At 42.5% G+C, this 144,179-nt stretch overlaps 4 protein-coding genes across 4 annotated transcripts; 2 read left to right on the top strand and 2 right to left on the bottom strand.

Annotated features, from left to right (window-relative positions):
* Positions 1-47,629: 47,629 nt before the first annotated feature.
* Positions 47,630-69,802, bottom strand: LOC138633550 (CD151 antigen-like). The gene is made up of 8 exons (XM_069719868.1): positions 69,601-69,802; positions 64,620-64,704; positions 60,938-61,129; positions 52,354-52,428; positions 49,504-49,608; positions 48,242-48,400; positions 47,935-48,021; positions 47,630-47,847 (listed from the first exon to the last, which is right to left on the bottom strand). The coding sequence occupies exons 2-8, from the start codon at positions 64,701-64,703 to the stop codon at positions 47,788-47,790; spliced, it is 762 nt and encodes a 253-aa protein (XP_069575969.1). The 5' UTR covers position 64,704; positions 69,601-69,802; the 3' UTR covers positions 47,630-47,787.
* Positions 69,803-74,402: 4,600 nt separating this feature from the next.
* Positions 74,403-77,563, top strand: LOC138633551 (transmembrane protein 138-like). Its single transcript, XM_069719869.1, has 4 exons — positions 74,403-74,488; positions 74,657-74,828; positions 75,214-75,289; positions 76,701-77,563. Exons 2-4 carry the CDS (start codon positions 74,703-74,705, stop codon positions 76,811-76,813), a joined length of 315 nt encoding a protein of 104 aa, XP_069575970.1. The 5' UTR covers positions 74,403-74,488; positions 74,657-74,702; the 3' UTR covers positions 76,814-77,563.
* cfap70 (cilia and flagella associated protein 70) lies at positions 77,293-89,869 on the bottom strand. Its single transcript, XM_069719870.1, has 26 exons — positions 89,585-89,869; positions 89,108-89,288; positions 88,812-88,907; positions 88,572-88,657; positions 87,938-88,129; positions 87,356-87,538; positions 87,124-87,218; positions 86,502-86,574; positions 85,681-85,818; positions 85,243-85,404; positions 84,995-85,084; positions 84,726-84,817; positions 84,497-84,557; positions 84,188-84,370; positions 83,836-83,967; positions 83,520-83,648; positions 83,006-83,139; positions 82,106-82,221; positions 81,374-81,586; positions 81,029-81,165; positions 80,580-80,732; positions 79,489-79,650; positions 78,992-79,081; positions 78,667-78,768; positions 78,058-78,105; positions 77,293-77,710 (listed from the first exon to the last, which is right to left on the bottom strand). The coding sequence occupies exons 1-26, from the start codon at positions 89,654-89,656 to the stop codon at positions 77,612-77,614; spliced, it is 3,219 nt and encodes a 1,072-aa protein (XP_069575971.1). The 5' UTR covers positions 89,657-89,869; the 3' UTR covers positions 77,293-77,611.
* Positions 89,870-91,944: 2,075 nt separating this feature from the next.
* ddb1 (damage-specific DNA binding protein 1) lies at positions 91,945-140,444 on the top strand. The gene is made up of 27 exons (XM_069719863.1): positions 91,945-92,105; positions 93,678-93,826; positions 94,466-94,582; positions 95,461-95,682; positions 95,957-96,071; positions 96,544-96,641; positions 101,504-101,662; positions 103,343-103,426; positions 103,833-103,949; positions 107,882-107,984; positions 108,574-108,649; positions 108,758-108,866; positions 111,751-111,929; positions 115,418-115,581; positions 117,798-117,905; positions 120,901-121,108; positions 121,329-121,424; positions 121,848-121,959; positions 123,375-123,498; positions 125,080-125,244; positions 125,810-125,904; positions 129,242-129,412; positions 131,569-131,678; positions 132,432-132,601; positions 136,699-136,801; positions 137,818-137,941; positions 139,678-140,444. The coding sequence occupies exons 1-27, from the start codon at positions 92,045-92,047 to the stop codon at positions 139,759-139,761; spliced, it is 3,423 nt and encodes a 1,140-aa protein (XP_069575964.1). The 5' UTR covers positions 91,945-92,044; the 3' UTR covers positions 139,762-140,444.
* Positions 140,445-144,179: the final 3,735 nt, after the last annotated feature.

Genomic DNA, 144,179 nt, shown 5'->3' with positions numbered 1-144,179 from the left:
TGTAAGCGCACGGTGAATACAGAAGCGGCTGCCGGCGACACCAGCCCTCCTCCATCGAGCTGTCGGGACGTTCATCGATGATCTTTACGCGAAGAATCGAGTCTTTGATTTCTAAATGGCAAAAAAAAAGTGCCGAAATGTTCCATTAATTGATCGACAGAAAGTGAACCGGCCAAATTAATCTCTAGTTGTGGCTGATGTCTGTGACGTTTTGAGTCGTTGGGTCGATTTAATTAAAGTACTCGTGACCGCATCTCTTTGGGCTGCGGGAAATTATAATCGGGTCGTTTTATGTACTTTCCGACATTTCGTTGGCAAAACAACCAATTAACAAAATGTCTGACTGATTAATCAACAATAAAAATTTTTTTTTAAAAAAGGTCATCGTTGCATTGCGTTCTGGAATATGATGTAACCTCTGCTAAGTGCACCGCCGTGGCAGAAAACGCACGACGACGGACAAAATACAAAAAGATGAAAAGAAGACATTTTCATCGATTCAACAGCGCATTTGCCAAACGTAGGAAGACGAGACGTTTGCAAAGTCACGAATGACGATGATCAGAGAAATGGATTAAAACGGGCTGCAAATACAACAAACACCCAAATATAAACACGTTTGCGTGTTTGTCTATTTTTGCAGCTTCGTTATGTTGGTGCGGATGTTTGCTTCTTTTCATTGCGTTTGGTCTATTTCCACGCGTTTTTGTGAATTAACTTAATTAGTTAACTTTGATTAATTAGTCAACTTTAGCCCGCGTAGGCCAATTGCTCCGACGGCGCTTGACAGTCGCCGCAGATATGCTGCCACGAATGTGACCCGGCACGTCTCCACTCAACAAGCCTCCAAAACGTATCCGCCCAGGAAACGCCGGGCGCGTATCATGTTGACCGTCGTGCGATAACGTAAATGGCCAAATCTCAACTGTCAATCAGCCTCGTCGAGAGTCTTGAGCCTGTTTCGGTTTCTGATCTTTACTCCTCCGGAGCTCGATGAAGGAGGGCCGCGGCGTGTCAACTAAACGCACGCAAGCAGACACAAAACACACACGCGAAGAACCTATTCAGACGTGAAATTTGAGACGGCCGAGATGAGATTCAAACCCATAATAATCGGGTGTCTATGCAAGCTGGAGCAGATTGGTCCCATATTACATCACGGGTTTTTAAATCCAGCGTGTCCACATGACTCATTCTGACCCCCCCCCCCCCTCCCCCCGTCCCTCCCGCCCCCACCACCTCCCCCCTTACAGTCGTCTACGATCTATCTACACGCGTGTTTCTGGACACGCCTGCACGCCTCGGAGTCTCGAACGACGGCGGTTCTACGAGCTTTCGCGTATGTTTAATATTCAAATGTGTCCATTTGCCGCCGCCCCGTCGCTCGTGGCGAAGGAGGGGCTTCGTTGTCGATCGGCGAAGGAAAAACTGACAGTAACTAGTCACGAACATGTACAAATATTTCTACGATCCAGGCGTTGAGAAATATCCATGTGAGTTTTGGCCAGCCTTGCTTTTATTCTGCATGATGCTTTGTTTTGAGAAATATGCATCCTAACCCCAAGGTATGTTTGTATTCTTCTCCTGAGGGTGATCCTCTCTCCTCTTTCACTTTCTCTCTCTCTCTCTGTATCTTCGGAGCTCGTCTCTTCTGACCTTAATTCTCCCGTTTTGTTTTTCTTCTTTGTTTATGTTTTTTTTTCTTCTTCTTCTTTTTCTTTTGGTAAAACCTTCCGACTTCTGGATTTTCTACATTCATAACATTTTGTAGACAGCAATATGAGATGTGATTGAAAAATGGAATATGTGCAATGTTGATTAAAGAAAAATCTAATATATTCAATAAAAATTCAGAAAACAAAAGGGTTTTAAGATGTGCTTTTTCTTTTTTTCAGAAGTGATATTATCTTTACTTAAATCACACCTTTTTCCATGAACTTTACAAAGTGATTTAAAAATGTTGCCCCAAATTCACACACATTCACACACTAATGGTGACAGGACTGGCATGCAGGGTGCTCACCTGCCATCAGCAGCAACTCAGGGTTCAGTGTCTTGCCCAAGGACACGTCGGCATGTGCATTAGAGGAGGCGGCCAAACCCGCTCCCACCTGAGCCAAACTGCCGCTGATGTAGTGAACTTTTAATGCACTTTCCGTTCTGCGTAAATCCAGCGCGAAGGCCAGCAACGCAACGTCTCACTTGTAAACCTGCCCAGTGATGTTCAGAATGCTTATTTGCTCCTGTTTAATGCATTTTCTAATCTTATGCGTTTTCATGAACACTAAAATGTACAACTTCCTTTTTCTTTCCCTTCAATACACACTACTTACAATTATGGCAAATATCGTTCGGCCCTCCATCCGATTTGCTAGACGGAGGGCCGATATCAGCCGGTGTGTCTCGTGTTTTAGCAGTAAGACTCGCATTTGAATGCCTCATTCATCACCTGCGACGCGAGAACTTCAGATTTCGGCACAGTCCGTGAGATAAGAAGAGTATATTCTGCTCATAGCTCGGCAATAAACTCCTGGTGCGCTATTAAGCCAGTCTCTCCTGATTGGCTGCTGACAGAGTGACTCATATTGGACAGGATAGAGGGGGCTGGACCAGCATCTGGTTCAAAAGTAGTTTAGCCAACTTTAATAACTTTCCATGACAGAACTGAGTGCATCAGAGCAGTGACGGGAAACAAGTTGCACTTTTGGCTTCGCAACCGATGATTCAAGAAATGTGCTCAGTTGGACTGTGACCCTCCAGTGATGGAACGGTCGCTGGAGAGCGCGACGTATAAATGAGATTTTTCTTTTTCTTTTACTTAGTCTCAAATAAAAGATAGATCAGTGTGTTCCCTTCAGGTCAGGCTGTGATCGGTGGCCTTAGTAGTAGCCAAACTGAGTCTTCATAAAAGGGGGAACTGTACATTTGATCTAACTTTCCTGTATTCTGATGGCACGCAGCCATCGTGCTCTTCCACAGTTGTGATCGCAGCGTGAATATAATCCAGACAGACGGGGTGAAGCAGGTTATTCTCCTCTCTGGTTAAGTGGTGGTTTCTCCGATAAAAATGTCACCCTCCAGCACCGGAAGCAAGAACGCAACATCACTGCAAGAAATGTATACGAAACAATTGTTTCACTCAGAAAGACAAACCGTTCACTTTTTTAACTAATCTGCCAGTGTATTCTCAGTTCAAAACAAAACAAAACAAAACAAACAAAAAAAAAACTACAATATTGTCGCGCAACCTAGCCCTGAAGCTTATTTGTCGAAGCACGTCTCCCTGTCCGACTGTTTTCTCAAACCGCTTTGTTTGCCGCTGGCTAAACTGTTGGGACATGTTTATGTACATCGCTTGTGTCCCTCGCCGAGAATCGGCTCCGTCAGCGAGGGGGCCGAGGATCACAGTGACAGAACGTTTTCCTGCACAGTGTCCGTTTACGGTGGTTGCCTTTGAAACTCGACGCCCCGGCCGTTCATGTTCAACACTGTTTAAATATTTTAAATGGGTCCGCGGTGGCGCAATTACTTGACTCTTGGACAAACACCAGCCCGTCCATCGAGCCGCCGCCGCAGCTGGGAGCGTGCTCTGCCCCCTCGCCCGCGGAAACACAACTAAAGTCCTGCTGGGACGCAGGCCGTCAACCAAACCCGCCGCGCGTCGGGGAAAAGCGACAAATGCTGAAACATTATCGGTCATTTTTAATGCTCCGCAAACTGTTGGGAGTTTGTTGCGCGTGACGGCGTCACTGAGAGGTCGATGTACGACTCTGGGTTCAGATCACGGTGAGGGGAAATTAGACATATATATATTTACATATATAGTATATAGCAGCTCACCCTTTACAGTTGTTTCCACAAATCCAGACAAGGTACACGAGGCCTATCCTACACAATCACCACGGAAGCGCGTGCACACACACACATACACACACACACTCACACTCACACACACACACACACACACACGCACGCACGCACGCCCGCACAAAGCGGCCACAAACACTAACAAAAGCAAATGTTTGCCACGCAGCCAGACCGACTCATTCAGATGACTGCTTCGTCATTGTGAGTGAACCTGAAGAAGCAGTGATGCAGAACGTGGCATTCGCTGTTATGCTCTCGTGGTTGTACTTTCATAAACATAAACTATGAATATGAACAAATCAGCCCAAGTTCAACATCTCTGCGACTTCTTTAAAGGCGCCGCGGGTAAATAGAGCAGTTGTTGTTTTGAATATATGTTTTTAATTCCAACATAATATTTACTTACTTTTGCCGTTTTAGCCAAAGTGTGCGTGTGTTTTTTTTTTTTAGTTTTTATAATCAGTTATTAAATCATTAAAACATCCCGAGGCATGAAGAGAAACTTCCCAGCATGCACCGGGAATCATTTTATGACTGAGAGCGTTAAATGTGCCTCTATTGTTTACTGGCCTTCATGTATTGTTTTATAAAACGGCAAACAGCAGAGCTCACAAAGGAAGGTAATGAGAAAACAAGTCTGCACGCTTTTACATCTTCATACCACAAATAAGAAAAATATCTATTATATTTTGTTCATAGTAAATCGTTTGCCAAAGACTTTTTCACTGAGATGAATGGAATTGTGCTGATTTAATTGGAATATATTTATCTTTATCTCACTTTCTTTTGGTTGAGTCAAGTCACTATTTTTTTTTGGGGGGGGGGGTATTACATTACATTACATTTCATTTAGCTGACGCTTTTATCCAAAGCGACTTACAATAAGTGCATTTCAACCATGAGGGTACAAAACCCAGGACAACAGGAATTCAAGAAAATACACTTTCTTCAAGAAAGCTATCTGGGATATCTAGCCAAAGCGTCACATTCGTAGATTAACTCTGAATTCGACTTCCAGACAGAGGGGTCGGCGTGCTGCCACAGCACTGACTTGGCGTCACGCAGCTTGTCACAGCTTTTGCTGCTTCTGTCTTCCAGGAAAAGACCCCATCGCTCAGGAGGTGTAAGGCGACACCTGACAGGGAACAATATCTCGCCACATGCTCAGAGGCTGCTCTCGTATAATCGTGCCAGTGAATTTGCCGTTTCCCCTCCGCAATGGAAACCCAATGCCGCCGTACTGTACGCTGGTGGCCCCTGAAACCCAATCAGCCAAATCCCAAAAGGTACCCGCCCCGCTCCTTGTTTTATTTTTGTTTTTTTTTTGCAAACAACGCTGCTTGTCACAGGGCTGCGGATGGAAACGTTGTCAGCAACAATTGCTCTCGCTGCTCTGGACAAACTGTCCTTTTGCGTCCAGAAAATGTCAGTAGGCCTTCTGCCAGACAAACACAGCCCGACTCAGGCCAGTGACCTCCCCACGGGAACATTTACCAGCTTCTGTACTTAGTTCCACCGGCGCTGACCTTGGACTTACCCCCGCCCCCCTCCCCGGCACACTCCTTTCACTCTCAGTTCATTAAGTTTGACAGCCGACGACATTGGACGGACGTGTTGTCGGGGAGAGTTAATGTATTTTACACTCCAGGTGTATTTATTTGTCTGCGACGGGGATCATAAATTTATGGAGACAAAGAGAAACAGAGATTGAGAGCGAGAGAAGAAGGGGGACGAGACGGGTGGATGAAATGTCAGGCCGAGAGATCGATATAAAAAGCCCCGTCGATTCCTCGGGAAAAAGTGAGAGAAGCAGGGAGGTGGAGAACGAGACCGGGAAACGGCGGCGCGATCCCAAATCAACCGACTCGCATCAAACCATCAGCGATTTCCATTGGATTTATCCCGCAGCCCAACAGCTGCTTTGAAGTCGAGCGGCTTAAGCAGCTTGTTCGGTTTTAAATCGTTCTGCGCGCAAAGTGAGAAGAAATCACAGTTTGGGTCGTGAGGGACGGTGTTATTAATCTGATAGGACCGTCCTTCAGTGTAAATTCAACCCAAATGTGTTGCACTTCTCACAGCTTCCTTACAAACAGTGGGGGGGGGGAACGGATAGCGTCAGACTTCTTTCCGCTGCGACAAGATCGATTTTTTTTATTTTGTTTTTTTGAATGTTTAGATTTGTTTTTCTTTCCACTGGAACGTCTTGAGTGACAGAAAGCGCCAGCCGTTGTCAAACTGTCAGATCGCTGCCGCCCCCCCCCCCCAAAATAGAGCGTCTTGACAGATCTTCATCCGTCTCTGACACGTCAAGATGTGAGAACGAACGGACGGCAAAAGGTCGACGTATCCGAGAAGAGGCCCGGGTCCGATCTGGCATCCAGCATCTCGGTGCCGGGGGCCTCTCGCGGGCCCGTAAGCGTATCCCCCGCTGCTCACCATCGCTGCTGTCTCCAAGGTAAGGTGGAGGAGAGTCTATTTCTGTTTGGAGACCAGAAAAATGTGTTTTTCGCCGGACGGATTTCCGGCACGGTCTCCTCAAAAAGCCTGAAGTGTTCCCACATCTGGGTCGGCGGCGAGCACCTCGTCACTGTGCCTTGTTTTGGCGGTAGTAATTCAGATTGCACGACTCGGCCGCTGCCAGAGAAACCCGCTCTCAAATTGATACCGCTTGAAAAGAAAGACGCAACGAGGCAGTGATCTCGCTGACATCTGAATTAGTCATGTGATCAGTCTCGCTCTGCTCGTCTGCAGGAGATCAATTGAAGTGTATTCCCCGAACTCGAGAGGATGCTGGGAGCGGAGAAGTGGGTAGCAGGTTCGGGGTGGGGAGGAGGGCGGTTTCGGTGGAGACAAGCACTCGGGTGAAGTGTATGAAGGGAAATTTCTGTTTGTTGTCATGGTAACAGGCAGTGTGGTCCGTAGCAAAAAAAAAAAAAAAAACCAACATATCCCTAGCATAGAGGCTTGATCGGGATCCAGCAGCTCCTCGCCTGCGCGGCTCCCCTCCTCCATTTTGAACGTGGGAACGCTGATTGTGTTGCAATTGTTTAATGATCCGCGATGCTCCGAATCATATGAAATGCGCAGATCAGCCGAGCGGAAGGGGAAAAAGGGGCCGTTTCATACGTGGACCTCGGCCGTAGTACTATCAGGGTCGATGCAGGCTTCATAAATGCGATGTGAGTCACTGAATTGTAGCGGGGAGCATGAAGAAGATGTTTCTTTTTATGGTGTGTGGGATTTCAAAGCAACCATGCATAAAGGTGAGAGAAAAAAAAATGTCAACAACAGCAGTGTTTACTGTAAGGTCGAGATTGAATAGTGAAAGAGGCAGATTTTAAGCGCCATCAAGTGTAAACATCGCTCTCATGGTCTCAGGATTAAAACCACTCAAACATAATAAATATGATAATGGTCAGTGGTGGGTGGTGGTGTTTTTTTTGTTTTTTTTCCCAGAGACTGGTAAATACAATTATATTATGCCAGTGAAAAAGTATGTAGTCCGACTACAGATCGTTATGGAAATATTTTCCTTCGTGTATTTAAACAGTGGCAGAGGATGGCGTTTTGAAATTCTGCAGAACAAACACTGCAGGTTTTAAACCTTTAACTTGTTTATGCATACGTTCTGGAGGGACCCTGTACTCTGCATAATATGGAAGAACTAGTAAAGAAAATGAATTGGAGGCATTTGAAATGTTTTATCGGTTAAATTAGAGTGCACAGGTAAAAGTTAATATTAAGAACACTTCAGTGAGACGGGGATAACTCGTTTGACAGTGACAGTGATTGTTTGATTGCGATGCAATTATGAATCTGAAGGCGTACCTTTGAAAACATAATTTGGATTACACTGATTTTGGTCGAAGAGGCCTTGCTCTGTTTTTAAAGTTGGATAACGACCTATTAGATACTTTATTTCATGCCTTTAGAGCCAAAAACACAAATATTTCTTGTCTTTTTGTATAATATTGCGTACTAGATAAATATTACTTAATAAAGTCTTCTAACCGAATGTAACACTTCATCCTTTAATTAATGCCACAATTGAAATCAACTTTCCGTTAATGTCGTCCTATTACTTTACATGTATTTAGACAAATTTCCCCGGTCCTGAAACAATACGCACTCTAATGAGTATTATTGCAGTTATTAATCTTATATTTTGGTCGCATTGAATATTTTTCTATCCAGTATTTAAAATTTTCAATAGAAAAATAAGTAAATTAGATTAATGACTGTGGCGATTTGTTCTCCCCTCCTCTCCCCCAGCAGTGCAAAGACACTCAGAGAAAAAAATAAAAACCTGTATCACTCAGTGGTGCGAATGTAAGTGTGAATAGTTGCCTGTCTATTCTGTATGTTTCCGCCCTGCATATAAATAAATGGAAGAAAAAAAAAAATCATGAAACAGCACCCCGCCCCCCACCCCCCTCCACCCCCTGCAAGTGACAAAATATCCAAGTTTTTAAGTCCGGGGTTGGAACGAGAAAAATAACCTGCCAACTGGCAGAAATAGGATTAAGTTTAGGTCAGAATGAGGATTAAAGTATGGAATTAGGAATAGACAGGGGTTTAGGATACAGTTTAAGAAGTGAATGTTGCCAGTGGAGGTTGTCACAAGTGTAGTAAGACAGATGTGTGTGTGTGTGTGTGTGTGTGTGTGTGTGTGTGTGTGTGTGTGTGTGTGTGTGTGTGTGTGTGTGTGTGTGTGTGTGTGTGTGTGTGTGTGTGTGTGTGTGTGTGTTTTATGAAGGAGGAAGCGACAGCGTATCAAAAAGCAGGAAAGCTGCCTTGTTTGTCTGCAAAGATCCTGCGTGAGATCCGGGACTCGTCGCTTTTAGACTCTGACAACATTCAGACTTCACTGTGAATGAAGCAAACACAGGCTGAGAGATTCCTCTCCGTCACACTGCTTCCCTTCAAGGTACACAACAGGAAAAAAAACACACACACACGCACACACACACACACACACACACACACACACACACACACACTCACAGGGGAGGAGAGCGACTGACGTTGTCGAAGCAGCATGTGCCTGCCATTCACTCCTGACTGTAATCCCCCCCCCCCTCCTCGCCTCCCCCTCCGTGCAACCACAGCTGTAAAGTGACTGAAGTCTGCCTTGATTGTCTGAGTGAAAAGAAACACATCTCCTCTCCGCTTCAAGAAAACGTGAATAAAATTGGTATGACCTTTTTTAATAAAAAAATAAAAAATAAAAAAAATCCTGTTTTTCAGGTACAAAAATAGAAATCAAATGGCTCGCAGGGAAACAAAAGCCTTCCTCCCATTCTGAAACATCACACAGTCTGCGCCTGGGAGCTCAGGCTTTGCATAAAATGAGCATTGATAAATTTAGCAGCGCTTACGTAACCGACGCTCAGTTCGAATCTTACTGATGAGGCAGAAAAAGACGTTTATTTCATTTCAGCCTCCCGTCTTGTTCGTGAATTTTTTTTTTTTTTTTTTGCGGTAGAGCCGCAAAACTCGTAGCAATCGGTGACGGCAGCCGCTCGACAGGGAGCGTGCACGGGGTGCCGCCAAGCTGACAAATGCCCCGCTGTGAAGGTAATGTTATAGGAATGTGTGTGTGTGTGTGTGTGTGTGTGTGTGTGTGTGTGTGTGTGTGTGTGTGTGTGTGTGTGTGCGCGTGTGTGTGTGTGTGTGTGTGTGTGTGTCCCCTCCACATGAATATCCACATCCATAAACCCCAGAGAAGCTGTCAGTCTATTTTGGTGTTACCTGCTCTCAATTTTCACAGCGTAGAGTAAAAGTTTCTGGTAGATATTTCACCCCTCTCCTCCCCCAAAAGAAAAAAGAAAAAAAAGAAAGAAGGCACTTCACATTGTTAATATTTAAAGAATCGCCGCCAAAGAATAGTTGTTTTACAAATAGCTCTGACAGTAAAAAAAAGAATAAACCCTGTCAGTTCTGCAGGACGTGTTCTTTTCTCTTCGCTGCGTCTGGAGGCAAGAAAACGCTCAGATGCGGTGGAGCGCGATGGTGAGAGATACCGTCAAAGGGCGTGTTGGCCGAGGAGAAGCCCCCGCCCCTTCGCTTTGGACGGGCAAGCCCGGATCAACTCGGAGCGGCGGCGTGGACGTTCACGGCGCCGCACGCCGATATTAGTTCAACAGATAGGCGATGCGCTCCGGCTGCACGCGCTCCTGAGCTGGGCGGAGAGGGCAGATGGGGGGAAATAAGCAGCAGCAGCAGCAGCAGCGCGGGCCAAATGAATGTCAATTCATCTCATCACCAGGAAGCAATTACCCCCCCCATCTCCCCCCCCCCCCTCCTCTCTTAGCTGCTTCCCTGCTCCACAGAAACATCCAGAGACTTGAAGGGAGAACATACTGAGGAGCTGCACACAATCTCTTCCAATTCTCCTCTGGCAAAATGACCACCCAGCCATGCCAAATGTGGATCAGGAGCTAGAGAGAGAGAAAGAGACATGCGCGTAACACGGGCGAAAGGAATTCTGGGTAATACAATGCTAGTGATAAGCCTTTAGATGCTCCTCTGTCCATTTTGCTCAACGCGAGCAGACGCCGCGATGGTCGTGGGGACGGCGGGCGCTAGGTGGAGGGAACAGCGTCTCCGCTGTGACGCAACACCACCCGACGGAGGAGGGACGGAGCGGAGCCAGGGGAGGAGAGCTCCTTCTTAATGCCACGGGACCAAAACTTCGGCAGGAGAAAGAATTCAAAGACTGCGCTGTGATAGAGATCTTTTTCGCTGTGTAACAGCATGTGGAGAGTACTGTCTGCTGAAGCGAGGCCTTCAGGGGGAGGTAGAGGGGAGGTAAGGGGGGGGGAGGGGGGGACAGCAGCGCCACAGTTATCAATACAACTGTACTTGCACGGTCGGTACTTTTGAGCTGGTGTTTGTGCCCAGACCTGCTTCCAGAGGGACTTTCTGATTCATATTTAATTTCGTCTTCGTACGTTCGAAGGCCGAACCGGTAAGTACACAGAACACTCCCTTCTCACTTTGATAACATTTAAAAAAAAAAAAACTTTTCACTTCACTTTCGCTGGTGACGAGAGATCCGGAGTCGAACGGAGGAAAGCGTGGCTTACGTGGTTCACCGTGGTAACTCCGAGCAGGTTTCCACCAGCCGTGTACTTTAAACACAACGTGATCAAGAGCAGAAATCAACAGGAAGTCCCATTTGCAACCATTGGGAAAACTGAGCGATCAATAAAGACATTTATCGAGCAAAACTGAAATTATTTCTAGGTTTTGCTGTGTTTCTCTGCTTTATATTATTGTAGAATTGATCTATTTAACAACTAATCGATTGAAATATATGTTGGAACTTGGCAATGTGGTCAATATTGTAAATTTTGAAATATAATAAAATCGTTTTTCCTGTAATTAGTTTGGAGTGATTTATTTGGACAACGTTAAACAGATTTAATAAAAGGATAACGCAAATTATATCTTCGTGAAATAGGGGACGTGAAAACAACAACAACAAAAAAAAAAGGGAATATAATTTTCTTGTTCAAGATTGAAAAATAAAACCATCACAGATGGGGAATAAAAAAAAAAAAAAAAAAAAAACAGATGGAAAGAAAACAATTACCGAGTACTTTAATACATACTCTCACGTATCCACTCTCACTAAAACCAGCAGTGTGTTTCTTTCCTTCTCGACGACATAATTCTGACATCGGCTGAAGCAATCAGGAGAATAAATAACGAAAGGCAGCAGGTGCACCTGCAGCTAACCATACAGCGACCTGGGACAGATGTTCTGTCGTTAACGCAAATTTGCATTATTGATGCTCTCGCGGACCCCGATGTTCCAGATAAACTTGATTCCACGAGATACCGCGACACAAACTTTCTCCTTCCCGGTGAAACGTGAAGGACGAAGTATGTCAGACGGAGCCAGATGGGAAGCGAAGTCCCCACAGTCCACTTTACTAATTAAGGTCTAATGATACGATGTGATGTTCAAATCGTTCTCCCCTAGCTATTTTTCACCACATGTTTGGGCGCACGGCGCTCATGACCTCTGGCTTTCACAGATGCCGTTTCCAACTCACACAGGTTGACCTTTTTGCCTTGTTCAGTTCCCTGCGCGCAGACAAAACGAACACTCGCTTTCCACTGTGGACGCGGCGCTTAACGTCCCGTCTGCGCGTGCTGAAATCCGGTCCGACGAACACTCCTCTTATTACGCTGCTCTTGCAAATGTAGCATACCCACGTGCCTTTCCCTGAAATACTCAAGGTGGTTCGGAAACCCACAGCAGCGGCAACCAGGAGAAATCGCGGAAATCGGCTTTTATTATTAAACTTTGTGTTTTAATTTCAGCAAATCGCAAAATATTTTGACGTTACCGTCTCGAACTTTAGTCACACCGTACACGCTAAGTTGGCCCGAAACGGCAGGTGGCCGGCCGCCAACCAACTTGCCCTGCAGAAACTTCTGCTGGCCCCGTCCTTTGGGCCTTTGGTTATGTCGAACCCTGGATTACAATTTGACGTATACGTCACTTCATCCATTTTTAAAGACTTGACGCAGTTTGACTCAAATACTTACATCTACATATCAGGCCTATGTTTAGGTAAATAATCGATTGTGTATAGATCAATGTGAAAATACAAAACGGCCTTTATGGTCTTGGAAGATCTGATTCAGAAAATCGAAACTGCTTTTTTTGTTGTTGTTGTCCTGTTAAACACCCTCTTATGATAATTGAGAATATTTCTGAACCCGTGTCGGATATTTTCCCCTCTTTTATCCAGAACATCTCGGCCAAAGATTTAGAGGTAGTGAAATTTTAATGTTTATAAATGATCTACAGTGAACTAAATTACTCATGCAGAAGGTGCTGCAGAGGAGGAGATGAAAGGCTGACAGTGAGACGTATGAAGGCTGAGAGCTTTCTAAGGGAGAGAAAAGCCAGAGAGGAAGAAAGAGAGCTTTTGGATTGCAGCCTCCCCTCGCTCCACACCCAACCACATCAACATCGTTAAACAGCAAACAAACAATGGAAAGAGCATCAAAAAAAATGAAACGGTGTAGAAAACCAGTATTGAACCATTATAAAAACCAACATATAGAACCGGTATAAAACCATATTAGTACTCGGTTCAAAAATGAGTTGACCCATCAGTGATCTGTGACCGCTCCTGTTAGTGCTCACGTCGTCATCAAGAAAGTATGTCAGATTTAGAAAAAATACAAAAAAAATAAAACATAAAATCCTGTATCAGTGAGGTTAAACTCTCTACCGATCCCAAAAGGATGCTTGACCTGGAACATGGCAGATGGCTGCATGAGACAGGACTCTGTTTTCAGCGATCTTAATTCATATCCTCGTGTTTTTGTTTTGGGACTCCTCTCAATGGTTTCCTGAAACGTTTTACACAGTATGTCTTAACCACAGACAACAGGCGACAGGAGGGACTTGTCAAACACCATTTATGGAAGCGCCCTGTGTGTTGTGGCTTTTTAAAAAAAAAATATTATTATTATTTTTTTTTTTATCCCAGTTCCTTGTCCCTGACTCAGCTAACACAGAAGCTACAGGGGCTACATTAATGCTACCAAGCGTCAGCACCAGACCTCCGTCAAAGGAAAAAAAAAAAAAGAAGACACTTTGACCCCCAGCTGAAACCTCTAATAAAGCGTGCTGGTGGTCGTTTTAGAGAAGCTTTCTCCATTCTTGAGATGTGAAGGCCACTGATTGACAGCTTTGAGTTTGACAGTCGCCACACCTGCTGCTCTCCCCACGGCTCCTGAACTCGCCCCGTCTCGGACTTTCGGAGAGTCTTTTCAGAGAGAGGTGGTGAGACAAAGACGGAGGAGGGTGTTGCAGCGCGCCGTACGCCTGCAGCAAACCATGTCCCTCCCCGTCTAGACTCAACCGAACACCAATATATAAGTTCCCCACTGGCCGGGAGCTTTAAATCATGCACGTAAACAAATGCGAGGCGTTCACTGGTCGTTTGCCAATGCTCGGCTCTTGTTGTAATGTGCACGCTCAGCTTATTCCTTCCTTCCCATTTCTTATTATTTCCTACGAGGCTGGTTCTGTCAAACGCCATTAAAAGTACGTTAATCTTTGAACATTGAAAGATATGTTGTTCTGATGCCTCACCGTTATGTACTTTTATCGGAAATCACTAAATTTATACTTTTGTAAGCAGTCAAGACACCTGCACTGATTGCAAAACAAAACATTAAAGTCAGATATCAATCTGTCTCCCACTTCCCCGGTCTACTGTTAACATTGTTAAATGCGTCTTGCGCTCGGCTACGAAATGTTTTGACTCCTTATAAATGACTTTCTTTTTTTTTTTTTCCATGTTACTTTACTTGCTTGTTTTTATATTCTAGCAGTAATCTTGTATTCCGTTTCCTTCTCCCCGTTGAAACCCATTTCAGACAGAACTTCCCTACAGGGATCAATGAAGGTTCATCTCATCTTATCTTTTACAAATCTGAGCACAAGGGGCAAAACCATCGCTCACACAAAAGACACAAGAGTTTGTGAAGTTGAGAACGAGGAGATGACCGGGGAAACCACTGCAACTGTACGTCCCCGGGCATTATGCTTGTATACAAACAATCTGCATTACCAAATATGGTTTCAGTTGGAAACTGCAAAGGTGCCGAGATTATGTGTTTCTCCAGTGCAGGAGTCTCCAACCAAGAGCTCCTTCGATTGACGGGATAGATGCCGCGTTATATATATCTGCAAAGCATCCGCTGTCGACCATATTCCTTTAATATCCATGCAAGGTTAAACAACTAAAATGGTTCCAGTCTCGATTAGATATTGAAAATACCCGAGCTAATCAGATGGAACACAAACGCTGTCCGCTTTAATGAGAAGGAGGTCTTCTACAACCCGGGTCTTGATAATTCCTGTAATAATTTGATTTGTGGAATTAGCATCATGACAAGAAGAGCGAACACATGCACTTGTGCGTTCCTGTTATCTGAACCGTTTATCTGGGCTGAAATATCCGCCGCAGCGCAGCATTGCGTGGAAACAGGACCGCAGGTCGACAGCCACAGTCGCAGCCGTGGGCCGGAAAATATGAATAGTTGGCTCAGAAATGACGAGACTGCTTTGCTGTGCTATCAAGGACAATTAAAACGACCCAAATAAAGTTTTGATCCTATGTATGGTGGCCATTTTAAGACATCTGTCTCAACTTGTGAGGTTCAGCTCGACATTATCATATTTCATGATACATTGCTTTGTTCAAAGCAATTCAACACCCGAGCACTACTATGGCAAAGCTTTGGTTTTTAGCTGAGTTGAAGTGACTTCACAAAAAATAACTCGATTTACAGTAAAAAAAAAAAAAAAAAAAAACTGAAAATGTCCCCTTGATGTAAATAAAAATGTTCAACTACAGAAATGACCAGAATTTTCACAAGGATTTTGCATTACTGGCTTTTTCCATCCAATTGTAACCAAGCAAAAATAATCTGCCCCAGAGTGTATAATGTACAAATCCATCTACTAGAATGCTTTAAATATAGCACAGTAGCATAATACCTGTTTAAACTCAGTGTCTTAATTGTGCATTTAACCGTAAATAATCTACAGAGGCATCCCAAAATGTCCTAATTTTCATTGTCCAGATTTATGATTTCTCAGCCGACAGTTTATTTTTATCAAAGATGAATCGAATTCAGCACAGGCCAGTGAGATTAAACACTAATCGAGGAGTGCCAACCAAAATGAGCTGGCGCGCTGCAATAGTTTAGAGACGCAAAACCTCCAGCTGCCTTCTGTCGCTGCTATTGATCATCAGAAGGGGACAGACTGGCAGGACATAGTGGTGGTGTGCCGGTCCAGATCCCCAGACTGGCTCTGCAGGAGAATTAATGTCTCTGCTGCTTTTTTATGCACGGAGCATCTAATGAGTTCCGGACTGGGTCTGATTTAAGGTCCAGTTAAAAAAACCCAAACAAAAACAAAAAACAAGCCTTCAGCTTCTCCCTTTGTTGTGTTCTCACCAGGAGTGTGACCGCTCACGCTAAAGTTTCCAGCGTTCCATCTGGGAATTCTTCTCGGAAGATTGTGAATAGTATGCCTCGTAGGTTTCAATTAAATGAATGTGATTTGATGCATTTCAAGGCAATGTTTTTTTTTTATTTATTTTTTTTTTTTTTAAAGAAGGTTAAATTGACTTCCTGCCATGCAATGATGAGAATTGCCAATGATGTAACCGATCATAAGGGCCTTCATTCAGTTTTCCCTCTATCTGAAACGCATTTAAATCTGGGAAACCATTTATTTTTTTTGTCTGCTTTAGAAAGCATGTGCAGCATTTTACAAATAGACAACACAAAGTGTCAAATTGGACGCGCTGAAACACCCCCTTTGTCTGGTTTTCTGTGGATTGTGCTGAGCGGGGCAGCACAGCTAAAATGCACCCTTTACCTTAAATAGTATGTTTTTTGTTGTTGTTGTTTTTGCCTTGTTTCTATTGACAAGCCATCACAGCCGCCAAGAAAATGACCGCGGGGCTCGTTGTGTAAATTTCAGCCTTCGATCCACTTCGTACAGGCGGGGGGAAAAAAAAGCAGTGTGACCAAATAAATCAGTGAAGTCTGAGAGGAGAAGAGCTTCTGCAGCTTCATAAGATTTAATTATTAAGATTTTAATCTTAATCTTACATTTATATAAGGGATCAGACTTTACTCTCTTTCATTACCCTTGTAAGACAATTCTAACTGGAAAAAAAGATTAAAAAAAAAAAAAAAAAAGCTAAATTTACAAGCTACTTATTGTAGTGTAATCGTCACAGCCAACGTGACCTGTACCTGTTTCCACTCGGCGATAACATAACTGCAACCCAAAACTGAAACAAACAACAACAAAAAACACCAGCGTTACACATAAACTAACTTTTACTTTCTGCTCATGAGCAAACAGCACTGATTGTTTTGTATGTGAAAGAAGATGGAGACTACTAGTTCTGCCTGTCTATATATATATATGCTGTATATATATACCTACAACACACTGCTCCAGGGTCCAGTTATACAAAAAGAGGCTTCATTTTCTGGTTCTTGACGATGATCAGTAGAACTAACATGCCATGAATTTTCAGTAAATGAAGACTTTTTTTTTTTCCTTTCTTTTTTTTAACTGCTCAGCTCTTTCTACTTCAGCAGAAAATCTTTAACTTCACAAACAACTCGAAGGCGTGGGATTAGGGAAATTCAGCAAAGAGTGGAACCAAACATTGGTCGCTCGAAAATCTTTGCACAGTGCAGACCTGTGACGGCGCTGAGCGGCTCATCAATGCAACAGCGCTCAGTTCTTCGGTTAACTCGTCAATCAAGCTCAGAGTGGTTTCCTCCGGCAAACAAAAAAAATAAATGACCCTGTCCTTACTGCTGCATATTTTCAAAGAGTTACGGTGGCCTCGGAAACCTTTTTCTTTTCTTATTGTTAATGGTTCTCCTTTTAGCAGCAACATCAGGACGTGTCCGTTGCCAGGGGGATCTACCAATTTGATTTTGGAGTTTGGTTTATGTTTGATAATGCACCGCAAAGGCTTTGTGGAAAAACCCTGCGCAGTTATGACTTTTACGGATTCTGAGCATGTCGCCGCATCGAGGACAAAACACAACGCTGTCCTGAAGGAAAGGCAAACGGGTACAGACAGGATGTCCGACAGCGCAGAGTCGTTCAGCGTCCTTCCCTTTCATGCGGCGGACCAGGAGCTGCGGCTACAGCGCAAAGCAGCAAAACGGTAAATAAAAACAGCAACAACTTGATCTTGGAGGACCAGAACAACAAAGTGGAGTGAAGTACACGGTGCGCACCGAGGGGATTCTCCACTCGAGGACCATTTGTGAGCGCCGCTACTCCCAGCATCACCAGACAATTAGAAAGATGCAACAATGCTCATCTCGGGCGGCAAAAAAAATAAAGTGAAAATGATTTGTCCGTGGAAATATGTGTGGTTAAACGCTTTTTGGTATTTGTACCGTATTTTATTTGAACATGCAGCCGGCAGGTCACATTCAGACCAGAGAAAGTATACGTAGACTTTCAATTCCAACAACGCGCCTGAACACAAATGAAAGTGCTCATTTGGAGGATGTGCAGAGGTTCACAAGATCTGGCTTATCATCAACATTAAAAGCTTTGGTAGCTTTTTCAGGAACTTCATTACAAACATAGCGAACACAAATTCCTCCAGGTTGTTGCGGGAATACAACCGTTTTGTTTTTTTCCCAAAGCAAATCAAAGCTGAAGTCTGCGTCGTTATGTGTCACGTCAAAGTCCGCCCGTGCATTCGCCTGCGTCTGAACAGCCTCCTCCGCCCAACTACAACGCAAGCCGACTCCTGCCATGAAGTTGCTCACTAAATAGCCCGGACTGAGCCGCAGCACACCTGACGTACCGGAGAGCACCGAGGTTGGGCTGAAGATGAAACGAGGGCATTGTACTTTTGGACGGTTGGTCAGCTTTGTGATTTACACACGGGCTCAACCTGTTTCTTTTTGGGTTTTGTTCCCCTCCTCAATTTTTCTTGCTTAAAAATAAGGTAATTACTGTACAACTTGCCCCCCCCCCCCCCCGAAGCTCGATTCAGTAAGACATGAAAAACTGCACAATTTTTCCATCACATTCTTCAGCAGGGCCATTCGGGGGGTTATTTTTTGCTTTGTTATTTTTGTTTGTTTTGTTTTTTTGTAGAGAGACAGTTGTCATCCCGTTGAAATGAGGGATAATCTGTGAGCTTGCATTGTGTGGTGTTGTGTTCTTTGCGTGCCTTTAGTCTGCACACAAAAGATGAATTAGTCGCAGTTAACAAAAGCCAAAACTTGTCAATGGGGAAAAATGCAACGTCACTAATAGGCTTTGAGTTTGTGTTTGAATGGGTTCAGTTTCCTGCCTTTCCCACACAAAGCTGATGTCGTTTCATCCAGCAGAACATTAAAAACAGAAGCTTACGATGAGGAAAACCCTACAGACGCATAGTTTTAACAGACGTATGTAATTATTATTAATGTCCCCATATTTTATATGGCAGGAAACTGAAGATTAAATAAACTACAAAACACATATACGATTTACTTTTAATGCCACATGAAGAAACAAGACATTTTTACTCCGAAATTTTGTATTGTGTCTCTGAAAATGTCTTAAGAACTTGTGTGTTTCACAACAGGAGCAGCTCTCAAAAAACAAAATCTCCTCTTGTAAGAACTAACCAAAGCTAACAGAATAGTTAGCCAGCACGGTATTAAATCCCCAACCAGAAATCCAGCGGGGCAGCTGCTCAGCCTCGGTTACGTCTGAATTTATTAGTTATGCAAATCGCTGAAGCTCACCACAACAGCTGTTCAAAACAGCTACACAACGCAGCAAATACAGACAACACGGTTTTAAATGGCGAGAGAATAAAATGTGGGAAACAAATTGTGCAAACATATTGGTATTCAATTAATAAGTAAAGTTTTGATTTGTCAATTTATTACTGCCACTGATGGTAAAGACAAATATTTAGTTTTCTATTCGTTGACATTAAACAATGCCGATCCATTAATCCTGAAGAACACTTGGAAGCAAATTTATATAAAATTAGTAAATCCAAATTGAACATTCTATCGTTTTTCTTTTCTTACAAGTCAACTATATTTTAAAAGTAAAAAAAGAAATGGCGCTAACTTGAATTTTGGGAGGCGCCCTAACTTTACCACAGCATTGTTTGTTAGACAAACGGATCCAACTTTACTTACATTCCCTATTTTTATCCAGTCGTGCTGTTCTTTATTGCCACACCCATTGTGGGCGGCCCACATAAGGGGCCTCTGAAGTCATTCATATTTTTTTTCGGTCGTGTCTGCTCTTATATTATAGAGAATTTTTGTATTCGACAGTCTCGCAGCTGGATATTTGCACCAGTGATACTGTCCATATTGAATGGATTCTCATAAATACAGTAGAACATGACCTCAAACGATTTAAATAATCACCAAAGTATGGCAACAGGTAGCCTCGAAAGGATAAAACCACATTTTATTAGACACTTTGTTAGTTAAATGAGGTATCGTTAAAAATGGAGAGAAGTTTCAGTTTAGCCGCTGAGGGTTGCCAATCATAAGCAGGTGATCAACGCCCGTCTCTGCTTGTATACTAACGGGGTCAAGCGACAGCGCACGACAGTGCAGAAGATTAAAACTAAAAAAAGATTAAATGTGAAAGATTATTTTTGCCGGTTTCCTCTGCAGAGAAGCGTTCTCTCCTGCTTGGCAAATCTGCCATTATAGCAGCAACGAGGAAAGGTGCGAGCGCATCTGGCTTTTACGTGGAATCGCGAGACGGCAGTCGGTTGCGACTCAAACGCACCCGTGATGAACTAAGAGACCGAGTGCAACCCCTGTGAACCACGCAGCTTACTTTGTGCTCAGACTATCCGCTGTTGAACAAACAAGAGCAAATTTGGTCATGCCCTCGATGAACTTGCGCTTTAGACCGTACGCTCAGGTCATTAAAATATATCCCTCTGACTTTGACGCCGGAGGACTGACTTAGAGGCTCGAAAGGTGCCGAGCTTCTCCCGAAACAGACTCGTGGAGGCCGAGACGACGATCATCACTCTGGCTGATAAAAGTGACCCACATCTGTCATCTGCCAATGTATCATTTGCGGAGTGAACTGCAGCAGCCAGTGATGAATGGACATGCCTCCACTGCTCAATGTGATGCCGGCTGGCTCGCTGTCCAGCTCTGGGATGCCTGACAGAGCGAAACAACTGCGCTCAATGTCCCAAATTGCAATTGTACTTAAAATCATTAACACAATATGAATGGATTATTTATATCAAGGCAAATTTCATGCAAAAGTCTTTTTTCTTTGAAGCATTCAACTGTGTGTCACGGTCGTCAACACTGGATGGAGTTTGTTCGGTTGTTGTGAGTAAAACTGTAAAATGCAGTTGCACCATTTCCAAGGTCAAAATGAACCTCCAGGCTCAGTCAAATTCCTGTTCAACAGCTCGGTGCACTCCTGTCCGACAAAACAGAAATAATCCACCAACTCACAAGGTAACATAAACATATCATGTCAAAACTATATTTCAGTTATATTTAATCATTCTTTGTAATTTGGCATTTTAGGACTTAGCACTCTGTAGCTCCTTTTCACATGAAGCCATTTTGAAATGTCAAAATACACTTTGCTAATCTCCCACTTTATTATTGTGAGAGTGAAATTGTGTTCTACCAGATCCAAACTGCAGACATCTCAGTTAAGAGGCATGTGTTTTACCGGAGGGACTGCCGGAGCACGTCAGCAGGTACGATCACAACGCTCAGCATGTCAGTGTCATTTGTCACACTGCTGCTGCTGAGATGACGTGAAAAACAGAGACGAGAAAAGAGAAAAGAGAAAATCGAAAACAAACCCGTGAAAACGACATGTAGCTGACGTTTTTTTTCAGAATTGTACTTTTCATTGATTAAATGGCCTTCATTGTTACAAAACATGTTTGCTTAGTTAGGTTTAAACCTTTTTTATGCACAAAAAAAGGTTTAAACCTAACTAAGCAAACGTGTTTTTGCTCCTTACTAATCGTGGGGTTTACCATTGTAAGAGTGAAACTGTGGGTTTACCATTGTAAGAGTGAAACTGTGTTATGTGTCTACATAACACAGTTTCACTCTTACTGTGTACATAAGTTCCACTATACCTGCCACCGAGGTGCCACGACACCTGCCACCGAGAGCCAGTACACCTGCCACCGAGATACCAGTACACCTGTCACCGAGGTGCCAGTACACCTGTCACCGAGATACCAGTACACCTGTCACCGAGGTGCCAGTACACCTGTCACCGAGATACCAGTACACCTGTCACCGAGGTGCCAGTACACCTGTCACCGAGGTGCCAGTACACCTGCCACCGAGGTGCCAGTACACCTGCCACCGAGATGCCAGTACACCTGTCACCGAGATGCCACGACACCTGTCACCGAGATACCAGTACACCTGTCACCGAGATGCCAGTACACCTGTCACCGAGATGCCAGTACACCTGTCACCGAGATGCCAGTACACCTGTCACCGAGGTGCCACGACACCTGTCACCGAGATACCAGTACACCTGTCACCGAGGTGCCAGTACACCTGCCACCGAGATGCCAGTACACCTGTCACCGAGATGCCATGACACCTGCCACCGAGATACTAGTACACCTGCCACCGAGGTGCCACAATAACTGCCACTAAGGTGCCACTACACCTGTTACCGAGGTGCCACTACACCTTCCGATGAGATTCCACAGGCTACCAGAAAGGTGCCACTACTTGCCAATGCCACTTGAAGGATCCTGGCCTCCCTCCAATTGGTTGCACTTTACTCCAGCAAAAGTTGGTTGTTGTTTATCAGGTACTGTTCTACATTATGTTTCTACAAGTGATTAAATAGGGAAGAAATTACTAATAAAGTGTTTCCCCTTCCTATAGATGTAGATATTACTGTATGACTACTGCACTTCTGTAAAGTCTAACCAAAGAGTTTAATCTTAAAATAAATGCAGTAAATATGTTTTCTCCCAAACAGGTTATTTTTGAAGGAAACGAAGTCAGGGAATTTACTGTGAAAGCCCATCAAACTTGCTCATCCTCCTCATCTCTTAATACACTGAAGCTGAGCTGCCTGTTGGATGAAGTGAAGTCCCCTTAGGTACTTCTGCTGCAGCATGACTAAGTCCCTGTTACTTCTTCCTCCATCTACAACAATAGCAGCATTCGTTTGCTGTTTTGAACAAAAAGACAAACAAGAGAGGAGGCAAAATAGTGTATAGTGACAGTGGGATGATCTGCGGACACCGGCGGCGGGTTGCATCAATGTTTAGCTTCTTCTTTCTTTTTTTTTTTTTTATGTCTTTTAGGCTGTAGGACCTCCATGTGCGTGATATGGAAAACCACAGCTCTTAAAATAACAACCGCTGCTGGTAGAAAGTCCCAAAGACGACTGGGGGACAAATGTCCATGATGGGTGTATGTCTATATTTGTTGCACCACTCCACAAAGAAAGCTGGGGGAAAAAAATGCTCTGGTTTGGGTGAAACAACACACATACAAAATGGCGAAACAGTTGACAAGAATCTTAATTCAAGTCACGTTTCAGCTCCACCCAAATCACACTTTGAAATTCAACGTTTCTGGTTTGATTCACTGGTGGATTTGGAAATCTTCTCTGACACCATTTCAAACTTGGATTAACCAAAAGCTTACGGTGACAAAAATGAGGGACAGATGTGATTCTGTCAAATTAATTCCGGTTTCAATCCACATAAATATTGGTGAGTTGCAGTTATTATCAAAGTTGGCCTGACTGCTCAGGGAGCCGACAGTCTGGCATTATTCGGCCACATCTGTAAAGAGGTGAATGCACTGCTGCACCTTTTCATGATCTAAAACTGCTCTCAACACTTTGCATTAATGAAATTTGACAGCACTCCAAAGTTATCACTGTTAAACCCCCGAGGACAGTGTTCTTTTATCTGGTTGTACATTTAGAAATGCAGCTAATAATTTTCAACACTGCAAGTTAAGAAAAATGGGAAAAAAATCTGCCAAAAGCGTAACAGCCAATATGCACACGGTCCATTAACCGCAATGAATGAAAGATGATATTTTTAAAGCCTAAAACATAGCTCAACGTTTAAGGAAATCTGGATTACTGTAGTCCTAAACTAAAAAAAAAAGTAGAAATATCCAAATAAATATAATGATCTAAAAGAATACAAGGAGATACAGAAAGGTTGAGGATAAACTAGAGTAAAAGCAGGTTAAAGTTCTCCTAAGTTGAACAGATGCTTGCCCAGGATGAAAACAATTGGTTCTGGTGTGGAGGTCATACTCAAAATGATCACGTGAAGTGATTCTCCGGAGCCGACTCGTGTCACATCCGAGTACTATACGCGTCGGCGAAATCTCCAGCAGGGCGGCGAGTTGTCCTGCGGGGCCTGACGTTGCCCCCACATGCCCCAGAATCAGCATGACAAGCTGCTAATCACGTCTGGTCATTTATCTGTCAGTGTCGCACAGCGAGACGGACGATTCCCCCACAACAAAGTCACGCGGCCACCTCCGGCTGTCGGCCCGAATGGCCGTCGGCGTCTCGAAGCCGGGGTTCACAGCTCAGGCCTTCTGACTCACGGGCTCCGCGATGTCGCTCCAAAAACTTTCACCGAGTCGGGTGGAGCCCAAACACCTGACCGAACCCGAAGCGACGCACTCGTCAGGCTTATGTGGCAGCTTGAGCGCCGCGGGAAGTTTCAAAGTAAACGTATGAGGCGCGCCGAGTGTCCGAGCACCATTAGAAGTGTTCGACAATGTGTACGAACGGCAAAATCGTTAACGCAGATTTAAAACGTGCCTTTTGCCATCACGCTGCACGTTCGTCTTCCAAGTTCAAATGTGAGCAGACTAAGGTGAGATACTTTGGCGACGACTACCAGATGTCTAGAGAGGCGGGAGGAGCTTGTTTTCTCTCAGTCGATGTTAACTCAAGCGCCATCATTGGATTTCATGCAACTGGATTTCCACCTTAATATCAACCTAAAACCAACCCTTGGTCAGATCATCCAAATGTAATTTTAAGGTTTGCTCATGTATTTTTTTTTAATTTTTTATCATAGCATTTGTTTATGGGGGTACAATGAGATTATAGGTCATGAAATGTGTCATATAAATACCAAGTAGCTCTCTATTAGTTATATTGTAAGAAAATTAAACTGGTTAATGTTCATATGAGATCAGATTACGCTCAGATTACGTTATATTATATTCAAATTCGATTTAGATTAGAATGAATTCGATTTAGGTTAGGCTTGATTAGATAACATGAGGTAACATCCAGATTAGATTACATGCGGTTGCATTTAGATTTGAATTAGATCGAGATTACATTTAAATTATTTTAGATTTAGATCGGAATTACAGTATCTGAGATTTAACTTTATTTAAACTGTCATGATATTTAGACATACATGAAATTTCAAACCAAAACAAATATGAACAAGAAGAAACAAAACAGAAAATATACACTAAAGACATCTAAACAGCATGTGTATTGCGGAGGATGATTTTGATTAATCAAAATGCAAAAGCCAAAATCTAAAAGCCAAAACAACCATAACAGAATGATCTCAAACTAAATCCTAAAACTAAACTTGCACATTGTAGAAGGACTGCGGAGTCATTTTTTTTTTTTACACGTATGTGTGACTGTATTGGCACTTAAAAGAACCAAATTGTTTCCCAAATATATATATATATATATATATTTTTTTTTTTAAAGAATCGCCCAATGTCTCCATTACTGTATTCTGGAAATAGCAAATGTAAATGTGCCTAAAGAGCACACGTTCAGTCATGCGTCTTATCCCGTGACCTGTAAATAAATTAGACCTGTCAGAACAACCAGAATGTCTAAGATGCTTTAATAAAGTTCGCACAAAATGCTCAAATTTCCCCTTAAAACACTGTGAGTCACTGTGAATAAATAAAATGTTGATCTAAAATCATAATCGTAAACATGAGTATAATAATTCGGCCCGAGTCGGTGCAGGTAGCCCGGGGTAAAACTAAGATGATGTTACATCTGCAGACATCAGCTTGTTACTTCGAGGCCTGCGCCAAAGATTTCACACTCAGGTTTATTTGTATGGCTTCAGATTTTATTAGTAAGTTTGTGTTTATCTGACAACGGTTATCGGTCTTTTGACAGTAATCCTCACTGGAGCTGCTCAACCAACCCGAAAGGGGTTTCCAGCCACGGGCGTTTGCAGGGCACGTCAGGCAGTAACGTCAACGTTGGCTTCTATCCGGTATCTCGAAGCGGCAGCGGGACATACTGCCGACAACACGTCTCCCAGCTACCACCAACTCCCACCCGCTCTGTAGCTATCAACATATCGCATGACGCGTCAATGTTTTGCTCGTCTGACAGCACCTTGACTTCCTACCAAGTGAGATTTTGAATTGATAACAATAAACTTTATTCATACGGCACGCTTCGTCCATAAAGGAGAAGCTCAAAGTGCTTTACGGGAAACAAAAACATGAAGCGGCCTTTTCTTGTCTTGAGCTGTTTATTAAAACCATAAACAGAAGTTGCTTGTCTACTTTGTGTTGGGAGAATGTTCCCAACCTATGCATAAAAAAAACAAACCAGCACACTGCTTTACAATATTCATGTCTTTTCTATATTTTTAAATGTTCCCTTGTACATGTTTTTATGCGTCATTCGCTTGCTGTAAAGCACTTTGAGCTGCAATTCTTGTATGAAAGGTGCTATACAAGTAAAGTTTTATTATTAGTAGTATTACAATATATTTTTAATTCATTTTGGGACATTCAGCAAGTGCGTACAACTAGACCTTTTATACTATGAAAACTCCAGCATAGTCAAGGTCCACCCACACACACACACACACACACACACACACACACACGTGTTTTACTGAAAGAATAATTATATTTCATTTATTTCAACCTTGTGCACTTCAAATGTGACTATTGTGACTCACACTCCCGGTAAAATTAAGAGTCGCACAAAACGATGTTTAAACAGCTTGCGTCTGCGTGACCAGCACAAGCTTCCAGCAGCTTTCCAAAAAAACAACAACCTGACTTTGAATAATTCCGTTCGTTAATAAGTTTGTTTTCAGATCTGACCAAAAGCAAACACAGAAATCGGCTGCCTGCAACAGACGCTTCGAGATCTCCATTTGCGAGCACTCGCCAGCTGACCCCATCGCCGGCAGAAAGGTCGTAAGATTGTTGAAAGTAATTGAGAAACAGCTTCGCCGTTGCCAAAGAGCTCTGAAGCTCACGCTCAGTACATATATCTTTGTCAGTTCTTTTTTTTTTTTCTTCTTCTTAAAATGGTTTAATTAACTGAAGCCTTATTTCATTATTATAATTAAATCTAATATAAATATCAGCCACTTCAAAAGTCCTGTATCGGTTAGCCCATAACGAGAACACGCATTACGGATTCTCAAATCGTGTCGCGATGGCCAAACACAAGGAAATTCACAAGGTGTTCACCCGTTATCAGCTGGGAGGCCTCCGATTTGTCCCAAATTCGATGTGCAGCGTGACAACGAGAACATTAAGAACCATCTTCAGCCAACGAGAAGAACAAGTTGTCCTGCAAGCAGGTACAATCTCCCACGGAGACCTGATCTCAACATCACGCGGCCAATCTGGGATTACACGAAGAGACATGTTAAATCCACAGAAGAACTGTGGCAGGTTCTCCAAGATGCCTCCGCTGAAACACAAATACCTCCGACCTGAGCGGAAAGTAAAATTGGAAAGCATATTTTCTTTCTAAAATGGTTCAAATAAAAGCCCCCGCAGAGCCGTCTCAATAGCCTGTTAACTTCCAAGTGCTCTGTCACACCACATTGGATTCTCTGTGCAGGCGTTTGTTCTGGCCAAATCCCAATTGATTTTTGGAACGACATGTGGCCGGCGCCCAGATTGTTATATCATCCTTCATTGTTTCAGACCCGTCCAGATTAATTCGATCACAGCAGGATAAAAAACGGTCAATCGGGCTGTAACGTAGCTGGAGTATTGTGTGCGACATGATGTTCCAACCTCGCAAAAAAAAAAAATTAGACGGGAGAGGAAGGCAGCGACAGGGAGCAGATGTCCGGCGGAGAGCGAGCTTCATCGATCAGCGAGATGGGTTCTTCGACGGCATCTCGAAAGTCCCCCCCCCCCAAAAAAAAACTGTCTTACGACTGCGTGAAATAATGTGAAGATTTCATCAAATTAAACACTTCCGAAATGGGATCTGAAACCAGATCAAAGAGCGTTAAAGAGTGATTTCATTACCTTGGGACAATGTTTTTCCTGTAAAGATAGAAATTTATAGGCAATATTTGGCTTGTATTTGCATGTTTATGTTTTATCATCTGACGTTTACTGCTACTCTCTTTTAGCTGCTGCGTGTTAGACTCATAAACTTTACAACGTTATAAGACCTGTAAATTCAAATGAAAAGAAAAAAAAAAAAAAAAGTGAAATGGTATTTAAATTTTGCAGCACTTAATCGTTTTTTTTTCCACGACAGATGACAATTCTGCCTTTATATTTCTATTCTTGGGTGAGCTGAGGCGTTCGTACAGTCGATATCAGACAAGCAAGTACAATAATCACCTAAATAATTTCTCGAACGTCTTCAAACGTGACGCGGTTGTTCCTTGATGGATCGTCGAGCCCCCTGAATAAAGGCGCGGCTCGTTGTAACCGCTGAACGGTGTCTTGCAGGACAGCTTTTTAAAAGGAAGTCACGACCCACATCTGTTCCGGGGACATTTGTAAAAGTGCCGAGGCGGTTTGTTTGCGATTCAAAATGGCAAAAGTGAATTTTCCAATCACAAAGTGTGAGCAATACGCAAACTCAGGAATGATACATAGTCTTGTACTGCGTAGACTGTGTTTCTTCCGGGATGGCGTCCCGCTGCGCGTGGAGAAGAAGGTTTTGTGCGCCCTGCCGGGAGGTTTCTATGCATCTGTAAAAACAGAACATTTCAAACATGGTTAGGACTAAAAAGGTGTTTTTGTTTGTTTGTTTGTTTGACTCGTATCAAACCGTGACCGTTGTACATCCATTTTGGAGATTTAATTCATTCTCCCATTTCTTTACTTTACTTCTTTTTTTTTTTTTTTTTTTCCAGAATAAAATTGCGTACTTTATTTCAACGATCGAACGAGTTTGCTGTGACGTCGGTGTGCGAGAAGTTGGAGGACCGTTTTCCGTTGTGCGGCTGATGATCCCGTAAATGCGATTGACGCATGTGTAAAAGCAGCTGCGGCACAAAACGATGTGATCTTAGGTCGGGAAGAAGCCTTCTCTCGTCGGGTAAATAAAAATGCACACGGGGGGGGGGGGGGGGGGGGGGAAACACTGATAAATCATATTTACGCCACACACAATTTCAGTGCAGCTTTCTGCATAAATTTGCATCTTAATGACAGAACGCTGATTTCCCACTTTGAACTAATAAATTTAAATTGACACCAGATACGCGGCGTGAAATGCTGACAAACACAGTATGAAAAATCTCCGCTAATTAATCGGCTGATTGGCTTAATTAGCAGATCTGTCGCGTGATCCCGCCAACTGGGGCGCAACGCTCGGCAGACATTTTACACATGAATCACAGCTACCTCATGTAGAGTAGATCGCCCGATTAGACTTCGGTGTAACGTGCGGCATAAATACCCACGTTCATGAATCAAGCTGACTTTTCGAAAAGTGAACAACTCGTACGTGTTCATTTTGTCGGGGAGGTCGCGGCGGGACAAAAAGCAATCCGAGCGTTTCTCGTTTCGTCGTGTCTTCGAAGGTTAAACGAAAAAAAAAAATGACAGTTCATTCTCGGCCTTTTGAAAACAATCCCAACTCGAGGGCCACAAACAAGCTTTGTGTCCAGCTGTCGAGAAGATGGTGCAGGATTCTCTTATTGGGGAAAAATGAATGTGAACTAATCGGAGCCTGAAAGGTTTGAAAACTGCATCAAAACATGTCTGTGAATATTCGCGGTCGTCCAGATCCTCGTGCCCCTTAAGTGCTTATCTGAAGGACCTCAAGCAACTCGGTCATAAAAATGCATAAAAAAACATCCGACGCACCGTTGGTGGCCTTTAGATAAAAGTCATCTGAAATGTAAACTGCCATCGCAGGATGCAATCTGATTTAAAATATGCAAATCCGCGGCTACGGTTCTTTAAACCTATCTTTAAAAAGCAACAATACTAATTCCGGTTCAAAGTTATTCAATTTCACACGGCATTTAATTCCTATATCACCGCGCTGCATTTCGTGTGATCGTTAAAATCCTTCTCATTTCAAACCAATGACGGGGAAACCTCGAGGCCTTCTCGGTCATCAATTTAGCCATTAAATCGTGAAAAAAGAAAAGCACGTACGCAGCTACTGTCTTGTCTTAAAAAAAAAAAACAACAACGATATTTTTCCTTGTTTTCACCCGCACCAGAAGGTGGCAGTGGTGCGACAACTTACTCGAAACGACGAACTGACTGTCAAAACGACGCGTGTTTGATTTGCCCACCCCCCCTCCGGTCTTTACGTCCATCCATCCGCGCGGGTCGACCGGGTCGTCGAAAAAAAAAAAACATCAACTCTTGTCTCCTCGTCTTGTGTTTTTTTTGGCGGCTGACTGAACGTTTGACACGCTCGTGCCGTGATGCCGAGTCCCATCCAGCTCAGCGGCTCTACGCGGAGGCTTCGCTCACTGCCGCTGGAAGTTGAGAGAGGTCAGGCTCCCGAGTTACATCACTGCCTGGCACTCCAACCTGATAAAACTGCTGTGGGAGTGAACCGGGTCGGGTCTGCGAGGACCGTGGCTGCGCACGTGCCTTCCCGCATCGACCGGCAGTTTCGCAGTTTCCGGCGCGAGCCCGACCATTTTGAGAAACCGCCCCCCCCCGTCCTCCCCCCCCCCCCCCCACGATAACGCCACCTATAAAACGACGAGCCAAACGTCCCCGTCGCGGAAAAGTTCAGCTGTCACAACGACTCCGAATAACAAAACACTTGTCTGACGGCGCGGCACAGCGGGGAACGAAGTGTGTAGAAATAGGACTGCAAATCGTCCTCTCCGGCGCGTCGCGTTGACATTAATGAGCACGTCGGAACGGATCCAAAAAAAAAAAAAAAAAAAAAAACGTCTCCGTTCTGATCGAAGCTGCCGCCGCGTCACCGACGACGACCGCGGCGGCCCAGAGCGACGCCAACGTCCTCGGATGCGTCTCAATTGAGTCACCGATGCGGCCCTAACCCATTTCCAAATGAGCGTCTGGCGAGGCCCTCCTTGTCAAGGCGGATAGGGTGACTGCGCAGAGTCGTGCGGACGAAACAGTGAGGGCGTTGAGCTGCGAACAGAATGAAAATGACCGAGAGAGACAGAGGGAGACGCCGAGACAGAGATGGAAGAAGGCATCGCGCTGAGCTTATGCAGCTCCCGCGCATTCAACGTCTCCCGTGTTGTCATTTTTCTTTTTCTTTTTTTTTTCTTTTTTGTTTGTTGTCGATGTTGTTGTTTACGCAAGGACGATTCCACGATGAATCAGCCCGTGACCTACATCTAAACGCCCCGGCTTAGAGACCGTTAAATAGATATCATTAGTTGGCTGCTCCCATCCGCTTGTTCCAAATTACAGTGGTTTAACAGCCTCCCGTGAAGTACTCGGGGTTGTGTTCGCCGTTTGTCCGTTCGTTTGCGATCATTTTTCGTCTGATCGCAGCTGTTAGTCATCAACTTCTTTTCATTTTAAAAGTGAAAAAACAAAAAACAAAAACGGGCGTGTGACTTTTTGTCTTTCCTTCCCACCACCGGCGCAGAATCGCAAAATCACCGTGAAATATTACTTGTGACCACATTTGTCCTTTTGATTTGATGTGTTCTTGAGCTTCTTTTAAACTCTCAACTCAAGTGACGTTTCCAGATTTAAATGTAACTTGCATGACACCAAAAAAAAAAAAAAAAAAAGTGGGTTTTTGGTTGGGTTGTTTTTGTTTTTTTGTTTTTTTAATCCAATTTGAAAGCAAATGGAGAGAAGAGAACAAATCCATTTTTCATAGGAACTTGACCCGCTGGTCCTCCTTTCAGAACGTGTTGCAGCAAAAAAAAAAAAAAACTTACATTCAACTGCTTGAGAGAATCACGCTAAGCCTCGGCCTCCGGGTCTGAGCAGCACGTTCTCATTTCGGGACCAACGAATTATCATAATGGGATGTCCATGGGTGTCACAGTACGTGTACGACAAACATGCCGTCGCGGGCTTCCCCGCGGTGCAGCGTACATACATACACTGCATATCTGGCCTCTTTACTGTTGACTGAGTGATTTGGCGCAATGTGCAGTCTCAGAAAGACGTTTTTCTCTCTCAACGTGGGGGGGGGGGGGGGGGCGCAGTCACAAGATCCAACATCCAAATTGCGCATGAATATATATGAAACTGGAGGGGGGGAAAAAAAAAATGGCATTTGAGAACGATGCTCCGACGGCGTGCCAGCCTCCACCCTCCACCCTCCACCCTCCAGCCTCCAGCTACTCCTCAGGAAACTCTTACATTAATGCAAGAGGCCTAAATAACTCATTAAAAAAAAAAAAAAAAGTACAAAGAGTAAAGAGTGAATGTGGGGGTGGGGAGGGTGGGGGGGGGACACTTAATGTCTCTGCTCCGTGTCTGCGCAGGAGTGTTTGTGTCATCCGTCTGCTGCCGTCCATTAAACATGTTAAATTAATTAAGAGGAAGAGGAAGCGTCGGAAGAAGAAAGTCAGCCGGTATTCGCATAATTAATGACGACAAACATCAGCAAAATGACGAAATAATCAAATTGAGTGACACTTTCACTCACTGCAGGTGCTTTTTTTTTTTATGTTCGGTTAGTGGAGTTTTATATGACTTCACATGTAAAACAAAACACCGTTTCATTGAAATCAACTAAAGCTACATTGTAAAGCGTACAGTTATTTTATAAAAATGAAACCGAAGTAAGGCGAGACGTCACGAAACAGCTAAACAGGGACAACCCGGTGGCTGAATGTGGTTTTGCACATACAACATCGACTGAACGAATAATGGTAAAACACCGAGCATCTTCTTCCACAGGGAAAAAATAGGACATTTAGAGGCACTCGGCTGATGGCTTTTTTTTTTTTTTTTTTTTAATATATTTTTTTTTATAACAATTGCAAATGTTTCACAAAAAGAAATGAGTCTGACTAACAGTCAGCCAACAAGGACGCATTTCCTCTGTCTTCTCTCAAATCACACCTCCTCCATCACTGCCAAGTCAGAGGAGAGTGAGTTAGGAAACAGTAGCAAAGTAGAAAGTTGAACAAATTATTATTATTTTTTTTTATTGGTGACAGAAAGCAGGCATAACTGAAAAACAAACCGTTTTGGAAAGTAAAAACAAAAAAAAACAAAAAATCATAATCATAATCATAATGCAGGCGTCTTTCCGATACCACTTTCTTTTTTTTTTTACTACTCTCCAAACCCAGAGCCTGAAACACGAGTATCTGCCTGAACGTAGCTGCTGTTGTTTATAAGGAGGCCTCAGTTCCTGGCCAGAGTGCAATTTTTGGTGTCCAGGAACGAAATAGAAGTGAATGTGGGGAAACTGTGATGGTGTTTCCACAGAGCTTTCAAACACTAGTCCACCACTAGATCCAAATATAAACTCTCTCTGCACAAACCCTTGGTTATGTTTTGGTTTTTTGTTTTTTTCCCCCTCCACATCACTCTCCTCTCTCCTCTGCATGCGGTCAGAGCTGGCAGCCTCAACCCTCCCCTCCCCCCTCCCCACCCCCCACGCGCCGGGCCGGGCCGGGCCGGGCTTCACGCACGGTCACATGCGGCATTCGGCTCAGACGACGCGCGGGAAGTCGTTATTACTCCGCCGCAATCAGAGTAAAGAGGACACGAGGTCTGTTGTTGTAGGTTAGAGGAACTCAAACGGCGAGTTAATGGGATGTGAACGGTCTGACGCTGTTAGGAAACTCAACGCTGACCTACAAAGTGACAAGGACGTCCCAAGTGCTGGAAAAAAAACAAAAAAATAACTTCCGCTCTGACAGATAGGAGTCCGTTTAATCATTGCTAAAAAAAATAAAATAATTGATTTTGCCGTCCCTGCGGGGACACACCCCATAATATCAGCAATCACTCTGCAGGGGGGGTGGGGGGGAAGAAAAAGGGGGCGGGAGTCCCAGCTGTGGAGCAAAATTCAAAGGCTTTGTCTCCTGTGTCCAGAAACTTCAACGTAAATAGGATGCGGGAGGTGTTCCGTGTGCTCCGGTAAATATGCAGCACAACAACAGGAAGCATTAAAGGGTAGAAAAATGTGCATTATTAACTTCAAATTTGGAATAAATAAGAGTAGATCAAAACGGGGAAACTTTGAAAGTGCCACGGCAGTTTAAATGGTCCATTCATCTTTTAAGTCAGTTTTTCTTGCAAAATACCAAAACGGGCTTCGTCAGGTTTACATGCAAAAAAAAAAAAAAAATAAAATAAAATGTCATTCTGACATTTAGAAACTAAAACACGGTCATCTTTAATAGTTTTGACATTCTACACAGCAGAAATTTGCCCAAAACACGCTCAACATGTAAGCCATAATGCAATCCAGTAGAGCCCTCGGTAGAATACGGTAGAGCCGCAGTAGAATCTGGAGATTTAGCGATTCCAAAAAGCGTATTTTATTTTTTTCTGCGAGATCAAAAAAAAAAAAAATGATGAGTGCGAGAATAACTCGTAATGACCTTTGGAAGCGATACTCTTTGAAGCTATCTGCCACCTCCATGATCCTCAAAAGAGCAAAGTCAGGATGCAATTGTGAATAAAAAGGAACCGAGCTCGCACCCACACACACACTCGACACTCGATACACACACACACACACACACACACACACACACACACACACACACACACACACACACACACACACACACACACACACACATGTCCTTTTCCACTCCCTCAGTTATATAACCTTAATGCAAGAGACAGCTTGACTAAGACATCCCGGGCCCATCTTGTGATCACCGTTTACTTCATTCATTCATTACCATTTCGAGCTGATGACCTGTGTGTCAAGAGAGATGAATCATGTGGAAAGAAAGCGCTGGCCTAGGGGAGGACCTGTGTGAGTGTGTGTGTGTGTGTGTGTGTGTGTGTGTGTGTGTGTGTGTGTGTGTGTGTGTGCGTGTGTGTGTGTGTGTGTGTGTGTGTGTGTGACTGATATATGTGTTTGTGAACAGGAGATGTTGCTGGCTGTCTCGATTCCTGCCTGCTGTTTTATATTAAGTAAATCCCCCCTCCCCTCCCCACACACACACACACACACACACACACACACACACAGCGGTTCTTATTTTGGATTGATATTTTCACTTCTGACTGCGAGCACTGGCGCCTCGGCAGACCGATGTGACCTCTGTGACCAACCGATGCACCCGAGGGTTTCCGCTCGCCTCTAAGCGTGTCTACTTATACAAAAGGATGTAAACAGTGAGGAAGTCTGTAACGCATCCGTCTATTACTATTTTAAATTTGTTTACTTTGAAACTTTGTTTACAATAGTTGAGGACCAGTGAGACGCTACGTGGAATAAAAATTAAAAAAAAGTAATAAAAAAAAAGACAATACTAAAATAAATAATTTTCTTTTACTGTTATTTTGTCGGAAAAAAAATATGAATAAAATTAAAAAAAAACATTAAGGAACAACTTGGAGGCAGCCAATAGGGAGTTGCGTATTGCAAAACCTATTCAACTGTCAAACAGGTGAATTACATTCGTTTTAATGATTAATAATGACGACACAAATATCGGCTACTCGACATTGAACGACTCGGATCGCTCGGTCGGGACATCCCCGGGTATCTGACTCTCCCTCTGCGGGTCCACCAGTCTCTTTAGGTTTGTGTGTGTGTGTGTGTGTGGGGGGGGGGGGTAGATAGTTGTAGTACAACCTTTGGTACCCTCCCCATCACGCACTCCCACGCTGAGGGAGCAACAGGCGTCCAGATCCCTGCCTCCTGGCAGATGCAGGCGGCGAGAGGCTTCCCAGAGGCCTTTGCAGCGGCATGCCGGGCGGGCGCCGCTGACAGCCAGGCTCAGATTCAACGGTGACAAATAGTAGTGGACTTTTTTTTACGCCCCAGCAACCCCCCCCCCCACCCCAACCCCACCCCACCCACCACCACCACCACACACACACACACACACACACCCTTGGCACCCGCTACTCCTCCTCCATCTCTCTTTTTTTTTTATTTTATTTTTTAGCCCGTCAATGACACACACACGAGACTGGAGGCGCAGCGCATCAACAGCTCCTGGGTTCTCGTGCAAGGAAGGAAAAAAAAAATAAAAATAAATAACAACAAAAACTGTAAAAATGCAACATCTGCCCTCGCCGAATCCGAGGTCCAACGAGGTGGAGGCGACGAGCTGTACAGACTCTCACTCGCAGTTTTGCACTTCATAAATGCATTAATAATGTGAATCAGATCAGTAAACACCTTAAACAAATTACATTCAGATCGTTAAAACCATCATCATCATCATCATCATCAATAAAAACGGGAGTAAGGGTGACTCGATTAGCAGACCTGGAAGACTCATCAATGTCAGATGAAACTTAATCTGGTTTCTGCTAATGTTTTGATCTCGTGGATGCACCTGATGCAAATGTGTGTTTTAAAGTGGTTTACTGGGCGCAGAAAAGAACTTAGATGAAGGAGTGCCAAAATATTGTGGAAAAAAAAAAAGGAAGATCATTTTTCATGGCTTATTTTGTGGCGGCAGTGAATAAGAGGAACACAAATGCACTTAGTTATTTCACTATTTTCCCTCTTGAACTCAATATTTACATTTTATCTTTTACGTGTGGGCAAAGCACCAACCACGTGAGCGTATTAAGGCTCTTTTTTTTTTTTTTTTTTTTTCTCTCGAACTCTAGCCGAGTACATTTGAGCCCAAAGTCCAGCAGCTCTGAGACTTCGGGCCTATTTGGAGGAATCGGACTCGAATCCACATCCGGCGCATCGGACGTGAAGCTAAACTGTCCCAAAATCCAACCATGTTCCACTATTGTGGATAAAACGCCAACATTACCCAGCTGTCACTTTTTTTTCTTTCTGGTTTTTTTTTTTTTTTGTCACGGCGCGGCCCGTCGCCTCGGAAATCTGTGCGAGCCGGCAGATCTCAACGCCTCGCATCAACTTCCTGCGCGACACGCGAGGGTCGAAGACGGGCGAGAGGGTGTTAAGTGTCGTCCTCGTCGTCTGCGCGTCCAAATCGAAAGCAGCAGTGATGTGTTGTAGTACTCTACTGTAAGGAAATGAAATGGTTAAACTTAGAAAAACTGGCTACAGATGGAGTTAATATTGAAACGGTGTCTGAATTTAGATTTGTGGCCGCGATAATGGACGGCAAAATGTCGTAGAGAGATCATACAGAAGTATTAAAAACACAGGTCTCTCAGAATATTTTAATTTTGAACAAAGCAAAGAGAAATGAGAATTCTCAATTGTTCATATTTCAGGTGTAACACGTACATGAGCAATATAATTGCCATTGTCTATATTACAGAAATATAAGAAATAAATAGTTTTATCAAGTCAGGGCTATTGAAATTTAAAATTTAGTTGAGTTACAGACATTATTAGTTATGTACAGGGATAAAAGATGAGTATTACCAGAACATTTCCGAAAGTTTTATGTCTGCAGTTGAGATGAGGACCACAGAGGGAAATTTCAATTTTAGTATCAGTACGCACGGACTACTTTAAAGCAGACGTGTATTTCAGTGAAATATGTTTTCTGAACACTAGATTATAAAAAAAAAAAAAGAAAAGATAAAGAAAAATTGGACTCCTTTGTTGTGAATCGATGCGAGATTGATGCATTTCATGGGACGTCATGGGAGAATGCCAATTTGTCACGCGTAGTTTTCTTTACTCGTAGTTTTTCTTTTACTCGGGTTCAGCATAGATAAATCCTACCTAATGTGGAATCACCCTTTAACGTCCATCGCTATCCACATGTGGCCCTTTACCCCGCTGGGCACATCAGATGGCAGGGCTCGTACAAAAACAAGTGAACATGGCTAAATGTAAACCCAGGAATCCGTCAGATATCCATCAGCAGCAGGCTGCTGCACATCTGCTGCTGCATACAGCAAAAAAAAAAAAAAAAACATGAATGTGCAAATATAGACTTCATGGCTTAAGGCCGACACCCTGCGACACTAAATATAGAGAGAAGCAGCTGATGGCCATCAGAACAAGAACATCATCTTTACAAGATGCCCTGTCAGAATAATATATCCACAATTATGTAAAAAAAACAACAACTTGTATTTAGTCAAATTATTGCCTTTCCACTTCAAACCACAACACCTAAGCCATCCAGGAATCAATGGAAAACCCCGATGTAAGTTTTGCGTGAAGTCAGTATTAAAGGGAAATAATAATGTGAATGGGCTGTGAGCAGGAGGACAATGTCTACAGTCCCAAAGGCAATTATTACCCCGTATATCCGTCTCAAAACAACACTGAGCACTGAGTGAACTAAATGCATGAGCCAAGCAAAGAGCAAAACAAGAAATTCACATTAAAAACCAACGCAAATATTTTTCACTTAGAAACCAACGCAGCAGCAGAACAATCGACCAGCCAGTAAATTAGTAGCTTTGAGGCCCATTAACATTGCAGAGAAAATGGCAGCTGGCCATAAACTGGCAAAATAAAATAAAAAATAACTCCTGGAACACAAAGTCAAACTTCTGACATGTTACAATATTAATCAAATGCTAATAAAAAAAGCAGTAAAGCAGCGCCAACGTGAACGGTCAAAACGCCCGCCATGTTGAAAAAGGTGCGTTTGATGTAACCACCGGGAGCGCATGTCTTCGCATGTGGTCGCTCTCTGCCCTCGGACCATCTTTGTTTTGAATTGCAAACGGAGCGAGAGATCGTCTACCTGTAAATGTAGAAAAAAAAAAGTTTCACCACTGTAAAATAAAATTCAGAACTTGCCCCCCCCCCCCCCCAACAAAAACACTCATAAAGACTTAAAGAAAATCAACTAGGTGTTGTTTAAGAATATCACTTAAAGATAGTGAAACATGAGGTTTAACACGGGCATGAGTGAAGTTAAAAACACAGTGTTGGGAGTCATTTCTTAATCAGCACTTAGTGTTAAGTAGTTTTAACACCCAGGAAGAGTTCATTCTGATTAACTCTTAAAAACTCTGAGTGTCAAATGTTAATAACACTAGCAGTCATATTTCCCTCATCATGTCACACTTGATTAACACTTCTTAGTGTGGGTAAAAAAAAAAAAAAAGTTTCTGAAAATCATTCTGAAGATCCAACACTGTAATCACTGTTACTTTTACACTTTGTAGATTAGGACAATATGCTGGTGTTAGAACTGACTCTTTAAACACTGCCGATGGATGGATGGATGGATGGATGGATGGATGGATGGATGGAGGGAGGGAGGGAGGGAGGGAGGGAGGGAGGGAGGGAGGGAGGGATGGATGGATGGATGGATGGATGGATGGATGGATGGAGGGGTGGGGGGATGGATGGATGGATGGATGGATGGATGGATGGATGGATGGATGGATGGATGGATGGATGGGGGGGATGGATGATGGATGGATGGATGGATGGATGGATGGAGGGGTGGATGGATGGATGGATGGATGGATGGATGGATGGATGGATGGAGGGATGGATGGGGGGATGGATGATGGATGGATGGATGGATGGATGGATGGGGGGATGGATGATGGATGGATGGATGGATGGATGGATGGATGGATGGATGGAGGGATGCATGGATGGATGAATGGATGGATGGATGGGGGGGGATAGATGGATGGATGGATGGGGGGATGGATGGATGGATGGATGGATGGATGGATGGATGGATGGATGGATGGATGGATGGATGGATGGATGGATGGATGGAGGGGTGGGGGATGGAGGGATGCATGGATGGATGGATGGATGGGGGATGGATGGATGGAGGAATGGATGGATGGATGGATGGATGGATGGATGGATGGATGGATGGATGGATGGATGGATGATGGATGGATGGATGTATGTATGTATGGGGGGATGGATGATGGATGGGTGGATGGATGGATGGATGGATGGGGGGATGGATGGATGGATGGATGGATGGATGGGGGATGGATGATGGATGGATGGATGGATGTATGTATGGGGGGATGGATGATGGATGGGTGGATGAATGGATGGATGGAAATAAAGATTAAAAAAATTTGGACTTCAAATGAAACCTATTGAGCTATAATACTTAAATTGTCTTAAATGATCTGGTTATTTCCAGCAACACAGTATGTAGGTTACTGTGCATATAGTCAGAGTGAGTGTTGTACGATTTCAGTTTAAAATGATCTATGAATGAGCAGTGGCTAGATAACCGTCCTCCATACGTGCGCACATACTTAATGCCCGGGAGTCACTGCAAAAAAAAAAAAAGATAAAGTCCAACATTTCATAATCTCAAAGCAATTACCTCCTTAAAAATAGAAAAGCATGTTCTTAGCAGGGAAAATGCCCCAGAACATTGACTTTACGACTGCGCCAATATTGTGGCACATTCAGACACCCTGAGGGGGTCTTTGTATCGCCGCCGCTCACTCAGGAAAAGCCAATTAGAAAGAAAGAGAAAGTGTCTCCGGTTGTACACTGATATGCATATCGGGTCTATCTCAATAACAGCAGTCAGATAATAATAGCTCAAATCCTCCTGAATTACTCCAGTTTATTATTTTTCTGGTTTGTGTTAATGGCAGCGTGGTCAGATTAACCTGCTGTGGGAAGCAAAAAAAAAAAAAAACAAAACAACAGATCTATAAATACCCAATGGATCCCCCCTCTCCTTGCCACAAGCAGCAGTCAGCGTGCACCACCTCCTCCACTTCAAGCACCCGGCACTCAAAGCTCCCAATAATAACTCTGTAACAGCCCCTGTATGTTTCCGGGCCTGTGGCCTTTCCCTAATTATAATTTCCACCTGCATAAGCACATTTTGTGATTGAAAGTTAAAGATATTAAAAAATATATATCTGCGTGGCCATCTCACCCCCTCTCTCCTCCCCCCGTAATCCAAGCATGTCGATAAGCATTTTATTATCCACTTTATCAGCTCTTCTAATGCACATTTAATGTCCCCGGTTGCTCCGATCGGATGAGCCGTTGACCCTCGGCGCCGTCGACATGCGATCAGCTAGATAAATGAAGTGCACCTGGAGCTTTTAAAGATATTTGAAATGATAAAACACGCAACCACACTCAAATCGCTGTAATAAATTGAAATCATCCTGTACCTGAAAACACTTAGAAACCGTAGCAATATTTGTGTTCGTCGCCGTCGTTCATAAACCATGCGTGTCCAAAATGTTTAAGGAAAACAGCCTTATTTTAACCTTCATGACGATGAGATAATCCAATGATGTTTAAAGAGCCGCTTTTAACCTCGGAAGTAGAAAACAAATATTTTTCCACAAACCATCACGATCTGGACATACATGATTTTCACCTTGTCGATTTTCTCCCCTGCATTTATTCAGAAGATGCAGCTTCTTTTCAGGCCTAGAATGAGGTACTAACAGATGATGCATGGTTATGGATTTCACGACCCAATAGCACGCGAAGGAGTAAAAATGAAACCCAGCACACTATTAAAGTATCGCTTACGTCGTCATCATCAGTCAGTGTGAAGCCAGTCTGCAGAGTGAGTAGCTTTGAGGACACGTTCTTGTTCTTGTACTTGTGCTTTTTAACGGGACTGAGGTGAAATCTTAAAGCCTGAAACTGTCGAGTGCGCAGCGGGTGCCGCGGTGGTGGAGCGGTGTCATCCCACAGCAAGAAGGTTCTGGGTTTGAACCTCAGCTGGATTCTTTCCGGGAGGAGTTTGCACGTTCGCCGTGCGCCTACATGTTTGGTTTTCTGGTTATTTGTCCGGCTGCGTTTGGGCCCGTAATGGAGAGGATGTCCGGGACGTACTCCACCTTTCGCCCAAACTCGGCGATCCGGTACAAGATAAAGAGGATGCAGGTGATGTCAGTACTTCTTCCACTCCTGATTAAAACCATGTTTGTCCGTTTACACGTTGTCACCTTTTACGCCTCTTTTAACGTAGAAATTTGTTTCTCTGATCTTTATTTTGAATGTCTATACTCTCGTGTTATTTAGTGAACATATGTCAGCGTGTACTTACCGTGACGTAGACAATACTCCTGTTTACTCGATACTAGTTGCATTAGTTGGTAGGTATAGGTATCCTTTACTGAAGTAACAACACAACAACATCCAACGCTCCACTAACTAGAAGGCCTGCGTTCAAAATTCTACTTAAGTAAAGTCCAGAAGTATTATCAACCGAATGTACTGAAAGTATCAGCAGTAAAAGTAGTGACTGCGCAGTAAAAATGTATTATTAGTTATGACGTCATTAGGTTGTTAGCTGGTTGAGGTGGAGAGAGGTTGGACTATTTTACAAGTTCATTTGGTAGGATGGTTCCCAACCAATGGGCCTGTTTTTGGTAGCTTATTTGGTCCCTAAATAAAACCCTCTGAATGGAACCGAAAACAGCAACAAGCCCAACTAACTACGCACTGGGTTTTTTTTTGAGGGCGTTACAAACCCAAACGTTTGGTAATCAACGGGAGGTTTTCCGGGCCCCACTCGAAGGAGAAACCAGCGGTAGACCCGGACCCCACTGGAGGGATTATGCATCCCATCATGTCTGGGGACACCTCCGGATCCTCCAGGATGATCTGGAACACTTCGCCAAGGAAGAGGGAAGTCGGGGCTAACTTGCTCGACCCGCTGCCACCGCGACCCGGCCCCGGATAAATGGAAGAAAACGGATGGATGGTTTAATCTTGAGCAACGTGTTGTATTTTACACAAATCTACATCCAAATATCGATGAAAAGTAACTAGTAATTGTCAGAACAATCTAGTGCAGTAAAAAGTACAACTTGTGGAAAACAGAATACAAAAAGCAGCAGAAATTGGACTATTTTGGAAGCTCAAAACTGTACTTTAGTAGAATACCTGAGTAAATGCACTTGTTGCTTCACACCACTGCACGTATTTTAAGAAAACCGGTTCTGCCTCATTAACATGTAAATATATGCAGCTAGGTGCTCCAAATTTGAGTAGTTCATCTCAAGGAAAATGTGGTACAAACTTAACATATGTCCTTTTTTTTTTTTTTTTTTTCCCTTCCTAAATTTGTGTTCACAAGGTCATGTCACACAAATACTAGTCTCGTCTACCATCCCCGTGGGGAGGAGGGGGGGGCGAAACAGCAAAGTTAATAACCCCCCCCCACACACACACACACACACACACACACACATACAAGGCAACTAACCCCCCCCCCCACAACCACAACCACTCCTCCCAGAGGAGGATCACGAGGCATCTCCTCTGCCCGAATGGGACGTGACCCAGAAGGAGGGAAGAGGCCAGATGTTGAGGCGCCACGCTCCAGGGAGCGAGTCGGCGGGCTGAAGGGAGCCCGAGTGAGCAAGTGAGTGACGGCGGGAGTGATGCATGTGCTGCGTATCTGCATGCGGAGGGATAAGAGCCACATGTGAGCCTCTTGTCAGCAGACAGGAGCTTTACCCCGACGAGCGCACTTGTAGTTGCTCCTTTTTTTCCTTCTTCTTCTTCTTTCTTTTTTCCTTCTTCGTCTTCCAACAGATGCGCCGGTGACGTCTCCGAAAAAGCTGAGAGGCAGCTCAGCGAGAGGTTTTACTTCACACAGCTCCTCAGCATTAGTCTGAGAGGAGGTGGGGGAGGAGGCGGGGGGAGGCGGAGGGGCTTGAAAGCTGCCGAGGCTCAGTCTCTCACTCCGCTGAGCCACTCACCTCTCAAACTGGAGGAAATGTAAATGACTTGCATAATCAGCACCCCTCCTTACATTCACCCACTCCACCATCCCAAAAAAAAAAAAAAAAAAATTGTAGTCAGCACTTCATAGAACTGTTGATAACTGTTGATAAAATACAGTCAGTCATGTTCAGCGAGTCAATTTTGCAGTTCGACCGAGCGAGCGGAATAAAACTGACATTTGACGCAGCTTCTTGTTGAAGCATAATGAGGCTCATCGGTGACCCAGAGTCCCGCTCATCACGTGGGTGATTAATCACACTGTATTTACCCATTTGGTCACGTTGTGGATTTTAATAAGCCAATATTCACGACTGCCTGAGTCACCGTGCACACACAAGACGGCGCACGAGCTGCGCCGGTACCTGAAAAGTGAAACAACTCTTCACGGCGAAGAGGTTGGATTTTTTTTTTTTTTTAATTTATTTTATTTGACAATTATGGCAGAATTTGAATGTTTTGGGGTTTTTTTTGGTTGTTTTTTTTTTATTCTCCGTCACGCTGGATTTTTTTTTTTTCCAATTAATTTCACACACAGCCCTGGACAGCCAAGACAAAAGATTTTTACATTTTACTGAGACAGATTGGCCAAGAGTGTTACTGCCATCTACAGACTCAAGATTACATTTGGCCCCCCCCCCCCCACACACACACACACACACACACACACACACACACACACAGCACGACAGTCACTTCTCACCCTTTTAGCTCGTGACCTCTTACAACAATGCAGTGTCTATTTGCAGCCCCCCCCCCCCCCGTCAAAGGTTGCCACTGCTTGAAGCCAGTTACGACACTTATTCATTTTTTTAAGGGTCCCAGGAAGCTCTAATTATCACCCCACCCCCCAATGATGCGTCCCCCCCCTCTTTGGGTGGTCCTGAAACACAAGCTTGAAAACCTCTTTTTTTTTTTTTTTTTTTTAAAGTCCTTTCCTTGAAGGTAATCCTAAACTTAACCCGTACTTGACGCAGACCCCCCCCCCCCCTCCGTGTTGACGGGAACCGTTTTAGTGTCACGATGAACGTAAACCGCCGTCAAACCGAAAGCAGAAGCGACAGGTTGTTCACCTCCAGCAGACGGAGCCCGTCCCCCCGCTGGGCTAACTTTTACATTTACACAAACCGCACAGGTTTCTGTACCCTTGGGTGACCCCCGGCCGACCGGGCCGACCCCCCCCCCGGGCGACCCCTTGGGAAAATCCTACACACAAACCGCAGCACGGCTATCCCTGCTATCTGTCCGCCCCTGCGCTGGCACAGAAATCCCATCCGCTCCCAGGAAAAAGGAAGAGGAAGGTGAAGGGTGTACAAGGCCTTACCCCCCCCCCCCCACAACCCTCTTCCAACCTGGACTGAAAATAGCACACCTCTCCGCCGGACGGACCGAACGGGCCAAGGATGCGAGCAGATGACATGTGCGCCGAACGGACAACTGCTCGGGAGAGAGAGAGAGAGAGTTGGAGCGTTGGAGGGGGGGGGGGGGTATTTTGGAAATGTCATGCACCGGCATTATTAGCATAGCCCCTGTGTTAGCCGTGTGGGCAGGAGGCCCGCACGGCCGGGAGATTTACGAGGGTTCTCATCAGCTGGGCACAATAGCTCGGTTCACCGAGGCATAATTTCTCTCTCTCTCTCTCTCTCTCTATATATATATATATATATATATATATGTTTTTTCAAGTCAACACAACAAGCAGGGTCGGTGTCAGGAGGAGGGCAGACGACTTGCATTGCACAGATGTCTGCTCCCTGGAAAAGTGCCCTGTTAAAACTGCCATGTGTCGAGCTACTCCAGTGGAAATGTTTAATGCCCCCTTCCCTTCCCTTCCCTTCCCTTCCCTTCCCTTCCCTTCCCTTCCCTTCCCTTCCCTTCCCTTCCCTTCCCTTCCCTTCCCTTCCCTTCCCTTCCCTTCGGCTCACACACACACACACACACACACACACACACACACCTATGAAAAAAGAGAGAAAGAAAAAAAAACCAAAAAACCCAACTCCCGCTTATTTTGCCAGGGATGACTCAGCGTTCACGAGGCGCGCTTTGAGAGCACCTCTCCAGAGGTAAGCGTGACGGCACGCGCCGATTTCTGTCGTTTCGCCGCGTGCGCCTGCTCACTCAAGAGAGGACGTTTTTGTTGTTGTTGTTGTTGTTGTTTTACACCGACTGAGGAAATGGCTTAATTGGCATTGTTTGCGTTTCCAGTGGAAACCGATTAGTAGTCCGCGGTGGCTTGCCAGTTGATTTCCTCTCGGCTCGTTACGCGGCGCATCCAGGGAGCAGATTTTTAGGAAGAATGAAAAGTGTGTTTCAACCAACAACAACAAAACAAAAATGTAAGCAGGGACATGTCACATTTCTTACTGTGTGCACGTTTAAAAAAAAAAAAAAAAAAAATCCCATTTCATTTTAATTTTTTTTTACCAGTGAACACTTTGAGAAACTTGTATTAAAGCGTTTCTCTAAACTGGGAAGGAGTGTGAGTGTGTTTGGGGAGGATGGGGGAGGGGGAGGGGGGGTAATCCTCAACAGCCTCTGGTTTTTTTTTTTTTGCACACACACTCTCACCAGCTGTTTCCGTCAGCGTGGTGTTGCGGCGGCGGAAGCCTTGGTGAGTGCTGCCCCCTTGAGTTTGCACACGGTAACTTGCCGGCACCCGAGGCGCGCGGTCGCTCTTTAACGACGGCGGTGAGGAGTCAGGCGACCCGACGGCGCAATAACGTTCATTACGGGCCCGATGGCCGTCGCGGTACCGGTAATAGACTTCAGCAGCAGCTGTCGGGGGAACGTGGGCTCACGGCCCACACCTCCGTCACCACCGGACTGCAGCATTAGGAAATTGTCTTTCGGGTTAATACACTAATGCACCTGTAAGCTGGTGCCAATTGTGTAAGGGCCACTGGTCACAGACAGGAGGTTGTGTCTTTTACACAATCATGTTTTTGTTTTGTTTTTTGGTCTGTGTTTTTTTTTTTTGGGGGGGGGGTGACATGATTCCTGACACACCAGAGCAAACACAGAAAAAGCCAAAGCGTGTTATTGATTACTGTTTATTTCAAACTAAAATAGCTCCCGGATTATCACGGAGACAGAAAGTACAGCAGTTTAGTTTTGCGCTGGTCTTTTGAGGCACGCAGGAAAAGATCATGACTAACGGTGAGAAACTCTCATTTCCTACAATGTGTCAGTTTAAATACAATAATAAATTCATGATGTGTAGAAAAGTAAACAAAACAAAAAAAATCTTCATTTAAGAAAAAAAAAAGAGAGAGAGAGAGAGAGAGAGAGAGAAACATCAGTACAGTAGATAAGTGAATAAAAGGCTGGAGGAGATAAGAGCAGGTCCAGTGTTACAGTTCACGACTTTGGCATCGGTGTATTAAAAAAAGAAGGCGGTAATTATTAAAAAAAAAAAAAAAAAACGAGGCACTTTCTCAAGATGAATATTAGTGGCACTCGCTCGTACGTATCATGAACACAATCACAAAGTCACTTCATTGGAATCGGCCTGCACGCCCCGGGGTAGCCGTACGGTCTCTTAAATGCTGGTTTACGCGGCGCGCCCGTGCTGCCGGGGCGAGGCGCTGACTCGCTTCGGCTCGGGCGGGTCAACGCGTGCGAGGTGATTAAAAACACGATTAAACGACGTCACTTACGAGAAGACAAAAAAAAAAATGAAAAAAAAAAATATGAAAAGCTCCTAAGAAAGCACCTCATTGACAAAATATACAAAGTAACAGTTCGAAAGTTTAAAAGGCCATTATCAAGAACAAAGACTTTAATGTCTAGTTAATGTGGAGACTAAATGCCGGTGCAGTTTGCCGAGAGCCCCAGAGGTGAACTTGGTAAATCATTCTGCTGAGAAGAAGAAGCTGCTGTGACCGGGATTTCATATTTTCTGCAAAGTGCTGCTTTTTTTTTTTTTTTTTTTTTAAACACTCGGCTGATGTTTACGCCTCCCTCTCGAGCGCACACGCACACGTATATGCAAAGTACTTTGAGTGGAAGAAAACACGAGGTTTAGTCCCGAGGAGGCCGTCCCACACTAATTTACACACTCTGCGTTCAAATTCCCATCAGTTTCTCTCTGAGGCTTTTTTTTTTAAATTTCTTTCTGTGATCTCCGAGACGGCAATTTGAGTGCCTAATTACTTCGAGAGACCTTGTAGTGTTTTTTTTGGTTTTCTTTTTCTTCCTACCCTTTGTTTACCAATTGAGATCCTCAGATGTGCAATTTCGATCCTTTGCCAAATGTCCCCCCCCCTTCCTCCCCATGTGCAAAGCCAAAGAGAAGAACCCTATGGGCTACTTGAGTTTGACATGTGGCGGTGAAGGTACCTCCCACACACACACACACACACACCTTCTTCTTCCTCTCAGTACGGCTCTGCCTTTAGACTTCGGTATAGGCAGCAGGTGAACACCATCCCTACGATCTGGGGGAGGAAAACGGCATTTAGCGGAACTGCGATCGCTCTGCGAGTTTGCGCGCGTTTATTTTTTTTCGGGGGTTACTTGCTCACCTGCACACAAGCGATCCCGACGCCCACGGCGCCGATGATCTTCAGGTGGTCCAGGATGAATTTCTCCAGCTTAGAGATGCAGCCACCCTAAATGGAGAGAGGGAGGGGAGGGAGGGGGGGGCGTGGGGGGGAATCATCAAAGTCGATGTATAGCTCATTACAGGTTTGCTGCAAACGCACGTTGACGGATACGGTTTGGATGTGATGGCTCTTCTGTCTCTGCCGCACTGAGACGCGACAGAAATACAGATGAGGCGCCCCCCCCCCCTCCCCCACCCCCTCCACTCCCACCCCTTCATGCTCTCACCTCCACCTTGTAGATGTTGGAGGGGTGGTCCCTGAGGCCGCAGAGCTCCGAGGGAGTCTTACAGCAGCTGTCGGGAACCTTCCTGGTGCTGGCGTCTCTGGAGCGGATCCAGATGCTCTCGGCCCAGTCGGACGAACTGTTGCTGCCGCAGCATTTAAACTGACGGGAGGCGCGAGGAAAGGGAACAAACAAAACAAAACAAACAAATAAACAAGAAGCCAAACAAGAAAGAAACGGGAAAACGGTCAGGTAAATAAATTGACTACCGCGAAACCAAGCGAGTCGTTTGCTTCAAGAGTTGTTCAGCCTTTTTTGGTGCCGGTTCTCACTCTCGCACCCGTGGGGCGAAGGCGACGCCGCTCCAAGCCGCTAGTTAGCTCGCCTTCGAGACGGAGGAGTGTTATTTGAATTGGATTACTTTAAGCCCCGTCGCCGGTTAGTGCCCCATTACGGGGTTTTTAGTCGCGAGGAGCGATGACGATCCGGGTTACGATATCGGGGTCAGAACCAATCAGAGGCGGCGTGGTGACGTGTGCAGTTTGGATATCGGAGCTGCTCTGTAAAAGTAATACAAATAGGGAAACAAAAAATAAATAAATGCTGGAAACGAGGAGAGAACACAGCGAATGGCCTCTGTCCAAATGTGATTAACCGGCTGACGGGAGTAACTTCCTGGGGCCTGAAAAATGAGGAAATAGTCCAGCAACTAAACGGCTGTAAAAACCCACAATGTGCCTATTTCACAGGTTTTCCACAGATTAAAACACAAAACTTGTCAAGTCGTGAATCTGAGATATTCCAGCAGGTGGATTTTGTTTCCTTCGGACAGAGTCTGGGGAGCCATTTCCCCTCCCATCCCCGTCTTCATGCCGAACTAAAAGCTAGCCAGCTTTTATTGCCGTCTCCTTGGGATTAATAACGTCTGACCCAGCGCGCGAGCAAATAAGCATATTTTAAAACATACTGCACTATTTCTTCGACGGTGTAAAGGCAGCGGGTCCAAACAAATTGCCGGAGGCGGTATTAAAAACTGACGACGGAGTAAAGAATACGTGTCGCCGTGCGTCAGGCCGGGAGACTCTCACGCTTCAAAAACGGGGCACAAACCGACCGAGAGAGAGGCCAAGTTACAGCGCAAGAGCGCAGACAAGTCCACCGTCCTCGGCATGGAGTCAAGAGGGGCCCGGGATCGGATTGGTTCCCGACCTCGCCCTCCAGGTGTGTGTGTGTGTGTGGGGGGGGGGTGTCACGTGATCTCTCACCTCCTGCTGCAGCATGTCGACGGCCCTGGTGACGTGATCGTGGCCCTTCTGCTGGTACTTCTGGATCATGGTCTCCCTCAGGTTCTGCTTCAGCTCCTCGTTCAGCTGCTCGGAGAGACGCGAACACACACACGCACACACACACACACACACACACACACACACACACACACACCGACTACATCAGCACAACAATCTCAGATTAAAAGCGCTGAAAAGCTGAACAGGTTGTTGTTGTTGTTGTTGACGACTTTGCCACTGATGGCGTGTTTCACAGCACGCTGGGATTTGAACGGCGTTTTTTGTTTTTGTGCCGACACGGCGTCACGGACGGAGGAAGCAGGCGAGGACGGAGGCACCGGGAAGTCGGCGTCTTTTGTTCTCTACTCCGGCGGCAGAGAGAGAGAGAGAGAGAGAGAGAGAGAGAGAGAGAGCGTGCGCGCTCGCTCGCTCGAAAGGAGCAGGAGGGTTCTGGGGGGCTCAGTTTCTATGGCAACGAGCCAGCTGGGAAAGCACTGTAAATCAAAGCGTGAAGGAGATATCAAGGGAATGAATGATGAAGAGAAAGCAAGGGAGGACGGAGCGAGATGAGAGACACGGGAGGTGAAGATGAAGGAGGAGCGGGGGAGAGGAAGAGGAAACGGGGCGGGTCGGAGGCGTTTTCTTGACGCTGTGGCGTTTTTACCCGTTGACGGTTTTGTGGAAACGCTGCGGCGGCATGTCGGAGGATATCAAATGGCTCAATGAGTGGAAACAGCCGGCCGTCAACAAACGTCTACATGTTTTACATTATAAACTAACAAAATGTTTTGTTATCATGAGTGTTTTTTTGTTTTTTTTGTGGATTACTGGTAAAAATAAAAAAAATACTGAATTCGTGCTGTTCAGAGTGTCTTTATAATGACACGATGTCATATAATACACGGCCAGGGACACGAAGTTCAAACGAGGAAAAAAAAAAAAAAGCGTTCGGTGTTTGTTGGTAAATATCTGAGGGATTAATTCTGGTTTTAATTCAAATCATTCACAAATCTGTTGCTGCTGTTGTTTATTTCTTTTAGGGACCAAACCACTTCACTCCAGTCGTACCTTGGCTGGATGGTAAATGAGTCACTTACACTATTTACTCGTGTTTAGCTTCAGTTGTTTTTTTTTTGTAATCTAGTGCAGGACAAAACTTCACGTTTCCCTCAGGCTAAACACATTTACAAACGGACATAAAGTATATATATATATATAAAAAAAAATGTCAAACTAGATCTTTAATGCCAAGTTATTGTTATTTTTAAATGGCCACTGAAGGAAACTGTAGCGCAGACATTTTTTATATGTACTCCATATTTTAAATAACACGTCTGGAAAACAGCTGCTCCAAAATAGAAAGATACAGCCCTAGTTGTCTGCAGGAGCTCTTTTTTTTTCTTTCTTTCTTTCTTTCTTTCTTTCTTTGCCCCGAAGGAGGCAACACTGACATCTGCAGGTTGTAAATCTGTTGTTGGTTTCCACGAGTCGGGAGTCAAAGTGATCAGAGGGCGACTGAGCAGCTCCCCGGCGGAGAATCTGCAGCTCGCTGAACAAGAATAAGGGCGTGAGGGAGTTAGAGGAAAAAGGGCTCTTAGACTTTTTTTTTTTTTTTTCATCTTGAAATTGAAATGTTCTCGTGATTTAATAACAAAAGGACGAAGAAGCAGAGGGAGAGAAGAAGACGAATGGCTTCACGCCACTTCAAACGCGCAGGACGGATATATAGGACGGAGCTCGAGGAAGCGGGACGGGAGTGGTGGACCTCGGCGGCTGCGTGAGACTAAATGAGACAGTCACACTGACAGCAGCGCTCCTCTCGACTGGGGGGGGGAGAGAGAGAGAAATAAGTCCTGTTGCTGAGCTACAGGCCACCGGGCTTTAAGACGAGGCGGGATCGGAGCGATGTCATGTTAATATTTATACCAGGAAGTAAAAAAAAAAAAAAAAAAACGTCTCATTTCCTGCTGTTTGCTGTGCAGTCAGCAAAAACTCCACACTGTTCCAGCTGAAATGTGCTCGGGGAGGCTGTCGGACTTTTTTTTTAAATTTTTATTTTTTTACATTAACTGCATATGATAAAAGAAAATAATCACTCGGGGGACAAAATGTTTGTATTTAGCGCACATTTTGTGGTGCCGAGCAGAGTTTTTACTCTCTGCAGTCTGTCACCCGACAACAAGGTTCTGAGAAAAAAAATAAAAATAAATAAAAAAAAAAGAGCTCCGAGTTGTACTTCAGTTCAAAATCAAAACCGATGTTTGAAATGATTCCGACAAAAAAAAAAGTGCATTCAGCCTCGTTTTGTGAACAACTCGTGGCATTTCCAGCTCATTTCGGCCCGTCTCGTATTCACCATTTTTAATTGTCCAACTTACATTTCCTCCTCACGATCTCGTCCGTCATGCCGGTTTTGTCGCGGTTACAATTACGGCGCCACGAGGGAGCTGAAACCGGTGTCTTCGTTGCGTTACACCGCTTCGGACTGAGTGCTCAGATTAGGAGACCGGCCGGCTCTGTTGATTTTCTTTAGTGGAGTAAAACATCAGGTGTCCATATCGGGTGAGACTTGTGTCCACCAGGACACTCAAATACATTTCCTGACTTTTTATGACAGTATTATTACTTTTTTTTTTTTTTTTTTTTTAATCCAAAATGACTGTTTCTGTCATTTGAAATCAATATCTAGGCTTCCCATTTTTGTCAAGCGCCCCTCCGTCTTTCCACCCGACGCGAAAATCCCAGAATGCACTGCGAAATATCTCCCAAGGAGGACGATGTTTTCTGGAAGAACCCGAGGGGCGGGAGGGGGGGGGGAGTGGGGATTACCTGCTGATAGTAGATGTAAGCCAGGACGCCAGCCAGGATCTCCAACAGGAAGACACACATCAGCAGAACAAAGTACTGAGGAAACACAGAGGAGAGAAGTCAGAGGACGGTGAAGTGATGCGATGAAGAGACGAGTTGCTTGGAAATCCGACGCGGCGTCTCGCCGGCTGCGTCTGACACCGCCCGAGCCGCGCTTCTCCTAACCCGGTTTGAACTTCGTTTCCGTCACCAGCGCCGTGCGTCGCCCTCGCTCGAGCCGCTCGGCGTTCATTCAGCGTCCCTCGAGGGAGCTGTGCTGGGAAAGTAAGTTTGAACAAAACGGAGACGATTAATAACAACTAATATTGGGGGGAAAAAAATCTTGTCCACTGCAGGGTAGCATTCGTTAAAGGAATAAATAAGAACAATGTCCAGAAACAGGTTCGGATTGAAGTACAACTTAGGTTTTTTTTAGGTTTTTTTTTTTTTTTTACTGATTGCACAAAAAGTAGTGTTCAAGTTGAAAAATCTATAAAGTTGACTAAAAACAGTCAACATTCTGCGTTCTGTTGATGTTTTCATAGTTTATTTGAAAAAAAAATTAAAAAAAATAATAGATTACCAGTCCCTCCAGAAATTCATGCCTCACAACAATTAATGCAGAGTCAACAAATCTCCACAACGTTTTGCGGGAGCTTGCAATTTTGTTAAATTCCTGTGATTTATTTATTTTTTATTTTTTTCTGCGTTAAAAGTACTCAACTCGCACTCTGCTGAAGGCGCGAAGGAAATCTTTCCAAATAAAACCTGCTTCATCAACAAAAATAACTCCTCATTCGCAGTCAGCGAGGCTCCTCTCCTCTCATCGTTTAATCATATTTTTGTCATTTTGAACCCCTGGATCTTTAACTTCAGAAAAGATGACAACTAAAATATTTCCAAGTACGTCTGTGATGTGCAGCATAGAAAATTAGTTAGTTGTTTAAAAAAAAAAAAAAAAAAAAGTTTTTACTTCGACTCAGAATTTTTGCAATTCCTGCAAAAAAAAAAAACCAACAAAAAAAACAAAACACATCAAACCTCCCAGATTGCGTCGCTGAAAATTCACACATGTCTGATTTCTGATTTACAGAGGAAAAAAAAAAATAAAAATACAGCCGGGACGGGAATACAGTCTCATGCGCAGCCAGTCGGTGTGAAATATGGAGCCGGGACACACCGAGTATCTAAAACATACTCAGTAGAGCGTGGCAGGACTGTAGAAAAAACAACAACTTGGATTTCATTTCAATATGGATCAGAGGGGGGAAATTTAAACAGGGGGAAAAAAAAAACCATGGAAACTTTCACAGCGATCCTTAAAACACAGAGATGCAGAGTTGGCCGACAAGTTGTCGAAATAGACGGCGGGGCCAGTTTTGTTGAGATGATTCATAAGACCACAGACTGGGATGTTTTTTGTTTTTTTTTATATTCCTTCACCTTCACGCGTGAATATAACGCCATCAAATATGTAAACGCGCCACCGAGGGAGTCCGAAAAGCCGCACGCAGGTCGGGTTCGCTGCGGGAGGGGGGGGGGGTTATCGTTTATCGTCGGATTCGTGACCGGGGGAGTTCAAAGGGAGGGGCCCGCTTTCTGTGCCGAGGGAAAAGCGGACCTTCCTCCTTCAGAGTTGAAAGACGAGAGAGAGATATCATCGGACCCAAAACCTTGACCTAAATTCCTCTGGCCCGCCGCTATCTGGGAGAGAGAACCGACCCGCTAAAGTGGACTCCCTCTTTGATTTGATGGCTTCGGCCGATTGGATCTCTGAGCGGCTCCGAGCAGACTCGTGTTCAGCTGAGGGTCTGAAGGAAAGACAACGTACGTCAGTTCATGGATATGTTTGAAATATGTGCCGAAGTGTCTTTGTCTTTGTGTAGAAACTACCAGTGGACAATATGTTTGAGATTTTTTTTTTTTTTCTTCTGTGATGTCCAAATTCCAATCTGCCAAGCAGGAAATGATGATATTTAGAAATAGCAGCGGAACAGAAACATCAAAAATGAACCCCTTCCTGCAATGAATTGATTTCAAATCAGTCGCGACTTCGAAATTGACTGAAATTAACACGTAATACTTCATAAGTTATTATCAATGAGGGAGCCACTAACCCACCACAGCGGGGGTATAGAGCGATTTCTCTAAAAACAAAAAACAAAAGAAGGACAACTGAGTTTTCTGAGACTCCCTCATAATTATGTTTGTGCGCCTCCTTCACACACAATCCCAGCGATCTGCAGCGGACTGATCCCACCTGGACAGCCATGTGTACAGGGTGTGACTGACAACTTGTTGTTCACCGTGGAGACCGAGGCGGCTGAACTACTGACTGTAGCGACTCCAGAAGAACTGCTCACTCTCTCTCTCACACTCTCTCTCACACTCTCTCTCCCTCTCACTATCTCACACTCTCTCACTATCTCTCTTGCTCACTTTCCCCTCTCTCACACTCTCTCTCTCTCACACTCTCTCTCCCTCTCACTATCGCTCTCCCTCTCACTATCTCACTCTCTCACTATCTCTCTTGCTCACTCTCCCCTCTCTCACACTCTCTTGCTCACACTCTCTCTCGCTCACTCTCACACACTCAATCTCTCATACTCTCTCACTCACTCACTCTCCCTCTCACTCACTCTCCCCTCTCTCACACTCTCACTCTCACACTCTCTCTCCCTCTCTCGCTCACTCTCACACTCTCTCTCACTCTCTCTCTCCCTCTCACTCTCTCACTCACTCTCCCTCTCTCACTCACTCTCCCCTCTCTCACACTCTCACACTCTCTCTCCCTCTCACTCTCTCTCTCTCCCTCTCACTATCTCTCTCCCTCACTCTCTCATACTCGCTCTCCCTCTCACTATCTCTCTCGCTCACTCTCCCCTCTCTCACTCTCTCTCATACTCGCTCTCCCTCTCACTATCTCTCGCTCACTCTCCCTTCTCTCACACACTCTCTCTCTCTCACTCTCTCGCTCACTCTCTCACACTCAATCTCTCTCATACTCTCTCCCTCTCTCACTCTCTCACTCCCTCTCTCCCCCTCCCTCTCTCCCCGGGCGACTTCAGGTCACAGAGTAATTACTGTCAAAATGACTGTCAGCAGGTTCATATGTATAAAACCTTTTGTTTTGTCTTCTTTTTAAAGCGCCACACTGGCTGCAGACTCACACAGTATGTGTGTAGGCTGCTTGGCTGAACTACACACACACACGCACAAACGCACACACACACACACACACACACACACACGCACGCGCACGCACACAGCCAACATCTCCCGGTCGGCTCAGACTCATCTTGCTGAGGTTGTTAGAAAATATTTGAACAGTTTCTTTTGGCCTTTTGTGGCCTTCTTTCACAGAATGGAGTTTCTGAACTTTTTGGTTGTCCTCCCCGTCCTTCATCTCGATGCACCTCCACCTCCACCTCCACCAAGCGTACGTCAGGGAGCCGCAGCGACGGTATCCGTATGCAGGTCCACGTTCGACTGTGTCTCTATTTCAGACTTCATTAGAAGTGTACCGCCGTCTTTACAATTACGGAGCGAGTGGGGAGTGGAAGGGGGGGAGGGGGGAGGACGACTAATCAGACTGCTGGACACTCGTCGCTTTTTCAAGGTACTCAACCCGGAGACTTCCCGGCCATACGTAACGTACAGCTCGCCAGGCTCTCGATTAATTTAGTAATTGGATGACAGCGCTCATTAAACTGTGATGTTCAGTGGCTCTGCGAGATTCATTGAGGATTTACATCATTTTTCAGAGAAAAGTATGGATTTCTCACTTTAAGCTTCAGGCGAGGCATTTTACTTTAATTTGTCAGTTATTGTGCTGATTATTTCCCTGAATAAAAAAAATTACATAAATGTTTGACCCCCCCCCCCCCCCCAAAAAAAAAAAAAAGTTACTGATTAATTTTCCATTTACAAATCAATTATTGTTTTTCTGCTCCAATACTCTCAACTGGTGACAAAAAGCTTCACATTAATGCTGTACTCACCTGCTGTCAGATCTCACATCAATTCTCCAGGTCACAAAAAAAAGCTCCTTGTCCTGGCAGTAAATACGTCGAGATACAATATGAGCCGTTTCCATGCGGCAAACACACAATCCAACCAACACACAAAAAGCTAAAGTAGTCGGGTGACATTTAGAAATGAACAAATAAGACGATCATCCGTCACGGTCATTATAGAATAAAAAAAAAAGAAAAAAAAAGTGGGACATGTCAGCTGCAGTTTTATGGCCGATTTGAAATTCATAAATAAAAGATTTTTGGATGAGGACGTCTTAACGAGTTAAAAATGCAAATTATACCGAGTTGTCATTCCAAGAGTTTGCTTCTTTTGATGCGCAACATAAAGTCAGCACACACACGCACACACACACACACACACACACACACACACACACACACACACAGAGAGAGAGAACTCCATTATGTTCTCCGTCTTCGCCCCCCCCCCCCCTCTCTTCCCCCACCTGCCAAGTCCATTCCTTCCCTGTGATTCATGGCTGTAATCTCAACTCTTCAAGATGCGCCGTGCATCAAAAAACAGACACACAAACAGAGAAGTGTGCACAGGTTTCAAACCCGGCAGGAGCTCGGTCAACTTTACATGCAGGCAGGAAACATCCCCAACCCAACGATATTTCTTAGTCAACACCATAAACACGCCGTTTTAAAGGCCCTTTTCCACACCCTGCGCCCTATTAAAAAGTTTTCTTCTGGTTCTTCTTCCCTCGTTGAAAAGCCTAAAAAGATTGTCGTCAGAAACTCGCCGACTCGGTGAAAATCTCGGGCTTCACTCATCAGGTTGCAGAGAGCAGGAGGCGAGCGGCCTCCGACTGAAATGAACTGGGAAGCAGCCAAAAGTCTCCTTGACCGTTGCTTCTTCTTGCACCTCCGCCGGCCTGTTGCCTCGGATAAAAATATCTCTCCATTTTTTTATTTATTTTTTTAAGATAAAGAAGCAACAAATATAGGTAGAAAATAAAAAAAAGTCAAATGGAGAGAAAATTTACATACGGAGAGATGCCGACAGACAGAAAGTGAAATGGGTTCTCCAGTTGTGCATCCGTCCTCATATTTGACATAAATAGTTTGATAAAGAATAAAAAAAAATAGTACATTTTCACAAACCTTCCTTGGTTTGACAAACTATTATTATTCCATGTAAATGTCCTATTGCAAAAAAATTGTGTGCCGTGTGTCTTTTCCCAATTTTTAAAACCCGGTTTTTGACTCCGTAGCTGTGTTATACAGAAGAGTCTCAAATTAGAGCTGAAACGATTAGTCAAATAGACAAATCGTCTCTCTTTTTCATAACGTTGTAACCTGAGTACTTTATGGTTTTGGACAACGAGTTGGACAAAATAAAAGAACAGAAGAAGTGCTCTTGGGGTCGGGAAGACTCGCTGCGTTTGACGTTCATCACAATACCAAAGGCAGCGTTTCTCAGAGGTTTGGACGTTGCTGGCGGCGCGTCGTGTGACCGACGTGTACGCAAGGACTCATGCAGTTAAACGGGGGACGAGATGTCAAATAAACCCCTTTAATAGAAGATTTACCGACGTTGAAATCGTGCGTCCCCTTCGATCGGGACCCCCCCCTACCCTCTCTGGGACCCTTTTTAGTTTGAAGAAGTCGCAGCATCTGGCAGACCAGCGGTTTAACTTTGATTCCTCGTTCACTCAGTGACGGATGTTCTGCTTTGCCGCTGCGGTCCAGCCCCAAAAATGTCGTATATTTGTAATTTATCGACTCACGAGCTCTCGCTTCTTCTCAGCCTGAGAGTCTCTTTTGCATTTTGCAGGACAGTTTCTGTCCTCTGATCTCTGTGTTTCACGAAGGGCGGAAGCCCCCCTTCCCCCTCCCCCCCTCCTACACCGACACGGTGACGGCGAGCGAGAGGGGAGGTTGTCCGCGTCGATAGCTTTGTTCTCTCAGACGGATGCCGAGATGGGTTGCCAAATATGCTCAGGCGGACGTCGATATGCCCGGGCAGCCCGCCCGAGTAACGTCTCTGATAAATGATGAATCAATTAAGCTGTCCGCAGCCTCGCTAAAGACAAAACTAAAGTTCAAACTAGAATCCATTGGCTTGATAACCTCGCTGGTGATCAATGCCTCTGGCTAAATGGGACAGACGGAGAAATATAAAAGAAAAAAAGACCGACCGATAAAGTGACAAAGACAGAAAGAGGTAAGTAGGCAGGAAGAAATAAACAAAGAGAGGCAGACGTGTAAAATGTGCTGTCAGAACTGCATGAAGTCACTTTCTCCATCGGGGGATCCAGCCTCTGTTAGGAATGTGTTCCATTTGGAAAAAAGTTTCTCCCTCCTCCTCCTCCTCCTCCTCCTCCCTCCTCCTTTCCCCCCCTTCTCCCTCCACCCGAGTCGTTACACCGCTGTTCTCCAACAACACAATGAAGCCGAGTGTTTGCAGACAAAACACCACACCCGTCTCCTCGCGGGACAGTTTTCCTCCTTTTTCCTCTTTGTCTCACTGACCCTCTCTTACACGGTACAAACGTCTCCTTATTAAAAAGTCCTCCTTGGCCTCCCTCCCTGCAATCAACCAGAAGCTGCAGGTACTTTATCTTCGCCTTACAGCTGCAGAACATCCCCGCCGTGTTTCGGACGGATCAGCGGGGTTTTTTTTTTTTTTTTCTTCCTTTCGTTCTAGGACTTGTGACCTTTCAGGTTTGCGGGACGGCGCCGCCAATCACCGCTCGTGTACTCTCGGCAGGTACCAGGCACTCTCCACACACAACAGCAAAACAACAATTAATCCGCCGCTCTCTCCCCCGCCCCCCAGCCCGCCCTTATGTTCGCCCTCTTTAACAATCTCGATAGCACCTCTCCTTGCCGACAAGTTCATTCTTTCGCCGTGACTCATCGCCCTAATCTCGACTCCTCGGGATGCACCGAGCGTTTGAAAACTACGGAGGAGGTGGAGGCGCATATTTCGATTTACACACAAACACCAGCTGAGTTATGAACCAGGTGATCTGCACATATTAAGGAATTTCTTTCTATTTATTGCGCAGGTCGATTGGACTCTTTAATTCAGCCTCAAAAGAGCTCAGATTCCCACACTGGCTGCTCTGAGAACCTGAGAACACACACCTGAGGATTTTCTCGATTTGTCGATGTTCTGATGGCCGTTGTCATGACTACAGATTTACATACGGCTGTCGGTACAGGCATCTCAAACGTTGGGCAATTATTATGAATGGTTGTTTTGTTTTTTTTGGACAATTATTGACGACAACGCTGCCGTATGAGTGTCGCACTGATATTTGAGGCAAACAGTTGCTGCATATTTTGAACTTTTTCCTCTTCTCTTTCTAATAAACAACTACTGTTTGTACAGTGTCCCGTATTTACTTTTTATATAATCCCACCTGTTTTCAGTGATATTTTGTGCACAGAATCAGCCCCAGTATGTGGAGCAGGTATTTTTTTAATAATATCACAAATTTACTTGTATGCAAGTCGTCGGTGGAAAATACTGTCTCTTCCAACAGTGTACTTCTTAGCCATGTGGCTGAAAACAAGCAGGACAGACTTCATGTTGGCTTTGTTATCACACAGGCTGTGTGATAACAAAGCCACAGAGTTTTCCTTTGAAAAAGTGAAGGTCTTCGGTGGCCGGCAGGGACGACGTTTGAGAAAAGCACATTCTCTGAAAACAAGTGCATTTCCTGATGCGACTGAACTATTGAACGGTAGACCTTTGGCACTTTATGGTACATTACGTCTTTAGTTTCTGGGTTGTGTTTTGTTTTTTACCCTTGTTTGTGGCATTTTGTGTATTTTCTTATCTGACTCTTGAACTGGAAAATCTTTGGAAATGTATCAATCGATCAAACTTTATTTATATAGACCTTTTCATTAGGGAAGGGCAAAATTCAATAATCGCTCCGAACTAATCGACTAAGCCGTGTAGCAAAGTGTTCTTTTCCTCATATTGTTTACTAGCGGTTGGCAGACAGCATTTACACACATTACCGCCACCTTCTGACGGGAGTAACGCATTACAACCAGTCATCGGTAAAAACGAGGAGCTAAGGAAGGCCGAGTGGCATATACTCATCTATTTTGTACATTTGAATGACTATTCGAATATTTGGAAAATCATGTCCCATCCCTACTTTTTATATCAGTTAATGCAGTTCAAAGTGTTGAACAGATGATTGACAAGCCGATAGACAAACAGGTGTAAAACAAAAACAAAACAAACCAACACGAATATAGAAAAATATAAAATCGATCTTTAAGATGCAGTTTGTTTTCTACGTTTTCTACCTGCTGCCCCCTTTTTTTTTTCCTGTTTTTGATCTTCTTGAAGTATTCAAGAGCCATGAATGAAAAAGCAGATGGTCGTTAAAGCCATCCTGGAATGAGGGTCGGTGGAGGCCGAACAATCGGTGATCGCTGACTGGTTGCGCGTATACATCATATCAATTTGGTTTAGGCTGCACAATACATATTTCCCACACTGCGAAATTCTCACAAGTGCGCCTCTTTTATCTTTCCACCTTGATGTGATCTCTTACCACTCGCAGTAGCCTTCGCTGCTCCTTGAAAGTGGCACAACAGCCCAGCACGCCTGTTACCATGACGATGGCTCCAGCCAGGATCAGTATGTAGGCGGAGGCGGCGTAGGTCTTGGAGGAGAGAAGGCTGATGTAGTCGCTCTTCTCGACCAAGGTCCAAACACCCACCGCCATCACAACGCCCCCTGCCAACTGGGAGAGAAACACGTGGTCAGAGTCCCGTCAGCGGAACGCAGAGGAAGACAAAAAAAAAAAAAAAAACCTGAGCGCTACAGAAAGGGTTTAAATTATTAATCGCTTAAGTGGGCCTCAAAGTGACAAAGGAGGAGCCTGAAGTTAATGTCTGATGAGGTGATAAATTCTTCCCACCGCTGCAAGATAATTGTGAAGGGCCGAGCAAAGCTGCTTAGACCAGTAATCCAGGGCCGTCGCTGCCACTGTGATGGAAATACAAACTGAGCTACAGCCGCGGCAAATAGTCAACTTATGCATCCGTCGATTGACAGAAAATTAGTGTTCAACTATTCTGATGATCAATTAATCGCTTCAGTTATTTTTCAAGCCGAAACGCTGCCTCGCTTTGTCATTTATGATCATAAATGTCATGTCCTTAAACTGAAGACCTCATTGTGGACCGTCACTGTTAACCCAAGCATTTTATAGACTGTATGGTTAACTAAAAGAAACTATTGGGAGATTTGAAGTGAAACAATCATTGCAGCCTTATACTTCTTTTGCCATCTTAATTTTCACAAACTTTAAAAGCAACCATATGATTTAAAGTCTGAAGAATTGTGCAACGTGACAGTGACTCTTTAAGCCGACAGACAAACTAATTACAAACCTCCGTCGTGATCAAGTCAATCGGCAAATAGCTAGTGTCATACTCCCTCATCAACATTGTCTGAGCTGGGAGTTTAAGAGAATATGGAGGACAATTAAAACAAAACAATATCAGCAAGACGAGTCAGCAGATGGTGCAGCGCTGCAACAGAAATCTGTCATCATGCCAAAGCAGTCCATCTAACAACCTGCCTCATCTAGATTTAATTTATAAGAGAAAACGACGGCTACAGAAGCGAGACAGAGTCAGACGGCGAGGCAGAAAAAACAGACAGTGCTGGGAAAGTTATTTGTAGTCGCACTCTTTATTTACTTTTACCATTTTACTAATTACTCAGCGGGAGCAGTGATTGTCCTTCTCGGTTCATAGATGCAGTTTAGAGCGCAACATGAAAACACAGCAGTCTACGAACTCATTTAACGTTAGCGGCCTGCAAAAACCTATCGAGCGAAATAATCAGGGATTTTAAAAGCTTTTGCTCATGACCAATGAGTACGTATGACTCCCCCCACCCCCCACACCTCCCCATTCAAAACACTTTAAAGTGGTTTTCAATTTATTTCTTCGAGATAAGATTCAACAGGGTATTCAATATTCAATACGTAAAAAGCAACAGATACACACACACACACACAACACTGTGTGGATAAAATCTAAGAAAAAGGCTATAATAACTTGTTGTTTTTATTTTAAAGTCATCTTTCTACCCAGACAAAGATCCAGGGACAAAGAACCACGGAAGTCGGAAGCAGACTGTGGTTCAGTTTTTACATGAACTGCTCTCTGTGGTGAACATGATGCTTGCTGTGTCTGCTGTTAAAACTCAATGAGCCACAGCAATTAATGAATCCCATCCAAAACTGTACAAAGGAATTTCACACATTGGCGACCCCCGGTGGCAACAAGAGGTATTAACCGAACATTGGACAGTGAATGTGATGTTTGGTGCGTGAAAGGATTTTTCTTCTCCCCATTCATAAACCAACAGATATATTTCTTCTTTTTAGAAAGTAATTTGGTTTGGACTGAAGGGATGATGTTTGATTTAGCTTTAAACCAAGTATAAAACCAAACAGTGACTCACAGTAAGTGAAATAACTTATTATTAAAATGAATTTATTAATTACAGAGCATTTTTATCATCCGTTAGCTGGATGACGCTTGTGCAAGTCATCCCTGGTGCCAGGGCGACTCCCAATTTTTAAAAATCATTGCCGTCATAATAAGTGCTTTCTGTGCATTTTGAATGAGGTCGTGTTCTGAAGATATCTCATTCGTCAAAAAGATTCTAATAATCTCGACGTAAAACCTACAAGAAAGAACACGTTAATAGTCCGCTTCAAAGGAAAACCACCCAAACCTCATTTTAAAGGTTTTTACTCCTATACTCAAAAACAGACATCTACTCCAACTGAAAAAAAAAAACCCTCTTCTGTCTGATCATAAAAAAAAAACTTTATCTAATAAGAGTTCACTTTTTTTTTTTTTTGAAACTCCATTTAGTGTCTCGAGTCGTCTTTGAAGTCCGACCAAACAGTCGCTACATGAACAGAAAGCAGGACACTGCGATCAAATGTTACTGCCGAGGTAAAACGGTCATTCAGCGGAATAATAAGTCACAGTGTTGCAGCGTGTTGGTTTTGTTGCCTGAAGTTTAGGCGCAGCGATATACTTTTGCCACGAAAACCGAATAATCAAAACATCTGATTTGGTCTGAAATATTCATACGTTTTTACATCCGACGTTCGTTTGTCATCGGGAACGCCGCATTCCTGACAGTGGAAAGTTTTTTTTTTTTTTTTGGGGGGGGGGGGGGGGGGATTCAGCTTTGAATGCATCTTCTGTGTCCTCAGTAAAAGTATGCGACTTGGCTTTGATTCTGTGCAACGGAGTCGCAGCAGGCGTTTCTCTGCTGTCTGAATAAAAAGACTTTAAGAAAGACTTATGTGGTTTTTTTGTTGTTTTTTTTTACTATTTATGGCGCATAAAAAAACGAATAATCTTTTTCCCCCATACATTTAAATACTGTATGCATGTGTATTACTTTCCTTTTAAGGCTGGGCTAAAAAAAAAAAAAAAAAAAGAAGAAAAAAAAAATCTGCATTTTATAAGCTTGGATTCGTTAAAACTTGAATTACAACCCTCGTCTTTACTGGGAATTGGACTGAATGTGTTTTCTGAATTGTTTCCAGTTCGATCAATATCACAGTTTGGGGCTCCGATAAACGATCGAGGCCTCTGCGCCGAGCCCGCCAGCTTCTCGTGTTTCAACTCATCTGTTAGACGCATTTATTTTCATTGATTTAAGGTAGAAGCGGTGGACTTGGCACACATTAGAATCGCGGCTGATGCTTTGTCGGCTCGTGCGAACCGGATCCCATCAAAACCAATCGGAGGGAGTTTTAAACAAGAGCCTACGCCTCTTCCCTCAACCTGTCTCCACGGCAGGTATCGCAGTCTATTCCCTTCAGGATACTTTTTTTTTTTTTGTGGCTCTGGTGATCGTTTCAGTCCCTTCTTGTCGCGGCAAGTTGAAGCGGGTCTGTGAACTGTGCTGAAGTTGCTGTTCCGTTTCTCTTCCAAATACTGCAAACTTGGAGGTTTAACCGATTACAGCAATTAACTTGGTTACTACGATGTTATTCTAACCAATAAAAGTAGTGGTGAAACTAACACACACACAAAAAATTAACCATTAGCTAAAGACACCTTTTTTTTTTTTTATTTTTTTTTTTAAAGCCCTCCGTGCATTTGCTTGAAAACACTTAAGACCGACACAAACACTTAAAACAATGAAGTCCTCCGTGCGGGCTCAGCTGTGACTGAGTGGAAACTTACCCAAAAGAGAAAGTTGAAAGTAAACAGGAGGTATTTCAGGCAGATGGTTCCACATGTTTCCTTTTTCTCCTCGTAGACCCCCATGCTGCAAACGAACAGCAAGAGTTTCAGTCAGTTGTGACATCATCGTACAGTAGAAGTAGATTTTAGTTTTTGGCACTCAACTTTAACTCGTGATCAAGAGCAACGACTTGTGAGCTTTCTAACACGGAAAGGTGTCGGTGAAGATAAATGGGATTCTTCCTGGTAACTTCGTTTGTACAGGCAAAGAAAAACTCCTCTCTACTCGCATCAGGCATGATTTGAAACTACTTTGATGCCAGTTCCTATATGATACCCAACTTGTTGTGCCAGTATCAAAACAAGACTGTTTTTGAGACCTTACACGTCCTTTTTTTCTGGAGAATATTTTTTTGTTTTCTTGTTTAACACAAGAATCGTCAACACTGCACAAAACTGTAACTTTAATACAAATGAAAATGTTGATTTAAAAAAAAAAAAAAATGAAACAAAGCTGGACATTTATATCTGCTTACAACTACATTGCAGTGTGTTTAACTATTTATGACATTCTTTGTATGTTTGCTTATAAATGCTAATTAGGGGGATTGCAAGTGTTACAGAAATATCCGCTGATCAATTTATCAAGTAGTCTATAAAATAAAATAAAAAAGGAGAAAATATCAGTTAGAATTTATCAGAGCCCACAATGAGGTTTATCTGTTTGAATATATTTGGATTTGGACTTTTGGTTAGAAAAATAAATCGAATGAACAACAACAACAACAACAACAAAACTTCCCAAACCCTTATACTTAGAAAGCTGAAACCACTGATGCTTAAAAACTCAAACGATTAAATCAGTTACCAAAATGGTTGCAGATTAATTTTCCGTCGGTCAACTCGTCAACCAGTCGCGGACCATTGTCACGGCAGACATTTTTGACTTGTCGTTGTCGAGAGAGCACGCGCGTATTCACGATGGCTTCATTTAAGCGTCCCAGTAAACCGTGACGGTGAACCAACATCACCGCCTCTCGTCAGTAATAAACCTGACTTTTCCTCACGGTGTCACGGCACCTGAACGTGAATTCGGTGCGCCGCAGTACAGCCGCCTGTTATAGAGGACGTCGAAATGACTGCACCAAATAAAAACTGGCTTTCCCTGCTATTGTGAGATGCTTTTAACAAATGAGTTGTTACAGAGCTAATGTGGACCGTGGGGTGGGGTGGGGTGGGGTGGAGAGGGGAGGGGGGGTAGCGAAGCACCAGATCAGCAGTGTAGGCAGAATCACTGAGCTGAGTTATTACATGTGTACGCAGAGAGATCCATGACTAAGCACCGAGTAGGAGCGGAGAGTCGGCCAAAGGCCGGAAAAATGATAACCGCCCCCTTCTCCGGTGCCCGACACCGACATCCAGCACTTCTGGAGGCAAAAACCTCTTCCCTATGACACCAGACGAATATTTGAAACTGGGTGCGTTTCACGAATCAAATCTATGACAAGTATAAAAATCATGCAGGAATAAAAAAATAAAAAAACAGGAGCTTGTTCCAACGATATGTATATTTAATATCTGATCATATAACAACACGCCACAATGTCTCACATCCTTTTTTCTTTTTTCTTTTTTTTTAAACCCCACAATTTTCATGGTTAACTTGCCAGTCGAGCCCGGACTCGCCCTCCTCTGCCTGCCTCTGTTGGTGTTTTTTTTAAACTCCTTCTTCCTTCCTCCTAGCTCTGCTGTCTGCCTCCCCACCCCCACATAGACACCGCTGTCAATTTAGATGGCGAGCGCTGCATGAGTGAGTGAGTCTGGTCTCTGTCTGCTGGCCATCTGTTGTGGAGGGAACCTCTTAGTGTGTTCCTGTTAATTAAATTCAAACAAGACATAAATTGACAACTCCTTCGTTTTACTTTTCCGGAGCCTGACGGGAATCTGCTGAATCAAGACAGGAAATTTCAATGTTTACAGGCTTTCTTTTTTTTTTTTTTTTTTTTTTTTTTAAGTGGAGAACCACCGGAGAAGAAATGCTTCTCTATCGAGGGTTTCATCTTTAAGTGAATATCTGATTTCCACAGTTTTTGGTCTCATCACCTTTATTTTGTTTAAGAACGTCGTATCATTTACTCAGGAGCTTATTTAAACATGGCGTTTGCCTGGTGAATAAATCTGGGATGTACCACCCGTCTGACATACTCACTGTAAACTGCACTTAGAAAGCTGAAACCAGTCTCATCTACGCTTGGAGATTATAGTGGTGAAATACCTGGAACAGGTCCAGAAAGGAGTTCATCATCAGCTTAAAAAAAAAAAAAATACAGATTTAGTTCAAAGTTACTGCTTGGTGAAGGTAAATAAGGTGTTTTCAGGCCGTAAAGCACCAACCACCAGCTTCAGGCAATTATTAAAGACCAAAACTTCTACGAATGACTTCAATGAAACTATTATTACAGGCTTTTAGAAATGAGCCTAATTAAAGCATCACCAGAGACAGTGACGGTTTACTAACATTTCTTCTTGAGTATTTGTATTTGGTTTTCTGTGTAAAGTTGGCTGCTGAATATGAACTATCGCGTGATGTCTTATTTTAAATGCAAACAATATTTGACCAAATAACCATTTGATATGGAAAACCAATGTTGGTACTTTTTTCTGTTTTACGGGACAATTAAAGTTAAAAAGTGTAAAATTGAATCGACAGGACACGCTAGAACTTCTGTGCAGCTGCATCGCTCCAAAGACAAACAATCAATAGTCAACTAATTGATAAGTCAAGCCACAGAAAACTGATCTGCCACCATTTCGATAAGTGATTAATCGTTGTCAACTATTTCAAAATTCTCTGATTCTGGCTTTTCTGATGTGAACTTTTGCTGAATTTCTTGTTCTGCTTCAATTGCACTCTAAAACTTTAGTCGGACAAAACAAACCTTCTGCTGATAATCCTGCACTCGGTAAAACTCTGATTATCTTTTCACCGCTTCCGTTTATGTTACAAAACAAAAACAGTTCAATGGAAAAAGAAAAGCAGCAAAGTAATTTTAAAAAAAAAGTTTGTTTGTGGCCCATCGGTTGGCTCACCTGAATATCTTGAGACTACGTTCAAAACATTTCAGTCTCAGATCCCAAATTTTGACTCGACTTTCCACACGGGAATACAAATAAAGCCTTCGGTCCACATTGTTGATGCAAACAACGAGCTGCAGATTTGAGCAGCAACAGTCACAACTAAAAAAAAAAAAAATTAAAAAAAAAAAAGTCATTTGAATTGGACATCTGCAAATAAACTTTTTGATTTGCTAAATAAAAAGGAAATTCAGCAGGTGTGTCGAAAATCCAATTTAGTAGATTATCGTCCTGCTTGTTCATTTATTACATTTTTACAACAAGGAGCTTCTTTAGGCCTGAGCTATTTTAAAAAAAATTAATAAATAAAATAAAATAATTATATTAATGACTTCCTTAAAGATATTAGCCTCATTTAGTTGGAGGACAACAACCTGAATAAAAAAAAAATCAGCAACATTTCCTCTGCTCTTCTTTCCCCCCGAAAGGTTAATGTTCAATTTTTTTTTTTTTTAACAAATGCGTTTACTTCTGCTATAAAACCCTGCAGGTGAAACCCTCCCATTCCTTGTCTAAACAAGTAATCCAGTTTGCGCTACCAGTCTGAATCATCGCCCTCCGTTGTGATTCATGTGACCCACGTTTGAAGCCACATTAATCACACCTGTGACCTCACACATTCAACACACTGGAAAACCACCAGCTGCAGGTTATCTGACCGGCTGCGTTGTGAAAATGAGACTAAACCCGAATGAACTCTGGTTCAGTCAGTATATGACGGGCGGGAGGATCAATCCCTAAAGTATAAAAACTTCCAACTGTACATCTTGTTTTTGTTTTTTTTGTTTTTAGTATCATAAGCAGTCAGAATAAATACCTCAACAGTGGAGCATTTATTTTGGTGGTAATTCAACTATAGCTATGCATGAGTAGCCTGTTAGGTTAGGTTAGGTAGTTATTAATCCCCGAGGGGACATTTTTTTTCGCTACAGCAGCATACAGGAAGCAATAGATAATAATAGAAAGCAATAAAATAGCAGTAAAAATATTAAATATAAAATGCACAGTATATATCTATATATATTATATACAAACAACACAAGAAACACAGACAACAGTGTTATTGTTGTGTGATGGATTTTGCCAGAGGTGAGTTATTGTACAGTTGTTGTAAGGATGAAATCTTTCCCTGTCTTTTAACTAATTAAAGAAAACCAAACTTAAGTTAATTACATGTGGAACAAGCATCCTAAATATGCGAGATGCTGCTGAAACTGTGAACTCTTTTAAAAAAATTTTTAAAAAAAATCAGAAATTAAAACGTTTAATGTCTCTGAAAAAGCACCATAAACATCTTTGTTTTATTGTCTGTTAAATATATTTTTGGATGCGTTCCTATCCCTCGGTAATAAATAAACGTACTTATATTATTAACGAGCACTGATTACAAGGAAAAGTTAAGGCAAACTTAACATTTCCAAAATCGTAGCAGTTTCCTAACGACGGCTCAGGTGGGGTTTTGAGTTTCAGGACAACCGTCTATAATCCTAATCTTGACACTTAACACAGGATAACCTTCACCGAGTGTTATTTTATGGGATTAAACCGAGATAAATCAAGAGTTTTCTGCGTTTTCCTCGGTTGTTTCGTTGCGGCGCATCGCTACCGCTAAAAGTTACAACGGTCCCTCAAACTATTTAAGCCCCATTTAATCAAAACGACCCACTTTTTTTTTTTTTTTTTTTTTTTTACAACAATGATGCGATCATTGAAAACACGTGAAATTGTTTCGTTAAAAAAATAAAATAAAAAAAATAAATAAATAAAAACCACGTCAACCTCGTCTGGTTCGGGCCACTGCGACATCGCAGCGTTAGCTCGCCGAGCACTTCCGGCGTCCGCTTACCTGCCGTTTTCTTTCTTTATCGAGACGCGGAGATGAAACGAGCGGAAAGATAAAGGTTTCTTTTAAACGTCGCCCGTTTTCATTCCGCTTTCCTTCAATTGAGGCCTCTCCGACGACCGAGTGAAAGCTGGGGAGCGGACAACCGAAACGCTGAGCTCACGGACTGAGAGGCTGGAGCTGCTGCTGACTCCACCCCGGGCCACCTGCATGTTTCTGGGGTGGGTTCTTTGTTTTTTTTTATGTCCCCCGCCCCGGGGGAGGTATTTTTGGTCCTAGGGCGGTTACGGCAAAGCCCCTCCCTACTCTGCCTGTGATTGGCGTACTCTGAAACGAGACGGTAAATCTTAGCCAATCATTACTCGATTACTTAAACCGAACCGACGAGAGCAACAAGTTCAAGCCAATCACAGGCCGAGTAGGGCGGACTGTGCCCTCGCCGTCCTAGGAAAGAAATAAGTGTCGCGGAGCGATGCTTTGACTTCAGTGTGATCTGGACCAGGGCCAATGCAGATACCGAGAGGAGCATTTATAGTCTTTTTTTTTTTTTAATTATTATTATTATTATTATTTAGGAACAGAACGGAGCACAAGGTTCAACACAGCATGATTAAAGACGGGTCAAGTGTAAGTATTACCATAAAAAAAACATACAAACAAAAATAAAATCTATGAGCAATACATTTAGAGCTTAACTAAAGTGACAATGACAAAATGGTAAACAGAACACAGACAATAAACGACAGAAGCATATATAGACCAGTCAATATTTTAGTCACACTTGCTACAGTTTTTTTCTTTATTTTTTTTACAGTTTTCTACCCTTTTCTTAAGAAAGTACCACTTAATATTCTGCATGTTTGTTTGAAGCCTTAGTGACTGGACCACAACGATTGTGTCCCAACCAAATAATCCTGTCTGATCAATAAACTCTTATGAGCGTCCAAGTTGAACAGATTTGGGTAAATATTATGTTATAATTTTCTCAGTTCACAAATAACCAACAGAGTCTGAGTTCTACTGATGTTGTAATTGTTTATCTTACCTCTTGGCTTTGACTTGAGGATCATTTAAGTTATTTCTTTTCTGGTTTATATCATTTTTTTGTGAAGCTGGGGTTATATCGGTTATTGTTTGGATAGATGTTACTATTTGAATTTGCGATGTTTCTATGACAGTATGTGTTACAACCATTAAAAACGAATGTGTCCCGGCCGTAATTGTAAAAAAAACAAAAAAAAACAAGGAATGAAGTCAGCTTCTCATTCGTAGCTTTCAAATCAGCGTTTAACTGGGCAGGTTGAAGGTAAATGACTTTGAGGTCTGAGCGACACAGTTTATGATGATCTAGTCCAGGTTTGACCTGTCTAAGTATAGTAGTTTTAGATCTGGACCAGGACCGATGCGGTCTACATATGACCCGTGACCCTTTAGGGGTTATGGTACTTTAACGTTCAATATTACCTTTTTTTTGTGTTTGTACTATTTGTTTTTGCGTTTATGTTGCTGCTTTTGTTCTTTATTAGTTGTCTTTTTTTTGGAGTATTTAGGTTATATTGGTTTTTTTAAATAAATGTTGTTTTCTTGTTGGTGTTTTGGTTGGGTATTAGTGTGCGTGCATTGTGTATTTTTATTTTGGTTTTAAGCCCCGCCTCTCACCTGCGGCGAGACTCGAAGCGTCACCCAGATTTCGTACAAATACGTGCAGCGAATGACGAGGTAAAAAAACTTGTTGTGTTTGTAGCGCCCCCTAGAGTCAAAACATCTCGAGACTGCTCACCGAAGCTTCGATGGAGAATCCGAATATGTGCACCAAGTTTGGTTACATCTGGTTCCGGCAATTTGGATTTATTAAGCAATTGTGTAAAAATTTGTTTAATCAATGTAGCTGTCAAACTCTTTTTTTATGACCTTTTATGGGCTTATTTCTTATTTCTGTACCTGTGTTAAGAGCTTTTGGACTTGTTCTCGTGTCTGCGTCCTCGTTTGTTTGTTGCAGCTGTAGAATCCGCTGCTTTGTTGACATAAACCACTTTCTGGCTTTATATCTGCGAAAAGTGCTGCACAAATATATTTAACTTACTTCTACTTACAACGACACCACGGAGCACGAAGTATAATGTATAAGTACACACATGAAGTGTTAAGTATAACTATAATGTCCAGCGAAAAATCCTCCTCGACGAGGATCCTAATGTTCAGTTGTTATTCAGTCTGATTGAAGAGCTCTTGATTTTTATTTGAATGCTCCTTTTGACCACTGTAATTCCAACTGTACTAAATTACACAGAGCTGTTACAAATATGTTGTCGACTTAACGCGTTGAAATAGGAGGGTTCAAAATATTAGGAACACCTTTGAGCGTAATCGAGAGGCAGCAACTCAAATTACACTCTCTGAAATGACCACCAAACATTTAACAACCGAACATTGTCATTCTCATTAAGGGAAGATTCACAGCAGGGCTTTTGCTTTGCGCTTCGGCTTTTTTTTTTTTTTTTTTTTTTTAACGTTGTGGCAGATGGGTGTACAGTACTGTACTTTCTTCTGCGGGTTATCGGTGCAGTAATACGGCTCCACCACTAGATGACAACATGTTTCTTTCTGGCTTGACTCCAGTTATCTTTACTGGAAGCATTACCGTCATCTTGAATAGAGGAAAAAAAACAAAACAACAACTCGTGCCAGTCTATTAGGTGACGTGAAGGGATTTCTGTTACCGGGACACAAGCTGTCAAGTCTGCTGTGCTTGTTTGTAGCCTCGCGTATCGTTTGGCGAGAGGAGAGCCTTTTGAGATCCTCCTTCATCTCGCAGGTTGGTGGTTTTTGGCAGCACTTTGACGGTAAGCAGCTGATATTCTTGAACGGTAAACGGAGGGGGGGGGGGGGTGTATAATGTGTCGCGTCTCTGTCGAGTAAAGAAGCAATTACTAAGAAGATTAAGGAGTGCGGCGCTAAAGAAGCGCAAGCTGGGAGCGCACTTGGCAACAGCGCAGGCCTCTTTAAATTACGCTTTTTTTTTTTTTTTTTTTTTAGATACAAGAAAACTCAATATCTCACAAGCTGATGCCTTTTTTTTATTTATTTTTTATTAATTTTTTTTAAATTTATTTAACTTTGTTTAAAAAAGAGTGGAAGTTGATGACTGTTCATTGTTTATTGTGTCCCAGCACTAGGAAAACGTCGACTTAACATTTGAACTTACAAGCCGGGTAATATTTGTTTTTTTTTTTTCTTCCTCTCTTTTGGTCTCGTATCCGTTACTTATCCGCCCGTTTTTGCCGGTAACCCAGAGTCTCAATGGGACAGCTTTCAAGAGTAAGTAACCTCCCGGTCGACGGTCCAGTGTTTAGTCGCAGCACCTAATCTTCCTCACACCTGCCGCGGCCGTGCCGAGCTATAAATACGGGCTCATAAGAAGATCTACCGGGCGTCGGTTTGCGAAGGATCCTGCCCGGGGGTAGTGGTCGTGGCCTCGCGAGATGCCCGAGGAGCCACGGCAAAAAGGTTTACGCGGTGGCCGCTCCGACTAATGCGCAGAGAGGGCGGCCACGGCGGTGAAAGGAGGACCGGCTTTCCCCATTCAGTCAACAACAAACGAGAGAGAGAGGGGGAGGGGAGGGGGGGGGGTATTTCTCATCATGGGATGGATGAGAAGTCGTTTTCGTAAGCGGTGACGTCATGTTTAAACAGCCCGGCGGGGAGTTATTTGTAATGTTAAGTTTGACCTTCATTTGGCCTCGAGCCATACGTGTTGTTGTGGATTTAGTTTGTCAGTTGTTTTGAGACTCTTTTCCGAGAGGCCCAGAGAGCCACGTCGATATGATGACCTCAGGGCTGGGGGGGGGGGAAAAAAAAAAGCCCTTTAGAAATTCAGCAGGACTTCCTTTAACAGACTCGCTGTCTGGATCACTGATGACGGAACAGAAAACAGTCAGCTTTGATTTTTCTGAGCAGAAAGTAAACAGAACTTAACAACAACAACAAGTGAGAGGCAGCAATCTCAGATGTGTATCCAGACCATCTGCACAGATAGAAAACAAAAAAAAGAAGGTTAAACGATACATGTCTGTCTGTCTGATTCAGGCGAACTGACTCATCAGTAAATACGTGCTGCTTGTATCGACACCAGAAGATTGGGACTTCCTCAAGAGACGTCCAGAGTTACTCATACGCGTGTCGCTGTTGCGCACGTTGCTGCCGGAAGCACCAGTCGCTCCTCCCTCCACGATTCAGAGGCGCGATTCACCAGGGCGATTGGGTCGTCCAGGTCCCGAGTCGTCAATCGGGGCGAAACGTTTGCAGCTAAATGAGGTCCAGCGTTCGCGTCGGGCTGTCGGAACGGGAGCGTTCGGACGAGCTCGTTTCGAATCGAGACTCCGAATAGGAGTCAAAATGCGTCTCGTGTCTCCTTCCGCAGGATCCCCGCTGCTTCCGCCTCGACGCCGACGTCTCGCCGGTTTTGACGCGAGGGTCCGAGCTGAAGCCACGCCGGCGCATGGCGGAGCCGTGACATGTCCGGGTCTGCGGCCTCCCGGCAGCTCGTCCCCGAACCCGATTCCGCGTCGCTTTCCGAGAGGACTTCGTTTGCTCCCGCGTAAAACAGGACTCCTTCGAGCGGCGGGAAATGGAGCACTGAAGCCGGAGCTCGAGCTGTAGTCGCGCAGATTGATGTTTCTATGCAGCGCGTGTGAGAGCGTCCCGCAGCCTTGGATCCACAGTGGAACCACAGTCCGCCCGGGCGCCCGGCCTTCGGGCCGGAGACGCTCCAGACCAGCAACTACTCGCTGGTGCTGCTCATCCAGCTCAGCCTGCTCTCCTTCGACCTGTTCGTCAACTCCTTCAGCGAGCTGCTGAGGACCGAACCGACCATCCAGCTGGTGCTTTTCATGTAAGTCGAGACGTGCAGAGTTATCCGAGTTGTCGGAATGAAGTGATTTCAAAACGACAAAATCAAATCGTTTTTTTTTTTTTTTTTTTTCCTGTTCTCGTCTTCTTCGTCTCTGCTGCTCTCACACCTTTTCCTTTTCTCGTCCCTTTTATTGCATTTCTCCGACAGTATCCAGGACATCGCCATCCTGTTTAACCTGATCATCATTCTGTTGATGCTGTTTAACACCTACGTGTTCCAGGTTGGCCTGGTCGCCATATTGTTGGAGCGATTTAGAGCCCTGCTAATGCTCTCTGCTCTCTACCTGACCTTCAGTATCATTCTCCATTCTTGGCTTATGGTAGGGAAGCACACAAGTCCGCAACAATACAGTAAATTAAAGCCTTTTTGTCTCTGTGTGCTACTTTTTTTTTCTTCAGCAGACAAATCCAAATAGATTTTAATATATAAAAATTGTTTTTTTTTTTTTAACTGCCTTTACGCTGTGGTTCCATTTAAATGAAATGCTGACCGGACATTATTGAAAAATGTCACTTTTAAGGATGAAAAATATTTAAGGAAATTTTTGGTTTTAGTGTGACAGACAGAATAACCAGATAAGACTGTTGAATGACCAAGAAATCTTTATTTCAAGGCCCTCAAATACCGCATCTTGTATTAATTTCCCATAAGTGTAGTTTTAGTACAATCTATCAAGCATCCCGTTTCTTTTATATTCTTTGCAGAATCTGCGTTGGTTGAACACCAACAAATTTATTTGGACGGACGGCATTCAGGTGCTGTTTGTGTTCCAGAGAACCGGTAAGATGGCACGTGTTTTTTTTTTTTTTACCACCGAATGTATACGTGTTTATTTTGAATGTTTGTATCTCATCCAAACAGCAAAGGCCGTCAAAGAAAACAAAAAGTTCAATCTACAGCTACTATATTCACCTGCATTCACAAACAGATGTCGGCCAACAGATGAAAATTATATTTATATTTGAGGTGTTCCGTTTACGGGAAGTGCAGCAGAACGATGAGGGAGAATTGACTTCTTCTGTCAATCCAGTCAAATAATTCTCTCGATCTTATTATTCACTTGTCAGCGATTTTTACACAGAAAAACACGACTACGGCGTGGTTCTCGCTCTCGTCTTTTCTGCTTTGAAGAAGGTCACTGACGGTCAGAGACCTGCTGGCGAGTGGGTTAGTCCCTCCTCCCCCGACGGGCTCCGATATCACATCACCGTGTGGGTGTGATTTTCATACACGTATAAGCTCCTAAGTGGATAAAAGGATTAATTGTCTAGCTGATGTTGTTCTCTGCGGGCGATCCTGACTGAACGTACTGTTGCCTTGTTTTGTCTGCTACTTAAGACCCGGGGTCTGGTTGAGCGTTGACTCACCGGTTTACAAAACCCCAAAACAAAACACTTTCATGGTGACTCTGCGGGGCCGAGTTGAACTTTTAATGATCACGTTTAGTTTTAAATGCTGACGGGGATTTTTTTTTTTTTTACATTTCTCCGTTTTGTAATTCCAACATCCGACGACAATCGCGTGACTCTCTGAAGTAAAACACGATCGAAAAGCAAAGTCATACCGGGAGAGTCGCTCACCTCAAAATGGCAACACAAATAAAACAAAAAATTTAAAAAAAAAAGGGCCACAGAGGTTCATCAATATATCAACACTTTTTCTCACTCTGCTTACGTGCAACAACCTTCTACACATTAAAAGCTCACTATTCAGATTTTGGAGTTTGGTTTCAAGGAAGTGTGCGTCGCGTTACAAATCATCAAAATCAGAAGTTGATTTTAATAACGGTACTGTAACAAACTGCAGCAGCTGCATGGAGCTTTTGCAGTAATACAAGGGAGGTTTGATCTGTAGTAAACTGTTTAAGTGGAAAATTGAAATCGGAACAACCAAACTGCATTGAAGATTCAACGGCAACTTCTCGTTAGCAAATTCAAAGTACTGAAAACTGCGCTGGTGATGCGGTGGGAGGATTTTCTTATGGACAGAAAGCATATTGTGAAGGCAGATATATATATATATATATATATAGTGTTAGTACTTGTAATAAGGTAAGCCTTGGGTCATTAGTTTTTACCAGCCAAAATCTAGTATCTTTTATGCTACTCTTTTGAAATTGATTAAAAGTGTTGTTTTCTGTATGATTTCTTGTTTTTGGACTTTAAAACGTATACTATTTTCCCATTCACAGCCTCCGTGTTCTACTACTACTTCTACAAGAGGACGGCGGAGTATCTGGGTGACCCTCGCCTCTACGAGGACTCGCCGTGGCTGCGAGACATCTTTGCCCGCGCCAGGTCGTGATCTCGCTGCCGATCGCTGGAGATCGGACGACGCCACGGAGGCCACAGCTAACGTACGCGGAACAACAGCTGCCCATGCGGTGTGTTTCAAGGGAAACCCATACGAAGCAAAACACCCGGCCAATTTAATATAGCTTATTTGAAAAGGTAAAGGAAATGGATTTTGAGTGCATTTCCGATCACAATGCCATTTTGCTTTTGGGACCTCCACTTTCCAAATTAAAAATACATTCGGGTCTACAATGTTTGTTTTGTTTAGTTTTTTTTTTCTTGTAGAACATGCGTTATAGGATCAGTTTGACAGGTTGAAACATTATATTCAACATACAGAAACATTTCCTTTCAGAGCAGGGAGGATTGTGCCAAAATCTGTCATAGAACAACAAGGCCAGGTCGTCTCACGAGGATCGTTTTCCTGTTCAAACGGTAAAAATGACATGAAAAGTGAGATGTTTCTTTCTTTCTTTTTATATATATATATATATATATATATATATATATCCTGTTGATACCTGTCACCACATGCCCTCTTTCTTTTCTTTTGTTGTTGCCGTCCATTTTTAAAAAATATATTGTGTTGCCGTTGTTTTATATACATTTGAGACTATATGTGTTGCTCCGAGTTTATTTATCATGTTAACATCGAACAGTTGTAAGCTCGGGGGTCGTCGTGTACGTCCGAAGTGGCTGTGTTTCATTTTTAATACAGCGCACATGCTTAGAATACAATAAAGTGTCATTTAAGATGCTGTGTGTGTGTGTGCGTGTACGTGGTCTCGTGATATTTCAGTCCTGTGCTTCAGCAGCTGTTTTCGAAGCATGACCTCAGATGACTGAGGCGGTGCTGATGCTTCAGCTCACTGAGCTCTGTGAGGAGTAACTCCTTCTGCAGGTTGTACTGGAAGCCAAGAAAAGAGAAAAGGACGTTTCTTGATGTGAAAATGAATGACAAAATCAATGATAAATACAAAGGCCTCGATTCATTTTGTAATATGAAAAAAAAAAAATCTCTTATTTTCTCTGAAGCTATCAAATGCTACTGAGAACTCATGAAGCTTTTATTTTCGGTGAGTTTTGTCTTTAACACAGGAGAAAAAAAAAAGAGGAAATTGTAGGTTTGCTTGCTCACTGGAAAAGAGTTTTTAAATACAGATTTCTCTGCATTATATAATCTTGCACAACGAATATCAGTCCCAGCCCTACTTTAAAATCCCCATGACTGCTAAAAACACCACTCTTACTCACCTTCATTGCATATTTATAAAACAGCTCTCCTTCTTCTTCTCTGCCAGACTGCAAACAAAAGGTTCATCCGATGATTAATTCAGTTGTAGACAAACAAAAAGACAACCCGTGTTTAACTACGTCTCGGTTCAGAGGCATGTTCGGGCAAACACATGTTCGTCTTTCAGTGGACCTGCCGGACGAAGCGTTGTACAGCACGATGGGCCGAGGGATACCTGCTCGCCTCAAGATCCAAAGCTTCGGAGCAGATTCTGGTAGAAGTGAAGTCTGTTTAGCCTAGAGCTGCCCTCGTTCCCTCACCCGTACCAGTTGTTTCTTACGATGCTTAACCTGACCTCAACCTTACCATAGCTCCTATCTAGTTACCTCTGCTGGCATTCATGGAATCGAATGTTTACCCAAGATGCACTAGCTACGCTCTGACGTCTGGCTCAAGAAAAGCTACATTTTTGGTTTTTAGATTAGATTTGGACTTTATTGATCCCACGGTGGGGAAATTCAGTTTTTGTTTTCAAAAGAACGAACTGGCTTGAAATGTAAATGTTCCATTGAGGCCGAGCTTGAGCTGGGACACGTTCAGTGTGTTTCCAGATTGATGTAAATACTCACCCTGAGGCAGACGAGAGACAGGTAAGCCCACACCTCTGCATTCTGGTTGTCCACATGGTTGGCCTCAGTCAAAACCTCCTCAGCAACATGCAGCTCTTCCAGCTACACACACACACACACACACACACACACACACACACGGCTCACTTACTTAGAAAATATGTCTCTATAAACAACTTTGATTTGCACGCACGTAAACCCTCCGACCCCACCGGACTTTTCAGGTACTTGAGCCATCACATCTACGTTTTTATTTATGGGGCTGTTAAATAGTTCAGCTTCAATTACTCCCATTACGATTGCAGAGAAAGAGGTGGAGTTTTACCCGGTAACAGGCGATGCCCAGGCCCAGCCAGGTCAGGCAGGATGGAGCCTGCTCACAAGCCTGCAGGTACGTGACTTTGGCTTGGTCAAACTGAAAGGTAAAAAAACAAAAAAAAAAAAATCAGAATATCAGTTACACTCTTGAAGTTAGTGTCTTTTAAGAGGTTTTGTAACTATAATCTTTAAAATGCTTTAAATTTAATGATAATAAGTGTGACTTTAGCCTGGTTTCCACAGCACAACGCTCTTTAAGAGACATAGTTAACACCGACTCGATCATAAATGTGCTGCATATCAAAAGTTTTCCAGAAAAGCCAACTGTTTCTCATAAAAGTTTGGCCTATTTTACTGTTTTTAGAAACCGTTTCCAGTTTTTCCAAGAACTCCATGTGGGAGCCACAAATTCTTTGCTGGTAGAACGACAAGATAAAATCTCATTTGATGACTCTTCGGCAGATACGCGAGTAAACTGTCACGATGCCCGTCTCAATATCCGACCTTCCCCCGCAGGAGGTAGATGGATCCCAGGCGCAGGAGGACGAGGTGAAAGTCCGCCGGCCGCTGCAGGAAGTTCTGGCTCCACTCGTAGCTCTCTTGGGCTTCAGCGAACGCCCCTTGCAGGAAGTGACAGTGACCGTTCAAAGCCCACACATCTGCATCCTGCTCACAGCGTGGACAGCACAGGTTAGTGGTCAGTAGAGGAGCTCGTTTAATCGCTCTTAATGCTGCACTGAGTGATGACAACGCGTTAATACTGAACTCAGGCGAAGTTTAGTCACAAGGTTTGGTGGAACTCCTGAATTATTAATAAGCTCGCTTTTGATTTGTTGCCGTTGAACTGCTGCGTTGTGTTTTGGCTGTTTTTAACACCAATGTGCTCTAAATATGTTATGTGTTGTGTTTAGTGACTTCCCACAAATGAAACAAAAAAAATCATTTCGAAGGAGGGACGTTTTAACATTACAATGGCCACAATATTAGCCTATAATATTGTTGAATTACCAAGAAAACCTCCAGGTTTTTGCTGAGGAGCGCTGAGGCATTAAAAGGAAACTTTACAGCTTCATCCTCTTTAATTTCCTCCTGAAATATTTCAAACATAAGCTCAAGGCAGCACAGGAGAATCATCTCATACATAATAAAGCAGTTAAAGGCAATAAAGAAGGAAGCTGCTTTATATCCTCAGTAAATGTAACCTCCAAAACAGATTGCTTGGAATTTATAACGTTTTTTAATCCTATAATTATTCTATTCATCTGCACAGTGGATGGTATTTAATGCATGTGCTGGTAAACACTGCTGCTGGGAAATATAAATCCTGTTTGTCGGTGTGCACCTCTTCAGCCGTTGAAGTCAATGCTGGTGTAAATAATGATTTAAGAAATTACGCAACATATTCAAATTCATGTCATCAGGTCAGTCAGTTATATATTTGCTGCAAACAAACAGCACAGAGGTGAAATAATTGCATGTATCCAACACAGTTTGTGTCTTCACTGCAGTTTAAAATGTGATAAATCACAAACTGTGGACGTCAGAGACACCAAAACACACATGCAGAACTCCTGATACTTAGTGAGTGCGAGTACCTGATTGCTTTGAAACAGCGCCTCTTTGAGGCTGGCGGCAGCACTGCAGTAGTCGGCTTTGAGCAGCTGCAACTGGGCCAGGTGAAGGAGGTAGGAGACACTGTAACTTCCATCTGAACACAGCAGGTCCTGGGACAAAGCGTGTTCTGCCATCTGACGACAAAACACAGTCACCTGTTGAGCTTGACTGATAATTTAAAATTTTAGATTGAGACATCCATTGTTAACTTTAGCATGGCAATTTCAATAAAAATTGTAGTGTGTATATATATATATACATAAAAAAAAAAAAAAACTGAAACGAAAACTAAATTTACACTATCTGACTTTCCGAAAACACGTTTCATTTTCCAGATGTTGATGGCCATAAATCACTTGTGCCCCATAACACACCGAACAAAATGATTTGTGCTGTCCTTCGTAGTTTGTTTGTTTGTGTGTGTTTCTACCTGCAGGGCATTGTTCTGCAGCAAGAACTGGGCCGTCTGTGTGTAAATAGTGGAGGTGAGTTCAGGTGGAGCTGATATGGAGCAGACGCTCGGTGCCGGAGGCTCTTTGTGCTGCTCTGAGTCCTTGTCAGCAAACTCTGGGTCCGGGAGAACAAACACAGCAACATGATCAGGGTCCATACCCACTGCCACACGCACTTCAGGTTAAAGTGCACTCAAAGTCTCAGCAGGTAGTCTTGGCAGCAGAATCCATCTTCACTGTGCACAGACTGATATTCACATCCGACCATCGTATATATACATTTGTTATCTTATGCGAGAGCTTTTCCTCCTGCTGCACTTCACCTGTCTTATCAGTGGGAGACTGAGCAGGTGTGGCTGCCTTCTCCTCCTCTCTCTCCTGCTGCTGCTGCTGGATCTTTTTCTTCTCGTTTTTATCTTTATTCTGCTCCTCTCTCTCTATTTGCTTCTTCGCTTCGTCGGCCCTCAGCAGCCTTTCGGCCTCCAGGAAAGCCTTCTCCGCCAGGAAGGATTCATTCTGGTACTCATGGAGCAAACCTGGACAACAGAAATGTGAAATAAGATTGTACTTCACATTTCCCAGTATTCATTACTCCTGCTTTCCTGCTCTGGGGCATTTAGGGTTGATCTGAATGTTTTTATACAGATTTAGTTTATGTTAATAGCTTTAATTAACTGATTTCTAATAAATTATATTTTATATTGTCCTTTTAGTTCATTATCAGGTATTTCTTTTGAGTAAAAAGCCAGAAAAACTGCATTTGAATGATTAAAACAATGTGCTGAAACCAGACTAATAGATTTACGACTTTTTAAAGAGAAATTTACTCGCCTTCCAAAAAGCATTGAAACTCTAGTACGTGCAATGTCACTGTTTTTAAATTTAGAATACAACAATATTAAGCTATTAACTGATTTAATACGTGTATCAACCAAAGTGTCTCGTGTCATTGGGGAGCTTCCGTCACTTTGGGGGTACTAGCAGCCCTGAGTGCTGGCAGCAGCAGCCTTGTGTGTTAAACAGCAGGTGAGGAGGAAGACAGACTTTCATCTCACCCAGCAGCGTCCAGGCCGTCACACCGGGCGGGTCAATGCTGACGGCTCGCTCCAGGAAGATCTGGGCCTCCTTGTAACGCTCCAACATCACTGCCACGACACCGCACATCATCAGGCTGAAGAGATCAGAGGATGCAGACGAGCAGGTCTTCACTTCCAAATTCACATTTTTACAGCAGATGATCTGATTACATGTTTCCGAGGAGTCACCTTACAATATAAAAGGGAAGGTGACTGTATTGGTGGTCTCACAAATTTATACTGTAGTGTCACGCAGAATTAAATGGCGAAGGGATTTTTACATTCCTAATTACAGCCAAGGAGGTGGTGGTGAAGATCACGGAGACAGGAAGTAAAGTTAGTGAGTTTTGTGTTTAACTTTTAATGTTGTTAACTACTATATGAAAATATGAAATATGAAACTATTGAACTATCAATGATGAATAAATGATGAATCAGGAATGAATAAATAAAAATATTCTACACTCAGGATTTAGTGCTGAGCTCCTGGCTCTCCTTTAATAAAATCTCATGAAGCCCTTCAAAGCAGGAATCACTTGTTGAGGTAGAAATAGATATGATATATATATAGATATATATGCTTTATTGATCCCGCAAGGGGGAATCTTTTCGTTACAGCAGCAGGGAATAGAAGAATAAAGGGTAAAAGCAATAAAAATGACAGAATACAAGAGAGGTAGTACAAATATAAAATATAAAAATGTAAAAAATGTACAGTATGTACAAATAAAATACAATAAAATTAAACTACAGTGCAATGGATAAAATAAAATAAAAATTTCTCTTAAATGAAAACTTTAAAAGAAATGTTGAGGTAAACTTTTTTTTTTTTTTTTTAAATATATTTTATGTTTGTCGTGTAACTGCAGCATGTCTAACCTGGGTTTGTGCGCTTGCTGGATGGAGACGGCGTCATGGAAACACTCTTTGGCCTTCAAGTAGTCTCCGGTCAGCATGTACAGGCTCCCCAACTCAAACTTGTGGGAGGGCTCGGTGGGGTTCCTCACCACGAGCTGCAGGAGAACAAAATACTAAATGTCAGCGGCCACTTTAGTTCTTTTACCAGCCAGAGTGATCATCTGCATTGAGATGACAATTAATCGCTGCTGCAACGAACACACGTATACACACGAACACTGATATGCCCCGAGAACGATCGACAAACATGACTATAAAGTATGTATGACACAGCAAATCAATAAATCACTGACAAGCACACATTTTGATTTATAGGTCGATTTACTTGCTGTCAACTCTGCTGTTTTATTCTTATAAATCTTTATATACTTATGGTCAAACAAAAAAAAAAAAAAAAAGATTTTCAGTGAGTTATTTTCCTTTATTTTGAGAAAAGAGATGAAGTTATTAGGAAGGGTGAGCATTGTTATTGTACCTCTTGATAGTATTGAGCAGCCTGCTGATAATCCCCAGTAAGCTGTGCCTCTCTGCCAAAATGTTTGAGCTGAGAAGAACTTAACTGGATTTCATTTGGGGGATCTTCATCAACGTCATCGGAATAAATCTGGTGAAAAGGAGAGGATAAAAATGAAGATTATAAAAAAAAAGTCAGATGTCCTCAAATATGGCCAGACATGAGTGTGTGTGTGTGTGTGTGTGTGTGTGTGTGTGTGTGTGTGTGTGTGTGTGTGTGTGTGTGTGTGTGTGTGTGTGTGTGTGTGTGTGTGTGTGTGTGTGTGTGTGTGTGTTACCTTGCTGAGAGCTATCTGCATCTCATCCACCAGGTAGACGTAGAGCTTGCTGACAAACGTCTTTACCTCCTGAGGATCAGTGAATGGGTCAGTCCGCTGCATCTTGTCACGTACAATCCTCACCACTGCATGCTACACAACAGAAACACACACACACACACACACACACACACACACACACACACACACACACACACACACACACACACACACACACACACACACACACACACACACACACACACAAATTAGTGTGTAAAATAGTGACAGACCGATTTACGACTCAATCTAAAGAAAAGCATCCCTGCATGTTTCCTCCATCCACCAGCGAAGTGTTCCAGTTTGTTCTGACCTTCATCTGTTCTTTGAAAGTAAAATATCTCCCCGAAACATTAAGCGCTCCCATCAGCTGAATCCTCATCTGCTCCCGGCTGCAGTCTTGTGGCGGCTGGCAACTCGCTCCGAACAATTCCTCGTACTGCTCCGAGACACGGCTCACCGTGTTGCCGACCTGCCTGTGGAAGTCCAGCACCGCCTGCCGGGACAGAAGTCGGCAAGTCAGCAACTCTCTGGTACAGTTGTGTGGTTCACCGTGCGTGTGTGTGTGTGTGTGTGCGTGCGTGTGTGTGCGTGTGTGTGAGACTGTGTGTATATGCTTTACTCTTTCTGCTCTGCTAGGACCCGGTGGCAGCGGAGGTCTGGGAGGGATCAGTGCCTTCACCCTGCAATGAAAAAGAGACACACTCGCACTCAGTTGTGCTCCACAGAAGTCTTAAACTCAAAGGGGAGGGGGGGGACGACGACTATAAAGGGCCGAGAGTTTGTCATATCAGAGTTCATGTTAATGACTTCAGAAGTGAACATTTCTCTCAAATTTTAATAACTTTCACCTTCTTTCCAGCTCTTCTGGAGATGTTTGAGGCACCAGTGGTTTCTCCAAGGCTACCTCGATGATAATGTAGGTTCTGGCCTCCACGTACAGCTATCATTAACAGAGGGGAGGTGTTAAAATGCCACAAACACTGGATATCAGTTTATAGATTATAGTATGAAGTATGTACAGTAGAAGTGTTCTGCTCTCACTGTATCTGACCATGGAGCCGCATTTTCCAGTAAACGATGTCTGTTGTGTTTGTGTTGCTGTTCAGTGGGAGCTTACGTTTCCCTCCACATTGACCTGCAGCTCAGGTTCATGCAGGTTCTCGGCAGGGCCGTCATTTACAAACATCTTGCTTTGAATGGCTGCTTGCTGGCATGAAAGAAACAAACAGATTAATCGTGTCAATTGTATGAGAGGTAAACAGAAACCACTGGGCTTGACTCGTGTTGGAAAACTTTCAAAACTTACAGTATATCTTCTTAATTCAACTTTAATCAACCTCTTCTGAGCACCGGGACATGTCTGACCTTTTTAAGGGCCTCCTTGGAGTCCTTGGCTCCCTTGTTGCCTCCATCCAACTGCTTCCCTCCTTTTGACTTGTGAGAACCGGGAGTCAGGCCGGCGCCAGCTTTGGCCAGAATGGCTTCTGCCTTGACCTGCTCCTTTAACACGCTGACAGTCTGCTCGGCCTTTGAGACAAACTCACTTTAATACAGGCTGAACCGTACACACACACCACTGGACCAGTACGAGGGTTACTTAATAGTCTTTTTTTTTTAGGTGAAGTCTTTATTTACAATACATCTACTGACATAAAGGGACATATAACCACCTACAACATATGAGCAGGGAGGCTGACAAACATACTTCCAAAAAGAGTTTGTCCTTGTAGAGATTATAAGATGCTTAAAAGACTCAGAACTATAAATATACAAACAAAAACTGAAGTGTGTATCTTGTGTGACCTTGTTCAGCAACTCAGCCTCGGTGAAGGGCTGTATGCTGTACGCTCCTCGGATGCGTTTCACTCCAGGATACAGCAGCCGCCCCATGTCCACGAAGGCCATGCCGTGGAAGGAGACCTCTGGGTTTTCAACAGCTACCTACACACACACACACACACACACACACACACACACACACACACACACACACACACACACACACACACACACACACACTGGATGAACGTGCTGGTCTGTCATGTATCTGTGCTTCATGTTTTCAAAACTTTAACCCTCTGAACCCAAAGGAGTCTCTGGGCATTTTTCCTCTCTGTGCTCTCCATCCTCTCCTTTGTGCTTCTGCCTGCAGTTCAGTCAAAAATTCACCATCATTTTGTCCGAGTCATTCAAGGATTTCAAGTTGCACCAAGGAGCACAGCATTTTTTTGGGGATCGTGCAAACGGCCTATTTTTGGCCAAATTTGAAATGAGACAGGTGATTGTGATCAAATATTAGTAATTTGAGCTACAGATTTGGTTATTTGTCCAAAGGAAAAGTTTGATGGACATGATAAAGTCAAAGACCGTTGGATATTTAAAAACCCTACGATAGGTTTTTACAATTTCTGGCGGTGACAAATGGTGGAATTTTGGGTTGTGGAAGGTTAAACACAATAAACACCTTCAATATGTTTCATTCAAACTATCCATAAGAGTCTCTACCAAAGTATCAAATTAGCTTTGGTTTGAAGCGCCCCAATCTCTTCCGTTCGGTTGGGGCTTGAGATCTGACACTGCAGAGTCAACACGGTGCACGCAGGACACTTCAAAACATTACAAACCTTTGCCAGAGCAGTCGATGACCTCATAACCTCCACCGGCCACAGTCTGCTCTGAATGATCCTCTGCTGCAGCCTGAAATCACAGTCAGCATTGATACACATAAGTTAATATTGTTTTTTTCTATGTGACCTTCTCTTTTTGTATTGTCTACCTGTTATTTTCACTTAATAGTTGCTAGAACTAATTGTTATCGCCTAAGCGTTTATTTGTTGCTGCAGGGATCGGTTCTCTTCACGGGGATTTTACTTTCAATCACAGCATTAAACCTGTGAACTGCATCTGTTACACCGATCGCACGGCCCTGAGGGAAAACCAGTGATAAGATCAAAGTACTTTTCCATGACTTCCTGATTTCCTTTCCATTTGTCACTGAAACACACTGAATGAGGAAAACAAACTGTCAAATATACTCGATGTACCGAAATATTCAAAAGTGGTTATTTTGTAGAAAATTCCTATAAGTCCAGAAACAGGCAGCATGAAGGTCAGATGTGCTGAAGAAGAGGAGTGGGAGGTGTGTGTGTGTGTGTGTGTGTGTGTGTGTGTGTGTGTGTGTGTGTGTGTGTGTGTGTGTGTGTGTGTGTGTGTGTGTGTGTGTGTGTGTGTGTGTGTGTCGCTGACCTGGCAGTTCCTCCTTCAACCAGCAAGCAGCGCATCTCTGTGTCCCAGCTCACCCTGTTCTTCATGGTTTCTGCCTCATTACGAAACGTCTGGTCCTGTGGGAACACTCAGACCATGTCGCTAAGTCTTTATATGACGTAATCTGCTCGATATACTTCTGATATCATTGGAACGTAGCTAAGCCAAAGGAACTTATATAAAGCGTGCACGTGTAAGATACATTTGTGTTTACCTCCAAGCCAGTCAGCTCACCGTCCTCATCTTTGATGGGTTCTGGCTTGAAAAAGGTTCCAGGCAGGAAGTGGTTTCCCGGGACTAGCAAAGTCCGATGGGGCCTCTTCCTCTGCCGGCCCTTGTCCTCCCTCTGACCCCCTGCTTTCAGCAGCCCGTCACAGAACATCAGCACCTGATCGTGCTGGAAGTCGGAGGAATAGTACAGTCATACCGTTAAAACCGTTTCATCCTGGAAACATTCAGATATGAAGTTGAAGTGAACGAGGCAGTGTGGGTTTATGTAAAAAAAAAAATCTTGGACGGCAAAACAAGAAATACTATGTGATTGTTACTGGTCCTGTTCAGTAATAGAGCCTCACAGCAAAAACGCTGGTGCTAGATTGGATCACCGGGAGGGGCGCTCTGCCTGTGATTGGCTGTTAGGTTGTGGGACAGTTAAGGTTAGGGTTAGGGACCAGTCGACTGACAGTGAAAAAAAGGATCAGAGTCCTGTACACTTAACAACCAATAACAGCGCAGAGTTTAGAGTGTGCGTCTGTCCGGCTGATCCAATCTACCGCCAACCCGGTGTAAAACCCACCTCGGCACTAAGCGGAACCTCCAGGCCAGCGGTGTACGTGTAGGGAGCGGAGGCATGGCCCGACGGCAGCATCCACGACTCGGGGAGAGAGAAAGCTGTCTCCACGGTTACCGTCAGGAGGTTGGAGGCTGACAGTTCAGCCTCAGACAACACTGGATCCGACACACTCACACACACGTCCAGGGTTGACTGCTAAAGGGGTCAAATGATGAGGCACATTCACATTTCATTGGTAAACTGTTTCATTATATTGAATCCAAATAAATCTAGCAGAGGTTTTTTTTCTTCCTTAAGTTCTAAGTGCTTTTTAAACCCTGTAAAAATACTAAACACAATATTAGCCTGAAATTTAAATGCAATCGATGATAATTTTCCATTAACATGAAGAATTGAATCATAGATTATCATTGTCTCTAAAAAATAATTTAAAAAAAAGACTGGACAACTCACTAATTGAACATCTGTTTCTCTGTTGCTGTAACTGATGATGTTTTGTCAACACATGAATGTAAATGTAGAGTAAAACAGCTGAAATACTGACAGTGTGACCTCTGTTATCAATAGTGGTGATGACCCTAACCCTCAACAATATCTGAATGATACATTACATTAGTGGAGTCATGAACTAACCAACCTTGCGGCTCAAGCCCAGGAGGGACTCTTTGACTGAGGGGCTGACTAATGGATTGAGCAGGACTGTGGATGAGAAGCTGCACTGACCTGAGGACGTAGACAAAAATCATTTCCCAACAGTGAGAGTCCTGCTCTGCAAGAAAAGCTCCTTCAAACCAATTTCTGTTCTCCTGACCTCCACAGAAAGCAGCTGTTTTTTTTTTAAATATAGAAATACATCATTTCTAATAGGTGCATATACCTTGCAGCAGTGGCAGCAGGTCGACCACAGCTTGGCCCACCACCAACGTCTTCGCCTCAACTTTCTTCTCTTCAGACAGAACCTCCATCACCGTCACTGACCACAACAACAACAACAACAACAACAACAACAAAAATTCACATTAAACAATCCTGTGAAAAATGAGAGCTGTACAGAAAACTCCAGGCCTTCCTGGACATACGGGAATTCGCAGCAACGAACATGAACTAACCAAAGTTGCTCCAACGCGTCAGTATCAGACGAACTGCCGGTTGAATTGGACAGAGTCAACTCACGTATGATGGGTTTGTGGGCCAGGTCACTGACAGCCTGGGCGTTATCTGGGCAGTGGTAGCTGCAGGTGAAGTTGTAGTCAATCTGGTGCTCCACGACCTGCTTCTTGACCGACTCTCCCAGCACCGATCTACCCATTGCGACCTGCACAACACTCTGGAAACTGTTGGGCTTTTTTCCATGCTGAAAAGAGAAGAAACTGAACTTTCAACTTCAGCTGCAACATAGGAAGTTTAAAAAAAAAAAAAAAAAAATTAATTTAATTTTTTTATTATTATTTGCCCAATGCCAGTTATTTAATTTCCCATCATTGAGTCCTCATATTTGATATAAAATTGCATTAAATGAAGTAAGACCAATCACATTTGAGTAGCATATATTTGGCATTATTATCAGATGTATAACCAATGGAAGATTATAATTAGATAACGTTACCTAAAAGGTAAATGCTACACTTAACCGACGTTGATGGACCTTACCAGGTTATTTCCAAGGGTTACAGATATAGTCACAGTCAAGTTGTTCTTTGCGGTGGGTTCTGGCGTCTCCATTGTGTAGGAAGATGATAAAGTTAACTTCTGCTTAGCTCTCGTTTGTTTGTTTTTGTTGTTTGTTTTTTTTAGCCGTACGAAAGCGCTTGAACTAATAGAGACGCGGTAGACCCGTTTCTATGGCAACGCCACCTGGAATGGTGGTGCGTTCAGGTAGCATCGAAAATATCGGCTGTTCCTCAGTCTCCGACGAATGAGATAAAAAAAAAAAAAAAATGACAGCAACTACACTGACCACAAGCCCTATACATATAACCACGTTGGATTAATGATTGAAAACCATTGACTGTGTATTATTATTTTTTTATTTAACATTTATTCAACAGAAAAAGTTATTAAAGGGGCTACTCTTTTCCTTTCACTCCAGAAGCAGGCAAATGTTATTTATTTTTAATTATTATTATTATTATTTTTAGCTTTTTAGCCCAATTCATTCATGAAAACCAGTGAAAACATATTTGGTTCTGTCATAGTGCTGGTGGGGCAGCAGGGGTCACTGCTTTCAAAGGAAAGTTTTCAGTTTTTAAAATAGTTAACGTGTCCTCTTCACACTAAATGTACAAAGCTGACATCTTCAGCAACTTCTGTGAATCTTAGTAACTACTACTGGTATACAGATATATTTATCTGTGACATTTCACAACATTTTTTTTTTATCAGTCTTCATCGGGTGAAGGTCTCACTGACTTCACAAAAATTACAGTATTTGTTGAACGATTTCATTCCATTCAGTTCAACATCAACGTTTTCCTTTCAAATTATGGGGGGAAAAAAAAGGAAAATGTCTTCGCACAATTGTGCAGACAACACAGAGTTTTAGAACATTAATTTATATCTTGTCCTGTGCTGTAACTGCTCTGTGATTTTTATGATAGGCTCCTCTTCAGTCTGTATTGCCTGGTTGAACTTATTTTCATCTACTTCATCTACTTAATCCTGACCACCCTCTCCACCACCTGCTGCAGGGACAGCGGAGCACTTTCTCCAAAAGATTCCTCCAGCTCCGCTGTCACAAGGACAGATACAGGAGATCATTCCTGCCGACAGGAACAATAACTCACCTCTGGCAAAATCCATCACATAACAATAACACTGTTGACTGTGTTTCCTGGTTGTTTGTATATAATATATATAGATATATATACTGTACTGTATATACTGTGCATTTTATATTTGATAGTTTTTACTGCTATTTTACTGCTATTTTATTAACCTAACCCAACCTAACCTAACCTAACCTAACCTACTTCATTTGACTTTTTTTCCCCCTACCCAATCATTTATTTTTCTAAATCATATTAATATATTTTTCTTCTCTTTTTTTTTAGTCTTTTCTGTAATATCTCTTATAATGCCCTAGTATATTTGATTACTCAGCCGCACTAAAAGCGTTTATAAACTTGCCACGCAAAAAAAAGTGGGATTAATAAAGTAACTACCTAACCTAACCTAACCTAACCTAACCTAACCTAACCTAACCTAACCTAACCTAACCTAACCTATCCTAACCTACTTCATTTTACTTTTTTCCTCCTACCCAATCATTTATTTTTCTAAATCATATTAATATATTTTTCTTCTCTTTTTTTTTAGTCTTTTCTGTAATATCTCTTATAATGCCCTAGTATATTTGATTACTCAGCCGCACTAAAAGCGTTTATAAACTTGCCACGCAAAAAAAAGTGGGATTAATAAAGTAACTACCTAACCTAACCTAACCTAACCTAACCTAACCTAACCTAACATAACCTAACCTAACCTAACCTACTTCATTTTACTTTTTTCCCCCTAATCATATCAATTTATTTTTCTAAATCATATTAATATATTTTTTTTTTTTTTTTTTTTTTTTACAGTCTTTTCTGTAATATCTCTTATAATGCCCTAGTATATTTGATTACTCAGCCGCACTAAAAGCGTTTATAAACTTGCCACGCAAAAAAAGTGGGATTAATAAAGTAACTACCTAACCTAACCTAACCTAACCTAACCTAACCTAACCTAACCTAACCTAACCTAACCTTTCATTTTACTTTTTTCCCCCTACCCAATCATTTATTTTTCTAAATCATATTAATATATATTTCTTCTCTTTTTTTTTTTTTTTTACAGTCTTTTCTGTAATATCTCTTATAATGCCCTAATATATTTGATTACTCAACCGCACTAAAAGCGTTTATATAAAAAAAAAAAAAAAAAAAAAAAAGTGGTCTCCGCGCCGGAGGGGGGCGCTCCAAAACCCAGAGACGGCGCTTCACCGTCAAACCCAAACGGCTGGCCTAACTACTTCCGGGAGTTGTTTTTTTTTTTATTATCAATGATTTTGTCACTTTTGCGAGATTAAAACACTTGCTCTGGTGTTTGTCTTTTGTTGTTGTCCAAAAAAAAATGTCGTACAACTACGTGGTAACAGCCCAGAAACCAACGGCGGTCAACGCCTGCATCACGGGTAAATATGCGCATTTCTTTTCGCGGTTTGTCGCGGGGGGGGAATAATACAACATTTGCCACCTGCGTGCTAGCGCAGCTCCCGCGCTACAACCGGAGCTCTCCCACACGGAGGCCTGCCGGAGCCGCTAAAGCTGTCGTTGTGCTAAAGTGAAGTGTCTACTCGCATCGCCTGTTTTTTTCCCCGTCTCTTCTATTCTCCGTTTGTCTCCGACGCGGTTTGAGCCTTTCGTTTTGTTCCCCGTCCCTTTTTTTTTTTTCCCTCCCCCCCCTCCCTGTTAGCTCGCTGCTGTTGCCTGTTTAGTTTACCGCAGATCAAAATCAAAATAAATCAAAATAAATGCGTGTCCTCCCGCTGACAAACAAACAGGGAATCACAACACGCGTGAAACCTAATTAACCACCGGATCAAACCTCCTCTCGGTACTGTTACCGGGACTCTCCGGTGGTGTTAACGGGTCATTTCACAGCCCCATGAATTTATATGATGCTTTTTTTTTTTATGTAACATGAAGCTTCCTTCATTTGCCTTTTTTTTTTATTTAATTTAAATTTAAATATTGCCCTTTTGTTAGTTGTAATAGCATCTATTCCCTTCCCTACATTGTTTTGGTCTTTTAGGTTTGATACTAAAAATGTTATTCACGTCTAAAATCTGAGTTTATCGTCACTACTAAATTAAGTTAAATTGAAAAAAATACAGGCTATTTATTTTCTATATTTTTGAAACTATTGGCCTTAAGTCATCTTTTTGTTCTTGATTAATCCTGATAGCTGTTCTGCAAATCATCCAACTTAAGTGATCACCTTGTATTTTTTTTTTTTTGGTACATCATGTGGGTGCAAAACAATTTGGAAACCAAATAGTGGAAAGAAACGTAGCGTCTACCCACTTTTTCCGAGCCTTACAAGTTTTAATGAGAATGTTTTGATCCTACGCGGATCTTCGACAGATAGGAAATGTTGGAATAAATAAACATATTTACACGTTTTGCGCACTAATAGGCTGGCCGTGTCTACGAAGGCAAACAACCCACGGTCTGAACATCTTAAAACCGTAAACAATTTAAATCCAAGAACGGAGAAGAAAGGACACGCACACACACACACAAAAAAGCAGTAATATTGAAGCCAGAAATATTCATCGTCACCTTTATCAAGCTAAATCACCTACATTCAAAAATATATTAAATTAAGTTAGAAGACAGAGAGAGAAAACTTTATAAACAGTTAATTGTATTAAGTTAGGAACAGATGTGTTGATTAGACAAGATGACAAGAGTATGCTTTTGTTTTTCCAAATATGTGTGTCAGGATACTCGGTTCAGATCTCAGAGAAGGTGTGAGCATCTAAGAAGTGAAAATAAAACTTTTTTTTTTTTTGCAGTAAGAAAACATTTAAGTCACCTCCTTCTAAGAAGAGGAGGGGATTTAAATAATCAGCACTGAAAGTAATTGGTAGTAGGAGCCCTCGTCTCAATAGTTTTGAGAAGCACCAATTATACCGACTATTGTGGCCCTAATGTCTAAATCAACAACAGTGTAAGTAACATAAATGTTGTTGCGTCTCCAGGTCACTTCACCTCTGCCGAAGACCTTAACCTTCTCATCGCCAAAAACACGCGTTTGGAGATCTATGTGGTCACAGCAGAGGGGCTGAGGCCCGTCAAGGAAGTGGGCATGTACGGCAAAATCGCTGTCATGGAGCTCTTCAGGCCCAAGGTAGGTGGTGTGTGTGTGTGTGTGTGTGTGTGTGTGTGTGTGTGTGTGTGTGTGTGTGTGTGTGTGTGTGTGTGTGTGTGTGTGTGTGTGTGTGTGTGTGTGTGTGTATAGTTGGTAACAAAGTGAAACCTTTTTTTTTTTTTTTTTTTTTTTTTTTTACTAGTTAGTGAGCTGTAAGTCCGTCTCCCCGAAGAATAATATTTGATTTGGGTTACACGGTAAATAGCTTCGAGTCTGTTTTGTTTCTTTGTCATCTGTAGGTTTGATTGACAGATGGAAATTGTATGTGTTTTAACATTTGTAGGCTCTTAAAAAAGAAAAGGGACATCACGCGAAGCACGTGTTGCGTCTGGCAGATTCGTGCGCCACAGAGCGTGTGTGGCTACTTTTAATAAGTGAAGCTACAAATGTCACCTCCCAGTTATTTGTGATTTTTATCAAGAAAATAAGAGGGTTTTTTTGGGTTTTTTTTAAGGCTGTCTCGACCACAGATGTCTGATCAGAGGCAGTGCTAGAACGGGCCACGGCAGCAGATAGTACTAAAGCTTGATAGTGAAATTAAAACGGGTCCTCCGGGTTTGGTTTAATGCGATAACTCTGGTGCCTGTTTTTTTTTTTTTTTCCCCACTCGTTCTCCAGGGTGAGAGCAAGGACCTGCTGTTCATCCTCACATCCAAGTACAACGCCTGCATCCTGGAGTACAAACAGAACGGGGAGAGCATCGACATCATCACTCGCGCCCATGGCAATGTCCAGGTGGGTGAGACAACATTGCACACGTGATTTTCTTTAAATTCACCGTATTGTCTGTCGTTAAACTCAATATCTACACTGTGAACATGAATCTCATTTATTATGTTCAGGTGAAATAAGAAACGGTACGTATTTAGTATATCGTATTCTCGTATTAACCTTAAAACGCACCACTTCAGTCTTGATATCAATAATAGACTTTCATTATTCAGCCTTCATTTGGACCAGTGGTTCACAGCTGCTCCGGCCACATTTTTCTTAATATTTTTCTGTAAAAGTCGCGATCAAAAAATTTTAACTGCTCAAATATATTTAGCAAAAAATAGTGCGGTAATACACAATTCCTTCATGCAGTGTGGAAAAACAACAGGTAAACAAAGAAAAAGTGCAACAAAAGTACAAAGAGGGCTAAAAAGTGAAATAAAGCCTGTTTACGAATACTGTGACGGCGTTTTCGGTTGAGTTTCGGTCGTTTCTGTCGCGCTCGCAGCAAACTGCTACCGTCATAGGAAACGTTTGTCTTTTTTTTTTTTTTTAACGCACACATCTGCAACGCACTCTAAATGCCACCGTGACCCACTTTTGGGCCACAACCCATCAATTGAGAACCACTGCTTTAGACTACGTAAATTCAGTCTACAGTTCTGATAAAACAATCTTGGGAAACTTTAATCCTTATGTTACATTTCCATCCCTGAATTGAGGGTTTATTTCACCAAAGTTGTGGAGTTCTTATCATTTATTTGAGTATAAAAGCTGTCTGAAGTTTCTCCACTACATTGCGTTCGGCAGCAGTCGGAGAACGCACCACATGGTGATTTTCTTTTCTCCAAAGTGTACGCAAAACCTCAAGTCACTCCAAACCAAATGCTCCCTTGCAGGATCGCATCGGACGTCCATCAGAGACCGGTATCATCGGAATCGTAGACCCGGAGTGCCGCATGATTGGCCTGCGGCTATATGACGGGTTGTTCAAGGTGATCCCACTGGACCGGGACAACCGCGAACTCAAGGCTTTCAACATCAGACTGGAGGAGCTGCAGGTCATCGATGTTCACTTCCTGTATGGCTGCCAGGCCCCAACGGTCTGCTTCATCTACCAGGTACTGTTGGAGGGTCGGTACTTAGACGTGGGAGTGTGTCTTTAAGGGAATAGGAAGTGTTGGTGAATTCATACAGGTGGGATGTTTGCATTTATTGGTATCAAGTGTTATTCAAAGCCCATAGTAACAGTATAATATTGTACCCTAGTGTGCATGACAGCAGTTAAACAGCAGTTTGATGGTGACGTTTGGTTTCATTTGTACCTCTGCCTGAATGCCATTTTGCCCTCATTCAAGACGTTTTTTTTAAGAAATATAAAATGGTGTATCGTAGGACCCTCAGGGACGTCATGTGAAGACCTATGAGGTTTCTCTGAGGGAGAAGGAGTTCAACAAGGGCCCCTGGAAACAGGAGAATGTGGAGGCTGAGGCATCAATGGTCATCCCAGGTAATTAAAGCCAGAGTTGTTTAATAAATTGTTTTCAGATACCTGCCCTCTTTTTTATTTTTACCCTTAGAATAAAGAACTGATAATAACAAGACCTTATCATTACTCAATCTGAGGCTGTTTTAAAGGGACACAGTAGGTAAGATGGTTACTAATCAGTAATGACATAACTGGTTGAATTTATCAGACAAAAATAAACAGTGGCAACTGAGTTTAGTTGTTAAAAACATTTTAAACCACAAAACACTGAATTTGTCGCTCGATTGTCTTCTTAGACCTTTTTGTATTTTCAAACTATTAAACACACATGACAGTACAGAGAGACACCTTGAATCATAGAAGTAACTGAAGTAATTAATAAAAACGGTATTGGTGTCATCGGTTTATATCTGTTTAGAACATTTCTGTTGTCTGTGTCTGAAGCTGTACAGGTTTAACTCTTGTTGACTTTTCTTGTGTGCTTGTATTGTAGTGCCAGAGCCATTTGGTGGAGCTATAATCATAGGACAAGAGTCCATCACCTACCACAATGGAGACAAGTACTTGGCCATTGCACCACCCACTATCAAGGTAAAGACATCAAATACGGTGTATTAATAGATCTCTGGTTTTATCATCTGTTCATTTAAAAAAAGGTCACATTTTCAGTTGTTTTCTAAACGCTTCAGGTTTAGATGTTTTTATCTTCAGCTGTATGAAAAAAATGCAGTTGCAATAGTGTAGATTTATATTACGCAGTGTCTGTTAGAGTAATGTAATAATGCAATCGTGAAATAATAGTACTATGGGAAGGATGTTTTTCTTTCTGTAACGTGACAAAACAAATGTCAGATCCTTAAGTCAGTTTTATTCATATAAAGCACAACAACAATTTCTTTATATAAATATATTCAATGCCGTTAAATCCTGGCCAATACAAAACATTCCTGCACCAAGGACAACCCAAATAAAGCCGGAAAGTAGATGAAGTCACTTGCAGACGTGATGTAATGCACCGTCACCGGTGTCTGTCTGCTTCAGGGACGCATCAAAACAGTCATTAGGATTTGGCTAGAAGTTCAGTTAATACTCACAGGGGAGGAGAGGCTGCAGGGAAATAGTGTTGAACAGAGGTTTTTTATTTATTTTTTTATGGGAAATTAAGACCCAGATAGCTTGTGGATATAATGGTGCGTCTGTAAAACTGTCCTCAGAATCTGTATTATGTGAACATGACGTGCGCAATCGTCTTTGTTATATGACTCGTGAGCGATGTTAAGTTGCATTTGGAGTCATGTTTTTTACAGTCGTGTTGATGACTTCAGCTTCCCACACACACGTGCACACGCGCACACGCACACCCCCACTGCTTTTCAGTGTTATCACGATTAAGTTGCAGTCGGTACCGATGTTCTCACATTTAACAAAGCTCAAGGCCCAAAGGAGCTCCTCAACAGCCTCCTGCTGCTATAATTAAAGAATCGTCCCTCCTGTTTCGCTGCTCTGTGGTTTAAAATTCTTTGGAAAGAACATGTCAAATTGTTCAAATGTTGTAGTTTCTAATTTAGACTGGCAAGGCTTTATTTTTGAGTGTCTTTATGTTCAAAGAAATGTCACTGCCGGAGCTATTCATTACTGTTTCAATCAAGAGTGGATTGTTTTTTTTTGCCTTTTCAAGGTTCACTCATGCAACATCAAACTTTCAATGATTTCACCGATTTGACTTTTAGAAAAACTCATTCAATGATCCACCTGCAGTAGAAGACACCTTAATAATGAGACGCTTGAAATTTGTATGCTGAAATACTGAAGTTTAACTTATTTAGTTTGAGGTAATTTTCTGCTTTTCTGCTATAGTGTTTGAGACAAATAAATGCACTCTAGTGTCAATTCTACCAGGAATTTGTAACTTAATAGGTGGCAGTTGTGTTATTGATTTGACAAATATCTCAAATGATTATTCAATGCTTGTTGCCCCTTTTCATTTATTCATCGATATTTTACTGTCCAACACTCACTCGCGCTGGATTTTTCTGCCCCTACTGTCCTGCTCTTTGAACACAATTCTAGTGTTGCATGTTTTTACGTCATATTGTTTTATAAGCTTGTGGTCTGTAGTGTTTTCACGGCCCCTTTTAGTATTGGCTCAGCACGCTTGGAAGCTCAACCGAAGTGAATCTAAATTTAGTACAAGGTACCAGATATCTAGCCTGGCTTCACCGACTGTGGCTCACAGCTTCAGCTTTCTTTGCTGTAAATACAATCTGAAAACTCTGCTCACGTTAGCATTTGCTCAGCCACCCTGAAGGGCGGACCAATCGTCGACCAGTGTCGCCCCTCCTTCACCGTGATTGGATGGCTGGTGACGAGCACGGCGTTAGTAGATTTTTAGACTTTCGCGGACTCTAAAAAAAAAAAAATCGCTGAACGTTCAGTGCTCAGCGCAGAATAAACGCTCAGCAACCTCGTCAAGCTGCGGCCGTTCATTAAAACAATTTTAAAAGTATGCTGTACTTCGGGAAAAGACACGAGCCGTAGGTAGTTGCAGCGGTGGCAGAGTGTCGGCCAGTTTTGGCGCGTGCTGATTGGTTAAAATGAACCCCGACGTCTACGCCACGTAGGATGGAAGCTGCAAACGATTCCCTATTGAGGGCGGCCAGACCCGTATTCACAGAGGGAAAATCACACAGGTCTGGTTCGCGCCACGCTACCAGACACCATCCTCGGACAATGAAAAGCAACAACGGCAACAAGTAAAGCTTCTGTCAGTGGCGACGAGGCCGAAGCATCTTTTAACTAAGCATTCACACTTGTTTCATTGCTTTTTGTCAGGCGTTGTTTTAGCTGCATCACAAAATTGTCTTTACCAAGAAGCTATCATCACGATGAAAATGCAGCACAACGATGGCTTCAAACCGATTCCTCTTTTCTCTCATCAGCTCCATCTTTAAAAGCCTCCATCAGCCTCCACACTTACCCAGCTCGCAGTTCTTTCGCGAGCTGTCACATCTCGGCTACAAAATTGCTCAGTAGATGTTTAAGGGAACAGGTAGCGGGGACAACTGCTGTCGCCGTGAGACTGTGAAGTTTAAAAAAAATGTTGGATAATTTTTCATACATATTGTATTATTTGTATTCATCTGTTCCTTTCGGCAGTGTCGAGAAAACACAGAGGCACATTCTATGATGTACAGCAACATTTCTGTCAGCTAATTAATGAATTGTCACTCTTGAGCACCGAAGTGAGGAACCAATGTGAGATACCAAAAGTTCTGCCAGCGCGGAGGTCTGTGGAACGTGTCGGATAAGCCCGTAGACCGGCTTCACTCGAATCTAACAAGCTAATTACCTGCCATTCAGTCGAGAGGAATGCCGCAGGTTTGTGAAGCCCTGAAAAATAAAAGTGGAGCTTCGTTTTGACAAAAGTAAGCAATGCCACTGGCTTGGCTTGGATTGGGAAAACGAGCTTTTGTAAAGGCTCGATCAAGTGAGAAATTGACTCAGTTCGCACAGTAGACAATGACAACAACAATGGCTTTTGAAGGGAAAATAGAGCAGGCTGAGTCGCTCAGAGTCTCGTTAATGCCAATTCCAATCATGATTACTGGTCTTGCTGGCTGAGCAGCTCATCCTGTGGTTATAGAGAGGGGAGATTTTAGCTCTCCCAAGTTGTTCTGGTGCAGCTCGATCTGTTTTGTGAGAGAGCACAAGTCTTACCAGCAAGTTGAGTGACCCCGACAGTATTCAAAGGGAGATTAGTTCACGGCTAAAAGCAGCATAAGACAAAACACGCTCTTTGTGGATACAATAGTTTCTTCCCTCACTTCATTTCGTTTCAGCAGCTCTGCAGAAAACACTTATTATACTTTGTGTCCGCCGCAAACTAAAAACACACCTCTTCCGACTTTACCTTGAACAGTAGAACTTTAGTAGCACTTAAAAATGACACTTTTGTAGTTTAGCTTTCTTGAAGAAATTGTATTTACTTGATTCCTGTTGTTCTGGGTTTCGTACCCTCATGGTTGAAATGCGCTTATTGTAAGTTGCTTTGGATGAAAGCGTCAGCTAAATGAAATGTAATGTAATGTAATATACTGTATGATGACTTGTGGCAGTATTGATTAGACCATAAAAGTCTGACATCTTCATAATATAGGGCTGATAAATCATACAGTCAGGTGATTACTGTTGGTGAACATCAGTATATCACTGGTATATCAGCTGTATGTCAGACAACGTGTCAGCATATTGCAGTACAGAGATGCCGCAGATATGTTTCAGGTCATTTAGAGACAGTGTTGCAGTTGCGTTGTTTGTCCACCAGAGAGCGCTTCAACTTCTAAAATTTCGTACTTAAAACTCTTGAATTACCAAGTTTACGGGATTGTTATTATCTCCGCTGAAGGGGGCGTGTTTTTGATGTGGTTTGTTTGTTTGTCAGCAGGATTACGAAATATAACTACCAGCCCGATTTTCATTCAATTTGGCAGAAGGGTGTCGAATACGCAGAGGAAGAATCCATCGGCCTCGGTGCTCCTTAAATTAAAAATGTTTTTGTTGTGTGTTGATACGTAGAAGATTGTTTTAAAACTAAAAAAAATGGGTCAAAATAATGGGTGACTGTCTCTGTCAGCCCCGTGTTTAACTGCCGATTGATTGACCAGAGTGCACCCCAACGTCCACGACCTTCTAAGCTGATACAGCTTGATTACATTTGGAATCAATATTCAGATTTTAGTTTATAGAAAGCTGTAGAATTCCTTACCTCGTGTGTAAAGCCATATATTCATCCTTTCATGAACGTAGTCTCCTGGTCCTAAAAGTGAAGCCAATGCAAAAGTGCCTTAATATGCAATACCACTGATGGCCACTAGAGGATGTCTCCGAAAAACCTTTGGCTACAATAGACTCCCATTCAAAAAGCGTCAACTTCTCTCATGAAATACAAAGTCAATACATTTTTCCCACAAGTCATCACGGTGTTGTTGGATAAATCCACTCCTTCTGATCAGTATTTTTGTGGTCCTTCTCAAAATAATTCCATTGTTAATTAGATATTAGGCCTCAAAGTGAGCTATTTTTTGGGGCATGCCGGGTTTGATTGACATGCCTGGGGTGCAGCCAGGTTTCCAGTAAAGTTGGGAGGGGTATAGTGTCCTTAGGTTCTACCCAATTCATCCAAATATGGTCACTTCTGCCTTAAAAAGAAACCAAGATGTCGACGACCAAAATGCCAGATTTGAGGCTTTTAAACGCCAATTTACAAACTAATGGGTGATGACGGGCTGGGTTACCACACAAGTTCCCTGATTTGACAGCAGGTGCCTCGAAAGAATATGTTTTCATGATGAGGGGTAATAAAACAAACACATTGAATGCAGGTATCTATGGCTGTACTTTTTACAGTGTAGTTCAATTTTAAAAATGCGTTTATGTTTCGCTCTGAATCGCAGCAAAGTACCATCGTCTGCCACAACCGGGTGGACCCCAACGGCTCCCGATACCTGCTGGGGGACATGGAGGGACGTCTGTTCATGCTGCTGTTGGAGAAGGAGGAGCTGATGGACGGCACGGTGGTGCTGAAAGATCTGCACGTGGAGCTGCTCGGGGAGGTCCGACACATCTCTGTTTATCCACCTGCTTTTCCTCTGGCATCCCTCCCATCTGTTCCTCACTACCCGGCCAGACCACCCTTTCTGTCGCTCGTCGATTTTCCCACCGCCGCCACCTCCTCTCGCTCCCTTAGTGCCCCTTTTTGTAACAATTGCCTTTTTAATGGTTTATGGGCCTGACAGGAGCTAATGGAACTGTCTACACTCGTACAGTAGATGAGAAAAAAAATGATCCCACCTCTTTGTTGCTTGCTTGCCAGGGTGTCACTTGTCCCTTTAAAGTTGATTTAGACAATGACTGTGTTTCAGTACTGTGCTAGGAGCTAAATCTCCTGTTTAAGGCAGACAGCATTTGGCTTTTCTTAATGACTTGCCGAAGAGTTTCGACAGGTGAAACGCTTTCTTGCAAGTTCTCTGAGCTAAACAATCGAGCAGGTCAGGACTGCTGACCTAGAACCAGATTGCTTTTCAAATATTCCTAAACATCGCTGCTAGGACAAGTCTGTTCAGTCAACTGGCAGGAGGCGCTCCACATTTAACTGCCAGATAGAAACATAATTGTGGTATTTTTAAGACCTTAATAACTGATGTGTCAACCGGAGTTCTGTTTTGTCTTAGATTACTTTAAATGACAAAAACTGAAGTTTGAAACAACAGGAACATTAATTTTTTTGCTACATTTCTTCTCTTAACAACTAAACTATGCATTAATACAATTATCTGCCATAATGGTTATAGCAATGTCAGTACAGCTGAGCAGTGCTGTCCGAAGTGACCTTTCTGCTACTGCTGTCAGTCGTTTGAACTGCAAATGACATGCTATTTTCACTATGAAGTAATCCGCCAATTATTTTTGTTGATTAACGGTTTAATACACAAAAGGTCAAAATGAATAATTATTTACTCATTTGAAATTACCGGGGCCAAAGTGATGTCTTATAACTGCTCATTTTGTGTGACCATTCATAGAAACAAAAACAGCAGAACTGAATACATTTGCATGATGTGTTGGTTAGGAAGCAAAGATGTTTTCACTTATTTTCACTTCGATCACTTAAACAGTCTCTGGTCAAAATGGTTTATTTACTGATTAGGTTTTTTTGCACAAATATTTTGTTGTTTTATGTTAATTGTAACATAACATAACAAAACATAACATTGTATGTTAATTTAAGTCGCTGATTTGTGCTTGTGTGTGATCAGCTGAAGGAAACTTTATTTATTTACAGAGAGTTGGGCCAAAAGTAAAAGTTTGCTTTGTAATAACTGACTTACTGTGGATGGAATACCAAAATGGAGCAAAAAAAATAATATTTTCAAGTGCCTCCATGTTATTGTTGCCTAGAGCTGAAACTATTAGTTTTTTTTTTTTTCATTGACAGACAAAATAATTGGAAATAAATAAGCATTAGAAAATTATTATTATTTTTTTTCCTGATTCCAGCTTGTTCAAGGAGAAAATTCCCTTTCCTTTATTTTATATGGCCGTGAAGTGAATTCTCTATCTTTATTTTGTGATTTGAAGATATCACTTTGGGCTGTGGGAAATTGAAATGACATTTTATTGGCAAAATTAAGAAAATCATCTGCATATTGATAAAGAATTAAATGATTGCTAATTGCAGCCTCACTGTGGACGTGACCTGAGAGACTGACATGTTTGTCTCTTTCCACTGACAGACATCTATTGCTGAGTGTTTGACCTACCTGGACAACGGTGTGGTGTTTGTGGGCTCCAGACTGGGCGACTCCCAGTTAGTGAAGGTAAGTCGGAAGAGTTGCTGTCATGAAGTTCATTATTATTCATTAATTTCGCAGGTTTAAAGGAAAAGAGGAACAAAAAGAGGTTTAATTCCTGTTGGTAAATAAATGTTGTTTATTTTGTAAATGTTTTTAATATCCTGTTTGAATCATTATAAAATGCCTCATGAACCTATTCAGAAACTAATTTAGAAAAATATTTGGTGTCCTCTTGGGACTTCATTATCCTTTTTTTTTTTTTTTTCGTATGGAACTTTTAAATTTGTTTTTGATATGCCAGAAATGTAATACTGTATTAGTAAACTTTAATTAAAGTTAATACAAAATGACAAATGACCCTCGACCCCCGTCCACCATGTACTGTCATTCATTTCTAAAAGAGAGTTTTTTTTTTTTTTTTCCTCTTCAGCTCAACGTTGACAGCAACGATCAGGGCTCCTTCGTGGCGGTGATGGAGACCTTCACCAACCTGGGGCCGATTGTTGACATGTGTGTGGTGGACCTGGAGAGACAAGGCCAAGGCCAGGTAAAAAAATAAAATAAAATTGAAAAATCCCTCATCTTCTGTATCTGTTTGAAAAACAATACCTCCCAGTTAGATATTGAAAGCAAATCAATTGGATAGAATTATAGGTTCCTCGGGGTGTGTACCAAAGGACGTAGATGCGCGACGTACAGAAAACCATCTTAAAAGTTGCTGGATTCACTTTATCAATTATGTTGAGTCTCTGTCTGTGTTTTCCTCTTTATTATCTTCTTAGTCTCAGCCTTCAGGGAGTCTGGACTTCTCACAATGTTTTTCTCAGCAGGAATTAAATTGAACACATCAGTACCCCCTCCACACACCCCCCCCAGACTATTTTGGTATAATGTATTCAGGAGTTTCAGGTGACTTTTTATAGGTAATCGGGATGCTCTTCTTTTGTCTCGTCTATCTTTCTTTTTTTTTTTGCCAGTGTCCCCTGTGCACCAGATATTAACATGCACCTAGTATCCCAGTTGTGTCTTGATGTGAGTGAGATATATTGCTGGTACACAAACTTAAATTGGCTTTCTTGTTCCATTGCAAAAAAGGCAGATTGCTGTGCATGTAATTTCCTCTAATAATATTTACACCCTTTAAAACTGAGCGCGGAGGCCTCCTCTTGGTTGATCTCTGTCTGCATGTATCCCAACAAATAATTGTCCTCAGCACTTCTCTGTGCTTCAGTTGATAGCCAACAGTTTATATTCTGAATATAATTTAAATATTACCTGTATTGCATGGTAATGTCATGTTTTAACAGGCAGACACACGCTTCTCTCCTGTATTTCTTTCTCTCATTCCGTTAATATCAAAATATGATAAGAGATTACTCTTTTGGTAAAGGTTGTGTAATTTTACAGGTTTTTTTTTTAAGAGTCTTGAGAGCCATAATAAGATATATTTATGGTTGTAAGTATCAAAAACCATCCCAAATATAGTTTTACATATCCTCTCTTAAGCTTCTTTCTGGAGCTCTGCCAAGAACAAGCTGTTTTGTGACCGTCTCGTCTGATTGACTGCTGCTTCTCTGAGTTATGCATGCCCAGGCCAATTGCAAGTTTCCTTCAGTCTTGTAGCTCGCTATCTTAACGACGGAATATGAGCTGTGCTGAGGGCAGACCATAGACTGTATATAAAAGTGGACATAGCTTCCGGGGCTGAAAAATGAGGCTCATGAGAAAGAGCCTTAAGCTGCAATACCACCGAGTGCCACTAGAAGTTGGCTCCCCATTCAACTTCTCCCATACAATTCGAAGTCAATACATTTTTTTCACAAGTTATTTGGTTTTTGGTAGCTAAAGTCACTCCTTCTTATTCGTTTTCTGACGGTGCATGTGAAAATAATCGCGTCGACAATTAGAAAATAAGGCTCAAAAAGCCATGTTTTTGGGGGCGTGTCTGTTTGATTGACAGGCCTTTGTTGCAGTCTGGTTACGCCGATCGGTGAGTGGGACATACTGCTCAGAACTAGCGAGATGGCGCCGGCCTTTATCCGAACTCGAGGCTTCATTTCGTGCATTTCTCCGTGGACTAAGCCTTTTGACACTTTCGTAGTGTTTATATAGTACCTAGACCTGCTTTACTCACTTCACTTGTTAATTAAAAAAAAGTTATGAAAATGTAATAAATGCAACCAATTGGTTGCTGAATCTGTCCGCTTTTGCCGGGTTCCTCTGCCACACAATACTGCAGAAATATCCCAGTTTGACAATTTCTGATTTGAAAATGTGTCCTCCTTTGTGTGGAATCACTGCAGCAGAGGGAGATGAAACAGTGGAGTCAGGAGAGTGATACAGTACAGAAGGTTTTGTTGGCTGGGTTTGACACCAGGCTTCAGGGTACTTGATGCAGTTCCAAAGGCTTGGGTCCACCAGAGCACTGAGCCTCACTCCTGGGTAGAGACCAGCACACAATCAGCCCGCGCTGACTGCATTGATCCAAACACTCTGACTCATTTCAGTCTGCCGAGGTCCAGAACTAAATCCAATCACAATTGTTTTAATTTGCCATTTGCTGCAAATCCACCGAGCATTTGGTCTGGTTAATTGATACGGACGTGTTCCAGCACATTTAAGGCAGCTTGACAAAGAACCTGCAGGACAGAATAGAAGCTGACCTTTTTCAGTAAAAAAAAAAAGCGTGACAGCACAGTGTACAGTCAAAGCTGATAAATGAGTATATTCACACATGTGCAACTGCAAATCACTCTGGGATTTGTGACTGAGAAAAACCTGCTTGAATAACAAATACACGAATGCATTATGTGAAGATTATCAGGATGCAGTCAGTCCCGAGAGAGTGTCTGAGCGTGTGAGGGCATTCAAGAACATGCTCAGGGGGGTGAGCTGGTTTGCCACGTTCATAATGAATGTTTCCATTAGGATGAAGCTGTGGGGTGGCAGGTGGCAGGTGGTCGGGGCTGAGATTATGTAGGCTCTGGTATTAATCCTGTTAGTGTACTATGTCTGAATGAATAAATAACATTCTGCTGCTCTCTACAGACATTACAGACAGCAGAATTATTTACCTTCAGGGAGGTGGATCTCAACACTGCCGTGTTTAAGGCGATCTCAGAAAAGCTCTACGATAAACTGACACACAAATCCTGGAGAACTGCATCTGTTAGTGCTACTGCGATGGCGTGGATTTGGACTGCTGACTCTACCATAATGTTGACTTTGTGTGGCTACTTTGACAACTACTTAAAGGGCCCACATTGTATATATTCAAATCATTTTTTTTTTTTTTTAATCATAAAACAGTAATATGCACGGTCCACTGTCCAATCTTTCATCTAAAAGAAAACACTAAGCTACGATTGTGTCGCAAAGCTAGCCAGGTACAAGCCCGAAGAAGACCTGTGGTTGTCACTCAGAAAAGAGTCGACCAATCAGAAGAGACGCTCATTGACATCAATGCGCCTTGAAGACACAGACACTAAACAGCCTGTTCTTGGGTCGTGCTCCAAAGAGAAGCTGTAGAAAAGAGATGTAAACCTATTGAGATGTTTCGTGGTTCTTAAAATCACAAATAGATGTTCTTCTGGAGATAAAGACTGCAAACAAATAAACAGAAAAGTATGGGACCTTTTAAACTAGTGAGAACTGTCAGCCTTATTGACCAACCAGTGCCTCCTCCGACAAGGTTTACTACTACTATTACAATGATCACTAACATGGCATGACATATACAAGAACTGGTACTGTTACCGGATGTGGAAAAGTTTGGTTTGAGAGAAAATATTAGGCAGCTTTTTTAAGCCCTTTTTTAATCAAAAATACCAAACAGTCTTTTGTTTAACCTTTAAAAACTGTCGGGATTTTCTGCTTTTGTTTGGCTTATAAGATAGTGAAGTGAGTGGGTTTGGGTTTTAGACTGAAAGTCAAAATACAAAAGCTTTTTTTGCCATATTTTCAGACTTCATTAACAAAACTGTTAAATGTGTAATGGAAAAAATAATCAGCGTATGAATTAATCAGCTATGATAACATTGTACTCACGCAGTTAATTACTGGGGTCCTCAAAACGTCAAGATGTTGCGACAGCAATTAGCCCAATTATCGAAATAATTTCATTTGGAAGTGAAACAAAAGAGTGAGCCTCTGACTGCTTCTGTTTGTTGCCCCATTGGATCTCTTTTTAGTTCTGACCTCTGCTAGAAATTAGTCACTAAAATGTAAAATTTCAGTATTACAGAAGACGTGAATGAGGATTAAATTGTAACACAAGACCCAGCGTGTTTCAAACAGGAGCTATCCAGTTAAGCAAGCATAATTTTCCGGTAGAAGTAGAGATGCTAAAGTATAACATGATTACAAGTCTGTTGAACAGAAAATCACAGGATCAACTACAACCATTAATTATGAAAGAGGACAAAAATTCCCGCCTCGTGTCTCATTCTGTGTCTTCGCGTGTGTTTCTGCTGCTTTCAGCTGGTGACATGCTCAGGTGCATTCAAAGAGGGCTCTCTGCGGATCATCCGCAACGGCATTGGGATTCACGAGCATGCCAGCATTGACCTGCCGGGAATCAAAGGTTTGTGTGTTCTGTGTGTGTGTCTCTCGTCCTCTACTTCCCTCTCAAGTCGTGACTTTATCCGGACTTTAATCCTCCGCTGACCCCAGAGCAGAGCCCTCCTAAACTTGCACATCTGTTTGCCTCACCTGGCCAAGACGCCAGCTGTTGCTCGCCCGAGCTTGGCATGTGAGCGCGAGCAGATGGCTCCCGTGTCGGAGGTCCTGACACGGTGCTTTCAAGAGACCGGGAGCATTGCCAAGGTTACGTTTGAACACATTTGTTTCTCATTTAGTAAACAAAAGAGCTCTTCAATGTCGGCTGTTGTAAACGGTCAACTTGAAGATTCCTGTCGGATTTTAACAGCAGCAGACACCTCTTAATCCCAGAAAATTAGGTTCCTCTCTACGGACTGTTCTGTGGTGCTGAAGTGAGATACGTAGGCCAGTTAAGTCTGCCTGCACTTGTTTGGTTTCAGCTGTTTATTGACCCTCTCTGGCCTAAAAGTCTTAGCTGCAGGCTCCCTGCTTTCCAGGCTTTCTTTTGCCCTGCAGAGCGGTGCAGAAAGCAACTTCTTCTTCCTAACGCGCTTACTTCCGTTCTGTTCCAGGTTTGTGGCCGCTCCGCTCCGAGGCAGGCAGAGAGACGGATGACATGCTGGTGCTGTCTTTTGTGGGTCAGACGCGGTGAGCATTTGCTGTGCAGCATGCCAGATAAGTGCGCAGCCGATTCTGAATGCACATACCTTATCTCGAGAGTTTTTTTTTTATTATTTTTTTTTTTAACCCCCCTAGAGTGCTGATGCTGAGTGGCGAGGAAGTGGAGGAGACCGAACTTCCAGGCTTTGTGGACAACCAGCAGACGTTTTACTGCGGCAATGTGGCGCACCAACAACTCATTCAAGTTCGTATAGACGCACACATACACTTTTATGTACATGTGTAAAGCACACGTGCTGCCTTCACCAGAACACGCCGTGGTTTGTTTGATACTCATTTGATCTCTGAGCTCCTCGTATTAGCTGACTTGCAGCGTTTTTGAATTCCAGTTCAAAGCACCAAGAATCCTCTAATTTAACAAATTCAAAATTAATTACAGAAATTAATTATTCAACTGTGGCCTTTTGCCATTTAATAAGATATACTGTGCCGGAGCTGAATCATGCATGATTGAAAGGGGCACGCCTGAATATGAATTGCGCAAAAGGACTTCATGTATTTTACACTTGCCGGAGATGAATATTGTAGTTCATTTAAATTCAAGTTTCAGCCAGTCCTTTTTTTTTTTTAGTTTTTTTTTTTTTTAAATGAGGATGAAACCTGCTGGGAATTCCGGCAAACGTTCGACTCTCAGTTATAAATCTTTAGGTTGTTATGACAACTCCGCTTGTATTTTAACGCGGGGACATTTGACTTACTGTCTCACAATTTACGCTGAATTCCTTTTTTCTTTTCTTTTTTCCATTATTGCTCATCTGACTGCTGTTACATAAGTCGTGCTTTCAAAGTAAAATAATAAGTTGAAAACCATTCTTAAACTTGCATTAAAGCCTCGGGCTGTAAAGTCTGCATTAGCCTTCAGTAGTCACTCCGACAAAGGCACTTTAGTAGATGTTTGCCTGGTACATTTTCACCTTTTCATAGTTTTCCAAGTCCTTTTTGAATATGCGCTATTAACATGACATTTTTTTTTTACACATAGCAATATTTCCATACTAGCAATGAATCAAATGGCTCCATGTAACATGAAAGTGTTGCTCGTACTGCTGAACCCAATAAGAACGAAGGCCTGACTCTGCAGCTCTTTGCAGCTTCTAGCCTTGTTTTAGCTCGTTATTTCCAGCACATAGCGCCGTATGCTTGAGCTTCACAGATCTAATTAACATCGCAACACAAAAAAAGGAAAAATATGTAAGCAACCGATTCCAGTAAACAGACTCAGGTGGGCCGACTGCGCATTACCTCCTCAGTGCGAAACTGCAAACATCTAAAGCGGCAGCTGATAAACGATGTGGTAAACAATGCTGAGAGGATGGAAATACCCCAATACTCCTCTCAACGGGGGTCAGAGACCAAGTCTGGGCTAAAAGACCACTGAATATCAGACTTAACGGAACAGTTGGCCATGAACACGACTCCGAAGGGAAGCTTGTGGTGCCAACACATCTGCCTTCCAAGTTAACGCCAAGTTAACACTTAAGGATTCTTTTTTTTTTTCTGCCTAGTGGTCTACAAGTCGCCACTCAGTTCCCAGCTTTGGTCCAGATGAATCTTGGAAGGATACAAAATCCAATACATACAATTTTGTAGAGACATGTGGTCCCGATAAGATGAATGCCAATGACTTTTGTGACACCGACATTTTTTTTTTTAGGCCCACTGTGAGGGTTTATAGAGAAATAATAAGCAATACAAATTAAGTAGAGACGTTCAAGACGGCCAAAGGATGAACTGGAAGTAATCCTGACTGATCTCCTGACTCGTTCTTTCGCACCGTCACCAAGCCTCTTAATTGTTACGAGATATCAACAAAACCAGCTGTACTTTGTGGTTAGCGCTAATTAGCAAAGCTGTACATTTAACATGCTAAACGAGCCATGCTGTAACATTTAACACTGCTGAACTACATGGGAGAAAAATGATACCTGCTAAACAGCTTGTCAGCATTTTTATTTTTTAATATGTTGGCATGCTGATGTTTGCGTTTACACCAAAGCTCTGCTGTGCTCGGCTTCCTCCCCGAGTTGTTTGGACGCCACCTGATTTACAGCAGTGTGTTCTGATATGAAACGCTACACGTGAAGACTAAAATCTCCAATCACAAAAAAAGGTTCAAATCAAAAGACAAAAATATACTTTTTTTTGTGCATGTGCTGCGACTTGCAACACGCAGCAAGCCAACTGAAGAAACTGGACAATATAGTCATCTGCTTTCAAAGACTCCATTTCGGATCCAATATTGAATATGTGTGGGTTTCACATCTCATTACACCACCACATTATGTATGATCCCAAACAGTCCTCCAGTCATGGTTGGACTTTTCTTCGTACCTGCTGCAGTCTGTTAATGAGGCTTCTTCAGTCCTTTTTTTTTTTTTTTTTTTTTTTTGTCTCGTCTTACTTTTTCTGGTCGTATGGTTCTTCCCATTACATGATTACATTTCCAATATTAAATTTGTATTTCTGTCTCACCCGAGGGCCTTTTACCAGCTAATCACAAGCCTCTTTTGGGATGTGCAACACAAATGCAATCAATAATAATCATAATAACTCTTGAAAACATTAAGTTTGGACATTTCACGTAAGTGGTTTCTGGGATCAAACAAATGCTGGAAATTTATTCTTCATTCTCTCTTTTAATCAGGCCACATTGCTTGACATTTGTGTAGTGATTGAACAGCTGTATTTTCTATAAACACTGATTTTTAATAGCTTCTGGTGAATGAAATGTCATTCTATCGTTCGGTTTGGCTTTTCCTGAATTCTATTTCTTTTAAACATATTTATCAGCTCCATCAGTGCTGCTGCAATTGTCATTATTTGGTTTTAAATGATATTGCAGCATCTGGTTCATGCATCATGTTAAATGACTGCTGTGGATTAAATACAAAGTAATTTTCTCTCCATCTCTTTATATTTACAAAATGCAAATCTTGTTGGCAAATTGCTCATAATCTCCTGTCAATCATTAAGAAGTGCAGCTGCACAGAACCACTGAAAACACAACGAGATTCCTTTTGAAATGCTCTTTTAAAGGGAAAAAAAAACAACCCGATATGTTCCTCCAGATTACGTCGGGCTCTGTGCGCCTGGTGCTCCAGGACAGCAAGGTCTTGGTGAGTGAATGGAAGGAGCCGCAGGGCAGGAACATCAGCGTGGCGGCCTGCAACCACACGCAGGTGGTGCTCGCTGTGGGTCGGGTCCTCTACTACCTGCAGATCCTGGCTGGGGAGCTCAAACAGATCAGGTAGGAACAAAGATACAGACTCAGACGCACCTGCAGAACACATGCAACGTTTGACTCGGAGTGATGAACGAATGGTTTACCTGCTCGGGTGTGATACAGTTACCCTCAGCTTCTCTTTAGTGATACGTCTGTACTGCATTATTTACAGTAAAACTGTATAATACTGAATTCAGGCTGACTGGAGGTCTCCGTTGTGACATTGCACAAAAAACATAAATGTCAGTTGCACTGGACACAAAACTTTAACCACGTGCTGTGAAGCGATGGTTAAACATTGTGGAAAACAAATTGGCGCTCTCGTGTGTACAGTAAATATGTGGCTGAGGCCAGCGTCTAGATAGCTTAGCTTAGCACAAACGACTGAATAGAAACGGCATCGCCTGGCTCTGTCCAGTTTAAACAAACAACATATAACTGGAGACTTTGTTTACAAATTTGGAAGTAGCTTCTGGGTCTAAAAGTGAAGCCATAAAGTGCAACGCCACTGACGGCCACTAAGGGGCAGAAAACCAAGCTGCAAACGGCCGGAATACCGAACTTTATAACTTCAGTTCATTAAACAAATTGGTGACGTCACGGTCGATTCCCACTTGCATATAACTTTTGCTTTGAGTTGCTGGTAGGTGAATTTCCAGACTCTCGTGTTTCCAGTCTTCCAGTCCCGTTTCAAATGCAACATATTTACCACACAAAGCCCCGGAGAGCAAAAACTTTTCTGACGTTCACCATATTTGTCTGTGGGTTTGATGATGATGAGATGAGTCAGCTCTCAAGTTCAGAAGAGTTTAGGAGTTAAAAGAAAAAGAGAGAAAAAAAGCGAGTCCGACCTCATTTCTTAATTTCTTCGCCCGGCTGTCATCGTTATAAAGACGTCCTTTATCATGAAAGCAACATAGTGCTTGCTTGTCAGTTAGCTGAGTAACTTTGGTTGAGTGCAGAGCATCAAATCTTCATGTCATTTTAGTTTTCTTAAGAAATGAGGCTATTGGAGGATGGAAGATTCTTACATATGCGTCCAATCGTTCAACGACTCTGTCTCTGGCTCACATTTACGATGTGTCGTTATTAATCCTGCATTAGCATACCTTCATTTGAATTTCTTCTTTCCTGATCTGTTGTAAAGTTTGAGATTCGCCTTAAATTTGAAAGTCTGAAGTTAATTGTGCATTCGAACAGAAATTTTCATTTTGATCCTATTTCTGTTGCTGCTGTGGTTCAGCCTTATGCCTGTCTTTGGGTCTGTATTGCAGTAAAAGAAGGGAAACAAAACAACAAAAAAAGGGCCAAAATATACAAGGAAAAACCAGCTACCAGGGCTGCCTGAGAGCACACACGGTTTGGTGCCTTGAGAGAGTTCAATAAATGATGAAACAATGGAGGAGACATAGTGAAGTGTCTCACCAGAGCTGTGAAATGATGTTTGGCTTACATCAACAAGCAGCTGGTTTGCTGCGAGTCACAAACTTGTGTAAATACCAGATCGTCAGAGTTGGATTAGAGGTGTGTGCAAGGCTGAAATGCTCCTCTATAATGCAATTAAAGTGAAAGTACTCCCAGTAGAGAGAGATTATCCATTATATTTGCATTATTGAGTTTCCATGGTCATGGTCATGCATTATTTTTTTTTTATCAGTGAAAACCTTTATTTATGCCGAGTTTAAAATTACACGTTTTTAGTACACCTCCTAAATGTTCGACAAGCATTTTGCAAAATGGAGCCTGATCTCACAGAAATACATGAAATGACCGTTTAGCACCGCGGTGTGTTGAGTTACGCGTCGGTACAGGTCGGGTTGATGGTTCCATATAACAGCGGTCTTTGGTTCAGGAGACTGCTGTTTGCTTCCTGTTTCGATAGATCGGAAAGTTTTTTTTAAATTTTCCTTTACCATGACGACAAAGGTTATGTAACTTGAAGGAAATGTAACTTTTAACGCACGCCACCTCTTTTTCCTAAACTTAACCAGACCTTAACCAAAGCGACGGCACGTCATAAAACATGATTATTTTTTAACAGTGACGGTAACAAATGTGCCACCGCCGTGTAGTTCAGTATTCAGGGAATTTTAAAAACTCTTTTCAAGATGGGGAACGTCAGGGAATTTGATCTTTTTTGGGGCCAAGTTGTGGAATATAATTATTATTATTTTTTTTTTTTTTTTTTTTGCATGTTTAAATTTTAGTTGCCATTTATCAAAATGTTATATTTTCCATATATGTAGCTACAATGTTAGTTAGATAGTTATTGTCAGTGTGTATGTTTGGCAGCATCAGTGGTCACTGACAGAGATTGAAAATGTAGCTTATTAATTTGCGAGCTAATTACTGTTATTGTTAGATACTCTTCAACCAGTATTTAGAAATGTATTAAATTTCTTTTAATATCAGTGCAAACAGAGGGGCATGTGACAGCCTGTTTTTAACATGGATTTTCAGCTTTTTAGTCAGTGAAAGTCCGGGAATTTGGCATTTGACTTGGAGTGGGAACCCTGTAAGAGGTCGTGGTCATTTTCTCATTCTTTTCATTCATTCTTTATTCATTTGTTGTGGTGAAAGTAGAAAGTTTCTGTTAACCTGCCTAAAATCTGAGTTGAAGTTGTGTGTCTGCGAACATTATTTGTTTGGATGCCAGTCCATAATTGCGACGTGGAAACTTGAAACCAGCGTTATACACACACTCCTTTCAGTAAAGTTGGAGACATCTTGTATCCAGTATTCAAACTTTTGTAATCAACATGATTTGCATATTCTGGGTATTTCAGTGAGAGGGGAGGCTTAGATGTCAATTTGAGAATTTCCAACGAGGTAATTAACCTTTTTTTCTTTTATAGAAGTACTATAATAGATCCTAATTATTATTCAAAGCAGTGTATGCTTATATATCTGCGAACATGTCTGGATTGGATCTGGATTCTCATTTTTGATCATATTTAAGGTGAATGTTTTGCGGATAAAATTCCTTGTTATGTGTTTGAAATTTGACTTTGCAATATCAACATGCTGTATGTCCTGATATTACTACATTTCCTGTATATCCAATTCAGAACTTGTTTATGGACAAAAATAAACAGGCAGAAGTGTAGTTTTTCTGTAACCCAGGAAAATATATATGTGAAAGAGAGGCTTCATTACATTGTTGTAAAAGTCATTTCAAGTATAACATTGGCACAAATTATTTTTTCCATCAATTTGCACGAGCCTCATCAGAGATGGGAAAAAAAAAATTGCTATCCTTTGTATGAATGCCAAATTTGACTTGTTAATATCAACTCACAGTATATGTTGTCATGTCAACCAACTCTGAAACACTCTATATGGGATCCCACCACAGTTTCATGGGAAATGAATGGCCGTCTGGCGGCTTCAGACAGTGTGAACTCTCAGCTCGGCTCACCAGATGACTGAACTTTTCTCATAAACACTGCTCATTCTCACCGTGTCAGGGCAGCTCGATACTGCTTTTCTCAAGTCCTCTTCACCTTCCTCAGCACCACGGAGATGGAGCACGAGGTGGCCTGCCTGGACATCACACCTCTAGGGGAAGGTGGCGGTGAGTCACCGCTCTGCGCCGTGGGACTCTGGACTGACATCTCAGCCCGTGTGCTCAAGCTCCCCTGCTTCACAGCCCTGCACAAGGAAATGCTGGGTGGAGGTGAGAGAAAATTTAAAAAAAAAAAAAAAAAGAGAGCGAGAGAAAGGCAGGATGCAGGAAATGGAAAGCTGTTACTGGCTTGTGGAGAGAGATGGGTGGATGGAGATTATGTCAAGTGAACTGAACTGTAATTTGTATCGCCCAGTGGAAAATACATCTTATCAGTAGATTCACAAAAGCAGCAGCGACTCCAGACCCAGGCTCTCACAGAAAGCAAGAAAAGAAAAAAACAAAACGTCAAACAGCTTCATCTGTATGAATAATTGTCCCACCTTGTGTCAGTGACATCAGTTGCTTATTTGGTAAAATGAGTTTTGTAGAAATGACCAAACAGTAACATTTTAAAACAAGACAAGAAGCACTTTTTATTACACTTGTTCCTCAGTAAATGTGTTTTTTTAGTATCACATTATTAGAGGGTTTTTTTTGGTGGTAAAGAGTCACCTTCTAAAAGATACGAAGATTATGACTGTAATAAAAGAAAGGGTTAAACAATAACCTTTTTATATTGGCTATATATTTTTTTGTGTTTGTGCACAAAATGGGAGGGCATGTGAGTAATGCTCAAGCAATGCAATCCAGAATATGAAATTCCCATTGGTTGGCCCCTTACCATCCTACAAGGCACAGATAAGAGAAGGACATCTTCAGTTTAAAGGAAAAAGATACGAAACATTGTCGTTGACATTAACGAATCAAATCTGTTTGAGTCTACTCTGATCGCTGAAGATGCAGCTAACTACTAAATACAAAATACTAAAAACGAACAGATCCGTGCCCCAGTTTAAATATAGTAAACTCTATAATGAAGGAATAGTTCAACATTTTGCTGTCTTGCTGGGAGATGGACAAGAAGATCAATACCTTTTTATTTAATTATGTTTTTGTTTTTTTTATATATATCTGCACAAAACATGAAGCTGGAGCCCAAAAGGCAGTTAGCTTAGCACAAGAGACACAGATACCCTGCCTCTGTCAAAAGGTCAGAAAAATATGCTTTCCAGCACCTTTAAAGTTCAATCATTAACATAATATATATTGTTTGTTTATTTGTTTGGGACCAGCAACCACCTGCAACTGAAATAGTCCTGCACAGTTAGTCAGCCAATTGTGTGGCACATTTCAACTAAACAAGAGGCAGCATGTTAATTAGTGAACTTTAAAAGTGGACTTTTGTTACATTTGAAATGTACGAAATTTAAATGGCATCTCATGAATTACCACTTCTTTTTTTTTGTATGTACTTAATGCGTACTTGAACATTTAACTATGCTGCCAACCCAAATGCATTTTAGTGCACCATTTAGACACTAGAAAAGTATTTAAACTTAGAATGTTAAACTATTCAAGAGAGGACTTGAGTACCTTTTTTTTTTTTTGGTTAAACTTATGAAAAAGTCAGCAGTCACCGGGGACTTCGAGTTTCATAACACGGTAAGCCGGCACAGGCAGGACTCGAACTTCCCGATGAGAATGCCTCATCCATAAAGAATATGTCTACACTCTTTCCCACAGTGTCACACTTGATTTTCCAGTTGCGTTTGACTGACAGCTGCATGCATGCTCAAAACTTTGCAAACTTCGGTCTCTTGCTCCCTCGGTCACAACAGACTCGACTGCAGAACCAAAACAGGAAACCTTCAAATTAGAAGTGGAAATGCTGCTCGAATTGTTGACATTTTGAGCTCTATCACGAGAAGAGAATTTTAACAGTGCAAAATGACACACTGGCTGTTAAGTTATGTTAGTTTTGTTAACATTAATTGTGGTTCTTATTTTTTTTCTATCTCTGAATGTGTTTTCGAGCAGACTAACAGACTCTGGGTTTGCTTTTCATATTTTCGCCTGTAATTGATGTACATTTCCATGGAAACATGCAACCTTTAATTTTTTTTTTTTTTTTTACGCTGCTGCTTTGTGAAGAGTCGAGCCAACAAGCACTTAGTCAGAGCCAAAGTTGTTGAGATGTAATTGGCCTGCAGTCAGAGAAAACCAGTGTTTGGGAAACTGAGAAAGACGGAAGACTGTATATTCATCCCTGCAGCATTCAAATGCATATTTTATGTTTTTCAAAAAAACATTTACCAGCCGGTCTGGACAATAGCCTGATTGATTTTTCCGACAGAGACATTTTTTCTACTCCCATTTATTACTTTGGAGTAGAACCAGTGACTCCAAAAGAATAAATCACTCGTCTGTGTGTGTGTCTCCCTCAGAGATCATCCCTCGCTCAATCCTAATGACCACCTTTGAAGGCAGCTACTACCTGCTGTGTGCCCTGGGAGACGGCGCGCTCTTCTACTTCGGTCTGGACCTGCAGACTGGTAAGATCCTTCTCTACGCCTATCGCTGCACCCGTTAGGTGAGAGCTCCTCCAACTTCTCAGACTTATCAAGGGGCCCTCTGGGCAGGGTCGCCAGCAGCTGTCTGAGAACACATTTAGAATATTATTTCATGTTAAAATTGCATCACTGCCAGCTCTATATTTGGATGGCATAGTGAGGAGAAGCTTCGCAGCTTGAAGAAATCTATGTTTGATTGAAAGCCTGTTGTTTTAAATGCAAAAGACTGTCAATTATGGAAATAAAGCTGTGATTTTACAGACAGCAGCCAGAAGGTGTCCATGAAGGCAACGAGCCAAGCGCAGTCAAAACTGCCGAAAATAAAATGCTTACACATCAAAGTACACCTTTTTGATTCAAACATATGATCGTGGTGTTTTTCCTTGCCGTTGGGTCATGATGAATGTCTCCTGTGTTTAGTTGTTTTTTTTGTCGTTTTTTTTGTTGGTGGATTTAAACATCTTACATGCCACCACATGGGAGCGATTAAATTAAGTGGTCTGCACTTATTAAGCGCCTCATTACCTGAGCGGTCTTCAGAGCACTTCACAATTCTTGCCTCCCATTCACTCTCACACACACACACACACACACACACACACACACACACACACACACACACACACACACACACACACACACACACACACACACACACACACACACACACACACACACACACACACACACACACACACCAGAGGCAACAGAGCGGCTGAACAAGGTGCTCGCCAGCCATTCGTAGCAACTTGTGGTTCAGTGTCCACGCTCAAGGTCACTTTGTAATGTGGACAGGAAGAGCCGAGAGTTGGACCACCAACCTCACAATGAGTTTGTAACCTGGTGTACCATCAGACCCACAGCTGCTGCAAAGTTCCAACCAACAGAAAATGTAGTTTTTTTTTTTTTAAGAAACAAGAGCCCCTTAAATTAGCAAATTTGCAGCAGTTGTTTTTCTTTGTGCCTCTTGGGGGCAGCAGAAACAGGTTTTTCAAAATCCCCATCGCTACAGGAAACAATAACCTCACAGGTAGCAACCTACATGCTAAATGTTTTTTGATGAAGATTTGGATCATGCAACCGTGGTACTTTGTTCTTTTTGGTTTTCCGTAGGGATTTATTCATGCTGAAGCCAGGGCTCGCCTCTCCTCGTGCAAACGTTCCACCAAAACAACACGATTTTACAAAGGCTACCGCCGCTCCATCCCGATCTTAGCGCCACCCAAGAAGATTAGGATTGGTTTCAAAGAGATATAAACAAGCCGGAGTGTTTCTTTCCCCTCCTATACCAGAATGATATATGGGTGCAGCCCGGCTATTCTTCAGTGCTGGCAGAGCGCGGTGGAGATTAGTCTGGCTGAGCGAGACTACCTTTTAATGCTGCTGTGGTGAACTTGTAGCAGTCACTTATTTACACATCCCGTCTCAGAGCAACATTTTTGTTCATTTCATTCATCAACCAGCTGTCTGGTTTGGTTCAGAGCAGTACAGTTCTTTGAATAGGGACCCAATGAAAAATTACAAAACGTTTGTACTCATAAACCTCCATATTCTCGTAGAAATGCAATTTATGTCTTTCTGTAATTTTCACACTTCGCAAAGTCATCCGGCGGGCCGAGCTGGACCCCCTGGCGGGCCGGATCCGGCCCGCGGGCCGTATGTTTGACACCCCTGTATTAGAGGCTCCCTATTTGCTGAATGCTCAAGTAATTCCCAACTACACACTCCTAGTTAGCGATGAAGCTGTTGTGTGTAAAAAGTGTCGTCTCCAAGCCCCAGGACAGGACCGGATGATGTCACTTTTTTTTTTTTTTTATACAGGTCGTGCAGTTGCCTGAATGGCTGCCAGTTCAAACTAAAGCTGACTTTAAGGCTTCTCTTTCTTTCTTTTTTTTTTTTTTCTTCTTTTTTTTTTTTTTACTTATTTATCCACAGCTGTCAGACAATCTGTTCCAGCAATTTCTCCGAAACCTACAAATATTATAATTAAAGAATTAACAGAACGAACGTCATGAAGAGCTTCATATACCCATCAGGACTTTTAACTCCACTGATGTGAATAAATCACGACTTACGACTCAGCTGTTCCGCTTGTCTTCTTCCCCTTATATAAGGAGTGCTGGGATTTAAAAGTGAAATTCAGCCAAGTGTTAAAATGCAGTCTTTTAGGGAACTCACAATTATTGTTATTACTGATTAATGACCATCACAATTATCCTCGAAGCCCAACGTGACATCTTCCAGTTGCCTGCTTTGTCCGACCAGAATCTACCAGATAACCAATGAAACCTCATGAATTTACAATCATGTCACAAAAACGTTGTCACATCGGAGAATCGGGAACTTGAGATTGTCCTGAGTTTGTTTTAAATGATTAATCAAGCGTCAGAGTAATTTTAGATCAGTTTTCTTCCAGGAAAGCAAACTGAGAAAAACAGCAGACGTTGACCACAAACAGGGATGATGTTATCATCGTGTACACAGGGATGGAAATATAATCAGGGTTCACTTCCTTGCAAACAACTTGTGCTGAATTTAATAAAAGGACAAAACAGGATAAGACTCCCACAACAGACAACCACAGTGTTTGTCTGCATCGAAATGTACTCATTAATTTTGCTTTGGGTTCCTCGGATCGTGGATGTGGGAGCGTGTGCGGCGGTCAGAGGGGACAAAATACAAGGATATCAAAAGCCAATGCACAGAGCTGTACATACAGCTATTTCTGGCTGTACACAAATTAAAGGAAAAAGTTGAATAGAGAGGAGGAACATAACGAAGGCAGATGCTTTGAAAAACGACGCGGGATGGTTTGAGCATTGAAAAAGGAGATGGACATTCTGCACGAGGACAAATGTTAAAGGCGCTTTTAAATGGCTCTGTTGACTCAAGCGATGATCAGCACGCCCACCTTTTCAAGCTGCAGTTAAGCTTGTGCTTCGATCGGATTTATTTCATTTTTCTTTTCGCACCCCAGGTGCCCTCAGCGAGCGCAAGAAGGTGACTCTGGGGACTCAGCCCACCGTGCTGAGGACCTTCCGCTCCCTGTCCACCTCCAACGTCTTCGCCTGCTCCGACCGGCCCACCGTCATCTACTCCTCCAACCACAAGCTGGTGTTCTCCAACGTCAACCTCAAGGAGGTCAATTACATGTGCCCACTCAACTCCGAGGGCTACCCCGACAGGTCAGCGGCACATTTCTTTCCTGCTCGTGCACTTAATTAGTCTGCAGCTTCGTAGGAAGTTGTTTTAGGTTTTCTTCCTCGAGTGTTTGCGTAGATGTATTTTTTTTTTCTTTTTTTTTTTTTTAATAGAAATACATACAATTATGGGTGTTTTTCTACTTTTCCCGACACTTATGTTGCTCCCTCCTGTTTTTTTGATGTTTTGTTTTGTTTTTTACAGTCTGGCTCTGGCCAACAACAGCACCTTGACCATCGGCACCATCGATGAGATTCAGAAGCTCCACATCCGCACCGTTCCCCTCTACGAGTCTCCCAGGTCAGCCCCCCTCTCGTCAAATATTGAGTCAGAATTGAACTCGAAATGAACCATTTCACATCCATTATCTGAACAAACATGCTGCATGTTCTTTGTGTTTGCCGGGACTTTGCGTGTTTGCTCTGACTGCAGCTACTTTCTCCTGTTCCACATCTGCTGAAATTTAATTTTTTTTTTTTTGTTTCCTCTTCCGTGTTCAAACATTTAAATGACAGCCACGACTTTTTTCCGCATTGGTAAATAAGTTATTAAAAGGTCGACTGTTGTTTCATCCAGTCAGAAAACAGAAAGGGACTCCTCAGGGCACGTTGTTTTGTTCAGCTTAGCCCTGTTTGCTCTTTTCATGTTTACCAGTGTCTTTCCTTTGCTTGTTTCTCGTCCCTCTCGTCTCTCTCTCTCTCCATCAATTCAACGGCGTATCAGACGGATCTGCTACCAGGAGGTTTCCCAGTGTTTCGGGGTTCTGTCCAGCAGGGTGGAGATTCAGGATGTGAGCGGCACCACGTCGGCCGTGCGTCCCAGTGCGAGCACTCAGGTACCGTAGCTCCGTCCTGTGCTCGGATGATAAAGACTCCGGGGCTTGTTTGTTTGCCGCTCTTATCTAACCGGGCATGCTGACTAAGAACATTATTTATAACACGAGACCGGTAGCTCGTCAGGACAACAAATGTCTTGTCCTGTTAGTCACCGGGCAGGAACTCGATTTTCTAAACCAGGATTCAAATGGTATTGCTTTAGAGTTTAGGTTTATCGATTAATGGCTAAAAATGAGCAAAACTTAAGCTTTTTTTTATTTTAACCCTGAGCAAATTGCATTCAAATTGCCACCCCTTCTTCTCGGTTGAATAACGCGGGCAGTATTAATCGCAGAGATGCAGTGGATGTCCTATGAAACCGCACGACCTGACCTTTCCAGAAATGTTAGTGGCTTGTCTGTGTGACGAAGCGTTGCAGAGATATTCCTTCAGGCACTAAGCACATTTTTTTTTTTCAAATTGCTAAGTCATACAGCGTCTCACAAACATGGTTTAGATATTGCCAGATTCTTGACAATTGCTTCTACGCAATTATAAAAAGAAATCTCGATTGCCAGTATCGCTACTGGTGAGATTGAGGTAAAAACATAAAAATGTGGAAGTTTTCAAAAGACAAAATTCTTTATTTCCTTGATATAAAGGCTAATATATAATGTCTAACTATTATCTAATTAAATGATGAAACATCTGGTTAGGTTAGAATGTTTACGGAAAAAACAAGATATAGCGTGAATGCTTAGCCCCTACAATGACCAAGATATGAGCTTTAACGTCAAGGTAGTAAAATTACCCTAAAAATAGCCTATCGAGTTCAAAGGTTTACCTTGATAACTCACCGGCACATAACTGACAATAAGAGAGTGAATGAAGACAAAACGACCTCTCCAAGCACCTACTTGTCCTAAATTTAGCTGTTGCGAGAGTTCACGTCAAATTTAAACCACATTAAACGTAATCATTTTTTGTGCGATGTCTTGACAAGGAACACATTGAGATTTTAGATGCCAAGAAATAGTAGCAGGGCCGGCATTTCAAAAGTGACTCTCACTCGGAGGGCTAATCAAAAAGTCCTTGCACCCAGATTTACAGTGGCGGCATGTGTTGTGTCCGCCCAGCTTGGCTCTATAGCTTCCCCGAGGGGACAGGTATGTACTTTTTATTCGTGTTTCTATTTACGGCCTCTCTCACTTGTCACGCCCAGAATGATGTCTACCTGCTTCTTAAAAATGACGCACATCTGCTGCAGCAGATGGCGCCGACCGTGCCGTTTCACACGGCTCGAACAGACGTAGACAGATTTTTTTTTTTTTTTTTTTTTTTTTTTTTTTTTGGGGAGAGATTGTTTAATACGCTGTATTGGGTTTGTTTTCTCCTTCTCCGCCTGTCCCGTCTCATAAATCCAACATCCTTTCAGGCTCTCTCCAGCAGCGTGAGCTCCAGCAAGCTCTTCCCCAGCAGCACTTCTCCCCACGAGACCTCCTTCGGTGAAGAGGTGGAGGTTCACAGTCTGCTAGTCGTGGATCAGCACACCTTTGAAGGTGAGACAGCTGAATGTGCATTTCCATTTGAACTCAAAAGAGCTGGTGCTTTTCGTACGGAGTCTCTGATGGTAAAAATGATGTGCTCAGCTCAGAGAGTATCTGAAAGGGACCGTTTTTACCAATCGGTTTTATCATAATCTGTTTTTTAGTGATGATAAAAGTGCTTCCTATATATCTGCTCCTGAGGATCTATACAGCACAAAGGCTCTTCATGCAACAACTGGATGATTGCACACGTTGGGGGGTAATACAGACCGTCTCCATCATGAAGTCCATTGAAAAGTGGCAGCTTTTTAACTCCACTCTGTTTTGCAATTCAGATTTTAGTGCGCCAGGGTTTTCTTTTCTAAAACATCCAGGCGTTACCACACCCGCATAAATTAGGTGATGTTATATGCTAATTGTATGTAAATAAGGAACCGGATCGGCACACTGTGTCCACAGTCGACTCCACTTCATTAACGTGCAATCAGATAAGTGCCCGTTTAGGTGTTGTGAGATTTTTCTCAGATGTGGAGATGTTCTGACGCATCGCGGGCTCGGCACATATGTGTGCCACTTCATTTTATCAGTTAGCTCCACATATTCTGCCTAAGGTTAACGAGCAAAAACCCAGCGATAAGAAATAGAAATGTCCTTCCTGGACAGGAGCGGTAAAACTAACAGGGGAGTGAGAGGGGAAATTAATAAATAATGTCTCTGCTTATGGTACAAATTAAACAGGTGATGACTCAGCGTCGTTCCCGCCTACCTAACTGGCTTAATCTGGGAATCTGGTCACTAAATCGTCAAGGAACAAAACAAAAACATGTATTTTTATTGTAGCGTTGGTTAGCATGTGCCAGTGCCCGATCCGATCAGCACGTGCGCACGCCTTTGCTGTTGGAAGCACTTTGTGTTCCCTCACCACACACGCGTGAACATGTTTACGGTGTTGAAACACTTCACGTCCGCCAGCCAGAAGTACCTACAGAGAAAATGGCGCGTCACGGACGCGTATGTTCCTCCTTTCCTTCAGCGGGAAGAAAAGTTGTCCAGTTGTCCAAGTCATCTGGATATATATAAAAAAAAAACAACAACAACAACACACAAATGTGACGTGGCCGATATCAACCAACATGTCGGTTTCACGACTGCGTCCAAAAAGCTCGTCTACGTCGTCAACGAGAGCAGTTATAAGCCCTCTGAGTGACCTTGTTTTATGGTGATGTTATTTTCCGGCTCTTTATATATTGCTGAAAGGCTGCGTAGAACTGAGAATGAGACGTAACTCACTCTCGTATCACTGGAGAGAATAAAAGAAACGTAAATAAAACATCACGGTTTGAAATGGAAGGACAAGTGTTTTAAAAGATGGAAAATTCTGCTTTCGTGCTGACGTTTGCACATGACAGCGTGTTCCCGGAAAACAGCGCTCCAGCTGTACTAAGGCAGAATCGTCCTTTAATAAACACCCCCCCCCTCCCTCCCCCCCGAAAAAAAAAGTCATGGAAGAAAAAGAAAAAAAGATCAAATAAAAGTTGGTCTGCTCTCGCCCTCTCTGTTCCTGAGGCGTTTGTGTTCTGTGTCTCTTGTCAGTTCTCCACGCCCATCAGTTCCTCCCCAGCGAGTACGCCCTCAGCATGGTGTCGTGTCGTCTGGGAAAAGACCCGTCTGTGTATTTCATCGTCGGCACCGCCATGGTGTACCCGGAGGAGGCCGAGCCCAAGCAGGGACGCATCATCGTCTTCCACTACACCGACGGTCAGTAGCCCGGGCTCGTTTGTCGATTTCTCTGGGTTTTTTCTGGGTTTTTTTGTTTTTTTGTTTTCTTCTTTTTAGCAAACAAACCCCAAATGCACTTTCCTGTCCCGCTCCTCGACCTTATCCTGTTTCGTCTTCTCCCCCGGCTCGTTTTGCTTTGCTCTCTTTTACCCTTCACTCGGTTTCATTCTCTCCTCCCCGCCCGCTGTCCTCGTATTTCGCGCACGGACACTTCGTCCTACCGCGCTCCTGTTCCCCTCCTCACTTAATCATCTTCTTATCGCTTCTTATCGGACGCTCCTTCCTCCCACCGCCGCGGATTCTCCTCATTTCCTTTCACACTCCGTCCCTTTCAAGGCGCATTGCTACACCTTTCATTTCCTTCAAACTCCTCACGTCGCCGTCATCCTTATTCCGAATGCATCGCCTTCTAGTTTCCACGTCTCTCTCGCAGTTGAGAAGCGGCACTCGCTAAGATCTTGTAGGTGCTGGTTTGGCCTATTGTTTGCGCGTGTTTGAATATGAACTGACAGCTGACTGATAGCCGCTGTGGTCCTTCTCGCAGGTAAGCTGCAGACTGTGGCTGAGAAGGAGGTGAAAGGAGCCGTCTATTCGATGGTGGAGTTCAATGGCAAACTGCTGGCCAGCATAAATAGCACAGTAAGTGGTATTTAATGGTATTTTTGGATGGACACACAAAGCACCTCTCTTTTTTTGTTCCCCCCTCCCCGACTGAACTGCTGTTCTTTTCATGTTTGAAGACCTTAAGAAAAATATAGCTGCAATTTTAATAATGGCTCCGCCGTACTGTTTGAAATGCATTATATTTTTTTTTACCTCAGACTCGCAGGCTTCTATTCGATTTTTAGTCCTTGGAAAAATGGCTCATTCAAGAGCACCTCAGTGCTTGTTGCTTATTCAGTTGCCACATCAGAATGTATTTACCATTTGGTCCAGGGATTAAAACCAACGTGCCAATTCTACTTCTGTCCTCTCCTGTGTCAAGAGAACCGTTTTAACATCCAGTAATTGTGTCGACAGAAACAACATAAATAACAGTGCAGACTCTCCGGTTGCTAAAGCTCAGTTTCCTTATTTCGAGGCTATCACTCACTTTCTTGTTAAACTCAAACATGAAGGTAAACATCATAATTCCTCTCAAATAGTGTGAGAAATATCAGAATCAAGACAGTTTCTTCTTTTCACATCTCTGTTATTTCTAGCATCATGAAGATCTGAAAAGAAGTTTGAATTCACAGTGTTCATTGTACCTCACTTGTGTTTTTCTCTCCAGTAAGTCAACCTCTGGATGTTGCGACTTTCTTTTCTTTGATTGCTTTAAGAAGCCTGCGGTCTGTTCAGGAAGGAAAGTGCCACCTCAGTCGTTTTGATAGTTGAGTATTTAAATAGATTTGTCCCATAAGGATAAATGTGAAGCCACTTGACATGCAGTGTGAAACCTCACCTCCTCTTTCTTGTGATAACACGCTCATTGTCACTGAGCTACACATTACAAAGGCTTGAGAGGCGGCTTTATATTCAGGTATCACAAATCAATGATTCAAAATTGAAACCCAACTTCCTCTCTTTACCATTTTCTTTTTTGATGTAATTCATTGTAAGGAAATCATTTTAAATTCAATTTCTGCTCCTGAGTTGACCTTCAAATTCTAGGCGGCGCTACAGTTGTTAAATTTCAAACATCAGCCTTAAAGTTTAGTTTAGTTTTATTCCGTTTCAGTTTCACTCACTCAAAAAGCCTTTTTCACCTCTAAACTCACCGCTTGCCCACCAAAGTTAAACAGTCATGAACGACTCTTCCATGTAAGAAGTAATATTCATTTTCCACTTTGATAGCTGCCTCAGTAGAACATAATACAACACAATTACGCAATTTAACAGTGACGGCTTGTAAAATGATTGAATTTAATCACATTTCAAATAATTTGATCGCTCAGACACGCTCCACTGCGTGGTGTATTGTTCTTTCTTCTGACATTTCCTTGGCTAAAAGCAGTTAAATCTTCATGACTGTCACTTCCTCAAACTTGACACAGACGCCTGAAACCTTTTTTTTTTTTTTTTTTTTTTTTTTTAGGGCTGTTACATTTCTGGAAATAAAAGAAATCCCTTCACTGAAATAGAAATACAAAAGTTGTAAACAAAAATGGAGTTTCAAGTGGAAACTGCTCAACCTCCTTAAATGTCAGAAGTTTGTTTGACTCCAGTAAAATAGACTGTTGCCAGAATTCATGTGGATCCGTTTCCTGTTTTATTTACATTTTTTTTTGTCAGTTTGTGTGATAAAATTGCCAAAATCTGACAGATTAATATTAATATTATTAGATATACTTGATATACAAACTAAATGAAGATTTAATGATTTGTCTATAATTAAATAAACAGTTTGATATGCCTGTGACAAATCAGAGGGTTATTAAAACTCTGAAGCTACAGCTAGCACCCGTTTAACTTAATCCAGACTTGAAATGGGGCTAGTTTGGCTCTGCTTATCGTCAAGTAAAAACAATTACTCACCAGCACCTTTCAAGCTCATTAACACCTTTAATTTTGTTTCTGTAATCCGTTCAAACACTGAAGTGGAGAATTGACACAGGCTTTTGCAGGGCCATTTGTTTTCCCAGCTGCTCTTACTTCCTGCAGTCTTTTCTTTTTACAAATTACAAAACGGACTGTAACGTGTTAATCGGAGAGCTTTAGAAACACCTGCTGGCAAATTTTGTCAGCTTTGGTCACAGTCAACTGTTTATTACCATTATTCAATGTTAAGCTAACAGCTGCTATATTTACCACAAAGACACAAGTACGAAGAGCTTCTCCGCAAGGACGTAAAACGTGCATTACTCAAAATGTCAAACTGTAGCTATAAAGAATTTTGTTGTTGTTAAGATAACGAGTACATTTCCCACTAAGATACTTCTGGCTGGCGTAATGACCAAATGCACCACAGATATTTCTGTTCTTTATAATGATCAGTGATCCTCAGGCATTATTTCCACTGAGGTCAAAACAGGGTCAGACATCAGCAGTAACAAATCCTCTCACCAGTCCAGTCTGCACATCAGCAAAATCAATAAGTATACATTTTTACCTTCCTTTCAGTCAGCGAGGTTTCTCACCGCACAGCACCTCTGAAGCTGGTTATACTGCCCTACAGAAAAATCAACTTTAGACGTAAATAAGATGGTCACTGAGGTAGATTGATACATATTCATCAAAATAATCAATCAAATTAGGTGGATTCTTCCTTTTTTTTTTTTTAAGGAAAAACAATTTATTTTGGGCAGCACAGGGTCAAATTCTGCCCCCAATGCTTCACATTAAGGGATTAAAAAGAAGAAACAAAATCAAACGGAGTAGTAGAACAGAAAAAAATGGAAACAAAGTAGAGCAAGAAAATGTTTCATGAAAACATCGGGGGGAGAGAAATGATAAGAAAAGTAAAGAATTAAAAGGTTAAAGCCTCATGATAAGATCAAATGCTACGTTACAAAGAAACCGACTGAGCCTTTCATTCAAAGATAAAGTCAAAGATAAGTTTCTACTCTGGTCTTTACACACTTTAAATTTGTAGAGTGATATTATTTCTGCTGATTTCTGAACTCCGGCGTCTTCTTTGAGGTCCTCCTGACATGAATTTAACAGCAATTAGACCACAGAAATGCACCTCTGCTTCCGCGTTACTCAATCACCTCAAAACCAGTGAAACGGTGCGTAGAGCGTAAATCGGTGAGTGTTAATTAGCCTTTAGCTCTTCATTTAATGTGGCAGCTGATAACTCGTATTGTTAATCAGCATCTCTACCTCACACTCACTGAGGCGCATCATATCCAGAGGGATAACAACGTGCACCTAAAATGTCACACAGTTCATCAAATACCGCAGCAGCTAATTGCTGATCTTCTCACCTTCCGGCGTCTTGTTTGCCGGCAGTTACACAGCTCGACTGTTTTTTTTTTTTTTTTTTTTTTTTTAGGTCCGCCTGTACGAGTGGACGGCTGAGAAGGAGCTGAGGACCGAGTGCAACCACTACAACAATATCATGGCCCTCTACTTGAAGACCAAAGGAGATTTCATCCTGGTGGGAGACCTGATGAGGTCCGTCCTGCTGCTGGCATACAAGCCCATGGAGGGCAACTTTGAAGAGGTGAGATGTGAAGAAAAGATTTAGAGAAAACAACCATTAAAGGGCAGAGAAGGTGAGGATTATACCTGCCGACTGTATGTACCGAAAGCCTCTCTGAAAACACCAAATCTGTTTTTAACCTTCAGCCAAGGCTGTAGCTTTTAAAAGTCTGTGAGTGCTTTTATTTTTACATGCTTTGGTTTGTGTTTGTTTATCCGTACTTGCGTTTCTTTTTTTTTTTTTTTTTTTTTTTTTTTAGCTTCTCTTTGGGGTGTAAATGTTGTTGCTTTTTCTCTCTACCAAGCGTTGACGTGTACCTCCCAGCCTTTTGAAGAGCGGAGTGTTGAAATCGATTTGTGGCAGAAAGATGAAGAGACCTGACAACGAGTCACGCACCGCGTTGCACGCATGCTGCGGTGTGATGCTCAGCTTAATAACGGCGGGAGACCAGAAGGAATTTATTCAGAAACAAAAGAGACGATAAAGTGCCTCAAAACTTTTAGATTGAAAACGCCGTGCTCTTACAATCCAAAGCGGCTGTGATCAATGTGTTTAGATTGACGGTGGATCACGAGGCAAGTGAAAAAGCTATTGTCACCCATACACTGTATCTGCAGTTCCCCCTCTGAAAGCTGTGTGGGACATCAGAGAATCTTTCATTTTCTCTGATTGTTTTGGTTTCTCTGCCTGCAGCTTCATTCTTCACTCACACTGCTCTTATCAGCGTCGTTTCCGGATGCAGCAGCCCGCAGTTTTTAGAAGAAAAAAAAGATCTCAAAATGCGCTGCGCACTACCTGGTCACGCACAACGTTTGCAAACGTTGTATTTGTGAATAGGGGAGCGCTTAGCAGCTGAAGAGCCAATATTTACCTCAGGAGATGGTAGAGACCAAAAACAGAGCTAGAAGAGTCAATATTCCACTGACTAAAATCTCACTTTGGAAAATGCCACAACTTTATAAGTTCAGTCACCAAAATATATGAAATAAACACCAAAATGACAAATAAAAAAAAAAAACTGAATTTTGGGGAAAAGATTTATGTGGTTATAGCAGCGAGTTAGAGGAGCAGATCGACAGCACTCTCACATCGGCCGGATAAATATGAAAGTCAAAGTCAGCAATCAGTTAGCTCGGCATAGAGACGGGAAAGCCTTGTTTGTTCAGTCTAAATAAAAAAAATATATATATATATATTAGTTAGGTTGGATTTATAATGACCTATAAGATTTATAAGAGTGTTTTCATGGTTTTGTTCCAATACGTTTGATTCGGTTAGTTTTGGTTTCACGTTGTGATTTTGTGCGCACACTAAAGAACTTCACATGACATATAAACGTCCTGTTTGTTTTGTTTTTTTTACACCGCAAACAAACCGATTCATGGTTCAGTTGAATCCAGATCGTGTCCCTTTGGTCCCGATCGTGGTCCTTTCACGCCTTCTGTTTTGGTTCAGACCAAACTGAAAAGTCCAATGATCTGGACCAAACAAGAAAGGTGTGAAAACACCTTAAATCCTTAACATGAAACTAAAATAAACTCTTCATTTTCACAGTGAGGCTTTTGTTCGGATTAAACACGGACGAATTAATCAGTGAGCTTTAGAAGCTGCTGGTTGGCAGATTTTGTGCTGAGCTAAACGGATCATCTCCTGACTTCGGCTTCGGGATTAATGCGCAGACGTGCGAGCGGTAACCATCTCCTCAAACAACTCCTTTAACTGGCAGCGTTGATGAGTGGACAGCCATTTTTCTCTGCCAACTAATTATCTTCATGTGAAATGAGCTAAGACGTGAGCTAAGAGTCCACACTCCCATTTATTCAAATATTCGAACAGCACGGAGATATCCGTCACGATGCCCACAATGAACGCTGCACTTAACCCGAATGAACACAACAGATTTTTGAGTGCCTTTTGTCTTCGAGGCCGTTTAAAAAAAACAAAAACAAAAAACAACCTCTACTGAAACATGTTTGTACGTATTTCTTTTAGCATTAGTTTGGGGTCAGCACTTCTCCGCTCACAGATAATAAAGTATTTATTTCGAAACGAGAACCGCACTCGTTCTTTTTTTTTTTTGTATTTTTTTTTTTTTTTTTTTTGCCCGGCAACTCTCCTGTGTTGTTTCCTGCTTTCCTTGACGCATCTCGCGTATTTCTTTCTTTTTTGCGTGTCAGATCGCTCGTGACTTTAATCCTAACTGGATGAGCGCCGTGGAAATCCTGGATGACGACAACTTCCTGGGGGCGGAGAACGCCTTCAACCTGTTTGTCTGCCAAAAGGACAGGTGAGGACAACCGGGAGCCTTAATTTGTGTATGAACGATGGAGTGCGTTTGTTTTTGTTTTTTTTGCACACGAAACCTTCGACCTTCCCTGCAACCATCAAAGTCCCCCGAGCTGCTCCCGTGCAGCCAAATCCAAATGACCTCCAGTATTCATCCACTGAACCCAACGTTATGTCGCGAGAGGAGGCTGCTCTCACGACATGACACTTTTAGCAGCAGCAGCATTGATATGAAGGTGGCGCAGCAGCCGCTGTCCTCGCGTTTGTTTTGAGAATTACCATCCGTCTGTCCACCGAGCTTTTTTTTTAGCCTACTCGGCTGCATTTATCCCTTTCAGTCATTTCCCTATTAGACAGATGTTGGCGAGAAGCAAGAAAGATGTGGTGCTACAGTGAATGTGTTGCATCGGTGCCACCACTTATTATCCATCTAATACATCAGGACGAACCTCTCAGTGCGTTTGACCTTTAGTTTTGTATTACATCTCCCTTCCTGTTGCACTCTCCGCTGTTTCTCACCCTTTTATCCATTACCCCCTCTATCATTCCCTGACCTTCACCGACACCTCTGATATCTCTTGTTTTTCCATTTACTTAATCGATCAAGCGTCGCCCCCCCCCCCCCCCGACAATTTCTAATTATTTCCTTTTAATATCTTTTCCCTCTTTTCTGTTTGCGCTCGTCCTCCCACATCTCATCTGGTATCGTTTGTCTTCTCTCTCTCTCTCTGTGTTGTCTCCGTCCCGCGGTCAGTGCGGCCACCACAGACGAGGAGCGGCAGCACCTGCAGGAGGTGGGGGTCTTCCACCTCGGGGAGTTTGTGAACGTCTTCTGCCACGGCTCGCTGGTGCTGCAGAACCTGGGCGAGAGCTCCACGCCCACCCAGGGCTCCGTGCTCTTCGGCACCGTTAACGGCATGATCGGTACGCGCACGGACGGCTACACACCCGCACGAGCATTCATGCACAAAAAGTCCTGTCGGTCAAATCCTTGCTGCGTTTAATTGTCAACGTTCTTGTGCAGCAAATAGCCCTCTCCGAAGGAGAGGTCCAACATTTTGGGAACCTGTTTTACTTTTCTTGCTTGGGGAGAGCTGGACGCGATGATTGATTTAACAACTCAATTACCGTAAGGTTACAACTAGCTCCCAGTTAGCTTAGCATAAAACCTGAAACAAAATCTACTTACCAGCACTTCTGAAATTCATTAATTATCACCTTTTTTTTTTTTTTTTTTTTTTTCCCCCATCTGTGCCGAATCTCAAGTGTAAAAGTCTTCAGGCACAAGTCGTACTTGCAGGGTTTTCTCTGGTTTTGGTCGTGAAGGAATGGGATTGGCGGTCATTTGTGGCACGTATGAACTTGTGGCTTTCAGGAAAGATAGCATTGCCAAAGTATGTAGACGCAGGTCATTACTAGTTCAGATGTAGAGCAGGTATAGCTAGGGGTGATGGGTGGGTGTGTGTACAGAGGGGTTTCGTTTTAGACACCATGACAGCCTTCCCGAGGTGCCGCGAGCCAAATTCGACCAAACGCCAGTGAAGGGAGGTACCTGCTTGATAATCCCAGTGAGATAACACACACTTCCACCTTGTCGATAAGGCTTCTTCAGAGCGCTTCTAAATAGTAGTTTTGCTTTAAAAGTCCATCTTTAGTAGTAATATTGAGACAGTTGACCCCTTGCAGTGTTATCGCGCGTTCATATGGGACTTTGTGTGCGCATTAAAACAAAACAAATTATTATTTGGACTTTTACCGGGATGCTGGACTGTTTCGTGGCTGACAGCAATAACTTGCCAGAGTATCTGCTAGCTGGCTGACACAGATTGGAGGCTCAGAACCCGAAGAAATAGTCCAGTACGTGTCTGAAACAATCATTTCACCAAGAAATTCAATATTTTCCAAATTTGATTCTTTACATTCTTAGTTTTACCTTTTAAATTTCCTAGTAGTTTTACTTTTGATTAAAAAAAAAAAAAAAAAAAAAGATCAGTGACAACAGAAAATCCACTTAACAGTCCCCAGTGAACAATTTCAACACGCGTTGTATTTGATAGCAAAGTCCTTTGAAAAATCTCACAGAAAGTTGACATTCATTCAGTAAATGACCGCAGCACTGCACCGCACCAATTAGAGAGCAAACAAATGTCTGTCAAAACCATTTCCTCGAAACTAATTTCAGAAGGGCAGAAAAAAAAACAAATCACGGCTTTACACCTCATTACTCGGATTTAAACGAGTAACTTTCAGCCTGACAGTAATGAAGGCAGAGATGAAAAGCAGAGAGTGCGCATCATTTGGACACATCAGTAATCTGGGCCCGGCGCTCCCCGAGCACCAACACGCCACGCCGCACATTATTTCGCCTCGACACCTTTTGTGATTCTTTTTAAAAAAAAAAAAAAAAAAAAGTCCCAGAGGAAAGTTTAAACAGGAAATGAGAAGCGGCGTCGTACGTTTCCGGTAAAAACTCTCCACAGCAGCTCACAAACCAAAATGAGCTGCGGCGTGTAATGAAGACAGATACTCTGCTGGTCTTATCGCTCCGGAAGACGGGTTGATATATTGAATGTTTCTGGGTAGAAGCTGTAAGGCCACAAGATTATCTCACTCAAAAATCCAACGAACACGTGGACAAACTTCTGATAAACTTGTTTTGGTCTGTCCTTGGCGTGATGGGAATACTGATAGTAGAAGGGGAAGAGTCCATGATTTCTGTCAAAATGTGACCTGATCTCAAATTATTTGATCTGAACTCAAAGCTTTTGAAAGATGTCTTTAATTAGAAATTTAATTCGATATTTACATTTGGTTTTTAATGTTATTAAAGTGGTCACTTGTTGCTCGTAATTGAGAACTGAAACAATCAGTTAATTAATCAATTATGTCCGTCCACAGAAAAATAATCATAAATTGTTCAAATAATCTTTGCTAAACCATCTACGGTTCCAGCATCTTAGTTGTAAAGAGGTCATCCTTTTCTCTTGTTTCATATAACTGTCATCAGTTGTTAGTTGTTGATTTTGCAGGTTTTTGACTCTTAGTTGGACAAAAGTCAAGTCGGCTTATTTTTAAAACGCATTTCGATACGACCAAAGGGCGACCAAAGGGCTGCACAACATCAAACAGAACTAAAACCATCAAATAGACTTGAAACAATTAGGCCATTAGACCCGCAATAAAGCAGCAATAAAACAGGCATTAAAAACAAAACAAAACAAAAAATTAGGCTAAAACAACACAAGAAAAATACAAATCTAGACTGATCTAGAACACGGGTAGTGAAGAGGCCCGGCGTGGATGCAGGAATCACTGAACGCTGCTGTCCAGTGACCTGAGGAGGCGGCTTTTGTCTAAAAGGGTGCAAACAGGTCAGCTAGATTATTAGTGCTTCACCATTTAAGCACTAATGCACAAACAAACGGAATTTTAAAATCAATTCTCGACTGAACTGCCCGATGCGAGGATGGATGCTCACCGGTCAGGAGCCTCGCCGCTACCGGGATATTAGTGTCGGACCATTTCCAACATAAGAGTTACAACCTCGAAGTAATAGCGGCCTAAGAGACCTTCTGAAAATCTTTTAAAATATAAGAAGGGCAATATTCACCTTTTGAACTGAGTTTTTCTTGAAAAATTGCCCCCCCCCCACCCTCCAAAAAAAAAAAAAATTCAGATTGATGTGTTTCCATTTACTTCTGCAGCGCATCAAGATAAACAGGTTTTTTTTTTGTTGTTGTTGTTTTTTTTAGCTGCAGTTCTCCAGTCGGGTCTTATTGGAAAGTTGCACCGACATGACGTAACGTTTAAGAGTGTCCGACCTCTCGAGAATGAAATCGATGTGGGAAGCTCTCCTCTGACGGGGTTTTTTTTTTCCCCCCCCTCCGCTTCTATTTTCTCTCTTCAATGGAGCCCAACCTTCGGTGCACTAATCCAAAATGTCCGATGTTTCCATTCCACTCTGCTTTCATCAATACACGTCAAACATTTCCACTTCCGTGAATTATGAAAGCTTTATTCGAGGCTATAAAAGTTTTTCTTTTGATTAGCCTTGATTTTTTTTTTTTTTTTTTTGCAACAAAGGATGATAATGAACTGAGCAGAGATGAATAATACAGAAGGAAATGGCTACAAAGAAAGAAAGAAAATAAGATTATTAAAACTTAAGTGCCTAAAAAAAAACAAAATTAAGAAAAAAAAAAATCTTAAATTGAATTAACAATCTGACAGAAAAAACTAATCAATTTAGATATTTTTCAGTGTTTTGGGACATTTTTTTTATAGACAAAACAATGGAAGCCAACCAATCAAAAATACAAATCAATCCATTAATTAATGATAATAATGATCACTTGCAGCGCTGCTTTCCAGCAGACTGCTGCCGGCACTTTGTCCCAAAACACTTTCGTCGCTTCAAATTCAGAGAAACAAGCTCGGCATTACAAATCACTGAAACTCTTTGTTCTCAAGTTTGCCTGTTTTTTTTTTTTTTTTTTTGTGCGCTGTCAGTCTGAGTGCGGATCACTTCCTCAGAGCATCGGGATAATGCACTCGACGTCACACGGCTTTAATTCTTTAGCACAGAGGGAGAGACCCCGGCTCCCCCGAAGCCCTTTTAAGAGATCGACGGCGAAGAAATGCTCCAAATGAGACGTTTTGGAAATGTCGTCAATTATTGAGGGATCGAAATCATGCTATTTTACTCCCAACGTAGTCCCGGCATACAAGCGCGAAGCTCGCATTAGTAGGATTGCGCTCACGCTAATGATCCTTTCACTTATTTATCGGAAAGCTGTTGCGAGTTCTGAAATGAACCGCGAAATGAACGCCTTCCTTTTTTTTTCTTTTTTTTTTCTTCTTCTTCTTCTTCTTTTTTTAAACCATCTGCTGCGGTCAGGTGCAAATCTTTTATGCCTCAAAACATGTTGACTGAAATGTGTGTGTGTGTGTGTGTGTGTGTGTGTGTGTGTGTGTGTGTGTGTGTGTGTGCGTGTGCGTGTGTGTGTGTGTTTGCGCGTTAGGTCTGGTGACGTCCCTGTCCGAGGGCTGGTACAGCCTCCTGTTGGACCTGCAGAACCGCCTCAACAAGGTCATCAAGAGCGTGGGCAAGATCGAGCACAGCTTATATCCTTTTCGATATTCATACGTCCGCGCGGGAAGCCGGGAAGCAACGGCAGCTGCTTTAATTGAATTAAAAAGGTGTTTCACAGAACTTTTTACGACATGTACGTGGCCATTCTGCCGTGCGATTTCATCAAACGATGTGTGTGCAGAGCTGAAACTTTTAGCCCATTTAGAGGTCAGTTGATTGACGGATCAATTATCTTGACGATCGTTTAATTAAAGTGGCATATTTTAAGCAAAGATCACTATTCATTTCAGCTGCTTCTAGTTTGGAAAAAAAAATTAAAAAATTCCCCCCCAATTTCTTCCGGTATCTTTAAATCTTCCGTGATAGTTGCCTAAAACCATTTAGGATTTAAATCTCCGGACAAACAAAGAAGTATGTTTGAAGAGATCATTTTAAGCTTCGGAGGCATTTTCTCAGCCCGGCTGCACCGACTGTCGCTCAAAGGTTCCGTTCCCTTCGCTGTTGAATGCAGTCTGGGAACTCGGCTCGTGTTAACTTACTGACAAGATGAAATTGTCAATATAATAATAATAATAATAATAATAATAATTGTAAAGTCGCGGCTTTGTTTGACCCCTACAATGATAAATCAGAGAAACTGATATGTTAAAAACGGAATAATTAAAGGTGATTTGCCCCTGAACTCCAAATGATTTTAATTTTTGTTATTATTCTTCCACTATTAAAATTATTATTATTATTTTTTTATATATAGTTTTCACAATCTACAAACTCGAGCTGCAGTTTACACTCCGGTTGTTTGGTTCAACAGCACCGCCCCGACAGACGGAGCACCTTTTTTTTTTTTTTTTTTATTATTGTTGTTTGTTTTGCTTTCCTTGCAAACACCAGCCGCCTCATCTCCCGCTGCTCGTATTAGACTTCCTTCACATCTTCCTGAATATTTGTTGACTGCGCCCGAGGTGAAATATGTTACTGTACCTCGGCTGCCGTCCTCAGGCGAGGCAGCGGCTTTTTGTATCGATTTTCCCCCTTGACTCGGCCGCACCTGGAGGTCCTTCCACACGGAGCGCAAGACGGAGCAGGCCACGGGGTTCATCGACGGCGACCTGATCGAGAGCTTCTTGGATCTCGGCCGGGCGAAGATGCAGGAGGTGGTCAGCACCCTGCAGGTAGGCGCTCGCCTCCCTCCCTCCCTCCCTCCCGACGTCTGCTCGTTTGTTGAGCGTCTTGCCACCTTCGTGACCTCCGGTGAACGTTTTCCGTCAGTTTCTCACGAACCTCTCGCGCGCGTCCCGGGAACGCTCGTCGTGCGAAGGCGTTTGTTAAGAGCGGATATATATATATATATATATATATATATATATATATATATCCGGCCTGAGTCGTTAGGGTTACCAAAACGGCGCTGAGTTTGAGGAGACCGCAGGCTGTATATAAAACTGGACGTGGACTTTTCACTGAAAAGTGAAGCCTTTAAAGTGCAACACCGCCGAGAGCCACCAGGGGGCTGCCTCCACAGACACCCATTCAAAAAGAAATAAAAAGCGCCAACTCGTCTTAGTCAATAAACGTTTCCGACGAGTCGCTACGGTGTCACGAGCTAAAATTCACTCCTTCTGTCCTGGCGGTCCTTCTGAAAACGATTCCATCACGAATTGGATGCGAGGCGTCAAAGAGAGGCGTGTTTGGGGACGTGCCTGATTACATGACCCGCCCGGGATGCGGTCGGGCTTTCCGGTAGTGGCCTCGGCTTCTCAGTCGTATCCCCAAATATGGTCCCTTCTGGCTCCAAGACAACAAGGTATCGCGGCGTTGTCATCTGGCGCGCGGCATTGTTGAACTTCGAAAGACCCCGGAGGGTTTTATTAGCGGCTCCTTCGCTCCGCGAGCCGGTTCTGGGAATAATGCTCGTGGCAGAACAGGTGGCAAAATCACTTTTTGGCAGCGGAACAAATAACAATATTCTGCTTTGTGTTGCTTTACTCTCACTGCCTTTAAAAATACAACAACAACAAAACACAAAAAAATCGCTTTTAGCTCAAAAACAAAGGCTGGTCCTCGTTTTCCCTCTCCGGAGCGGCTCGGTCCAAAATGTTCAGATGCTTTCTTTGCCAGGGGACTCGCGTCTGAAGCCAAGATCCTCTCCTTTAAAAATTAAACACGTCGCAGCGTCAGTTGTTCACTCGCATCGCTGCGCAAATGAAAATATGCACATTTCAAATAACGAATCGTGTAAATCCGACTTCTGATTCACGACTTCACAGGTCAGACGCGAAGCTTTGTCCAAACAAGAACCCAGAATTCAAACACATTTAATCGATAGTAATATTAATACAGGAGAAAGCCTCGCAATCTCACATTTCAGAACACGAAGCCGGCAAACGTTTGACATTTCTGCATAAAAGTGGTTTAGCGTATTAATAGATTTTTTTTTTTACTGGATTGATGGATTATGCTCGAAAATAGGAAAACCGAGCGAGGCGCTCCAGCCTCAACCTGCAAATATGATAATATATTGGTTTGTCACAATCTTGAGGTCAACTTTTAACCTCTGACCACAGTTTTTAGAAGCATTCTGTGATCTCTTGAGGCATTTTTGACCCCCCGCCCCTCCTGATTTTCATAAACTGGACTAAAATACAGATAAAATGCAGCCATTTGGGGGAAAAAAGGATGTAATCCGTAACCTGTGAAAATGAAAGATTCCCGTGAGTTTATAATCTAATTATTTGACCTGAAAACAACTAAAAAAATTTTTTTTAAAAAAAGCTAAATCGGGTAAAAAAAAATAAGTAAAACCAAATAAAAAAAAAAAAGCGATTTGAATAAAGGCGTGCCTCCCTCCTCTCGCGCGCGTTGTGTGATGCTGACGTTTTGTCTCTCCGTTGGTCTCGTTCGATTGCAGATCGATGACGGCAGCGGCATGAAGCGTGAAGCCACAGTGGACGAGGTGATTAAAATCGTAGAGGAGCTGACGAGGATCCACTAGTCTCGCCCCGCCGACACCGCTCCCCCACCCTCCCCCTCCCTCCCTTCCTCCCTTCCTCCCCCCCCCCCCCCCGATGAGGAAACGATGCTCAGTGTGACGCGGAAGGGAACCGTTTGGGTTTGTTTTTGTTTGTTTGTTTGTTTGTTTTTGTCAGATCTGTAAATAATTATAAATAAACAGCGTGTGCATGTTCGTCCTTCAGACTTCTATCTGACCGGTCACCCGTCGAGGCCCCGAAGACGCTGCAAGGACGAGCGTAGCGCCCTTCATTTAGTCTCCATGGGGAAGTGCGTAGCATCCTGTTTTGGACAATAGAAAGACCAAAGTGAGAGACGTTGGTCCGAGCGTGTTACGAGCGTGTGCGTGTGCGTGTGCGTGTGTGTTTGCGTCCGTGTGGAGTAATGTTTGACTACAAGTGGGAAAAGCTCTTTGAGGTTTTCCTCACCAAAACCGTTCTCTGGGATATATGTGAGCGTCACAGGTTGAAGGTCCGCCGCTCCTCCACACACAGCCACAGTTAGAATCTGACCGATTTACACTTTACGAGTTTATTACCGAAGTCCGGAGTCAACATGCTGTACGAGAAACAAACATGACAATTGAGGAAAACGATAGATTTATAGCTATTTTGTCTCTGTGATGTTTTCTTTGTTTATTCTAATAAACTTTGCTTTAGTACTGTTCACATCTGTGTCTCGGATTCTTTCGAATCGGGCCCGGCCGCTCTTTTCTCGCAGTCGACTTAAAAATGGCTTTTAGTTGTTTAACTTCAAATAAAATATCAATTTCAGATATTCGTGCTCCCCTGAAGATAAACTCGAAACTGGATTTCTTGATCTTTTACTGAGTGCCAGAAACTTTTTTTTTTTTTGGGGGGGGGGAGGCCGGTAGTTTTATTTGACAAAATAAAAGTGACAAAATTACAGACATTCGTGATCCCCTGAAGATGAACTGAAGTAACTGTGATTGCTTCATCTTATACAGAGTGACAGAAACAGTTTTTAGTTGTTGTTTTTTTGTCCAGCAGTTTTATTTATGACAAAACTACAGACATTCGTGATCCCCTGAAGATGAACTGAAGTAACTTTGATTGCTTCATCTTTTACAGAGTGGCAGAAACAGTTTTTAGTTGTTGTTTTTTTTGTCCAGCAGTTTTATTTATGACAAAACTACAGACATTTGTGGTCCCCTGAAGATGAACTGAAGTAACTTTGATTGCTTCATCTTTTACAGAGTGGCAGAAACAGTTTTTAGTTTTTTTTTTTTTTTTTTTTGTCCAGCAGTTTTATTTATGACAAAACTACAGACATTCGTGATCCCCTGAAGATGAACTGAAGTAACTTTGATTGCTTCATCTTTTACAGAGTGGCAGAAGCAGTTTTTAGTTGTTTTTTTTTTGTCCAGCAGTTTTATTTATGACAAAACTACAGACATTCGTGATCCCCTGAAGATGAACTGAAGTAACTTTGATTGCTTCATCTTTTACAGAGTGGCAGAAGCAGTTTTTAGTTGTTTTTTTTTTTGTCCAGCAGTTTTATTTATGACAAAACTACAGACATTCGTGATCCCCTGAAGATGAACTGAAGTAACTTTGATTGCTTCATCTTTTACAGAGTGACAGAAGCAGTTTTTAGTTTTTTTTTTTTGTCCAGCAGTTTTATTTATGACAAAACTACAGACATTCGTGATCCCCTGAAGATGAACTGAAGTAACTTTGATTGCTTCATCTTTTACAGAGTGACAGAAGCAGTTTTTAGTTTTTTTTTTTTTTTTGTCCAGCAGTTTTATTTATGACAAAACTACAGACATTCGTGATTCCCTGAAAGATGAACTGAAGTCACTTTGATCGTTTCATCTTTCACCGAGTGTCAGCATCATGTATTTATTTTTTTGTCCCAACAGTTTCCTTTATGACAAAAAAAAACAACCAAAACAGACAGAACCACCGACACCCCCCCCGACGGACGTGACCCGTTCCGAGCGCCAGCCGGTCGCCGTGTTGACGTTGGCTTTTAGCTCAAAGCGCACAGAACCTCTAGTGCTTCTGCTCAGGCCGCAAAAGAAAATCGACTGGATGCAACTCACAACTGTGAATATTTGCGGGTCTTCTTTCTCTTCTAAGATATTAAACTGAATATATTAGTTTTTCACCAACAGAAAAGAAAACTAACTTTATCTTGAGCTTTGGCAAAATGCAAAAATAATCACATTGGTGCTTTTATATATATATATATAAAAGAATTTTTTTTAAAAAAGTTAGTTGCAGTCCTATACAAAATAACATTAAGTACATTACCTGATTATTTTTACATACACTTTTTTTTTGCTACATTTTCAATGGAGAACTTTTAGTAAAGGCTCTGAAAACGTCTTCTTCCACTGAGCTGCTGAAAGCCTCTTAATTCAAGCTGAACTGTTTGCATTCATACAGAAAATGTGAGTCTTTATATTCATGCATTTAAATATTATTTGACAAGGTGCCCCCCACTCTCGCTGTTAGACATCATTTATCAAATTAAAACAGTATGTCAGGTCTGACTTCCACTTTATGCAGACTTGCTACTTTTAGTCCACGCAGCCGCAACACATCTTAATAGATAGTTGGCTTAAAAATGAGAAATTGGAAGATTAAAGAATGTTTTTGTGTCACTGAATCAGATCGTGTGGAGGCTTTCCTCCTTTCGTCGTCAGACCTGCTGAAAATAATATAATAAAGTATTATTTTGCATTCTTTTCCTCAAGTGCCTCATTAATTTATGTGGAATGCGCATTTCTTTTCATCTGCAGTAAACAATATCAAATTGGAATATAGCAGCTTTGTGCCGAAGATATCAAAGGGCTTGTAGACTGAATTGCTGGCGGATTGACAGAGCAAACCAGCTTCAGTAATAATTCTCTCCAGCGAGGGTTTGAAGGAAGCTGGTCACTGACTGGCAGTTCGAGTCTGCTGCCAGTCCTCCTGAGCTATTTTTGTCCGTCTGTCACTGTCCTGAGACTCACTGCCCTTTGTTTTTGCTCTGGTTTTCCATTCACACTTCTTTTCTTCTTTTTTTCGGTTTTAAACGTTTCCTGAATTTATAGGAAAAACAACATCTATACACTAAACAGTGAAATATCACTGAAATAGAAAAACTGATCCCACGACTACATAAAGACCTAAAAATAAATGTTTCATGACTAGAAGAACGAATGAATATGAATCTAATCTATCTTCCTTGAGGAAGATATTGCAAATCCTCCTCTTTTTTTTTTTTTTTTTTATTGCCGCAAGATTAAATTTGATATTTTCTTGTTATTTACACTCATTAATAACCCGTGCCACCGAGATTTTGTTATTTTATGTGAACTGGCTCCCTTGTGTTTTTACACACTCTGCAGTGATGCTTTACCGAAGACATGGCAGGAAACAGGAGGCCGTGATTGGACTGTATGTTTACGACAGCATTTATTCTTAATGTTGACCTGGCAAGGTTTAAAACATAAAGAAATGTTGCTGAGAGATGTCATGAAGCTATAGAAAAAGAAAAAATAATAATAATAATAATGTGAAAGTTGTCCTGTAGAAGAATGTGTCTGGAATCTCTATCCGATGTTTTGCTCGAATGTTAAACAATCATTTCACAGATGGATTTCATAGTTAAGATCCATCCTCCGAAACACAAATTAAAGTTTAAAACCCGCAATAAAGTTTTATTTCTCTCTAATTTATTGGCTAAATTAGTTGGTCTTCAACTCTTTTAATATTTAATCTCCTGCAATCTTGGTTTCACGTGTTATGTTAATATTTCTTTAACACGTGACATATTCACGACGAAAGAAACAATCAGTCGAATCGTTTTTTTAAATTTATTTATTCAGTAAATCTAATTTCGCACAAAACAGCACAGACTGAAACCTCTAAACTGAAGCTGCAACTCTACAAGATCATCATGTCGAGCTTCGTTGCTAATTGAATTAAAGGTTTTCAGGGCCCAAAGATTTGTCTGCAATATCTGTAAACTCGTCTGTAATCAGTTTAAAATCCACAAAATCACTCTTCCATTTTACATATTACATTATTGAGCCTGTAACGCCCCCCGACTGCTCCCATAATGCCCGCATCATTTCCACACACTGCAGCTATTTGCTTGTTGAAGACCCATTAAGAGTTTTAGAAATCTTCCGCCAGTAAAGGAAAGCTGCAGCAGTAATCCGTAAAACCACCAAATCAAAGCTTTTACTTCATACGATGTACAGATGTGATCAAAAACATAAACAAATGTTCAGCCGAGATGATTGTTGTTGTGATGATGTGTCAAAGTCACCGCTGTGAAAAATGTCTGCAATATGTAACACACGGTTTATGTGCTGCCAACCAGGACTGCATCACCTTTGAACCCAGAAGACAACTAATAAGTAAACATCCATAATTTCAGTTT

Source organism: Brachyistius frenatus, unplaced genomic scaffold, assembly GCF_029030835.1.
Source record: "Brachyistius frenatus isolate BFR_SWC_R1_liver_20210118 unplaced genomic scaffold, ASM2903083v1 Contig_226, whole genome shotgun sequence".
Taxonomy (NCBI): domain Eukaryota; kingdom Metazoa; phylum Chordata; class Actinopteri; family Embiotocidae; genus Brachyistius; species Brachyistius frenatus.
This window is presented reverse-complemented; position numbering and strand designations above follow the sequence as displayed.

What these genes read in the sequence shown, in the direction of transcription:
- LOC138633550 (XM_069719868.1), bottom strand. Translation starts at nt 64,703, where the DNA reads ATGGGGGTCTACGAGGAGAAAAAGGAAACATGTGGAACCATCTGCCTG. An exon ending in CTTTCAACTTTCTCTTTTGG is followed by an intron (nt 61,130 to 64,619) that starts GTAAGTTTCCAC and finishes TTTCTCTCCCAG; the next exon opens with TTGGCAGGGGGCGTTGTGAT. An exon ending in AGCGAAGGCTACTGCGAGTG is followed by an intron (nt 52,429 to 60,937) that starts GTAAGAGATCAC and finishes GTGTTTCCTCAG; the next exon opens with TACTTTGTTCTGCTGATGTG.
- LOC138633551 (XM_069719869.1), top strand. Translation starts at nt 74,703, where the DNA reads ATGCTGTTTAACACCTACGTGTTCCAGGTTGGCCTGGTCGCCATATTG. An exon ending in TTCTCCATTCTTGGCTTATG is followed by an intron (nt 74,829 to 75,213) that starts GTAGGGAAGCAC and finishes TATTCTTTGCAG; the next exon opens with AATCTGCGTTGGTTGAACAC. An exon ending in GTTTGTGTTCCAGAGAACCG is followed by an intron (nt 75,290 to 76,700) that starts GTAAGATGGCAC and finishes TCCCATTCACAG; the next exon opens with CCTCCGTGTTCTACTACTAC.
- cfap70 (XM_069719870.1), bottom strand. Translation starts at nt 89,656, where the DNA reads ATGGAGACGCCAGAACCCACCGCAAAGAACAACTTGACTGTGACTATA. An exon ending in GTCTCCCACTGATAAGACAG is followed by an intron (nt 81,166 to 81,373) that starts GTGAAGTGCAGC and finishes TCCCGGACCCAG; the next exon opens with AGTTTGCTGACAAGGACTCA. An exon ending in TGGGCATCGCCTGTTACCGG is followed by an intron (nt 78,769 to 78,991) that starts GTAAAACTCCAC and finishes GTGTGTGTGTAG; the next exon opens with CTGGAAGAGCTGCATGTTGC.
- ddb1 (XM_069719863.1), top strand. Translation starts at nt 92,045, where the DNA reads ATGTCGTACAACTACGTGGTAACAGCCCAGAAACCAACGGCGGTCAAC. An exon ending in GCGACTCCCAGTTAGTGAAG is followed by an intron (nt 103,427 to 103,832) that starts GTAAGTCGGAAG and finishes TTTCCTCTTCAG; the next exon opens with CTCAACGTTGACAGCAACGA. An exon ending in TGACCTGCCGGGAATCAAAG is followed by an intron (nt 107,985 to 108,573) that starts GTTTGTGTGTTC and finishes GTTCTGTTCCAG; the next exon opens with GTTTGTGGCCGCTCCGCTCC.